General features: G+C 38.4%; 3 protein-coding genes and 2 long non-coding RNA genes across 12 annotated transcripts in view; 4 read left to right on the top strand and 1 right to left on the bottom strand.

Annotated features, from left to right (window-relative positions):
• The first annotated feature begins 10,949 nt into the window (after positions 1 to 10,949).
• On the top strand, positions 10,950 to 20,814 carry slc30a8 (solute carrier family 30 member 8). The gene is made up of 9 exons (XM_022217865.2): positions 10,950 to 11,242; positions 13,784 to 13,944; positions 14,845 to 14,991; positions 16,224 to 16,377; positions 16,451 to 16,581; positions 17,944 to 18,056; positions 18,972 to 19,077; positions 19,183 to 19,317; positions 20,484 to 20,814. The coding sequence occupies exons 1-9, from the start codon at positions 11,172 to 11,174 to the stop codon at positions 20,627 to 20,629; spliced, it is 1,164 nt and encodes a 387-aa protein (XP_022073557.1). The 5' UTR covers positions 10,950 to 11,171; the 3' UTR covers positions 20,630 to 20,814.
• Positions 20,815 to 23,261: 2,447 nt separating this feature from the next.
• Positions 23,262 to 81,253, top strand: med30 (mediator complex subunit 30). Its single transcript, XM_022217863.2, has 5 exons — positions 23,262 to 23,352; positions 26,565 to 26,802; positions 30,084 to 30,242; positions 42,862 to 42,969; positions 79,558 to 81,253. Exons 2-5 carry the CDS (start codon positions 26,644 to 26,646, stop codon positions 79,651 to 79,653), a joined length of 522 nt encoding a protein of 173 aa, XP_022073555.1. The 5' UTR covers positions 23,262 to 23,352; positions 26,565 to 26,643; the 3' UTR covers positions 79,654 to 81,253.
• On the top strand, positions 40,981 to 42,284 carry LOC127536176 (uncharacterized). 4 transcript variants are annotated; one of them, XR_007945169.1, is made up of 6 exons: positions 40,981 to 41,118; positions 41,165 to 41,210; positions 41,257 to 41,440; positions 41,625 to 41,762; positions 41,809 to 41,854; positions 41,947 to 42,284. It is a non-coding gene; the product is annotated as an uncharacterized LOC127536176 (long non-coding RNA). The 4 variants fall into 4 exon arrangements; XR_007945166.1 differs by lacking the exon at positions 41,165 to 41,210 and having other exon boundaries at positions 41,349 to 41,394; positions 41,671 to 41,854; XR_007945167.1 differs by lacking the exon at positions 41,165 to 41,210 and having other exon boundaries at positions 41,257 to 41,302; positions 41,671 to 41,854.
• A 13,876-nt stretch (positions 81,254 to 95,129) lies between the features above and the next one.
• ext1b (exostosin glycosyltransferase 1b) overlaps positions 95,130 to 106,453 on the bottom strand; it is a 140,283-nt gene continuing 128,959 nt past the window's right edge. Inside the window, 7 exon segments of the mRNA XM_051955272.1 lie at positions 95,130 to 95,281; positions 95,284 to 95,343; positions 95,525 to 95,696; positions 99,477 to 99,508; positions 99,510 to 99,561; positions 99,563 to 99,636; positions 101,385 to 101,474. Coding sequence (XP_051811232.1) covers positions 95,156 to 95,281; positions 95,284 to 95,343; positions 95,525 to 95,696; positions 99,477 to 99,508; positions 99,510 to 99,561; positions 99,563 to 99,636; positions 101,385 to 101,474 — 606 coding nt within the window. The 3' untranslated portion in view covers positions 95,130 to 95,155.
• On the top strand, positions 97,211 to 98,347 carry LOC127536049 (uncharacterized). 5 transcript variants are annotated; one of them, XR_007945043.1, is made up of 4 exons: positions 97,375 to 97,450; positions 97,652 to 97,841; positions 98,025 to 98,063; positions 98,177 to 98,347. It is a non-coding gene; the product is annotated as an uncharacterized LOC127536049 (long non-coding RNA). The 5 variants fall into 5 exon arrangements; XR_007945040.1 differs by lacking the exon at positions 97,375 to 97,450 and adding an exon at positions 97,211 to 97,274 and having other exon boundaries at positions 97,671 to 97,841; positions 98,025 to 98,347; XR_007945042.1 differs by lacking the exon at positions 98,025 to 98,063 and having other exon boundaries at positions 98,120 to 98,347.

Raw genomic sequence — 106,453 nt, 5'->3', positions numbered from 1 at the left:
GAATAGATAAACATATTTAGAATAAATATTGGTATTAAGAAAAAAATACTTAAAATGAAATACAGTTATTAGGAATAAATAAACTTTTTAAGAATATATACATTTATTATGAAGAATAAACACAATTATTAATAATAAATACTCGTGTTAAGAATAAATCCAGTTATTAGCAATAAATTCCAATCTTAAGAATAAATCCAGTTATTAGCAATAAATTCCATGCTTAAGAATAAATCCAGTTATGAGGAATAAATTCAGTTATTAAGAATAAATACAGTTGTTAGGAATAAATATAATCATTAGGAATAAATATTCTTAGAAATAAAAACAGTTGTTAGGAATAAGTGAACATATTAAGAATTAATACTCGTATTAAGAATAAAACATTAATAATAAATACAGTTATTAGGAATAAATATAGTCATTAGGAATAAATATTCTTAAAAATAAATACAGTTATTACGAATCAGTATTCTTTGAAATAAATACAGTTATCACGAATGAATATTCTTAGAAACAAATACAGCTAATAGGAATGAATACGGCTATAGGAATAAAAACACAAAAGAATAAATCCAACTATCAAGAATAAATATTCTTATAAACAATTACTGAGAATAAATATTCTTTTTAAGGATGAATACAGTCATTAAAATAGTTAAACTTATTAAGAATAAATACAGTTATGAGGAATGACTACAGTTATTAAGAATAAATATGGATATTAAGAATAAATAAACTTATTAGGAATAACTACAGTTATGAAGTTAATGAGTTATTGTGAGTTTACATAAATGACAGCAGAACAGTGGATGAAATCTCAGCAGGTTTTTCTGATTTAATTGTTCATCTGAGGGAACAAACTGTTCTTGTTTCTGGTAGTTCTGGTTGTGCAGCATCTGAACCTCCAGAACCAGAACCAGAACCAGAAGTAAAACCTGATCCAGAACCAGAATCTGATCCTGAACCAGAAGCTCAGTGTTGTTTCTCTGGTTTTGCTCTCAGTGTGAAGCTGTTTTTATTTCAGACTCTTTCAGATGTAAATCCTGCTGCTGCTGTTCTTTCTCTGTTCCTAATTACAGGGTTTGGACAATAAGACGTTCAGATTCCAGAGTCCAGTTTGTTCTGAGGAATGTTCTGGACAAAACCACTCATCTGCATTTCTGTTCATTCCAGCAGGCTGGAGCTCAACCGGAGGATTTAATGGATGACTGACAGAAAAACGAGAAGCTGAAGCTCAGAGACAGAAACTAGGAATGTTTGTTAACTCTGTAAAAAAGAGTTTCAGCTCAAATAAAATGTTAAATGTTCCTTTAAATATCAAGTTTCAGATTCAGAAAACTTTATTTGTTCCCAGGGGTCAATTAAAAAGACACAGAGCAAGAAGGGCAACAATGACGTAAGAAATTGAGTAAAAACAAGAAATAAGTAAGTAACTTAAACAAACAAATAGGGATAGATGAATAAAATACAAATGTAGAACAAGTAAGAAGAATAAAAGAAAAGAAAAGAAAGAAAAAACACAACTTAGTAACATACTAGTGCAAATGAACAGTTACTGACCCGTTCAGTCATTCAGGAAACAGAGTTTTTAAGAATTTAGTTGTGTTTGAGCAGAAAAACAACCAGAACTTATTCTATGTCACTTAATAGTTTTCCTGTTGGACTTCTGGACTTTATATTAGAAGCTTCATGATGAAACTAAAACAGAAGTTCAACTCCTTTTTACCGAACAAACACTCAGAAAAGGTGAAGCTTCTAGAAAACAAACAGTTTAAATTTGTATTCTGGGTATGGAGACACTGATGGAGTTTATTGTCACTTTAAACTGCTAATAAGAAGCTCAAACGTCAGGAGGAAGTTTGAAGTGAAACTCCAGACGGATCCCAGCTGAACACCGCCCATCATCTGGAGTTCTCAGACAAACTGTTTTCTAACTTCAGAGTAACTTTATTTGTGTAGAAACTTTAGAAAACACAGTCAAGATGTGAATTAGAACAAAACCCAACAGTGAAGTCGCTATTTTCTACAGAACTAGGAGTCCTTCAGCTAATGAGATCAGGATCAGAGTCACAAAAAGCAACAAGTCAAGACAAGATCCTGACAGAACCCGACCAGAACCGACAGGTGGAGTCCAGCCGGTCTGAGTTCACCAGAACCAGGAGGAGCAAAGTTTCACACTGAGTTCTACAAACACAGAACAGACTGTCAGTAGAAGTTTGGTTCTGGAGAATCTTCACTACACCGACTGAAATAGTACAGTCTGGTTTCTGTTCTCAGTTTCTATTGGTTGCTTCTTTGACTCTGTTACCATGACAACTGATTTTGACTGAACTGTGCATGTTTGTTTGGTAGGAAAAGTTCTCGAGACAATTTTGGATTTAGTTTGAAATATGAGTTTAAGTTCCAAACAAAAGTCATTTGATGGAGCCATCAAAACTCTAAAGTTTGATCCAAGTCAGTCAGTTGTATTCACTGAATCTGAACAGAACCAGTACAGAACCAGTCCTACCAGTTCCCTCCTCAGCCAGGCCAGTGAGCTCTCCAGGTCCAGTCTGCAGCCTCCGGTCCTGGACTCTCTGGGCACGGCTGCTTCGCTGAAGGAGGGAGTTCTGCAGGAGAAGTCTTTGAGTCGGGTCAGAACCACGTCCATCATGGTGCTGCTGGGTTCTCCAGGGTTCTCTTCTCAGGCTCCTGCAGCTCCGAGGACTTTTATTCTTGGACAAACTGAACCAGCGTTACCGGTTGATGGATGCTTTGAGTCGCCGTGACGTCAGAACTTCGTCCGCATGGCGACAGGAGGCGGGGGGGTCTCCATGGCGACGGCATTTGTGTATCTTTGAAAAGACCAGTGTGAGTTCTGGTTGGTTAACAGATGGAGGAGAACTGAGCTTTAATTCACACTGATCCACACATAAACACAAAGATCTACACTACAAAAAAATAAAAACTGTAAAAAAAACCTGGTGCCAGAAAAAAACAGCCTAAAGCTGTAACACTTAAAAAAACTGAAGAAACTGTGAAAATAACAGCAAATATCTGCAATATAATGATGCTTTTAGCTGATTTAAATGGTTTAACTGTGTGATTTCACTGGCAGGAGAACAGATTATATATTTGTAGAAATATAGATTTTTATAGCCCGTTTTGAATTTTACAGTTTACACGTGAATTATTACTTTTTCTGTGATTTTTAAAAAGTAATATTTGTAATTTAACAAAACCTACATCTGTAACAGTTACATTTTTAAATATTTATAATTTTCTTCAAATATCTGTAAAATAATGAGATTTTCTGCAGATTTAAGTAGAATAAACTCATTTTGTGAAAACACAGATTATCATTTTTGATGTGGATATTTGTTTTTTCCAGACTTCATGTAAATTAGCAAGCTTTTCTGTAATTTTACTAGTTAGCTGAAATTTAAGAAAACTGGGATAATAAGGCTGAAAAATATGCATGATTTTGTTCCAAATATCCTTAAGGTGATGATATTTTAGCTGATTTAAATACAGATTAACTGTATAATTTTCTAGCAGAAGAACAAATTGTATATTTGTAGAAATTCAGATTTTCTACAACAGATTTGCCCGTTTTGAATTTTAAAGCTAACGTGTAAATTAATATTTTTTTCTGTGATTTTGAAAATATGTTATTTGTAATTTAACAAAACATTGAAAACCAGTAAACATTAGCTACAATTTTTATCCCTTCATATTCATAATTTTTCTTCAAATGTCTGCAAAATAATGTTATTTTCTGCAGATCTACGGACAATAAAAACCTGTTCATTTTTTGTGAAAATACAGATTACTATTTTTGATGTGGACATTATTTACAGGCCTGGTCTGTTTATTTTGTCCTGACATCATATAAATTAAGACCCTTTACTGGAATTTTTTACTAGTTAACTGTAATTTAACAGAACCAAGTAGATCTGTAAAATAAGAGTTAAAGATATAAGGAACATTCCCCCCAGGTAACAGCAAATATCCTTTAAATAACACTATATTTCTAGATTTAAATAGAGACTGACTGTGCAATTTTACTTGCAGGAGAACAAGTTATATTTTTATAAAAACTCAGATATCATCCAACAGTTTTGGCTGTTTTGAATTTTACAGTTAACACTTAAATTAATTATTTCTCTGTGATTTTAAAGAGACATTATTTGTAATTTAACAAAACACAAAATCTGCAACAGTTAAAAAATTACCTGCAATTTTAAAAATATTAATAATTAATATTAATCATTTTTCTTCAAATATCAGCAAATGTCTGTAAAATAATGTTATTTTCTGCAGATTTAAGGACAATGAAAATCTGTTACATTTTTTTGTGAAAATATGGATGACTATTTTTGTTGTGGACATTATTTACATTACATTTTTTCCTGTGCAATTTTACTAGAAGAAAGAACAAATTGTATATTTGTAGAAATAAAGTTTTGCCTGTTTTGAATAAATGTGTTTTCTGTGATTGTTAAAATATATTATTTGCAATTTAATAAAACATACAAAATAAATAGCAGTTAAAAATAGCTACAATTTCTAATATATTTATAATTAATATTTATAATTTTTCTTCAAATATCTGTAAAATAAGGAGATTTTCTGCAGATTTAAAGACAACCTAAACCTGTTAGATTTCTTGTGAAAATACAGATCACAGATTTTGATGTAGGCATTATTTACAGGCTTGGTGTGTTTTTTTTTAATTTTATTTTTGTAAATTAATATTATTCTCTGTAAATTTTTACTAGTTAACAGTAAATTAGCAAAATTAGGAAAATCTGTAAAATAAGAGTTAAAAATCCACATATTTTATCTCAGATAACAGTAAGTATCCTTAAAATAATGATATTTTTTGTGATTTAAATACAGTTAAATACAATCAGTTTTTCAGCAATCAAACGGTCTGAAAGAACAAATTAGTATCTGTAAAAATGTCTTTTTGATGTGGACATAATTTACAGATTCAGCCCGTTTTGTTGGTTTAATATGTGAATTAATAGTTATCTTTCTGTAATTTTTATAGGATATCATCTGTAATTTCTTCAAACAGCTAAAATCAATGAAAGAACAGTGAATATGTGATGAAGTGACAGTTAAACGGTGCATGTTTTACAGTGTGCTGGTCTGTGGTCAGTTTCACTAGAACATTGTGAACACTGATGTGTGACTAACCTCCATCGGCTGTTTGTCTGCTGCCCCGGTAACCGTGGTAACCTCCTTGTTCACAGCCCAACAGACGCTCAGAACCAAAATAACAGCGAGACTCTATTTTTAGACCAGACGGATTCTTCAGGAATAAAAAGCAACCAGAAGAAGCTTCAGGTTCTTTGTGTTGACATTTAAAGCTGCTGACGTCACTGATCTGAGGTCAGCGTCACACAAACTGAAGACTACTGAAGCAGAAAGAACTTTATCAACTCTGTCAGTTACTTCTAAACTCTACTTCTGCTTTAAAAGAAATACTTTACTTTTTAAATCTTGTTTCATGTCATTAGTGACACTGCAGATTCACATTATTACAGTTTTTCTCGGTTGATAAGACACTAAATTCCATTCCCTGCACACAGCCATCAACTGACTGCACACATTTCTTATAAACAAGACTCTGCTGTCCACATTTTGGACACTATTCATGGTTTGCACACAGCTTCCAAAAGTCTTGCACTCTTTTTGCAGAACTCTGAACACATTTTTTGCTCATTTGAACACACTATTTGCCTCATAGCACACATTTTTCAAAAAGTGAACACTAGGAAGCAGAACTGGGATGCTGTTCCAACACTGCTGTCACATTTACAGTTTTTTTTTACAATTGCTTAAACACGATTTTGAAAACAGGGCTTGGAATTTCAAAACACTACACACAATTAGCACAACCACACACACAATATGGAAAACACTTCAGATCCTGTGCAAAATGAAACACTATTGTAAAAACTATAAACACATTTTATTACAGTTTTTCTCGATAGCTAAGACACATTCCTGGAAAGCTGCTCTCCTTTTCCCTAAACTGTGAACACCAAACCCGGTTTTCAAGCTACATTCACAAAACCTCTGACTCTTCTTGCAAAACCAAACTTTCACCCCAAAACAGTTCAATCTGTGCTCATAACTGAACTTTGCTGTCAAATCATGCCTCAAGTCGATCAAAATTAAATACTCTACTGAGCAGTCACTGAACACTACATAGAAAAAAGGAAAACACAACGCTCAGGACATGAAGTGGTACAAATAAATGGTTATTTAGGCTAAATGCATGTTGCAAAACAAAATACCTGAGCATTTGTAACACTTGTACATAGAAAAAAGAATTTGCAAAAAAACAGAAATGCTGTGCATTTACATGTAGCACTGGTACGTAAAAATAAAGCACAAAAATTTACAAATGAAGTACAAAGAAAAGAAGTGCATTACTCTGCCACAGCATCATTTCTTCGCACTGGGTCAGGCCACAGGACTTCATCTACATCACAGGACACATTTTCTCTGGACAGAAGGACCTAGTGTGTCTGATCCAGCCCTAACATGGATCAACAGAAACATCAGCACATGTCAAGACCATTGATGGCAAAAGATTTTCCCAAACTATGGCTGCTGCTCAAAAACCTTCCACCTCCATGTAGAGAAGAATTCTTCTATAGGATTCAGAAAGGGAGAATATGGAGGCAGAAAAATCACGATAACTTGAGGGTTCATATTGAACCATTCCCAAATCAATAGTCCTCTATGAAAACTAACATTGTTCCAGGTGTATTTATGTGTATCATCAGAATCCAACTGAAAAACTCTCTGGAACAAACACACACAAAACAGAGGGAAAAGTCAGTCATGTACACTTTCTGTAATTTTACCAGCACTTGTGAAGCAGAATTTTCTCTGGCCAGTGCCTCACAAACCAGTGCTCTGGCTTATACACACGTGGACAAAATTGTTGGTACCCCTCAGTTAAAGAAGGAAAAACCCACAATTCTCACTGAAATCACTTGAAACTCACAAAAGTAACAATAAATAAAAAATTATTGAAAATTAAATAATCAAAAACAGCCATTACTTTTGAATTGTTGATTAACATAATTATTTAAAAAAACAAACTAATGAAACAGGCCTGGACAAAAATGATGGTACCTCTATAAAAGATTGAAAACTATTTGACCAGAGTGACATGATTAACTCAGGTGTGTCATTTAATTGACATCACAGGTGTTTCCAAACTCATAATCAGTCAGTCTGCCTATTTAAAGGGAGACAAGTAGTCACCCTGCTGTTTGGTGAAAAGGTGTGTACCACACTGAACATGGACAACAGAAAGCGAAGGAGAGAATTGTCCCAGGACATCCGAAAAAAAATGATAGACAAACATCTTAAAGGTAAAGGCTATAAGACCATCTCTAAACAGCTTGAAGTTCCTGTGACAACAGTGGCTCATATTATTCAGAAGTTCAAGACCCACGGGACAGTAGCCAACCTCCCTGGACGTGGCCGCAAGAGGAAAATTGATGACAAATTGAAGAGACGGATCGTTGGAATTGTATCCAAAGAGCCCAGAGCAACCTCCAAAGAAATTAAAGGTGAACTCCAAGGCCAAGGTACATCAGTGTCAGATCGCACCATTCGTCGTTGTTTGAGCCAAAGTGGACTTCATGGGAGACGACCAAGGAGGACACCACTGCTGAAAAAAACTCAGAAAAAAGCCAGACTGGAATTTGCAAAAATGCATGTTGACAAGCCACAAAGCTTCTGGGAGAATGTCCTTTGGACAGATGAGACCAAACTGGAGCTTTTTGGTAAGGCACATCAACTCTATGTTCATAGACTCAAAAACCAAGCATACGAAGAAAAGAACACTGTCCCTACGGTGAAACATGGAGGAGGCTCAGTAATGTTTTGGGGCTGCTTTGCTGCATCTGGCACAGGGTGTCTTGAAAGTGTGCAAGGTACGATGAAATCTGAAGACTATCAAGGCATTCTGGAGAGAAATGTGCTGCCTCGTGTCAGAAAACTTGGTCTCAGTCGCAGGTCATGGGTCTTCCAACAGGACAACCATCCAAAACACACAGCCAAAAACACCCAAGAATGGCTGAGAGAAAAGCGTTGGACTATTCTAAAGTGGCCTTCTATGAGCCCAGATCTGAATCCCATTGAACATATGTGGAAGGAGCTGAAACATGCCATTTGGAGAAGACACCCATCAAACCTGAGACAACTGGAGCTGTTTGCTCATGAGGAGTGGGCCAAAATACCTGTTGACAGCTGCAGAACGCTCATTGACAAATACAGAAATCGTTTAATTGCAGTGATTGCCTCAAAAGGTTGTGCAACAAAATATTAAGTTATGGGTACCATCATTTTTGTCCAGCCCTATTTCATTAGTTTGTTTTTTTCAATAATTATGTTAATCAACAATTCAAAAGTGATGGCTGATTTTGATTATTTAATTTTCAATAAATTTTTATTTATTGTTACTTTTGTGAGTTTCAAGTGATTTCAGTGAGAATTGTGGGTTTTTCCTTCTTTAACTGAGGGGTACCAACAATTTTGTCCACGTGTGTATGTACCCTCACATTATTAGCCAAAAGTGTGATCAATTTTCAGTTGTGTTCAACTGGTGACGCCTGAGCTTTAACTGTGTTTGACTTTTGCTCACCAGTGCTCACCATTATGCAACACCGGTGCATCACAATGACAATGTGTTGACAAGACGTGTCTAAACAGGTGAAAAGGGCTTATGGTTTAGCCAAAAGAGTGACTGATTCAATAAGTGGGTTCAGGCAACTGAGAATTTGGTTCAGACAATAGAGTTTAGTGTTTTAGCAATTGAGAAAAGCTGTAAATGTGACAGCAGTGTTGGAACAGCGTCCCAATTCTGCTTCCTGGTGTTCACTTTCTGAAAAATGTGTGCTATGAGGGAAATGGTGTGTTCAAATGAGCAAGAAATGTGTTTAGTGTTTTGCAAAAGGAGTGCAAGAGTTCTGGAAACTGTGTGAAAACCATGAATAGTGTCCAAACTTTGGACAGCAGAGTCCTGTTTATGAGAAATGTGTGCAGTCAGTTGATGGCTGTGTGGAATTTAGCGTCTTATAAATTGAAAAAAACTGTAATATAAATCAGAAAACTTGCAGATTTTGCTTCTACTTTTCTTTCTGCTGGGGACAAAATGATCCACAATAAGATCAGAAGCAGCGTCCTCATGTTGGTTTGCTGGTTAGAAGACTCTTACAGGTGTTTCTCTAGAACGCCTGAACACTTTCCGTTTATGGCTCTTTGTCTCCACCTGCTGGAAACAAAACTACAGGATTAGCTATAGTTTGTTCAATTATAGTTTTTTCCCAACTGCCACCAAGCATTGGTCCAAACTGAAGTCACATGTTCAAAGCTCTCAGCACAGCCTGCATCTCAGCTAAACCGTGAATCTCATCCCCAAAACTGTTTCTCACCAACAAAACACTTAATTCATGTCTCAAAATAAGCTCATTCAACCACAACACCAGCAAATAGTCTCATTTTGGAAACAAACACCGTCTCTCTGAGCACATTGAGCCACAAAATCCCCACAACAGAGAGCATTACATGAAATAAATTTTAATCTTTCCAGTTTAAATGATGAGTGGATTAGTGGTTAGCACGTTCGCCTTGCAGCAAGAAGATCCCTGGTTTGAATCCCGGCCTGGTCTGGGATCTTTCTGCATGGAGTTTGCATGTTCTCTTTGTGCATGTGTGGGTTTTCTCCGGGTACTCCGGCTTCCTCCCACAGTCCAAAAACATGCTGAGGTTAATTGGTTACTCTAAATTGTCCGTAGGTGTGAATGTGAGTGTGATTGTGTGTCTGTATATGTAGCCCTGTGACAGACTGGTGACCTGTCCAGGGTGTCCCCTGCCTTCACCCGAGTCAGCTGAGATAGGCTCCAGCAACCCCCACGACCCTAGTGAGGATAAAGCGGTGTATAGAGGATGGATGGATGGAAGTTTAAATGATTTCACTTTAGATAAATCAGTATTTTATTATCAAATCAGATCTTTGCACTTTGATTGTTCTAAATCACTGTAATATTTTGCAACAAGAATGAACCAAGAATGCAACAGTTTACTTCAACAACATTTCCGTATTTTCTCTGTGCGTTCGCATCGGTACTTTGGGACCTTACAAAAAATTAAAAGTTTACTGTAAACAAAAACAGAATGTAGAATCTCAGAATTCAGGGGGCAGAATAGAAATCAAGAGATAAAACTCAAAAACCAACAACACATGTATACTGCAACATTCACACCCTGTCGTCTGCATTTGGCCTCATGTTTTCATCCATTACATCTGATGTCTTCTCTGGAGATGCATTGTGGGTAGAACCTTTTTCAGTGTCTCCTTTGGTGTATGGTTTCTGATGAGGCCAAACACAGCTCACCTGAATCAGTTTTCAGCTGACAACTACACTCAGCTGTGTTTGGAACTAAATCATTTTTTAAAATTTATTTTTACTGTCAATGTTTTGATATGATTTTCAGTAGATTTCTGTGTGGCTGCAGCAGAAATTCCGCGTGCCCCCCCCCCCCCATTATTCTGTTTTGATTGTGTTTTTAACTGTTTTGCACAAAGTGTGTTAGCATTTGAACAATGTGCTGTAAAAGTCCGGTGTTTTGCAGATGGTGAAGTAGTAACTGAGAAAAGAGTTCATGGATTTTGGTGGCTTTAGTCACTGAATGCATTTTGTGTGAAAGCAATGAAGACAGCCGGTTATTGGAGGGGAGTCTGTTAATTACCGGAGGTGCTGCCGGTATGTTCGGTAACATGTGACGCGATGGTCGCACGGCACTGTGTTTGATTGTGTAACTGTGAGTGCCGGCTGGTTAAAGACGGGGGGGCGGGAACTGATGGAGGAGTTCGGTTCTGCGCACAGCTCGGTTGTGTGTGTGTGTGTGTGTGTGTGTGTGTGTGTGTGTGTGTGTGTGTGTGTGTGTGTGTGTGTGTGTGTGTGTGTGTGCGCGCGCGTGTAGCTGTGCAGCTGTGCACACGGTCCGTCCAGTCACACGGCAGCAGACAGTGAAGAGAACCCGCAGCAGCAGAACAACCAGCAGGAACCTGTGAGGAGCAGCAGAACTTCAGCAGAAGGTTCTCCATCTGTTCCGGTCTGGACCGTTTCTGAGGAACCTTTAGCTTCATCATGTTCAAGAACAGCGACCCGGAGAAGCTTCACCTGGCGACGCAGCAGAAGAGCTACTCAGCAACTGAAGGGTAATTAAAAGAAATAATCTGATCATTGTTTAACAGAGGTCATCTCCGTGTTTACCAGAGAAACCCTCACAAATTAATCCGTATTTAAAGTTCTGTGATCAGATAAACTTCCTCAGTTTGCTCTCCAGCCTTCAGGGTTTTTTCACACGAGACTCTGGACAAACTGAGCGCAAAATGCAAAAGTTCAGCTGATTTCTGAAGGAAACACTCAGGAGGAGTTTAAAGTTTAACTTCTAATCAGAGGAACCGATTCACCCCGTTAATATTCTGATTATTAGAGCTACTTTAATGTCCAGTTCATCGTAAATAGTACTTTATTTTATATTTATTTTATCTAGTGCAGACCAACAGAATAAAGGTTTCGTGAGTTAATTGGACCCAGTTTGAGGCACAACAATATATCAACAGAATAAAAAAAGAAGAAAGAAATGCAGCAAAAAAATAGTGAAAAAACAGCAGCTACCATTTTCTTCATGTCATATTTAAGCTTTATGCAAATATTTGCTGTTGCTTCAAACTAAACTAACTAAAATCTTGTTTGATGTTCTGCAGCTTCTTCATCCAACTGGTCTGTTTGTAACTTTATGGGCATGAAAATGAGCTAAACATGTCCTGAAGCTGAAGCTTTTAGTTTATTTTCATCCCAGGGTAAACGATACCCACGTTGTTTACAGTGTTTGAAAATGAAACTCTTAAAGTTTTCAGTTCTGACATGTGCTTCATTCTAGTCACATTTATTTTGAAGGGTAATTTTACTTTTGGTATTGAATCTTAATGGAAACGCTGCTCTTTACTTGTAAAAGAGAATTTCTGCAATATTTCTCACTAAAAACCACCTGAACTCTAAAACCTGATGTTTTGAAAATAATCTTTTTAAAGAGTGACACCATTGATAAGCCAGAAATAGTAAAAACTAGAAAAACAACAAAAGAGCTCTGTACTCCACCAAGGCTGGTCAGTCGTCGCATCATTTCTGACAGCTGAAATCATGAAAAGAAATCGTGGCAGAAATCACAACACCACAGAATATGTCCATTTAATATAGAAGTACCCACAAACAAAATGACCTTGCACTGAGCACAGCTGTGTGCTCTGCATGTGTATGTTATGTATGGATACTGAATCACGTGACCTAAATATGTAGCAGAATTGATGGGACTCAGAAACACCCCCACAATTCAGTCAGTTGTTCCTTGGATCATTTCTGATGGATAAGTCCTGATAAGTCCTCAGTGGTGGATTTGTAGTAGAATCACAACCATGTGATCGTCAGCAGGCAGCTGATGTCGTGTTCACTTGTTGTCATGGTTACAGTGACAACGTGCCGCTATCTCACAATGATACAGAAATCTTTAACAAATCCATGGATCCAGACTATAAGCTGCATCACTGCCAAAATCTAATCACTTGGTCCTTGTGTCATTTCTGACCTTCCCTGAAAATTTCATCCACATCCGTTAGTTTGTTTTTGAGTAATGTTGTTAACAGACAGACAGACGCGAATGTTACATAACTCCGCTGCGTTCCTTGGTGGAGTAAAAATTTGTATTTTTGACTTTCTGATGATCTGTGAACAAAACATATTCCAGCAGGGTTTAAAAAACAACAACTAAGAGACACAAAACAGCTGTATCGAAACACAAAATGACAGAACAAGGTAAAAAAACAACACAACTCATTTATTACTCCCCCAAAGAACACAGAGTGACGACCTGCGTACATTTGTCTGTCTGTTCGCAACATTGCTCAACAACAGACCAACGGATTCGGATGAAATTTTCAGGGAAGGAAGAAATGATTACAAGGACCAAAAGATAAGATTTTGGCAGTGATGCGATTTATAGTCTGGATCTGTGGATTTGTTAAAGATTTCTGTATCATTGTGTCACTGTAACCATGTGATCCTGCTACGAATCCACCACTGAGGACTTATCAGGACTTATCTGTTAGACATCATGCAAGGAACAACTGATTAAATTGTGGGGGTGTTTCTGAGTCCCATCAATTCCGCTACATACTTAGGTCACATGATTCGGTATCCGTACATAACATACATATGCATAACACACGCCTGTACTCAGCACAAGGTCATTTTGTTTGTGAGTACATCTATATTAAATGGACACATTCTGTGGTGTTGTGATTTCTGATCATCAATAACTAATAAGCAAATGCTGCATTTCTACAAAAATATGCTGCATTTCTGACAATGCCATATGGGGGAATGAGCAGCTTTGATGGAGTACTGTGCTCTGAGTGCTTTTCTAATTGACTGTAAATACAACACAGAGCTGCTGTTGTTTCAAAATTCACCTAAATAAAGGTAAAAAAAGTTAAAATTATGTCATGTTATCTCTTTTATTTTCAATGAACTCTTGAAAAAGTAGAAATGCAAAAGCCTCTTCTCTGTCAGTGATTCATTGCCACTGAGTTTCTTTATATTTTCTGCTTTGATTAAAGAGAATATAATAATTTTCTCCAAAATAAATAAACATGTAATGTAATCTCCACATGTGTTCTGATTTATTTATTTTTGTCCAGCGTGACGAACCTCGAGGTGCCGCAGAAAGATGGTGGCATCAACCATTGCCATGACAACAGCCACGCCCAGCAGGACCGGGAGACGGAGAAGAAATCTGCCAGGAAAAGACTCTGCCTGGTGTCAGTCATCTGTCTGGTCTTCATGTTCGGAGAGATTCTGGGTGAGATTTTATTCTGCAGATTCAGCAATGACCACAAAGTTCATAAACTTCTCTCTCACATCATATCGTCTCTTTATCACCTTCTTCCTAGCTAACATTTCTAACATTTCTGCATCTTTATTCTTCCTTATTCTCTCACATCTCTTTTATTTTTTGCACACGATTCAAAGTAGCTGCAGCAGAGTAAGCATTTGCTGATTAACATCCGTTGTCTCTGTGCAGGATCAGAAAAAAACAACAACCAGAGAACAACAAAAACATACAACAGCACAAACCTTAACTCCGCTTTAGATAATCAGTAAAAACTTTAAAGTTAATCATCAGTGGAGATGGTTTTGTTGTGATTTCAGTCAAACCTTGATGCTGTTTTAAACTCAGATGAACCTGAAGCTCTTTATGAACCGAGTGTCTCATTATTTTAACCCTACAGGTGTAATCCAGGTATTTTTGATCATTATTAAGCTGTTATGGTTACTTGTGTGTCTCCTTCGGTGTATTTCAGTTCATTTCCAGTAATTACAGGCTTTATTGAACTCTGTTTCTGCTGGTAAATCCTTCAGGGCGATGCTTCATTATATTCCAGCTATAAATGCATTAATTAAACCATTTACTGACCTGTGCGTCTCCTCAAGTGTAATTTAGATATTTTTCAGTAATAAACTGATATATTAAACCATGTGTTTACCTGCAAATCCTTCAGGTGGATACTTCTGTATATTCCAGCTATGAAATGATTAATCAAACCCTGTAGTTACCTGTGTGTCTCTACATGTGTAATTCGGGTATTTCGATCACTATTAAACCCTTATGGTTACCTGTGTGTCCCTACAGGTGTCATTCGGGTATTTTCCAGTAATATATTGCTGTATTAAACCCTGCTTCTACCTGTATGTTCTCCAGGTGGGTACTTTGCCGGCAGCCTGGCCGTGATGACCGACGCTGCCCACCTGCTGGTGGATGTGACCAGCTTCATCATCAGCCTGCTGTCGCTCTGGTTGTCGTCCAAACCAGCGACTCACAGACTCAGCTATGGCTGGCATCGAGCAGGTAAACGGGAAGAAGGAATCCACCTGAAAACACCTGAGCTCAGACTTATTGTTTCATGTTTAGAGTCACTCAATAAATCAACAAAGATTCCATATTTGATACCAGAATAATCTTTTATAAAAATACTGTTAAGATGTAGAATTCAACTTTATGTTTCCTGAAGGAATTAAAAACAGCATTTCTACTAGAACTGGGACTCGTATCAATGTGATTTTTAGCATGTTGTTCAATTATTTAAAAACTTTTATTTCCTTTGATCTGTTTTTTGTTTATTTCAACAATATTATTGACCTTTTCTAACATTGTGTTGTTGTTTTTTTAAGTGCAGCATTTCATTTTTCAAGTGCACTATTTAAAATTATGTGTGATTTCACAGACTACCTCAATCTAATTTCTAGCATTGCTTTTGACTGTTCTTTACTAGCCTCATTTTAGTTATTTCATATTGAACTGATATCTTGTTGATTTTCTACTTCTAGGTACTGCATTTTCTGTTATGGCCTTTTTTTCTCTAAATTATATCTGACACAAGAATTTACTTCCTGAAAAATAAAGTTTTATCTCATTCTATATCATCTCATATCACCCATCTCATCTAATTTCATTACATTGCATCTCATCCTGTCTCATCACAGTATATCTCACCCCGTTGCATGACATCTCATCTCATCATTTCGTCTCATCTAATTTCATTATATCCCATCTCATACTTTCTCATCGCATATCATCATATCTCATCTCATCTTATCCCATTCTATCTCATCTCATCTAATTTCATTACATCTCATCCCAGCTCATCCTATCTCATCACACTACATCTCACCCTATTGCATCTCATCTCAGCTCATCCTATCTCATCACATCTCACCCTATCCTATCCCATTCTATCCATCCATCTATCCATTCTCTATACACCGTCGCGGGGGTGCTGGAGCCTATTCTATCTCATCTAATTTCATTAAATACCATCTCATCTCATCTCATCTCATCATATCCTATCTCAGCTCATCTCATCTCACCCCATCTCATCAAATCTCATCTCGTTTCCCTTTTAAATTCAGATTTTATAATTTGTCTGTGAATTTTGCTAGTGTGACTCACTTTATAGCTTGAAAAGTGCTCCATAAATAAAATGATTTTTATTCTATAAACAGTCCAGAGCTCAGGCTGTCTCTACATCTACATCAGAACTCACTGTGTTCTTCTTTGGTGTTTGTTTCTTGTATCCTCAGAGATCCTAGGAGCTCTGCTGTCCGTCTTCACCATCTGGGTGGTTACAGGTGTCCTGGTCTACCTGGCCGTGGAGCGACTCCTCAACAACGACTTCACCATCGAGGGAAACGTCATGCTCATCACGGCCGGCTGCGCTGTGGTGGCAAACATCATGTTAGTGGTTGATACAGCTGCTGTTGGTTGTGGAGATGTTCTCGCTCTGATCTCATCTGGTGTTTGTCCTCAGCATGGCGGTGACTCTTCACCAGTCAGGTCACGGACACAGTCACGGAGGAATCAGCTCTCATGGACATGGACACGGTGACGGAAAACACCAGAACCACTGCAGAGACTCTGAAAGCAACCAGAACAACCATGGTAGGTTCTGGTCCACAAACCGAGTCACTTAAGTGTGAATATTTAGGAAGACATTTTATCTTCAGATATCAAATACTGTCAGAGATAAAATAAACTCTGGAACAACCTGGAATCTACCAAGATTTCAGTTCTTACTTGTCAAACCTGCTCAATCAGTGATAAAAGTTTGACTAAAATAACTTTTTTTTATTACCAATTATTTCTTATTGTATTATTGTGACATTAAGCTACATGTGGTTCAGAAAATACCACTCGTTCACTAGTTCACTTCTACCTCATCAAAGATAGAATTTTTCATACCAGCTTAATGTTTTTCATATTTCAACTTCTCCCTAATCAGAGGTTATTGATCTACTGTCCAATATTACAGATTCTGAATCAATGAAATGAGAAATAACAGAGAATTTTTTTTTTAATCTTTAATAGTTCCTCAGATACTGCTGTTCATATTTCAGCCTCAATCTCATCTCATATCATCTCATCTCATCACATCCAATCTCATTTGATCTCATCTAATTGTATATCATCACTTCTTTTCTCATCTTATTTCTTCTCATGCTATCTTATCTCATTTCTTCTCATGCTATCTCACCTCATCCCATTCTATCTCATTGCGTATCATCTTATCTCATCTCATCTCATTTCATTTCCTTATGTCCCATCTCGTCTCTTTTCATGCTATCTCATCTCATCTCATCTCATCTCATCTAATCTAATTCCATTACATCCCATCCCATCTCATTTCATTTCATTTCATCTAATCATATGTCATCTCATCTTAGCTCATCTCATCTCATTTCTTCTCATCCTATCTCATCTCTTCTAATTTATCCTTATGATATCTCATCTTGTCCTATCTCATCTTGTCCTATCTCATTTCTTCTCATGCTATCTCATATCACCCTATCTCATCCCATCTCCTCTAATCTCATCTCATCTAAATTCAAATTTTATAATTTGTCTGTTAGGTCTGCTGCTGTGAATCACCTTGTAGCTTGAAAGGTGCTCCATAAATGAGATAAAGATTATTGTTTTACTCATTTTTGAGCCTCAAATTTGAATGAGAGGAAAAACCTGCTGAAATTGGGTCAACAGGAAATAAAAACCAAAAATCTCAATACATGAAGCTAAAATTTCACAAATATCTGTATAAATATCCATATTTTATGAGATAAAATTTTCATGCAAATCAGAACTGGTCTGTTTGAACCTTTTTGTTCAGGTTTTAATTATTAATCTAACGTTCATTCTTGTTTTCAGATTTAACTTTAAAAACTGAACTCTGCTGTTAATATCTGTATTTTTACATTAGTCCATTTCAGGTGCTAATCCAGAGTTTAACCGGTTTAATGCTGTTTTCAGGTCGGAGGACTCAGCAGGCCAACGCCAGCGTTCGAGCAGCGTTCGTCCACGTCGTTGGAGATCTTCTGCAGAGCTTCAGTGTGTTCATCAGCGCCCTGATTATCTTCTTCAAGGTTACAACAACCTCTGATTTAACGAGTTTAAATTAAAACCAGCACGTTAAAGAAACACCAAGCTCCGATTTAACGAGTTCAACCAGCACATTAATGAGTTCAGAGAGCAGATGTTGAATATTTAAAGACAGATTGATGACAGATGAATACACTTAGATAAAACGTTCTGGTAAAATCATTTAAAATAGACATTACATTATGAATCTACATGTTTGGTAAAGTTTAAGATTCTCCTGCAGTCTGATGTAGAACAGATTCTAAATATAAAACACATTCAGATCAGGTTTTATTAGATCCTCCCCTCCAGTAGATGTTTTATGATGCTGTGTTTCCCCAGAATAAAACTAAATGTCAGCAGCTGCTGCTTCATCTCATAAACCATCATAAATTCTAATGTAAAGTAATAAACTCCATCTAGACTGAAGTTTAATAATATAAATCAACAGAAAAACTCCAAACAGTATGAATTTCTTCTAGAACTAGTCACTGGTCTTTGTATTAATTAGTATTTTTGCAGTTTACTGAGGCTCTCATTGATAAATTCCTGATTTATTTTCAGCTCTTCAGAGTTCCTCTTAGAACTGAGGAGAACGTCTGTTTGGTTTAATATTCTTCGGGCTGGTATTTCTAATAGATGATGTTGTTAACCATCAGTGAGGCCTTTAATCAGCACTTTGGTCGTTTCTTCTTCCCGCAGGAAGTTTTATAACGATTAAAGTAGGGTTCAGCCTGAAAATGGTTGATATTAACCAGCTTTTAACTCTCATTTAGAGAAGTTACATTAATCTGGTTACTGCAAGTTTTACAGCAGTTATTTGTTTGACTGTGAAACGCACGAAAGATGCTCCACAGGTTATACGAGTTCTAGTCATTAACAGAAGAACTCAGACGTTCTGCTTCCTGTTTCTCCTCCAGCCGGAGTATAAGATCGCCGATCCCATCTGCACCTTCCTGTTCTCCGTCCTGGTCCTCTGCACCACCTTCACCATCATCAAGGACATCCTCATAGTGCTGATGGAGGGTGAGGCTTTACGTCCTGTTACCATGGAGACGCTACAGCATCTCCACCATGTCTGATTATCATTATTTATCTGTGTGTTTTCATTATTTATCTGTGTGTTTTCAGGGACCCCGTCAGGCGTGAAGTACTCGGAGGTCAGAGACGGTCTGCTGGCGGTTAAAGGAGTCACAGCTGTTCACAACCTGCACATCTGGGCTCTGACTGTCAACCAGGCGGTTCTGTCCGCTCACGTCGCCATCGGTGAGGACACCAGGGAACTTTATCTTCTCTGAAAATAACACTGAAGCATACGAGAGCTTAAGCTAATGCAGGTTTATATCAAAAAGCTGAATGGAAATGATTGGGAAGCAGCTGTGAGTCTAAAAACTTCCCCTAAACCTCCTCAGAATCATCTGATTCTCCACAGTAACTTTATTTAGTGATCAAAGTTCTACCTTCATTCTATAAATATTTTGAAAACTACAGTTTAATGACACAGAGTCATAGAAACAATCATTGGTACTGTGGTTGTGTTTCTGTTTTCTGATAATTCACCAGAGAAAACTTTCAAAGTGCATTCTGGGTAAACTTTCAGGCCTCATGTCAGCATGTTGGTCAGAACAATTATAGACAATGAAAGGACAGAAGACACCTTTTTTGGAGAAGTTGCGAGATCTTTTGGACATGTTTTGAATTGTTTTGGACATAATTGTCATTTTTGGAAAGGTTTTAGGGAAACTTTAAAAAGTGCATTTTGACATCGTCATCATTTAACACCCAGAAAATACCAGGACAATCTGTAGACAGGATTCACTCTGTGGTTAAATCATTATTTAACACTTGAGATGTTTCACCATGGTGAATGAATCTCCAACAACTTGCTCCTCTGTTCACTGTTTCTGAGTCATACTGCATTTATTTATTGACAAATCGCTTTGATTTTCCTCTCAGTCTCTCTGAGGAAACACTGTTGGTCTCAGCTGAGTTAGTCCTGGCTTTACTCAGAATTTTGTTTTTTTCCGTCATCTGTTTCGAGCATTTTTTTAAACGAGGTATTTAGAATAAAGTGATTTAAGATTTTGTTTCCTGATTGAACATGTTAGATTAGCAGTATAGGGACTGTTTGGAAGTTAAACATCATGCAGTTATTTCTGTTTTTACAGTTTCTGCCTGATAAATGGTGTCATTTGCTGTTTTTTTTAAAGACAACGTTTCAAACCTGCTGGTGGTTTCTAAGGTTTAGAGGATTAAAAGATCCACAGTGAAGACAATAGATGATTAATAATTTATATTCAAAGGTGATAGTTTAGCAGTGGAAACTCTAAAATCCACGTAGATGTGTTCATCATTAAATTAGTGTTTTTAGTTCCAGTAATCAGGTTCTCTGCTGAATATCTAATCCCATCGTAACGCTCCTGTGGTTCCAGATGAGACTGTGGATGCTCAGACGGTCCTCAGAGAAATGACTCAGGTCTGTTTCTCCTCCTACAACTTCCACTCGGTCACCATCCAGATGGAGCGGCAGGCCGACCTGAAGCCTGGATGTTCTCTGTGCGAGAACCCCAAGAAGTAGAACCTGCAGGAGGTTCTGCTGCCGTTTCACTGTGAATCAGGTTTATATCAGCGGGAGCTCGGCTGGTTTTAGGGGAAAAGATCGTTTGTCCTGTACGAGGTTTTATCTGTTTTTGCTTTTAAACGTATTTACTATGAAACTGAAATGACAAATGTACTGTACAATAAACTTTAATCTATTCTGAATCCAGACCTCTTCTTTGACATTTAGTCTCACTGAGGCTTGATCTCATCAACATGAAAAACTGATTAAATCAATACGTTTTCTATCAGTGTGCTTTGATTTGATCAGTACTTCTTGTTGTTTCTCTTTCCACTGATCAGTGATAATCAATAAGCTCTCAGGAGTTCAGGACTCATATTTATCACACTAAATCAAACAAAAAGTGTAGAAAACTATGATCCTGCAGCAGTAAAATAACGGAAAACATAATCCCCTAAAAATATATTTTTTTCATTAATACACATTTGTTGCAAATTTACAGAATCAGTACCTTTTTTTTTTTTAGTTTACTGACAAAAATATTAGTTAATTTTAGCAATATTTTATATTTACAGTATTAAACTTTAATCAAAATTTGTTACATTAAACAGATCCTGCAGAAAAATGATTGTTGCCCTTTGGGTCAAATATTCCATAAATGTACATTTGAGTATGTGACGGTGAACCAGACAGAGAGTTCGTACAGCCACAAACTTCAGTTTTCCAGGAAAGAAGAGTCGTTTTTAAAACTCCTTGTTTAATATCAGACGTGTAATTCAGCCACAGAACATTAATTCATACCTGTATCCTCCATCACTGCTTCCTTCTAAATAAACACAGATGATTGTAAAGTTAAACTGCTCTGATTCTGCTGTTCTAGCGGTCAGTCAGGTGAACTTGAGAGAGAAAGTGGAAGTAATGACTTCAGGCTGTTATTACGCTAACTGTGTTGCAGATAAAAGGAAATTGAAATCCAGCCTGTAACCCCAAATATGAAGGAATGATGTAAATTAAGTAATAGCATCCTAATCTGCTTTCAGCCCCACTCCAGCCTGAAGGCGTCCATTTTTCAATAAAGCTCTGATTTCCAGTTTCTGCGAGTCAGAGCAGTAATTCTGCTGTTAGAAGAGCAGAAGCTGCAGGATGCACTGTATAACAAAACACTGCAAAAAAGAGCCTCGATTTATCAAAGATAATGTGTTTCCTCTTTGACATTTACATGTGTAAAAACAATGAAATTGCCCAGAATAATTAAGAGAAAGAAGTTACTTCAGCAGCTGTTATCCATTCTTCACCTAAAAAGCCTGATTCAAATGATCAGGCTCGTTATCAGGCTTCTGCTGAGCTTGATGATGAGCTGATCATTTGAATCAGGTGTGTTGGAAGAGGGAAACATCTAAAACATGCAGGATAGTGGCCCTCCAGGAACGGAGTTTGACACCCCTGCTTTATGGGGACAAAGAGAAAGACCCTGTTGGAAAAATTAATTTAAATTTGGACTAGAGTTCACCAGAAGACATGTGGAGACTCTGAAGTCACCTGGAAGAAGGTTCTTTGGTGTGAGGAGACCAGAATGGAGCTTTTAGACCATCAGACGAGATTCTATGTTTGATGGACACCAAATACTGAACATCACCACAAACACACCATCCCTGTTGTGGAGCATGGTGGTGGAAGCATCCAGATGTGAAGCAAGATGGTGGCAGCATCATGATGCAAAGCATGGTGGTGGCAGTATCATAACGTGAAGCAAAGGGGTGAAATATTTGGCATCACTTTGAAGAGATCTGTTTACATTTTGACATGAAAGAACTTTTTTCTTGTTCTTTGTTTTTATAAATTCTAAACAAAACAATCAAACCAAATTGCAGATGATTCAAAATTGAAAAGCAATAAAGGGAAAAATTATGAGGTGACAGAATTCTTTTTTGAAATAGAAACTGAGTTTATAAATAGTATTTGCACTATTAAACTTTAAGTTAATGCTTTCATTTTTGAAAAAAATATTTGAAGAATTACAGTTATTGTAACCACGTATTTTAACAGCTTGCCATGTAAAAACAAACAAACAAAACAAAAAGCAACATTTGTGAGAAAATGTAAACTTTACTTATACATTTGTGATTCTATTTATATACATATATGTAATTTAAAAACATGTGGAAGAAGAATCCATGAAGTAAGAGATTGTTTCTATGTGCTGTCTGGCTGTCTGATTATGAAATCTCTTGTGTTTGAAATTATTTTGAACTCTGGTGGCTGTGAAAGTATTCCGGCTGTATGTTGGATTTATTGTGATTTAATGAACAAAGAGAGAAATAAGTGTGATGGGTCAGAAACATGCTGAACAGATGATGAACAGCTGATGGAGTTATATGAACAGAATCCATGAGGTGGCGCTGTTGCCACATAACCTGCACAGAACTGAAGTGCGCCCTTATTTACCGTAAAGGTTTTTTTTTTTCTTTTTAAAAATAAAAAAAAACTTACGGAATGCATCCATTAAAAGCAGTCTAAAAATGCTATATTAAATTACACCGTTAGTATCGGTTGTGATGTTTCTCCTGGTGAAAATCGCAAATGAATTAAAGAAAGTATTGTAAAATATTTGCGCCTCTACTACAAGTCTTAAGGCCCCTAGTCGCGTCCCGGCATAACATCTCGCGATGCTTGCGGCGCTGAGCTCCTCCAGCAGAACAGGACTCGACATGTCAACAAAGAGATAAATCAGCGTCACGCAGGTAAAGACACACCTTAAGATCTGTTCTGTTAGATGAAGAACTTCAATCTCTGCACTGTAAAGTCGACAGCTCACTCTGAACATTAAAATCTACAGAATAAACAGAGTCGGAGTTTTTGTTAGCCGAACATGTGAGCTAATGGTCCGCTACCTGCTGACAGTTAAAGTCCTGAACTAAACCGGTTCTGTCTGAAGAACCTTTAACTGTCTCTAAAACCTCCACGAAGAACTTATTTTACCGCCAGAGCTCAGACTGTGTGCGTGTTGAAGCTTCCGGCTGCTGAACGGTTCATTTAAACAGTTTTTTAACAGCTGAGGAGGTTTTAAGCTGCTGTAGCTGCTAACTGCTAACTGCTAACTATAACTAACACACCTGAGCTTCCTGGACTGACTCAACACATCATCAGGGTTTAGTCAGTTTAATCACAGTGATGATAATTACAGCATCCTCTAAAAGGCATGCAATCATTGCTTTTGTAAAAATAAATAATGTTTAAAATGTGATTTAGTGAAACTGCCCAAATTCAACCTAAATGTCTCATTCACAGTTATTCACTCAGGTCATTTAAAGTGCTTTCTTGTGGAAAAAAAAAAGAGTATGACTGATTTTACAAATTCATCTAACAAGGTTAAGACCCCACAGTGTTGTTTTTGGTATTAATTTACCTATATAAGTTTTTATATTTAGCATAAAACCCTTCAATAACTATATAAAGTACAACTTTACCTGACTATAATTCATATTATAGCTGAGAACCTCCAGTGTTATTAATTATGGACAATAACCTGACTAATCTGTATGACTAACTGCAGAACTTAACCTTGTTAAATATCCAGAAGCATGGTGGTAGCAGCATCATGATGTGAAGCACGGTGGTGGCAGCATCATTATTTGAAGCATGGTGGTGGCAGCATCATGACGTGAAGCACGGTGGTGGCAGCATCATGACGTGAAGCACGGTGGTGGCAACATCATGACGTGAAGCACGGTGGTGGCAGCATCATGATGTGAAGCACGGTGGTGGCAGCATCATGATGTGAAGCACGGTGGTGGCAGCATCATGGTGTGAAGCACGGTGGTGGCAGCATCATGGTGTGAAGCACGGTGGTGGCAGCATAATGACGTGAAGCACGGTGGTGGCAGCATAATGAGGTGAAGCACGGTGGTGGCAGCATAATGAGGTGAAGCACAGTGGTGGCAGCATCATGATGTGAAGCACGGTGGTGGCAGCATCATGATGTGAAGCACGGTTCTGGCAGCATCATGATGTGAAGCACGGTGGTGGCAGCATCATGACGTGAAGCATGGTGGTGGCAGCATCATGATGTGAAGCACGGTGGTGGCAGCATCATGATGTGAAGCCAGGCGGTGGCAGCATCATGATGTGAAGCCAGGCGGTGGCAGCATCATGATGTGAAGCACGGCGGTGGCAGCATCATGATGTGAAGCACGGCGGTGGCAGCATCATGATGTGAAGCACGGCGGTGGCAGCATCATGATGTGAAGCACGGCGGTGGCAGCATCATGATGTGAAGCACGGCGGTGGCAGCATCATGATGTGAAGCACGGTGGTGGCAGCATCATGATGTGAAGCACGGTGGTGGCAGCATCATGATGTGAAGCACGGTGGTGGCAGCATCATGATGTGAAGCACGGTGGTGGCAGCATCATGATTTGAAGCACGGTGGTGGCAGCATCATGATTTGAAGCACGGTGGTGGCAGCATCATGATTTGAAGCACGGTGGTGGCAGCATCATGACTTGAAGCACGGTGGTGGCAGCATCATGACGTGAAGCACGGTGGTGGCAGCATCATGATTTGAAGCATGGTGGTGGCAGCATCATGATATGAAGCATGGTGGTGGCAGCATCATGATATGAAGCATGGTGGTGGCAGCATCATGATATGAAGCATGGTGGTGGCAGCATCATTATTTGAAGCACGGTGGTGGCAGCATCATGATATGAAGCACGGTGGTGGCAGCATCATGATATGAAGCATGGTGGTGGCAGCATCATGATATGAAGCATGGTGGTGGCAGCATCATGACTTGAAGCACGGTGGTGGCAGCATCATGACGTGAAGCACGGTGGTGGCAGCATCATGACGTGAAGCACGGTGGTGGCAGCATCATGATTTGAAGCATGGTGGTGGCAGCATCATGATTTGAAGCATGGTGGTGGCAGCATCATGATTTGAAGCATGGTGGTGGCAGCATCATGACATGAAGCATGGTGGTGGCAGCATCATGACATGAAGCATGGTGGTGGCAGCATCATGATATGAAGCATGGTGGTGGCAGCATCATGATTTGAAGCACGGTGGTGGCAGCATCATTATTTGAAGCATGGTGGTGGCAGCATCATGAGGTGAAGCACGGTGGTGGCAGCATCATGATTTGAAGCACGGTGGTGGCAGCATCATTATTTGAAGCATGGTGGTGGCAGCATCATGATATGAAGCATGGTGGTGGCAGCATCATGATTTGAAGCTTGGTGGTGGCAGCATCATGATTTGAAGCTTGGTGGTGGCAGCATCATGATGTGAAGCACGGTGGTGGCAGCATCATGATGTGAAGCATGGTGGTGGCAGCATCATGATGTGAAGCACGGTGGTGGCAGCATCATGATGTGAAGCACGGTGGTGGCAGCATCATGACGTGAAGCATGGTGGTGGCAGCATCATGATGTGAAGCACGGTGGTGGCAGCATCATGATGTGAAGCACGGTGGTGGCAGCATCATGATGTGAAGCATGGTGGTGGCAGCATCATGATGTGAAGCACGGTGGTGGCAGCATCATGATGTGAAGCACGGTGGTGGCAGCATCATGATGTGAAGCACGGTGGTGGCAGCATCATGATGTGAAGCACGGTGGTGGCAGCATCATGATGTGAAGCACGGTGGTGGCAGCATCATGAGGTGAAGCACGGTGGTGGCAGCATCATGACTCTTTAACTTTATTGCTCGGTGCTTCTGCACGTTAATTTTGATGTATCTGTTGTGTTTTGTCATGAACCTGTCACTTTTATATTTTATTGTTATATTGTCTAGTTCAGGTCCCTCAGTGCTGTTTGTCCGTGACTCACTGTTGTTTTGTTGTGTTACTGGAGGACAGGCTTCTCTTGAGAATGAGATCCATGTCTCAGTGAGATTGCCTGTAGAAATAAAGGTTAAAGTTGTTGAAGTTCTCATCTTCTCTCTGCTCTGTAGGCATGTAAAGGTGTTCTGGTGGAGCATCCTGACAGGTAGCTCACCTGGACCTCCTCCTCCATCTTCATCAGCTGTCTCCATGACGACCCCTCCTCTGGTGTCGCCTTTCGGCGGCCAGCCACCGCCACAGGCAGCTCGTGACGTCAACACGGCGTCACTGTGTCGCATCGGCCAGGAGACGGTCCAAGACATCGTCCTCAGAACGATGGAGATCTTCCAGCTGCTCAGGAACATGCAGGTCTGACTCTGATACACGTATGTGGACATGAACACGCTGTGTTTCCACTACCATTCAACAGTGTGGGGTCACTTCGAAATGTCTTTATTTTTGAAAGAAAGGCGTTTTTTTCAATGAAGATGACATTAAATGAATGATAAATCCAGTGTAGACATGGTTAATGTGGTAAATGACTATTCCAGCAACCATCACTCCTGTGTTCTAATGCTGCATTGTGTTAGTTCATGGTGTTGAAAGGCTCATTGATGATTAGGAAACCCTTGTACAGTTATGTTAGAACATGAATAAAAGTGTGAGTTTTCATGAAAAAGGTGAAATTGTCTGAGTGACCCCAAGCTTTTGAACAGTAGTGTAGGTCAACTTTACCTTATTTAGAGCAACTTTAACTATTATAGAGCAACTTTAGCTAATATAGAGCAACTTTAACTCCTTTAGAGCAACATAATAATTGTTTTGGTGGCCCCAAACTTTTGAGAGATAAATATTAATCAGAGGAGCAGAAACTCTTCAGACATTTTAATGATTTTCATAGTTCCACTTTCCGTCATGTATAAAACAGAATAATCCACTAATGTGATGATTATTATTGTTATATCTTATTTAGACATTTTAATACTCCTTTTTTGTTGTTAAATACCAGTTCTCTATTAAATTGAGCTGAATCCAATCAAACATCAATTTATCAAATGCTCTAAATAATAGTTTATGTCTAAACGTGCAGCTCATACAACAGCTGATTGATCATTATTGTCCATGTCAGGGATAAATTAGAGTTTTCGTTCTTTAATGAAAGTCCTGTATAAACGTGTTCAGCTTCTCTCTGATTGGTTCCTGCTGCTGGCTGACGCTGCAGATGTTTAATAAACTCAGAGGAACATTTCCTAAACAGCTGGAAGCAACAAACTGAATGTAATTTACATTAATTATTGATGAGTCTCATTCATCTGAGCTGTTGTTATTGCAGTGAACTTTGATTTTTACAGACTATTCGCTTTATAATAGGTGGTAAATTAAAAAGCAAAGTGAATGAGAAAGATGTTTGTGATTTTTGTTTTATCTTTTTCTCTCTGGTGTTTTTGGATGAATATCGGTGCTGAAAAAAATCTTCAAATAACTTTACACAGCTTAAAGTACAGTTGCTGTATTGTTTATATATGAATCCCAAAGTTTTAAAACCTCCACAAAGATGCAGCAGATTTATGTGGAATCTCACAAAACCAAAAGATAAACGCAGAATATAAAGAATAGTCAAGATGTTAACGTGACGGAGGGATAAAATGTAAATAAAAGGAGTTTTAGATGCAGGGTTTATAAATAAGAAGCAGCCAGTTGGAGAAAAGCTTCAGCCACTGAGTTTTCCTCAGTTTTGGCAAAACCAAAAGGCCAAAAGCAGCAGAAGTGAGAATCCGGCAGAGACAGAAGAGAGTTTAAAGTTCATCGAAGAGAAGAGAAAGTCTCGTTTCTCGTCTTGTTAACACGTCCAGATGGTGTTTTTACTGGATGGAAACCGGGTGAGCCGAGTGTCTGTGTGTTGGAGCTGCAGAGTAGCGAAGACGTTCATGAAAACGCTGAAGTTTTATACAGAATAAAGTTAAAGAACCAGACCTGCTGCACGGGGACATTTTCTGTAATATTCTTCTTTAAAATCAGCAGAAAAACTCAAGTTTCACAGTCTGAGTTAAAATTTTTTCCTCTGCAGTTAATGGAAAGAAGCCAGATTTGTATTATCTTTTTAAAAATGTTCTGTATCCTTTTTAAAATTCACAGTTAAATAGAATCCCGGCTGCCGAGACAATCATCCTCCATCCAGTGGCCAGAACAACTGTCAGCAGCCGTTTTCCTGTAAACTAAAACAGCAAAATAAAAAAATAGAAAAGCTTGTACACTAATTTGACCTTTTCTTTCCCCTTTCTTTTTGCTTTTCCAGTAAATAGTCGACACATTAATGTAGATTTTCTGATGTGAACGTTTCATTCCTGTGACTAATCATCTGTTTCCTCTGATAGTTTATAGTTTCTCCTCTAAGCAGTAAAAATTGAAACGAGACGATCTTACGAGGAATGCAAATTGTTTGTTTGCTTTTTTCTTCATTGGATGTTTTTATCTGTCCAGCACTTAGAGATGAAAAAGAGCTTTTTGCTCGCTCTGGTTTATCCTCCGTCTGCTGCCTTTCTGGTTAATACATTTTAAATTGTTTGGTTTTTAGCAGTAATGTTGTGAACAGACGGACAGACGGACCCCAATCATCACATAACTCTGCGTTCCTTGGTGGAGTAATAACTGTATTTATATAGCACCCTTAAAAACAGCGTTCACAGTCAAACCATGCAAACAGAGACAATCAAGCAAGACATAAGAAGATGAGGCAGATTTGAATGAATGAATAATTAGCTAGATTAGCCTGTTTTTGAATAAGCTTGCTAACAGACAGACAAACCAACGCCGACTGTCGCATAACTCCGCCGCATTATTTGGTGGTGTTATTAGCCTTTTCCTGACTCTGATTTGTTCTCCATCTGCTTCAGTTGTTTGATTTTTAGCTGCAATTAATTGATTATTCAATAATCAATATCATCCCTATAATGAGTATTTTCTTATTTTTTGTTTCAACAGTATTTTATAAAATCACTTCAAATTTATTTGTTTTATTCCACATGTGAGCTGGAGAGAAGAGGAGTGAAAATCCTGCACCATGTCTTCATAATCAATGTATTGATTAATGTGTGCAGCTAACAGTCGGTTCTGATGAGGTTCTGTTCGCTTCTGCTGGTCGGCTTCTGGATGTTTCCTTGTTAAACCCAAACAAGCAGATCTGCTGCTTGACGGTCATAACGATAGTCAGCGTTTGTCCGTCTGTCTGTCTGGAGGCTGCTGCTTCCTGTGGAGGATGCTTCTAATCCCATCTATCATCTAATCATTGTTTAATCTGAAAAATATCATCTAATCTGAGCTCCAGAGGCTCAGAGATGCTCTTTAAGACTCGCTGTACTTTACCGCTGCTTCAGTTGGAGTCTGAAGGAAACGAAGTGCAGCAGAGAAGCTGTTTATCATCTGAAGCTAACTGTGATTTTATTAGAATATCAGGACCATTTTATGACCACTAACTGCTGTGATTCACTTTGGTTTTTATCAGATACAGTGAATAAAATGCATCTGCTGCGGGTTTCTGATGGTTTATTATCGGTCAGAGGGCTTGTCGGACTACTTCCTGCTGCTTTCTAGCTTTCTATTGTGTTTAGCTACATTTTCCTGACACACCTTTACCTGTCGGTTCTGCTCAGCTGCCGAACGGAGTGACGTATCACCCCAACACCCACCAGGACCGGCTGGGGAAGCTGCAGGAGCATCTCCGAATGCTGTCCGTCCTCTTCAGGAAGCTGCGCCTCGTTTACGACAAATGCAACGAAAACTGCGCCGGCCTCGACCCGATTCCACCTGAGGTGAGCGCAGGTGTCAGTGAAGGTGTGGACAGGTTGATTTTACTCTGAAGATATTCACGGTGTGAAGGTAAAACGTTCCCTGGCTTCATTAAATACACGAGGTACTTTAGAAAGTTCTCCATCTCACCTGGAAACAAGAAGTTACTCGCTGTGTTTGTGAGCCATGAAGCATCAGTGCAACATATGAAAGAATGTGTGCAATATACATTTTAAGTGTAAAAAAACGTCAACATTCAATATAAAAATCTGTATTATTTTCATAGATATGTAAAATTAACGTTTGCACAGAGAGTTTAAAACAGTATATATCAATGGGTTTTTTTTCTTTTGGAAAAATCTGTAATATTTATAAATATATTTTTTATGTTTGCAATAGTTCTATAATTTTTCTTACATATAGAACAATCTAAGTAGTGTTTAGATATATATAGCTATATTAGATATAGAATAATTTGTGCCATATTTGTATATTTTCTTACACATAGGAGAGTCTTTGTAATCTTTATATTTCTTTACATATAAAATTGTCTATGTAGTATTTTTATTTTATACACATAGAGGTGTATGTGCAATATTTATGTAAACAAATATATTTTACATATAGAACAATCTAATATTTATATATTTTACATGTAGAAGAATCTGTGCAATATTTTTCTATATTTTTTCTTGCATAGAGAACAATCTGTGTAGTATTAACTTTGACTTTTACATATAGAAGTATCTGTGTAGTATTTTTTTTTACATATAGAAGAATTTGTGTTGTCTTTGTGTTTTTGACATATAGAATTATCTGTGTAGTATTTGTTTTTTATTACATATAGAAGTATCTGTGTAGGTTTTCATTTTTTTTACATACAGAGGTATCTGTGTAGTATTTATTATTATTATTTACATATAGGAGAATTTGTGTTGCCTTTGTATTTTTGACATAAAGAATCTTCAAAGTTAGGTCTCTTGTTTCCAGGTGAGGTTGAGAACCTTTTGTAGTTTTGTGCTGAAGTAATTGTAGATAAAGAATCTTCTGGTTCTGAGTGGTTCTTGCAGTTGAAGGTGGAAATGTTCTGGTTCTGACGGATTAATTCACTAATAATGTGTCTCTCAGTAGATAAAAACACCACATGTGTATGTCACACGGTTGAAAACATGATGATGATGGTGCTATGCTCCAGATTGTGTTCTAATTATTATATTATTATATTGCTATATTGTGCTTGGGCTGCTGCTGTCTTCAGATCTTTTATTCCATGAAGTGGATGCTACAGAATGAGGTTCTAAATGTGGTTCCAGCTGCTGGAGCTGCACTTTTAATTTGACAGGATTGATTGATGCATCCAGCTGCAGACGTCCGAAGATGCTTTGTGAGCTTGTTAGTGTTTTTTTTTCTTCCTTCCTCACCAACTGTGGTCTAAACGAGGAGCTGTTAGTTTACAGGAAGTAGGACACATTTAGAAGCGACACACCTGAACCCAGGAGGCCTCTTATCTCAGCGGCTCCCTCCGGACCTCCACTCAGCCTCACATTCAGCTGCTCCTCTAGAGGCTGCTTTAGCTGGTCGCGGGCCAGCACAGCTTTACTACAGCTCCCACTGCATCCACAGACACACAGTATATACAGTACACTATAAATATACACAACAGAGGCAGGAAGTGGAACATAAAAACATGTTTTCAGCTTAGAACATAAAATAATCCTGGACTAATCACACAGCAGAACATTTACAGCAGCAGAGGGTTTAATGCAGAAACACAGACAGCAGGAAGAAATAAAAACACACAGTAATATATATATATAAATAATGTAACGTACAAATATTGCACATTTTTAAAAGTAAGAATGTTAATATTTCAGATACTTCTAAATGTAAAAAAGTTAAAGATTGCACATTTTTCAAATAAAGCACTATAATATTTTATATTATTTTAAGTGTAAAAAATATAAATATTGCATATTTTTCAAATAAAACATTTTAATATTTTAGATTATTTTAAGTGTAAAAAATATAAATATTGCACATTTTTCAAATAAAACATTTTAATATTTTAGATTATTTTAAGTGTAAAAAATATAAATATTGCATATTTTTCAAATAAAACATTTTAATATTTTAGATTCTTCTAAATGTAAAAAATAATATTGCACATTTTTAAGAAACACATTATGTTATTAAAAATTAAAAATATTGATAATGCAAAGATTCATCTAAATGTAAATAAAAAATGTAAATGTTGCACATTCTCAAAAGTAAAAATGTTTCAGATTCAGATAATTTCAGATACGTCTAAATGTAAAAACAACAAAATTTTGTTTGCAATTTTTTTTAACAAAAATGCAAACATCCATAATATTGCAAATTATTATATATTTAAAGGAATATTGTAGAAAATATATATAATGCAAAGATTCTTCTAAATGTAAAAATATGTGTATAAATATTGCACATTTTTTAACGAAAAAATGTGAAAATTTCAGATTCTTCGAAATTTAAAAATACATATAAATACTGCACATATTTTATGTGAACCTTTGTGTTATTACAGATTATTCTATATATATATTTTTGAAAAATGTAGAAAATAATGACAATGCACAGATTCTTGTAAATATAAAATATATTCTATAAATATTGTCATTTTTTAACCTAAAAAATGTAATATTTCAGATTCTGTTAAATATGAAAACAAAATATGAACACTGTGCCTTTTAAAAAAACTAAAACATTTTTAATATTGCAGATTATTCTATATTTTTAAAATATTGTAGAAAATAGAGATAATGCACAGTTTCTTTTAAACGTAGAAAAAATAATGCTGGACTTTTCTTTCTGTAGAAACAGTTTCTTCTATGTTTTATATAATATTGATATTGTACATGTAGAACTGTTGATAAATGTCAGGTTTTAGTGTGCTGTTGTTGCAGCGTCAGTGCTTCTGTGTTTATTCTGCTGGAGAACATGTCAGAGTCCTGCAGCGTTTTGAATGTTTTAGTCTCAGACTCTCCTCCACTGTTTGATTGGATTAATGACTGCAGTCCTTCTCAGCTCCTCCAGATTGGCTGGAAGCTAATCTCTGTCGGCAGACTCCTGCTGGGGACGAAGGAGGAGAACTGATTTGTGACGGCGGCTTGGTCTACGTTTATTCAGTAAAACTCTGTTCTGTTGTGTGATGTTCTAAAGCTGCTGCTTTCAGAGCTTCTCTGACTCCTTCTGTTGCTGTTTGTTCCTCCTGAGGCGGAGGTTCGCTGCCGACCGGCCGATAGCTGCTCTGTCGGTCTCAGCTTGTTGATTTTGGCCTCAGCCTGGACTCCATTTATCATCCTGCACAACTCAGCTTCCCGCTGACGGACGCTCGCTATTGGCCGCCGAGCAGGAAGTGGATCGATGAGTCGGGCAGCGTGACCTCATCGCAGCCTAATTAGCAGCAGAGCCGCTAACGAACAGCTGGACTGAACGCTCACGTCAGCAGGTTTTCTGTCCAGCTGTTGTTGGAAGCAGCTTTTTCCTCTTCCCTCCGACACGCTTTATTCCTCTTTATGGTGCTTTTCTCTGCAGACTCTTCACAGTTTAATTTACTTTATTGGCATTAAACTTGGTGAAAGTGTCGAGCTGCAAAACACGAGGAGGAAAAAAGGGTTTATTTGACCCAAAAAATGGCACAAATGAAGATCTAAAAACACGTACTGGATCCATAAAGAGCTTAAATAACCAGAACTGAGCTCTGACAACAAATTAACCAACCGTATTGATCGATATAGAACCGTTCTTGGCTGATTGGAGTCCAGACTTCACCACAAATTCTAGTTTCTAAAGAACATTTTGTGCAGTATCGTCAAGGACTGCAGCTATCGATAAACGGTTTTAGCAATCGAGTATTCTATTGATTATTCTGACTATTCATGAGTAATCGGATTCCGTGCTCAGCGTTACAGCATCGAAAGAGGAAGTGAACATGCTGTGCAACAGAACAAAACGTCCTGGAGGAACAGGGGAGGATGTCTGTGCTGTATTCTACATATATAGTATAGTACTGTAAATATATAGCATAGTACTGTAAATATATAGTATAGTACTGTAAATATATAGCATAGTACTGTAAATATATAGCATAGTACTGTAAATATATAGCATAGTACTGTAAATATATAGTATAGTACTGTAAATATATAGCATAGTACTGTAAATATATAGCATAGTACTGTAAATATATAGCATAGTACTGTAAATATATAGCATAGTACTGTAAATATATAGCATAGTACTGTAAATATATAGTATAGTACTGTAAATATATAGCATAGTACTGTAAATATATAGCATAGTACTGTAAATATATAGTATAGTACTGTAAATATATAGCATAGTACTGTAAATATATAGCATAGTACAGGGGTATTGTACTAAAACTGAAGCCATGGGAACCCTGTCTGCATGTATTTAGCTGTTGATGCAGAAATCCCATAAATGTGTTTTCGTTTGGTCTGTTTAAATTGCAGCTGATAAGAAAACTGATCTGTTTATTAGTATTGATCACAGAGAATATTCAATCAGTGACTTTAATTTTACTTTGATTTGGTTCAAATTAAAGTGATTTCCTTCATTATGAGTCAGTGTCAGACCTACATGCACTTCAACACAATGTCATGTGTGAATAAATGAAGTCTGATAGTTTTATTGTGCAGCTGTCTGTTATCAGTAATCAGCTGCATTTATTAATAAAATAAATATATTAACACACGTTTAACAGTTTACTACCAGTGTTTGAATTTGAAGCAGAAAGTCTGATTTAACAAAGAGTAGAAAACCAGCTTCATACCCGTTAACTCTGACTGAAGGTTTAGTTTTTGTCGATTCACACAAAGAAAGTCTGGCTGGTAAACTGTCCTCATAGTGATCAGATAAACGACGTAAACACTAGAAAAGCTGCACCAGTTAAAGTAGAAGTGTCCCGTCAAATTTAAAATCCCCTAATAATTTATTCATTATAGATCTGGGTCCGGAGTAGTCAATGACCTAGTATGTAGAGGATTAAATGAAGCCTTGATTCAGAGAATTTTGCCTCGATTAATTTTAATAATTGAATACCTCAAGGAATCCTTTAAGCCTTTATAGCAACATTTTAAAAAATCTGCGTGATATCAATATTTTTCTTATCTATCTATCTATCTATCTATCTATCTATCTATCTATCTATCTATCTATCTATCTATCTATATATCTATCTATATATCTATATATCTATATATCTATGAAGAGTTTATTTGCAAAAACAGAACTCCATTTTTATAAATTTTCAGAAAACTTTTTTATTCTTTACTTGAGATAATATCAATCAAACTGAAGTTGAGTACATTTGACTCAGTAGAAAAATACATGACAAAATAGAGAAAAAAAATTATTAGTGTTATTATTAATATTATCTCAAGTAAATAATAAAAAATAGCTTTCTGAACATTTATAAAATGGAGTTATCTGTTTTTGCAAATAAACTCTTCATGTATATAAATAGATGTAGTAGAATCTGTGCAACATTATTTCTATTTGACATTAAAAAGAATTGTGCAATGTCTCTCTATATTTTTTTTTACAATAGAGGACTCTACAATGTTTATATAATCCGTAAAGAAGCTACATAACCACAGTTGAGTTCTCACAACAAAGTATCTCCGTAAACCAACTGTATTGATCGATTGAGCAGCTTTATTGGCTGATTGGAATCCAGACCTTGCAAATATTTTGTTCCAGAGTCTATAAATTCTCGTTAAAATCAGTAAATCTTCCTCGTGTTTTGTGTTTCAGAGCTTCCTCTCCTGCTGTTTTCTTCTGTTTCTTGTTTCCTCTTACATATTAGTTGACTTTTCATTTTCTTCTTCTTCAGTTTTCTCCTCTAATTGACCTCCCTCCTGTTCCTCTGTTGTCCAGGTGTTTATTTCGTTCTCTCCGCTGTTTTCTTATGATTTCACCTTTTTTCTGTTGGTCTTTTAGTCTCAGCTGGTGAACCAGGAGGACTTCGTTAGCTCGTTGTTCTCTGTCAGGCTTAGACCACATCCGTCTGACTCACCAGGCGACACGCAACACAGCATCCATCTTTCCCTCCACACTCAGCACATTTCCTTTTCCTCCAGCGGCTGCCAGGATCAGACCTCCACCGTTAAAACTCCGTGTGCTTCTCCTCCGTTTGTCCTGTAGCTTCTGTCTTTCTGCCGCCAGGACTTTACAGTTTGGACACGGGCCTGGAAACTGACACGAGAACGTTTCCACATTTTTGCATCATTCTGTCACGTTTTTCCCTCTTTCAGTCTCTTTGTGACTCAGTTAATTCTTGCTTTTTCTCTGGCTTTTGGTGTTTTGTGTCTCATTTTGTTGCTTTTTGTCTGGTTTTTAGTGTTTTGTGTCTCTTTTTTTTGCCTTTTGATGTTGTCTCATTTTTCTTTCTTTTTGTCTGGTTTTTGGTGTTGTGTGTCATTTTTGTTGCTTTTTGTCTAATTTTGGTGTTTTTGTGTCTCATTTTGTTGCTTTTTGTCTGGTTTTTAGTGTTTTGTGTGTAATTTTTGTTGCTTTTTGTTTTTGTTTTTGGTGTTTTGTGTTTCATTTTTCTTGCTTTTTTTTCTAATTTTTGGTGTTTTGTGTGTCATTCTTTTCTTGCTTTTTGTTAGGTTTTTGGTGTTTTGTTTCATTTTTGTTGCTTTTGTCTACTTTTTGGTGTTTTGTGTCTCATTGTCTTGCTTTTTGTCTAGTTTTTAGTGTTTTGTGTGAAATTTTTCTTGCTTTTTTTCTAATTTTTGGTGTTTTGTGTGTCATTCTTTTCTTGCTTTTTGTTAGGTTTTGGTGTTTTGTTTCATTTTTGTTGCTTTTTGTCTACTTTTTGGTGTTTTGTGTCTCATTGTCTTGCTTTTTGTCTAGTTTTTAGTGTTTTGTGTGAAATTTTTCTTGCTTTTTGTTTAATTTTTGGTGTTTTGTGTCTCCTTTTTCTTTCTTTTTGTCTAATTTTTGGTGTTTTGTGTGTAATTTTTTCTTGCATTTTGTTTGGTTTTTGATATTGTGCGTCTCATTTTTCTTGCTTTTTGTTTCGTTCTTGTTGTTTTGTGTCCCATTTTCTTTTATATTTCTGTTTTTTGGTGTTTTGTGTCTCATTTTCCTTGTGTTTTGTGTCTAATTTTTCTTCCTTTTTATCTGTTTTTTTGTGTTTTGTTATTCATTTTTCTTGCTTTTTGTCTAATTTTTGGTGTTTTGTGTTTCGTTTTTCTTGCATTTTGTTTGGTTTTTGATATTATGAGTCTCATTTTTCTTGCTTTTTTTGTTTCGTTCTTGGTGTTTTGTGTCTCATTTTGCTTGTGTTTTGTGTCTAATGTTCTTGCTTTTTTTCTAGTTTTTGGCGTTTTATGTGTCATTTTCCTTGTGTTTCGTCTGGTTTTTGGTGTTTTGTGTCTCATTTTTCTTGGTTTTTGTTTCGTTATTAGTGTTTTGTGTTTCATTTTTCTTGCTTTTTGTCTAATTGTTGATGTTTTGTGTCTCATTTTCTGTTTTTTTCTGTTTTTGGTGTTTTGGGTGTCATTTTTCTTGCTTTTTGTTTGGTTTTTGGTGTTTTGTGTCTATTTTTTCTTGCTTTTTATCTGTTTTTTGGTGTTCTGTGTCTCATTTTTCTTGGTTTTTGTTTCGTTATTAGTGTTTTGTGTTTCATTTTTCTTGCTTTTTGTCTAATTGTTGATGTTTTGTGTCTCATTTTCTGTTTTTTTCTGTTTTTTGGTGTTTTGTGTGTCATTTTTCTTGCTTTTTAATCTGTTTTTTGGTGTTCTGTGTTTCATTTTTCTTGCTTTTTATCTGTTTTTTGGTGTTCTGTGTATCATTTTCCTTGTGTTTTGTCTGGTTTTTGGTGTTTTGTCTCATTTTTCTTTCTTTTTGTCTAGTTTTTGGTGTTTTGTGTCTCATTTTTCTTGCCTTTTGTTTCGTTATTAGTGTTTTGTGTTTCATTTTTCTTGCTTTTTGTCTAATTGTTGATGTTTTGTGTCTCATTTTCTGTTTTTTTCTGTTTTTTGGTGTTTTGTGTGTCATTTTTCTTGCTTTTTGTTTGGTTTTTGGTGTTTTATATCTAATTTTTCTTGCTTTTTATCTGTTTTGTGGTGTTCTGTGTTTCATTTTTCTGTCTTTTTGTCTGGAAGCTTTCCCACATTTTTACAACAGTCTGTCATGCTTCTCCCTCTGTTTCAGCCTGTTTGTGACTCGTGTTTCTTGAATTCCCCTTTTCTGTTTCGTTTTCTCCTCCATGCAGTTTCTTTCTCTAACTTTTTGCCACCACGTTCTCTCTCTTCCTCTGTTTTGTACTTTTTACTTCCCTTGATGACGTCAGTTCTGTCCAGTTCTGTTCCTACACGACTCAGACAAATGAGCTTTCTCAGATCGTCGTCTGCCGTCTGCAGCTGTTTAACCTCAGGCCAAACACTCAGACCTTTGCGTAGTTTGGATTAGTTTCCTGCCAAGTCATTACTGGATGGAGGTGTGTTTTGGGTTTTTATTGGCCTCTGAGATGTTTGCAGACTCTCCTGCTCTATCTGTGTTTGTCATCTTGTCTGGTATGACAGTTTCTGTTTGGAGAAGGAAGATGATGTTGGTTTGTGGAGATTTTTTTGTGATTCCAGGTTCACATGCTGCAGGGAACGTTACTGAAACCCACTAAATGTTGAGATCTACACTACAGGCCACAAGCTGGGAAGCGAGATCAGATCTGTACAAAAAAAAGAATAATTTCATTGGTGTATTTCGCAACCAAATAAACATAATTATTATATAAAGAGTAATCAGAATAGAATGTAACTATAATTATCAGGTATTTGTATCTGTACTCTTCAGCTTTGGGGGGATTTTTGTAAACATACTCTCAAAAGCCAATGAGCTGAAGTGTATAATGCAAAGTCTGACTTTTGAACTGAAGTTATGACTCTTGTTAATCTTCTCAACCCTAAAACTAAACCCTTCTTTTAACATTTGTTCAGCAGTTGTCTGGTAACTTCAATGCATACCTAAAAGGAAATGGTGCATATCAGTGAAAGCAACTTGTGACCAGCACTAAATACATCCCAGAATAATCCATAGAGTTCATACAAAAGACACTGTGAACAGAAACTTGAAGTTGTTTCCAAACTTTTGGACTCTAGTGTGTGCTACTGTATTTGAGATGCGGACTTAGAATCAGTTTCATTGCCAAGTGGGTTTGCAAGTATGAAGAATCCGACTTGTTTTTGTGCGAAACGCAAAGATTTTAAAGGAGGAGGACAAATTCAAGGAGACAAAGCAAGTGCTGAAAGACTTGTAGTCTTTCTGAAGTGTAGCAAGTCTAAGGTCATAGAAATATAAACATTAACACTTATTTCAGTGAGACAGTTGTGTAGATTGTGCAGAAAGGTGCAAATTAGTCACTTAAAATGTGCAAAAAAAATGTTGACAATGTTTGCTTGAAGGTTGCAGCAGTTGTTGAGAAAATAATTTTATATTGAAGACACAAACTGACCATGTGCTGAAAATGTGAAGTTGTCGGCGACAAACGCACATTTATGAGGACGAGGGGTCAGCTGGTGTCATTTAAGGTGGAAGTGTCACTGCATCAACTCAGATTTAGTTTGATTATTTGTTGTTTGTGACCTAAAAGTAAATTTTCTAAACCAGTGTGTATTGGAGTCAGCCAGTCTTGCTCGTTCTTTTTAGGGAATTTTCCGTTTTAGTCTCAGTTCTCATCTCGCTGGAAATTCCATAGTATGTAAACAAGATGATTTGCTTATGATAGTGCATTTCTCTACTCTTGGCAACAAAAGAGATATAAAGCTTGACAAAAAAATGAAAATGACCTCAAATATGCACAAAACAATGACAAAGAAACAGTACATTACACAAAACAAGGACAAATAAATGCAAAATTACCTCCAAGACACCCAAAATTATTCCAAAAAAGGAAAATGACCACAAAGAGACACAAATCGCCTGCAAAAACACAGAAAATGATCACAAAAGCATACAATATCTCGACAAAACACCCAAAATAACCACAAAGAGACACAAAATAAGGACAAATAAATGCAAAATTATCACCAAGACTCACAAAATTCCAACAACAAAAGAAAAATGAGTGTTGTATAAATTAAATTCAGAACAGACCGCTTTATATCCGACATCGCTCAGATCAGTGGCTGCAGTGGTTCTGCTGTAGTGCCCCAGGTGTCCACTGGGGGCAGTGTGGCGTTAAGCAGCTCAGGAGGCCGCCTGGAGGAACATCAGCTTCTGTGGTGTCAAGCAGACAAGGTCAAGCACACGGAGCGTTTAAAAATGAATTAATCTCCCACTCGCCCGCCGTCTGTTTGTGCTGAAGAGAGTGGGACTGTTGGAGCTTCACAGAATCACGTTTACTTTATGGAAGCAGCAGAGAGACTCCGCTGACTGGAGCGCTGGCAGGCTGAAGGAGGGTCACGGCGTTAGAATAATTACACGTAAATCACCTTTTATAAGCCTGTCAAATAAACCTGCATCAGAGATTATAGTTTCTCCATGCATTTATCGAAAAAAGGTGTTTTGTTGAACATTTATGAAACAAAATACTGTAAACTCACTCTTCAGTATTTCCACTATTGACTCTCAATCTTGTCATCTTGGGTTTTTGAAATCAAACAAAGGCACTGAATACAAAACTCATAGAACGCTATAAAAAGACAGAAGATGTTAAAAATACCCAAATATTCTATGCCATCGGATCAGGTTCTGCAGCCAGAGGGGTTTTTATTGAGACCCAAAGTGTTGGTTCTGGTTTGAAAAAATACAAACAAGTCAGAGCGTCTTGTCCCCGACAGCAGAATGTGTGGTGCAGCAGACCATTCTACACCACAGAATAATAGTGAGGTACATCAGTCTATTCTACACTACAGATTTAAAGGATAATAGTGAGGTACATCAGTCTATTCTACACCACAGAATTAAAGGATAATAGTGAGGTACATCAGACTATTCTACACTACAGATTTAAAGGATAATAGTGAGGTACATCAGTCTATTCTACACCACAGAATTAAAGGATAATAGTGAGGTACATCAGACTATTCTACACTACAGATTTAAAGGATAATAGTGAGGTACATCAGTCTATTCTACACCACAGAATTAAAGGATAATAGTGAGGTACATCAGACTATTCTACACTACAGATTTAAAGGATAATAGTGAGGTACATCAGACTATTCTACACTACAGATTTAAAGGATAATAGTGAGGTACATCAGTCTATTCTACACTACAGATTTAAAGGATAATAGTGAGGTACATCAGTCTATTCTACACTACAGATTTAAAGGATAATAGTGAGGTACATCAGTCTATTCTACACTACAGATTTAAAGGATAATAGTGAGGTACATCAGTCTATTCTACACTACAGATTTAAAGGATAATAGTGAGGTACATCAGTCTATTCTACACTACGGAATTAAACAATAATAATGAGGTACATCAGACCATTCTACACTACAGATTTAAAGGATAATAGTGAGGTACATCAGTGTATTCTACACTACAGATTTAAAGGATAATAGTGAGGTACATCAGTCTATTCTACACTACAGATTTAAAGGATAATAGTGAGGTATATCAGACCATTCTACACTACAGAATTAAACAATAATAATGAGGTACATCAGACCATTCTACACTACAGATTTAAAGGATAATAGTGAGGTACATCAGTCTATTCTACACTACGGAATTAATGAATATAGTGAGGTGCCACAAATCATTCTACACTATATAGTATTTATCCTGTCACTTGTAGGTTGTAATTGGACCTTTTTAGTGGACTTTAGTGCTTGTTTCATACAAGATCACTTGTCAGAGGTCATTAACCACCACAGAAATCTTTGTCATGTCGCCCATTGCTAGCTAAACTCTCACAATGAATGCTAGTGTGGTACAGCAGAAAATTCTACACTAAATAATTACAGAATGATAGTAAAGTACAGCAGTCCATTCCATACTGCAGAATGATGGTGAGGAACAGCAGACCATTCTACACTACAGTATTCATTCTGTCACTTGTAAGTCGTAATTGGGCCATTTTTAATGCTTGTTTAATACAAAATCTCTAGTTGGAAGTCATTAAACATCACAGGAGTCTTTGTCATGGTGAACGTTGCTAGCTAAGTCTCTGGTTATACGCCAGTCTTGCCAGTTACAATGCTCTCTGTTTGCCAACATGAACTGTAATCTGAGTAACGCCTCCTCTGGCCTCTACAGTATTAAACAGTAAGAGGCTCCACCTGGTGGAACAACCAGGTACTACAGCTGATCTATGAAACATTTATTGACATGCATGACCTTCTTCTTCTGACGTATCGGTCAGTAATCGATAAATCTGTTGACATTAAGGTGGCTCATCGATCCTGATGTAACTGCTCTTCATTTATTTCTGGTCTTTTGTTTTTATGGATCACCTTTCAATTAGAATTTGTTTAGAATTTCACATTTTTTGAAAATTCTGGTGTTGCAGAATGTACGCTGTCTCTGCTAAATACATTTCTAGATAAACTAAATCTGTTAAATTGTTTACTTCTGATCCTCCTACAGTGAGTCATATTTCCATATTTGTGTTTCCAGCAACTGATCCCGTTTGTGGAGGACGATGGATCCAAACTGGAGGACCGGTCCGGAGGTCAGAACCGACCCGGCAGCGAGGAGAGGAGGGAGATCCTGGAGGTCAACAAGGTACCGAGTTCTGTTTCCACTAACTCTGTCGGGTTTGAATCAGAGCAGAGAAAACAAGATAAGAAGGAAATTAAAGAAAAGCTAAACTTTACGTTTTATTGCAGCTTCACATGATTTTACTTCAGCAAAGTTTCAGGTTTATAATTAGAAATAATAATTAGGCTTGAAATTCATCCCAGACGGGAAAATCATTAGGTTTTATTTGCTGACTTCTTATTATCTGCTAGCGTTAATCCACGATGTGAAGTACAAAACTCATTTAAGAGGCTGCAGTTAATAAACTTTATCGTCTCTGACAGTTTGTGTGTATAAAGGAGGTTTGATGCCGCAGAGAGGCCATTGAAACGCCAACATTTAGATCATTTTCCTGGGATCTGATTCATTTAATCGATCATTTCAGCTGTTTTCTGTCATCAGTTCATTTCGTTGTGACATAAGAATCATCTAGTTAATATCTGTAACCGGAGGAGTATAAAAACACCTTAACAGTTGTTTTGTGTCCCATTTTTCTTTCTTTTTGTGCGTTTTATGTGTCATTTTTCTTGTTTTTGTAATTTTTTGTGTAATTTTTGTTGTTTAATGGGACATTTGGATCGTTTTATGTGTCTTTGGGACAGCTTTATGTCTTTGTGACAGGACTGCTCATTTTGCGACTCATTTTTCTTTTTTGTCTGTTTTTTGTTGTTATCTGTCTTTATTTGGTGTCCCTTCTTTCATGTCACTTCAGTTTTGTGCTGTTTTTTCTCTCATTGTGGTATTTTCCCGTTGTTTTTGTCAGTTTGTATCTCTTTTTTGTGTTGTGTCTCATTCTTCTTGGTTTTTGTTTTTTTGTGTCTCTCGTTTCTTGCTTTTTGTCTGTTTTTTGGCGTTTATTGAGACATGTTTGTACTTTAATGGGATGTTTTGGTCATTTAATGGAACGTTGTTGTGTTTTAATTCGACATGTTAGTTGTTCAATGGGACATTCATCGGACATTTTGGTTGTTTTATGGAACATTTTTTTCTTTTAATGGGACGTTTGGTTGTTTAATGAGATGTTTTTATCTTTGAATGGGAAGATTTGATCGTTTAATGGGGCATTTTTTCTTTTAATGGGATGTTTGGTTGTTTAATATGACGTTTTGGTCGTTTAATGGGATGTTTTTGTCTTTCAATGGGACGTTTTGGTTGTATATGGTGAAGTTTTTGTCTTTTAATGGGACGTTTTGGTCGTTTAATGACACGTTTCTGTCTTTTAATGGGACATCTTGGTTGTTTAATGTGACGTTTTTGTCTTTTAATGGGGAGTTATGATTGTTTAATGGGACATTTTTGTCTCTTAATCGGGCATTTTGTTCGTTTAATGACACATTTCTGTCTTTTAATGGGACATTTTGGTTGTTTAATGGGACGTTTTTTGTCTTTTAATGGGGAGTTATGATTGTTTAATTCAACGTTTTCGTCTCTTAATGGGGCATTTTGATCGTTTAGTGGGACGTTTTTGCCTTTTGATGGGACATTTTTGTCTTTTGATGTGACGTTTTAGTCGTTTAATAGGGCGTTTTGATTGTTTCACGTCTTTGGGGCAGTTTAGTCTCGTTGTGACATTAAGCTATGATACATTCCATAATATCAATGCTCAGCGTTGGTTATAGATGAACAGGATCCAGATCTAGTGTTTAGACTGTGACACCTGGCAGGATGTAAAAACTGATCTGGTTGCAGTTTTTAGCAGAACTCAAGTGTGTTTTTCATCCTGAGAGTTTCATGTGTCTGTCTGCTGTACTGATGAAATTCTGAAGGAAACGAGCTTCTGGTAGTTAACAGTAATTCTAAAATATCAGTTTTCCGGTAATAAACACCGAGTATAAACAGCTAAGATTAAATATCCTCCTGTTGCAGATCCATGACAGGTGATCAGATTATCTGTGGTGTTTAAATATTCCTAATAGCAGAAAAGACGAGTTGACCATCAGCTATAAAGAGCTGAGTTGAGTAAAATAGCAGCTGCAGTGTTTTAAATATTAACAGGGAAAGAAGAGTTTTTTTTCATATCTCTCAGTGAGGTGTTCACTTTTGGAGTGGTTTCAAGTGTCAGACATCAAACACACCTAAGAGCTATCCCAGCTGTATTCACCGTCAGCAGCATTACGACTGGATGACACGTCTGGAATGTTGTCGAAGGAGGTTTGATCCTGAGTCAAACCTGAGCAGTGATTCATCGAAAGAAGCTTCAGCATTCAGGATCAGGTTTACCAGCAGAGAATGAAGAACCAGGTAGAGAGTCTGGTTTTGTAGACTAATTTCTGGATGGACGGCTGATGTTTTTATCTAGAGTTAATCTTGGTCACGGATTTGTTGCATTTTCTTCTCTTTGCTGTGGAAACAACCTGTACACTGAAAATATCAGGTTTTTCTGCAGATTTGTCTACTCGATTCTCTCAGTGATTAGTGGTAAAGATCTACAAACAACTTTTTAAAAACATTTTCTGTCTAACATAGATATTTTTGCATGTTTTCCTGCTAGTTCTGGATGTTGTAATTGTCTGCAGTGAGACAGAATGTTTGAAAACTTAACAATCAGTTAAAGGCTTATATGATTCTAACATTTAGTTTATTCATCTATTAAACCTGACTGTGCCATAGTTGTATGCGTTTCCGTGTGAATGCTTTTACATAACTTTAGACACTCTGTGAGTCATTTTGGAGAAATTGTGCTTCATTTTTAGATATTTTTTTGGAATTTTGGGTGCATTTTTGTCAAATGTGTGAAGCGGAAAATTCCCATGATTCATTTAAAAACAGGAAACACTTCAGTCTGTATTCTGTTTTCTGGTTCCTGGTTTTTCTAAAATATGTGATTCATCTTACTTTAGCAAGTCAGAGCGGTGAGGTCAGACCATTCTAAATGACAGAATTATAGAATGATAATGAGGTGCAGTCAGACCATTCTACATGACAGAATTATAGAATGATAATGAGATGCAGTCAGACCATTCTACATGACAGAATTATAGAATGATAATGAGGTGCAGTCAGACCATTCTACATGACAGAATTATAGAATGATAATGAGGTGCAGTCAGACCATTCTACATGACAGAATTATAGAATGATAATGAGGTGCAGTCAGATCATTCTACATGACAGAATTATAGAATGATAATGAGATGCAGTCAGACCATTCTACATGACAGAATTATAGAATGATAATGAGGTGCAGTCAGATCATTCGACATGACAGAATTATAGAATGATAATGAGGTGCAGTCAGACCATTCTACATGACAGAATTATAGAATGATAATGAGGTGCAGTCAGATCATTCGACATGACAGAATTATAGAATGATAATGAGGTGCAGTCAGACCATTCTACATGACAGAATTATAGAATGATAATGAGGTGCAGTCAGACTATTCTATATGACACAATTAAAGAATGATAATGAGATGCAGTCAGACCATTCTACATGACAGAATTATAGAATGATAATGAGGTGCAGTCAGACCATTCTACATGACAGAATTATAGAATGATAATGAGATGCAGTCAGACCATTCTACATGACAGAATTATAGAATGATAATGAGGTGCAGTCAGACTATTCTATATGACACAATTAAAGAATGATAATGAGATGCAGTCAGACCATTCTACATGACAGAATTATAGAATGATAATGAGGTGCAGTCAGATCATTCTACATGACAGAATTATAGAATGATAATGAGGTGCAGTCAGACCATTCTACATGACAGAATTATAGAATGATAATGAGGTGCAGTCAGACCATTCTACATGACAGAATTATAGAATGATAATGAGATGCAGTCAGACCATTCTACATGACAGAATTATAGAATGATAATGAGGTGCAGTCAGACTATTCTATATGACACAATTAAAGAATGATAATGAGATGCAGTCAGACCATTCTACATGACAGAATTATAGAATGATAATGAGGTGCAGTCAGATCATTCTACATGACAGAATTATAGAATGATAATGAGGTGCAGTCAGACCATTCTACATGACAGAATTATAGAATGATAATGAGGTGCAGTCAGACCATTCTACATGACAGAATTATAGAATGATAATGAGGTGCAGTCAGACCATTCTACATGACAGAATTATAGAATGAAAATGAGGTGCAGTCAGACCATACTACAAGACAGAATTATAGAATGATAATGAGGTGCAGTCAGACCATTCTACATGACAGAATTATAGAATGATAATGAAGTGCAGTCAGATCATTCTACATGACAGAATTATGAGCTGCAGTCAGACCATTCTACAAGACAGAATTATAGAATGATAATGAGGTGCAGTCAGATCATTCTACATGACAGAATTATAGAATGATAATGAGGTGCAGTCAGATCATTCTACATGACAGAATTATAGAATGATAATGAAGTGCAGTCAGATCATTCTACATGACAGAATTATAGAATGATAATGAGGTGCAGTCAGATCATTCTACATGACAGAATTATAGAATGATAATGAGGTGCAGTCAGACCATTCTACATGACAGAATTATGAGCTGCAGTCAGACCATTCTACATGACAGAATTATAGAATGATAATGAGGTGCAGTCAGATCATTCTACATGACAGAATTATAGAATGATAATGAGGTGCAGTCAGATCATTCTACATGACAGAATTATAGAATGATAATGAGGTGCTGTCAGATCATTCTACATGACAGAATTATCGAATGATAATGAGGTGCAGTCAGATCATTCTACATGACAGAATTATAGAATGATAATTAGGTGCAGTCAGACCATTCTACAAGACAGAATTATAGAATGATAATGAGGTGCAGTCAGACCATTCTACATGACAGAATTATAGAATGATAATGAGGTGCAGTCAGACCATTCTACATGACAGAATTATAGAATGATAATGAGATGCAGTCAGACCATTCTACATGACAGAATTATAGAATGATAATGAGGTGCAGTCAGACTATTCTATATGACACAATTAAAGAATGATAATGAGATGCAGTCAGACCATTCTACATGACAGAATTATAGAATGATAATGAGGTGCAGTCAGATCATTCTACATGACAGAATTATAGAATGATAATGAGGTGCAGTCAGACCATTCTACATGACAGAATTATAGAATGATAATGAGGTGCAGTCAGACCATTCTACATGACAGAATTATAGAATGATAATGAGGTGCAGTCAGACCATTCTACATGACAGAATTATAGAATGAAAATGAGGTGCAGTCAGACCATACTACAAGACAGAATTATAGAATGATAATGAGGTGCAGTCAGACCATTCTACATGACAGAATTATAGAATGATAATGAAGTGCAGTCAGATCATTCTACATGACAGAATTATGAGCTGCAGTCAGACCATTCTACAAGACAGAATTATAGAATGATAATGAGGTGCAGTCAGATCATTCTACATGACAGAATTATAGAATGATAATGAGGTGCAGTCAGATCATTCTACATGACAGAATTATAGAATGATAATGAAGTGCAGTCAGATCATTCTACATGACAGAATTATAGAATGATAATGAGGTGCAGTCAGATCATTCTACATGACAGAATTATAGAATGATAATGAGGTGCAGTCAGACCATTCTACATGACAGAATTATGAGCTGCAGTCAGACCATTCTACATGACAGAATTATAGAATAATGAGGTGCAGTCAGATCATTCTACATGACAGAATTATAGAATGATAATGAGGTGCAGTCAGATCATTCTACATGACAGAATTATAGAATGATAATGAGGTGCTGTCAGATCATTCTACATGACAGAATTATCGAATGATAATGAGGTGCAATCAGATCATTCTACATGACAGAATTATAGAATGATAATGAGGTGCAGTCAGACCATTCCACATGACAGAATTATAGAATGATAATTAGGTGCAGTCAGACCATTCTACAAGACAGAATTATAGAATGATAATGAGGTGCAGTCAGACCATTCTACATGACAGAATTATAGAATGATAATGAGGTGCAGTCAGACCATTCTGCATGACAGAATTATAGAATGATAATGAGGTGCAGTCAGACCATTCTACATGACAGAATTATAGAATGAGAATGAGGTGCAGTCAGATCATTCTACATGACAGAATTATAGAATGATAATGAGGTGCAGTCAGACCATTCTACAAGACAGAATTATAGAATGATAATGAGGTGCAGTCAGACCATTCTACATGACAGAATTATAGAATGATAATGAAGTGCAGTCAGACCATTCTACATGACAGAATTATAGAATGAGAATGAGGTGCAGTCAGACCATTCTACATGACAGAATTATAGAATGATAATGAGCTGCAGTCAGACCATTCTACATGACAGAATTATAGAATGATAATGAAGTGCAGTCAGACCATTCTACATGACACAATTAAAGAATGATAATGAGGTGCAGTCAGATCATTCTACATGACAGAATTATAGAATGATAATGAGGTGCAGTCAGATCATTCTACATGACAGAATTATAGAATGATAATGAGGTGCAGTCAGATCATTCTACATGACAGAATTATAGAATGATAATGAGACACAGTCAGATCATTCTACATGACACAATTAAAGAATGATAATGAGGTGCAGTCAGATCATTCTACATGACAGAATTATAGAATGATAATGAGGTGCAGTCAGATCGTTCTACATGACAGAATTATAGAATGATAATGAGACACAGTCAGATCATTCTACATTTCAGAAATGCAGAATGATAGTAAAGTACGGAAGACCATTCTACACTCCAGAATTACACAGTGATAGTGAACTTTAGCACACAATTCTACATGAAAGATCTATAGATTAATAGGGAGGTGCATTAGATCATTCTACACTACGTTATTACAGAATGATAGTGAGGTACAGCAGGCCATTCTACACGACAGAACTACAGATTGATCATGAGGTTCAGTTATATCAATCTACACTACAGAACTACAGAGTGACAATGAGGTACAGCAGATCAGTCTACACTACAGAATTACATAAAGACAGTAATGTGCAGTCAGGCCATTCTACCCTACAGAAATACAGAACCTCATTTTGGGTCCCACATAACACAATCTGAGACATGTTTCCTGAATTCTGCCTGAACTGATCTGGACTATATTTCTAAATGCAGTGGACGGTTAATATATTTCTTTCTTCAGTAGATTTTCTGGAAATTCTTTTAGATTTTTCCTTACATTTGAATGGAAAAATTTAGTGAGCCAACAAAAACAGCTTTGCTATGATTGTCATTTTTAAGCAGAAGTCCCAACGAAGGATGTTTTAGCTTTTGAAATGCGAGTAGTTTTTATTTTTTGTGTTCCTCTTGGTTTAATAAGCAAAATAACAAGTCTGAGACATGGAGAAACACAGCTGTCTGGAATGACACCAACTGACCAGCTGCTGATTTTCTTTTTCTCCACTGAAATCAAGAGTCTTATCACAATCACTGTTCCAAAGAACTACATTAAGATTATTTTTTCATATCGCTAAACTCAAAAGGCTGATGTTTTATTGTCACGTTTATCCTCCAGAAGCAGCTCTTTATTTATCTGTGGTTTATTCAGAAGCTTAACAGTCATGCAGTCTATCATCTTTGTACTGGTTTTTGTTGCTTATTTTGAAGCTACTTACAACTTGACTTTTCTAGTTTTCCTGCTGAGAAGGCTTGTCCGTCCTGATCCGTGCTGCTGTTGTTCCCTCAGAGGCTAAAAAAACCCAGAACTTCTTCCAGAACCTCGTCTGAATTCTGGCTGCGGGGTTTGTGCAGCATATTTAGCTGTGATCGTGTCCAGCTGCACATCCAGGCAGCGGTGAAGGCAGCAAGCTTCGGGGAGTTAAAGCTGTTAGTCTGAGCAGCCGCTGGACGGGGAAGCAGATGTTCATGTTCTGGAAACATCTGCTGCAGTCGGTCCAGCCAGAGTTCTGGATGAGGAGGGCAGCAGACAGAAACACAGAGAGAAAGAGAGTAGAGGAATATTTAGAGGGTGGAGCAGTAAAAGATAAAAAAAACAAGAAAATATGTGATGGATGAGATAAGAGACAGAAGTGATGTGTTGTTTTTTTTTTTTTTGCGGGTTAGAAGACTCTCTGTTCTAACCCCCTCACTGAAGCTTCATTGATAGCTGCTTTCTATGATCTTAGCTGTGTACTTTAGATTCTGCCTATGTCTCTAAAAGTGTAATTAGCTTTTTTATTTTAACTGTGTAGCTATTTTCTATGACTTAAGGTATGTAGTTAGCGTCTTTTTATGGCCATAGCCATGTATTTAGCTGTTTTTGGATTAATTTAGCCGCGTAGTTAGCTTCTTTCTGTAACTTCAGCTGTGTAATTACCTGTTTTTTAGTTACTTTAGTTGTGCTGTTTGCTTCTGTCTATGACTTTAGCTGCACTGTTAGCTTCTTTCTATGGCTTTGGCTATGTAGTTAGCTTCATTCTATAGCTTTTGCTGCGTAGTTCACTTCCTCTATGACTTACCCACTTTGTTAGCTTTCTTAATGACCAAAGTTGTGTAGTTAATTGTTTTTGTATGACTTGAAGGGTTTGGAAGCTCAGTGGTCTGACCCACTTTCTGTAGTTTTGGAGAAAAATGGGTTCAAAGTTTTGTGTTTTCAAGCATGGTCTAACATCCACTGTAGTGGTATATTTGGGTTGTGGGTTAGAACACTTTGACCACTAAAATCTAGACCGTAAAATATTACAAAAATAATATAACACTCAGTTTGGATTTTTAGTGTTTTTGACCACTCTGCTTCTAACTCCAAGATTCAAGATTCAAAATATTTATTGTACCCTTAGGTAAATTCAGTTTACAGTGAGTGAGTTCTCTCGTATTGTAACACACCTAAAAAACAACCCAAGACAAGACAAAGTGATGACAGTGCTACGGCTAAAAGAACAAAGAAGATGGCCCCACGGTCATCATGGACTTTGTGGACTGGTGTGAGCGCAACCATCTGTGCCTCAACACCAGTAAGACGAAGGAGATGGTGGTCGACTTCAGGAGAAGGACACTCCCACATCCACCAGTGAACATCCAGGGGCAGGACATTGAAACAGTGGACAGTTTCAAGTACCTGGGTGTTCACCTCAACAATAAACTGGACTGGTCCCACAACACCGATGCTCTGTACAAGAAGGGCCAGAGTCGCCTCCACCTTCTGAGGAGGCTGAGGTCTTTTGGAGTGTGCAGACCTCTACTAAGGACTTTCTACGACACTGTGGTAGCCTCTGCTTTCCTCTACGCTGTCGTCTGCTGGGCCCCGGGCAGCACAGAGCGGGACATGAAGAGACTGAACAAGCTGACCAAGAGGGCCAGCTCTGTCCTGGGCTGCCCACTGGACTCTGTGATGGATGTGGGTGAGAGGAGGATGTTGACCAAGCTCTCATCCATCATGGACAACAGCTCCCACCCACTGCACCGGACTGTAGTGGAGCTGAGCAGCTCCTTTAGCACGAGACTCAGACACCCTCAGTGCAAGAAGGAGCGCTACCGCAGGTCCTTCATCCCCACTGCCATCAGACTGTATAACACTACTGTGTAGTTGTTGTTATGTGCAATATTTATTATCTTGTTCTTGCACTTTTGTGACTTTTGCACTCCTCTGTTTTTTGTTTCTAAGAGCCCTGTAATGTTAAATTTCTCCTTTGTGAGATTAATAAAGTCTATCTTATCTTATCTTAAAAGCAAGCCATGTCATTCTGCAAGTTTTTAGTCATTTTAAATAATTTTCAAGTCATTCTGAGCAGATTTAAGTAACTTTGGACAATTGCTGAATACTTATGTTAATGTTGAAATCATTTTTGGTCTGTTTTTGGAGCCAGTTTGGGAAGGTTTCTCTCATTTCTGACAATTTTTGTGCAATTTTGGACACATTTTCTGCAATCCTGGATCATTTTCAAGTCATTTTTGACAAATTTTGATTAATTTTTGATAAATTTTAAACCATATTGGACAAATTTAGGGTCATTCTGCAAATTTTCTGTCATTCTGGATGATTTTTAATCTTTTGAGAGAAATTCTAACTGGTTTTGGATCATTTCCCAGTCATTCTGAACATTTCTTGTCATTTTAGATCATTTTTTGGAATTTTTCCGTAATTCTGGATGATTTTCAAGTAATTTTGAACACATTTTTAATCATTTTTTAAGTATCTTGGACATTAACCTCCGCAGTTGATCCTGTACATTACTTATAATGGAGCTTAGAATCTTTTGTTTTGTTTTAGTCGAGCCTGAAGATGTTTTTTTTCTACAGTACAGAGGCTGTATTGTGTTTTAGTCGATCCCGAACGTTATTTCCAGCAGCACAGAGTCTCAGGTGTCTCCGTGTCCAGAACTGAAGCAGGTAACTGATGACAGAACAGACTGATAGATGTGCAGACAGCTGAGGATTGTCACAGTTAAGCTGCTTCCATTCAGATAACGTCTTCAAAGGAACAACAAAGTGATGAAACTCAGCTGAAAACATGAATCCGTCAGTGGCAGGATGCTGACGGAGATGGATGCTGAAGTGAGCTGATAAGTCCAACAAGCTGCAGACGCTCTGCTGATATAGGATTCATCCTCAGAAACGCTGAAAGGAGGTTTTTATGTGGAAAGACGACTTCTATCAAAATTTAAATTCCCTCAGAGCTGCAAAAAAATGAAGCATCTCCAGCGATGGACCGATAGGAGGCAGAATAACAGGATCCATGGAGCTTTTTGTTCGGTTCTGAGACGAAGACCCCTGGAACAGATTCTACCTTCTAACTGTTCCTCAGAGCATCTGAACCCAGACTTTCAGTAAGTTCTCTGTTCTCTGAGAGGAATGAAGTTCTACCCCAAACCCTCCAGAATCTCCAGGATCTCCAGCTGCATGCTGAGCTGTTGATGGACTCCTGAGGTCAACAGGCACAGTTGATTTAAAATATACTGTTATCAGCACACACAGAAAATGTACAAAATATTTAATTCTGTTTTATTTATCTGGGAAAACGTTTATTTAGTAACTGTTGTGTCTTTATCAGCTGCATTAACAGAGAAATTTAACAACATATGAGGCTGATTTCACCTTAAAGAATGTTTTCATTAACATTTCTGCAACTCTTTAAGCCTCTGACATTAGATGTAAAGGTTTTGGATGAGTTTTTGGGAATTTTATATGCTTTTTAACCTAGAATTAGTTCCTTTTCACTCACAGAAACAGCCATTTTAAGGGTTCATTAACAGCCATGCAAATCAGTGAGGAAACCAAATAAGAAAGTGAACTGTGGTGGGACAGAATTAGTATTTAAAAATGATTAATTAATTAATTAAACTGCTGCAGTCAAAGGTTGTTTCTCGTATTAATCTGAGGAATCTTGTGCTTTTAGCCCTGTCAGTGCCGTGTTCACATGTTTTATGTATGTTATGGTTTATCTCTAGAATCTGCTTCCACTGCAGTTTGTCGCATTTTGGTTTTATTTTTTCTGCATTGTCATTCATAGTTATTCATGCAGAAAGTGAAAATGGAATAAAGCTATGCAGATGGAAACACCTTTCAATATCGTGTTGTATGTTTTTCTGTGAGGTTAACTGTTAGGCTGTCACTGATCAGTTTTATCCCAGTAACTCTAATCTGATGTCAGTCAGGTTTAGTCCTGGTTTGAATCTGGTTTCATTCTTTTTTCAGTCTGCTTGAATCCTGGTTCCAGCGTGGTTTAATTCTGGTTTAATACCTGGTTTAATCCTTAGTTTTGAGTTCTTTTGTTAAGACATAAGGGGAAGAGATAGATGTTACCTTTCTTGACAGTTTTGGCGAAAGCTCTCGCCTTCATCAGAAGCGTCTCACTGACAGTGTGTGACGTGTCAGCCAGCAGGTTTTGACAGCCGGCATTTGCCTGGTTTCAGTCTGGTTTAACACCTGGTTTTATCCTGGTTTCAGTCTGGTTTAACACCTGGTTTCATCCTGGTTCCAGTCTGTTTTCAGTCTGGCTTAATCCTGGTCTAATCCTGGTTCCAGCCTGGTTTTATCCTGGTTCCAGTCTGGTTTAACACCTGGTTTCAGTCTGGTTTAACACCTGGTTTCATCCTGGTTCCAGTCTGTTTTCAGTCTTGCTTAATCGTGGTCTAATCCTGGTTCCAGCCTGGTTTTATCCTGGTTCCAGTCTGGTTTAACACCTGGTTAAATCCTGGTTCCAGTCTGGTTTAACACCTGGTTAAATCCTGGTTTCAGTCAGATTTAATCCTGATTTAGTCATGGTTCCATTCTGGTTTCGTCCTGGTTCCAGTATTTTTTCAGTCGGATTCCAGCCTGGTTTCAGTCTGGTTTTGTCCTGGTGTCAGTCTGGTTTTATCTTGTTTTAATCCTGCTTTAATCCTGGTTTCTTTATGGTCTAATCCTGGTTTCAGTCTGGTTTATTCCTGGTTTCGTCCTGTTTCCAGCCTGGTTTTATCCTGGTTCCAACGTGGTTTAATTCTGGTTTGAGTTTGGTTTAATCCTGGTCTAATCCTGGTTTCAGTCTGGTTTAATACCTGGTTTCATCCTGGTTTCATCCTGGTTCCAGTCTGGTTTAATCCTGGTTTCAGTCTGGTTTAACACCTGGTTTCATCCTGGTTTCCGTCTGGTTTAATCCTGATTTCGTCCTGGTTCCAGTCCCAGTCTGTTTCAATCCTGGTTTAATCCTGCTCTGATCAGGCTTCAAGCCTCCAGGTTCTTCATGGTCGTCTCTGAGTGATGCTCTGGTCTGGTTATCAGTCCGCTGGGGTAATGTCTGTCTGTCTGTTCTTCTACATGCAGGTTATGTAAATATATGCATGAAGAGGTGAAGTTTATGTAAACATATGTATAAAGAGGTAAAGTTTATGTAGAAGTCAGCTGTGTTTGCATAAATGTTTTAGATGCTTTAGCTATACTTCATTCCTGATGTGATGCTGCGTATAACCCTCACACGTTTCTGCTCCAGTAAGAAGACAACCGAATTCTGTGGAACCAGCAAATCACAGAACTTCATTACAGCAGTTAATGAAGGAAAACTGAGAAGATGACAAATACATTCATTAATTAACCAGCAGAGCTTTTCACCGAGAGATTTAGAAGGTTTGCATTTTTTTTTTTTTTTAATAGATTCAGTGTCTATCTTGGTTCTGCTCCTGGAGGTTCTGGAGATGATCCTCCATCTGGACCTTCAGGATGGTTTAAAGTCAGGATGGGCCGACCCAACAGAGCTCCTCCCTCTTCCTCTGCTGCTGCCACTCGGCTGGCGTTTGATTTAATAGCAGCCTAAGTGTGAATAAATTCCTGTCACAGCCCATTAAGGAGGCCTTGGAGAGATGTGGCCGGTTATTAATTCTGCTCAGCTCCTCTGGTTCAGCTGCTATCTCTGCTGCCTCTTCATCCTCCTCTTCATCCTCCTCTTCATCCTCTTCCTCTCTCATTGTCTTGCCTTTTAATACCCTGTTAATTACAGCGTCTGTCCTCTTTATTCAAATGAGGGAAAGGAGAAATTAAAAGCAAGAGGATGTTTGTAATTTCAAACGGAACAGTCATCTTCAGTCAGGCTCTCCTCTGAGCTGCTATTTAATGGATTCTAGTGTCGGTTTTTATCTGAAGAGCAGCTGAGAGTCTGGCGATAAACAAACAACCTCCCGACTGGAATAAGAGCGGCACAGAGCAGATCAGCTCCTACACGACTAGACTGGACTCTCAGCAGGGCTACGAGGGAATTTTAGTTTATTCATGCGTGTGATGTTGTGAGATAGCTGCCGGTTTAAAAAGAGCCACAAAATCAGCGGAACAAGAGAGAAGGAATAAGCTGGACTTCAAACCAAGGAGACCAGGATTCTTGTCCTGTGATAGACGAGGAAGCATCCGTTTTTGACTTGAAGTTTAGATATCTGTGTTTGTTGAGAGAAACGAAGATTACACCTGCTTTCTGCTTCAGTTTGTATCAGTATCACAGGTGTCAGAAGTGTCGCAGGTATTTCCAGTATTAGAGATATCCAAGGTATCACTGTTGTCACCATTGCAGGCATCACAGATGTCGTCGTTGTCGCAATTATCGCAGGCGTTGCAGGTAAAACAGGTGTCACAGATATTGCAGTTATCGCAGGTATCAAAGGTGTCGCAGGTATCGCAGTTATTGTAGCTATTGCAGGTATTACGGGTCTCGCAGGTATCATAGTTGTCTCATGTATCGATGACGGCATCCCATGCATCACAGCTGTGAGAGTTGTCGGAGCTTTCGCAGGTATTGCAGTTGTTGCAGTTATCCCAAGTAGGGCTGGGCGATATGACCAAAATTTTATATCCCGATATAACTTATTTTATATCCTGATACGATATACATCACGATATAGCATATTTTGGGTAAATTCAATGAATGAATGGGACCGGGCAGCGGCATACCTTACTAAGTATGGTAGTCTGATCCTTGTCTGTCTTTTTAAATCCAAACCACCGCCATATGACAGAAGTTCGCCCTCTTTTAGGTACAAGCTCGTCGGTTTGAGCTGGTTGTTCGTGTGCATATTTCCCAGTTTGCATGTAATTGTAATCAACGTTGTAGGAGAGAGGAATAACGTTGTGGAAGAGACCAAAAAGTGTGTATAAAACACCCAAAATATGTTTTTGTACTAGAGGCTAAATGCTGTGGTTTATTTCAGTATGACAGTGAAGAAAACAATTTCATTTATATTCCGCTCCGTAAGTCTGGATGGGATCTGTAGTGATTTTGTGCATGCGCGATTCTTCTGCCGTCTGGCCGCGGAGTGATCAGACACTGGGACTGTTGCAGGGTTACTGGACTGACGGCCTGTGCTTTGGGAGGGGGAGGGAGAAGCTCACAGCAGCACCTGCTGCTTGTTGAGGACAGTAACTGCAGAATTAGAGTTTTTCTGTCAGAGTCTCCAAAACGGCACACAAAGTCACTAGATTTGTCGCCTCGAGTAATCGTCTGAGCATGAAACGGCATCAAAAGGGGAAGTGAGCGCGCAATGCAACAGAAATCACCATTTGAATGGAGCGTGGAACACCGACGGACGTCGGTGCATATATTATGTATGCACGATGCAGCGCGGCCGTCAGCGTTTAGATACAGCTGTATAGTAAACGCAGACATCCGTGTTTACGATAGATCGCGGATGTCCACGCTGCATCGTGCATACATAATACATGCACAATGCAGCGCCGATGTCCGTCCGTGTTCCGCGCTCCGGTCGGATGGTGATTTCTGTTGCATTGCGCGCTCACTTCCGCTTTTGATGCCGTTTCATGCTCAGACGATTACTCGAGGCTTCGTTAGCTGCAGCCCTACTAGTCGCTTTTGACAAAAAAAGTCGCTAGGACGCTTGAGAAAGTCGCTAAGTTGGCAACACTGCCGCATGCCTGGGCTTGCTGTAAGGGACGTCGGTGACGTAAAATACTGCTGTAAAGCATGTTTTGCGACACTGCGATATAAACGATAGGATCTTCACATAAAACGATAGACATTTTCTATCGTCCAGACGATATCTATCGTCATATCGCCCAGCCCTAATCCCAAGTGTCACAGGTATTACTTGTCGCAGGTATCATGAGCATCAGAACAGTTTAATTTATGCGTTTTGGTGTGACTGTGTACTTCCAGCATTTTTGTTTTGTTTGTTGTCAGAGTAATTATTTCTGCTTCTGTCCTGGAGTTTAAGGCCAGAGGTGCAGGTATCTAAACCTCTGTGTTCAGGTTGTTTATGCAAAGCAGGAAGAGGCTTTTGTTGTGTTGTATTGCTGCCTGTTTGTCGGCTTTTATATTTTCCATTTCTCTAAAGAGGAAAACTGCGATGCAGACTTGTGTTCACATCAAACAGAAGCTGGTTGAGAGCAAAGGTTCCAGTAAAAAGATGTTTTAATTTAGTTGTAAAGGAGCTTCGCCTGGAGCCTCTCAGGTCATCAGGCCTCCATGGAGCTTCACCGACATGAGCTGACAATTATTTACTCTAAGAGGAAATGAAAGCTGCAGAGTTTTAAAAGGTGCAGACACAGTATGTCCTATAGCTGTATATTTCTGGAAGGACTCAAAGATTTAAAGGTTAATTTGTCATCTATGGGTCATTAAATATGAAATCTAAACCCCATCAGAACCATCTGATTATCTACAGTAATAATAATAATAATAATAATACATTTTATTTGTATAGTGCCTTTCAAAACACTCAGACACTTTACATATAAAATCAACGAACATTAAAATAGAGGAACATCATAAAAAATAGTCAGAAAATACATCACAAAACTAAGTTTGTATTGTGTTTAATGATCAAAGTTCTACCTTCATACTGTGAATATTTCCACAGTTCCAGGTCCTTGAAATCCATAGAGGTGGGTCCAGATTTATCATTTTTTAATGAACTTTTTCCATCATTTCCGAGCCTCAGATGCAAAATCAGCAAAATTAAACAAAAAGACAAAACACTAACCACAAAAGAGACAAAATCACTACAAATAGGGTGCAAACAACCACAAAAAGACACAACGTCAGCCCAAAAAGGGCCAAAACTATTACAAAGTGACCTCAAATTACCACAAAGATAAGTAGATATACCACAGGAAGACACTAAATCTCCACTAAAGGATGCTGATTTACCACAGAGACCCCAAATCACCACTAAAAGAAGCAAAATTACCCCAAAGAATCACCTGGTTCTTCATCTCCAGTAACTTTATTAATGATCAGAGTTCTACCTTCAGACTGTGAATATTTCCAGAGTTCCAGGTCTTTGAAGTCCATAGAGGTGGGTCCAGATTTATCACTTTTTAATGGACTTTTTCCATCATTTCTGAGCGTCAGAACTTTATCAGTCCAGCAGATAGAGACATGACATTTAGGAGGAGAAACACATCTGAGTTCTGGTAAAAATTGACACCAGATCAGTTTTACATCCATCCAGGTGTCACAGTCTAAACACGACATTTGGTTTCTGTCCAAACAAGCACAATTTGTTGCAAAATGGCCAAGGCTTGATTCAAAATAACCAAAAGTGTTGGAAAATGAACACGAAAAGATGCAAAACAACCAAAATGTAACACAAAATTACCAAAATGTGACAAAAAAACAAACAAAAAACTAATGCAAAATGTCTGAAAGTGATTCAGAATGATACAAAACAATTTCATCCATACAGGTGTCACAATTTTTCTCGATAATCAACTCTGAGCATCAATACTATAGGATATATGTATTCATGACATAGAATCATAGAAATAATCATTGATAACCTGGATGTGTTGCTGTTTTCTAATAATTCACCTGAGAAAACTTTAGAAAGTGACTTCTGGGTAAACTTTCAAGGCTCTTATCAGCATGTGTGATAGGTGGCTGGTCAGAACAGTGACAGACAATGAAAGGATCATTTTACCAGGATTAAATTTCAACATGAAGACAAAATGAAGCAGCTTGTAATTCATATACTACGTCTATGCTAATATTTAGACCCCTCTTTTCTAATGTGTTCATATTCTAACTGCTGAATTTATCTTCTGGCTGTGAAATGCAGAAACAACTTCTGTGTTCATGTTTTCTGGAACTGCTTAATCTAACTGATCAACCGTTTTGCAGCATTCAGAGCTTGTTTAAGTCTTCAGATCGTCCTCTGATAGTTTACTCGGTCCAGGTCTTCAGGACTCAGAGGAACAGCTCAGCTAATAGAAGCATCAAACAGCAGCTCCATCTGAGGCCTGCTGTCTGTCAGGGGTGTCGGTTGATAAAAGTCGGCTTGTTGTCAGCGCCTGACTGAGGATCAGCTGTTCCATCAGATCTGATCCTGTCATCACTTTCTCTCTGCTTGTTCAGGTTTGTTTACATCTGAAGCTGCTTTGTGTGAGGAGTCTGTCAGAGTTTTGAAGCTAACCGGTTCTTTTCAATCTCACTCCGTAAACAACGTCTCCTGCCTGCTGATTGGAGGCTTTAAATTGGAATTAGCTGCTTTTATCTGAGCAGAAATCTGCCTGCCGTCTTCACTCTTAACGCGATGGAGGTAATTAGAACCAGTATTACTTTGCTGGAGACAGTGGAGCTGATTCTAAGTGAGCGATTGTACCAATTTAACACATCACTGAGTCGCAAGATGCCGGTGACGAGTGGAGAGCTCCCGCCAGCTCCTGAGGAACATTCAAATCAAAGGTTCTCTCCACCTGTGAGGCCTCCAGCCCATAATAACCCCTTGAAGCCTGGTGTTTGCTGAGTGTTAGCGGAGGTTCAGATCCTCTAAGCTGCTGACAGACATCTGACGGAGATGAAAGAAAAGCGTCCGTCTGCTCTGAGATGGAGACGGCAGGGTTTCTCTCTGCTGCAAGACTTGCATGTTCAGACTGACACGTATGTTAATGCGTGCAACACGTTAACCAAGCACACACGTGACCGCTCACGTCGTCACAACAAACCTCCAGCTGCTGTTTCCTCCATCAGAGAAGCTCGTTAGCGGCCCAGATGTCAGAGAGCAAAGACCTCTAATTAACTGGAGCAGCCTCAGTGGTTCACTGTTTAATGCTGATCAACACTTGGTAGACCTAATTAACCTGATAAATACCTGATAAACCTGATAAATACCTGATAAATACTTGATAGACCTGATAAACATAATTATCCTGATTAACCTGATTAAACTAATGAACACCTAATTAACCTGAAAAACAACTGGTTAACCTAATAAACACTTGATAAGCCTAATTATCTTGATGGAATGTGATTTAACCTGATAAACTTGATTTACCTAAAAAAACTGGTTTTGAAAGGCTTTTTATCTTTAAAAAATGGCAAAATTACACTATTTGTCAACAATAGAAACTGTAAAAACATAAGTAATGGTCAGATTTTCACATTTCTGAGGGTCTATGATTGTCTATAATCATATGTGACGTCCTCTATGATCAGGAACTTTAACCAAATCTGAGCTTAAAATTGTGGTTTTTAATTAAAATCGCTTTATTCTACAGTCTCGGTTCAGATTTTACCAAAAATAAAGCATTTGCTTGATTCAGACTCTGTAAAAAAACAAAAAATTTTGGACTGTTTGGTGCAACAGTGAAGCTCAGCTGTGACTGACGGGCAAATGACGAAAATTCTGAGTTTTCAGGAAACTAATTTTAACTGATAATAGTTAAATATCCACAATATGTAGAGACAACATTTTTTCCAGTGTTTATGAGAGCTGTGGACACTTGGAAACACGTTGGACATGTTGATTCCAGATTTTTTCATTTTAGTAAATAAATAATCTGAGAAATCCAACTTTTTTTCAACAACCAAGGAGGTGCAGGACTTTAGATTGCAGTGAGGAATGAACCACAGTGAAGAAAAATGAGACATGAGCAAAAAAAATTCACAGAATCTTATCAGGGTAAATGAACACATCAAAAATACAGGTGGTCCTCGGCTTACGACGTCCTCCACCTACAGCGTTTCGTCGTTACGTGAAGCGGATGAATACGTCGTCACGCGGTGCTATAAGACGGCTTTGTTTACATTCGCCAATTGTACGCCACCTTGGATTGTGCTACATTCACTAACTTTTTGCCCTTCATTATGGCTCCCAAGTCAGACTCTTCTGATGGCAGTGGTTCGAAGAAAAAGGAAGCCGTCTCCATGGAAGTGAACTTTGATATAATAAAACGCTCAAGTTGTAAAAACACTGCAACATATTCTGCTATCTTCTTGTAAAATGCTTCAGACATGCATGAAAATCATTGGTATACATGACTTTTCAGAAGAACTGATCGATATCGTGATGCACGTAACGGCTTTGTTTACATTTTCACCAGGGTTCCGACCTATGACGAAAATCGACTTACCGCGATCCTTAGAAACGGAACTCTGGTGTAAGTTGAGGACCCCCTGCAATACCTTCATTTATATAGCACACTTAAGAACAGTGTTCACAAGGAGTTTTGACATTCAAAACATGCAAACACAGAGACAATCAAGCAACATATAAGGAGACGAGACAGAACAGTCGCATAAAATAAACAGTAAAAATGATGAGTTAAATGAATAAGTAGCTAGATTCGGATGCATGTTAAACAAAGGAAGTTTAAAAACTGGAGAATACAATTGAAGATTAAAAGTTAGTAATCAAAAATGAAAGAATCGGACGACATTGGGGAAAAAAGAAACCGGTGTGTTGGGTGGTTAAGAGGAAGCAGATGTTCCATGTATTTATTTAAATGTTTTTCTTCAAATATTGATCTGGTGTTTAACCTGTTGGTCCGACTGTCTGCGGCTTTAAAGGATCAAGTTCCTGCCATCAATATGTTTAAAACCCAGGAGGTTCGTTATTTGAAGCTCAGTTAATCTGCTGTGGTGTACAAACTAACAGAACGACAGATATCTAAGCATATTGTAGATAAACTGTAATACTTGTTTAATAATGTATCAACCGTGGTGGGGGTTTAGCTACTAAAGGGTCACCATGACAAAGACTCATGTGGCAGTTAATGACCACCGACCAGAGATTATTTGCTGACTAAAGCTGCCTTTATACCTCATTTCATGTGTTTGTGGTGAGATTTATATTTTATTTATGCAATTTAGCAGAAATTGTCCTAAGGTCAGTGTTCTTTATTTGTAATTAATCAGTTCCTGATTGATAACACTGCATTTCTGAAGAATTTTAGACCTGAACCACGTATTCTTAGGTCTAAAAAACAGCTTAGTAATCTGCTGCTTCTTCAGAGAAAGAGTTATTTTCTTATTAGTGCTGTCCAGTACACTTGTGTTCTCTGGATCTCACTGGTTTTAGCGCATTTCCTATCTGTGCTACATAGCAGCTAATGCTAACAGGCCGTAGAGACGACAACAACATGGTGGTTGTTGTTGCCGAGGAGAAGCTTTTATCCGTTAAAGAGCTGAAATCCGTCGGGAGAAACATCTCAGAGCACCTCAACACTCAGACCAGGATGCTTACAGTCAATTAAGGCTGTTTTAACTGATGTCGGGTGAATTAAAGCCGCTCGGCCCGGTTCCCCACGGAGGTTCTGATGGGGAACCAGAGTCCATTTAGCGTCACAGGTCCCCCAGCGGGGCAGTAAGAAGCTTATTTACCCCCCAAGTTTCCTCTGAGTGGCACTTTGTTTCCTCCCACTGACATTTCTGTTTGCTGCAGTTTGGCTCTGCAGGATCCTTAAAGTGCAAACGGAGAGTTCAGATTGAATAGTTTATCCATTTACATCTGGGTCAGCCTTACATTCTGTTCCGTTTCTGCTGTAGTTTGTAGTGTAGTTTCTGTTGTAATTTCTACTTTAGTTTCTATTTCTATTTGTTTCTATAGTTCAGATTAAATAGTTCATTAATTTACAGCTGGGTCAGTCACTGTCAGAAATGTGCTGCTGTAAAGTGTCAGATTCTGTTCAGAATATTCTTCTGTAGTTTCTAGTGCCGTTTCTGCTGTAGTTTCTTCTGCTCTAAAGTTTGTTTCTGGTGTAGTGTCTACTCTAGTTTCTACTATGGCTTCTATTGTAGTTTCTGCTGTAATTTCTCCTGCAGTTTCTGCTGTGATTTCTATTGTAGTTCTACTGTAGTTTCTGCTGCAGTTTCTGCTGTAATTTCAGCAGTATATCTGTAGTTTATGCTGTAGTTTTTGCTATGTACAGTGCCTTGTGAAAGTATTCGGCCCCCTTGAACTTTTCAACCTTTCGCCACATTTCAGGCTTCAAACTTAAAGATATAAAATTTTAATTTTTTGTCAAGAATCAACAACAAGTGGGACACAATCGTGAAGTGGAATGAAATTTATTGGATATTTTAAACTTTAACAAATAAAAACCTGAAAAGTGGGGTGTGCAATATTATTCGGCCCCCTTGCATTAATACTTTGTAGCGCCACCTTTTGCTGCAATTACAGCTGCAAGTCGCTTGGGGTATGTCTCTATCAGTTTTGCACATGGAGAGACTGAAATTCTTGCCCATTCTTCCTTGCAAAACAGCTGGAGCTCAGTGAGGTTGGATGGAGAGCGTTTGTGAACAGCAGTCTTCAGCTCTGCCCACAGATTCTCCATTGGATTCAGGTCTGGACTTTGACTTGGCCATTCTAACACCTGGATACGTTTATTTGTGAACCATTCCATTGTAGATTTGGCTTTATGTTTTGGATCATTGTCCTGTTGGAAGATAAATCTCCGTCCCAGTCTCGGGTCTTTTGCAGACTCCAACAGGTTTTCTTCCAGAATGCTCCTGTATTTGGCTCCATTCATCTTCCCATCAATTTTAACCATCTTCCCTGTCCCTGCTGAAGAAAAGCAGGCCCAAACCATGAGGCTGCCACCACCATGTTTGACAGTGGGGATGGTGTGTTCAGGGTGATGAGCTGTGTTGCTTTTACGCCAAACATATCGTTTTGCATTGTGGCCAAAAAGTTGGATTTTGGTTTCATCTGACCAGAGCACCTTCTTCCACATGTTTGGTGTGTCTCCCAGGTGGCTTGTGGCAAACTTCAAACGAGACTTTTTATGGATATCTTTGAGAAATGGCTTTCTTCTTGCCACTCTTCCATAAAAGCCAGATTTGTGCAGTGTACGACTGATTGTTGTCCTATGGACAGACTCTCCCACCTCAGCTGTAGATCTCTGCAGTTCATCCAGAGTGATCATGGGCCTCTTGGCTGCATCTCTGATCAGTCTTCTCCTTGTTCGAGGTGAAAGTTTAGAGGGACGGCCGGGTCTTGGTAGATTTGCAGTGGTCTGATACTCCTTCCATTTCAATATGATTGCTTGCACAGTGCTCCTTGAGATGTTTAAAGCTTGGGAAATCTTTTTGTATCCAAATCCGGCTTTAAACTTCTCCACAACAGTATCTGGGACCTGCCTGGTGTGTTCCTTGGTCTTCATGATGCTCTCTGCACTTTAAACAGAACCCTGAGACTATCACAGAGCAGGTGCATTTATACGGAGACTTGATTACACACAGGTGGATTCTATTTATCATCATCAGTCATTTAGGACAACATTGGATCATTCAGAGATCCTCACTGAACTTCTGGAGTGAGTTTGCTGCACTGAAAGTAAAGGGGCCGAATAATATTGCACACCCCACTTTTCAGGTTTTTATTTGTTAAAAAAGTATAAAATATCCAATAAATTTCGTTCCACTTCACGATTGTGTCCCAATTGTTGTTGATTCTTGACAAAAAATTAAAATTTTATATCTTTATGTTTGAAGCCTGAAATGTGGCGAAAGGTTGAAAAGTTCAAGGGGGCCGAATACTTTCACAAGGCACTGTCGCTAGTTTCTACTGTAGTTTCTGTTCTAGTTTCTGCTGTAGTTCCTGCTGTAGTTTCTACTGTAGTTTCTGGTATATAACTTTAGTTTCTACTGTAGTTTCTACTGTAATACTGTAGTTTCTGCTCTGGTTTCTACTGGATGTAGTTTCAGCTGTAGTTTCTACTGTAGTTTTCTGCTGTGTAACTGTAGTTTCTATTGTAGTTTCTACTGTAGTTTCCTCTCTAGTTTCTACTGGATAACTGTAGTTTCTGCTGTACAACTGTAGTTTGTACTGTAGGTTCTGCTGTAGTTTCTGCTATAGTTTCTATTGTAGTTTTTGTTTTAGTTGTCTGTATAACTTAGAGGTGCTTTCTGTAAAAAGCATCTTTTCCATTCAGCTGAGGCTGATTTCCAAGTTTTTGTCTTGTTCATTATAAAGAATTTAATTAAACTTTCTGCTCAGACACTCGATCTGTCTGAGGACGTCCAGGTTTCCCTTTAGTAAACCAGGAGAAAAAGACAAAAGCTGTTTGTTCTGGTAACGTGAGGAGAGTTAAAGTAAATCAACGGCTGGAGGTGATTCAGGTTGAAGATATTTCTGCTGGAGGCGGAGGCAAAGTCATAAGTCAGGAAAAAGCCAAACGTGTGACTGCAAACAAGGTCAGCTGTCTTCTTCTGGTTATTAAATATGAAGTCAAACATTGAGTCATCTACAGTAAGTTCATTTAAGGGAGCAAAGTTTTACCTTCATACTGTGAATATTTTCAGTTGCAGAGGAACAAAATGGCACAAAACAGAAAACAGAAAATTACATAGAAATAACCACAACAAGAAAAATCTGTCTTAAAGACACAAAACCAACACAAAAGTGTCGCATATTGAAAATTACCAAAGATAAACACAAAACAACAAATGCAGATTGTGACTCCTGGATAGATGTACAGGTGATCTGGGTGGTCGTTTTGTGTCTCGTTTTTATTTTGCTGTCTAGTTTTTGTTTAGTCTTCTGTCTTTAATTTTGCATCAGCTTTATGTTGTCTTTTCTCTCATAGTTATTTTGTTTATCGTTTTTGTCATTTTGTGTCTCTTTTTCTCTTTTGTGTCTCATTTTTCATGCTTTTTATCTGGTTTGGTTTGTCTAAAAGGTTGATCATTAAATAAAATTACTACAGACAAAGAACCAGATGATTCTTTGGGGTAATTTTGGTTATTTTTATGGTGATTTGGGGTTTGATTTATTTATAAATGTGCATCACGTAATGGAGATTTTGTGACTTTCTGTGGCATATTCACCCATTTTGTGGTAGTTTGAGGTCATTTTGTAATAGTTTCTGTCATGATTTTGCACCTTTTTGTGGTTATTTTGTGTCATTTTGTTTAATTTTTTCTGGTGCAGATTTTACATGTATTTGTGGTAGTTTTGTCTCTTTTTGTGCTGATTTTGCATCTGTGGTATATTTACCTCTTTATGTGGTGATTTTGGGTCTTTTTGTGCTGATTTTTTGTGGCAATTTCGGCCCCTTTATTTGGCAATTCGATCACTCTAGTTAATTTGTCTCTTTTGGGGTAGTTTTCCAGTTTTTGTCGTTGTTTTTGTTGTAGTTTCTCCTCCTAAATGTCATGTGTCTATCTGCCGTACTGATGAAGTTCTGAGGCTCAGAAATGATGGAAAATGTCCGTTAAAAAGTGATAAATCTGGACCCACCTCTATGGACTTCAAAGACCTGGAACTCTGGAAATATTCACAGTATGAAGGTAAAACTCTGATCATTAAATAAAAGTTACAGGAGATGAAGAACCAGATGATTCTGAGGGTTCTGATTGATTTTTCTCGACCCTCCATCTCTCCTCCATAATCCTTCTCCTCTCTCAGACTCTTACGCTTGTAATTCCAGCCGATCCGCCGAGTCAAAGCTGTGATTTGAGTTGCAGCGACAGACGGATTAGCAGAGCCGACGACGTTCTGCCGCTGCATCAGAGCTGGTTTTAATCTCATCCAGCCCTTTATATTCTCCGCGGTTGTGTTTTTTTAGATGAAACGGGTTAAATGGCTGAAAAGCAGATGAATGCTTCTTTGCATTCATATCATAATATAATTACAAGATTAGCTTGTATTTTCTGTGCTGTGTAATGGATGAAAGAGACCCTCCCAGTCAGCTCTAATGTGCAGATAATGCAGCAGAGTTAATTAATACAGAGATGCTAATTATCAGGCCGATAAGCCGTTTGATGGCCTACATTTGACAAATCCCACGAGTTTACAGATCTGTGCTGATGTGGAGCAGCTCCGCGTCGAAGCTGCAGAAATCAGGTTTAATATAATGAATGTAATAAATATGTGACAGGCTTCTGGAGGTTTCCTGGAGCTCTGATGTGTCCCTGATACAGAAACACCAGTTAGAGCTTCTCTGTGTTGAAGCAGAATTTTAATGCAGCGATTTTGATGAAAAATTCATCTTTTTTTTCTTCACCTTTCTGCCGAGGACGACTCCTTTGATCAGATCTGGGCGGGTTTGGGTGGAAAGGGTGACGGAGGAACATCTACAAACCGTTCTGGAAGCAACAGAACTGAATTGTTTTAAGGTTCGACATCAGATGCTTTCACAATAAAAGCTGCAGGTCCTAATGAGCGGTGCTGTAATAGATTTTTTCCTCGTCAGTCGCTGAATTAGAGGATTCTTTTACTGTAGCTCCTGATTTCAGCAGCGTCGCCTCAGATGAAAGTTAAAATCAAACCGAGTTGCAAACTATTAACAAGCAACTGAGAGATTTAAAATGCATGTGAGGAATCCTGATGTGAATTATTTAGTCCTCTGAAGTGTGAGCAGGTTCTGCCTCATTTTTCTCCACTGTGGTTCATTTTTCTCTGAACTCTATACTCACTGAATGTCCAGATTTTAAGCTCAGGGTCGATTATTTTTAAACAAATGTAAAAATGAGCAGTTCAGGAACAGTCGTCCCATTGAAAATCTGATTATTCCTCTTTTTATTTATATTTTTCTATCATAAAAGGTGTAATTACAGGGGGTCCTTGGTTTACAACGTCCCCGACATACGGCGTTTCGTCGTTACGTGGATCTATTTGGCCAGCGGATGAATACGTCATTTCGCGGCGCTGTAAGACAGTTTTGTTTACATTCTCTGGTTGTATGCCACCTTGGATTGTGCTACATTTGCTAACTTTTTGCCCTTCATTATGGCTCCCAAGTGTAAGTCAGACTCTTCTGATGGAGTTCTGACTTATGGAAGTTAAGTTGAGTACGCTGTGTATGGTGGTTATTTTTTATTTAAAAAAAAGGCCTTTCAAACCATCTGGAGAGTTTTGGAGCTCAGAATTAAACATGCATCAGTCAGTTTGTTGGCTGGTTACTGATCCACAGTGTTTGGTTTTAAAGGCTTTTTTAGGTTCTCTAACTGCAGAATTGTTACGTAAGACATACAGAGTGTATTATATTACACTGAACTTTAGATAATTATCTGTTTATGTTCTTAACCCTCCTGTTAGCTTCATTTATCAGGAACAGCAATGATGTCCTTGGGTCAATTCGATATTATCCAAAAGTGGCAAAAACCAACAAAATCCCAATAAAAATTGTTTCAAGTTAAGTCATTTGCATCCGACGGAATCGGTGACATGAACAAAGTTCTTCATCCAGCACCCTCTGTCCAACATTACAGTCAAAAGTTCTTTGCCTTCCAGACTAGCGTCTTCTTTTAGCATCTTCTTTAATGTTGTGCTCGGCCTGCCAGCTCTTCTGACAGTATCAACGACCAGCTGCTTTGTTGTGTCTCACCACATGTCCATCCAGGGCTAGTCTATGTTGCCTAATGATGGTTGACCAGCGTGGATGTGAGCTGTACAGAGACTTGTTGATGAGGTGTGATTTCCAGGAGATGTTTTGTACCATCCCTAACACTCGGGTATAAGGCCCATCAATTCTTTTTGAGAGTGACTTCTTTAGTGACAAGGACTCAGAGCCATAAAGCAAGATGGAGTCCACTGAAGCCTTGAATATTCTCATTTTTGGTTGTCATTTTAATTGGAGATACCCATATTTTTGACAGAGAGTGCAGTGCTCATCAGGCTTTACCAGACCATTTTTTATATCTCAATAATAACTCCATTACCAACCATTCAATCAATATTTAGCGTAACAGTATTCTTTACCTCTCATAAATCATGGTCCGAGGAGGATGATTCACTCGTTATTAAAAAAAATGCAAATTAAAACTTTTTTTAATGTACATTGGAAAGACATACATACATTTCCTTTTTATGGAGTTGATAAATGAACACAGTCTTCTGTTCAGGGTGCAAATATGTGAAATGAACCATTTTCGCTTTATATGTTGGTTATATGTATTAAGCCAAGCAGGAGTGTCACACCAAAAAAATACTAAACTTTTTTTTTACTTTAAAATGGATCAATTTGACTCGCAAAATAACAGAAGGGTTAATTAGCTTCTATGCTCACATCCTCTCTGCTCTGTCTCAACACTGCCTGCAGTTCAGCTGAAAAGTCTGAATTATTCTGTTGGTCACAGTTGAGTCTCTAAAAGCTTCTGGGTTGCTTCAAGAAACTCAGACTGTGTTGTTCTTTACAGAATCTGTTTAGTTCAAAGGATTTACTTTGGAATAAATCATGGTTTAGATGAAATCCTCAGTAGAATCAATCAGATGAACTCAGTGAATAAGTGAACGTATTTCCAGTCCGTCCAGGTGAGAGCAGGAAGGTCGTGTTAATGTTAAAGCTGAGGCCGGCTGCAGGAAGCTCTCAGGTGAGCTGACAGAACATCTGGACAGAGGACAGGTGGAGGAAACGTCCAACTTTAATGATGAGAAGCTGTTTACTGGGCGCCTCGGGAGATTAAAGTTCAGCAGCAGTGAGTCGGAAACATCCAAATCCATCAGAAGAACCAGACAGACCGTCAGAGGAGCAGATTTCACTTTACCTCTGATTTATATCCTGTAAGAACATCTTAAAAACATGCTAATAAACACAGAATATCCAGCACCAGTTTAACCTGTTTCACTGAAATGTTTTGCAAAGGTTGTCAGGTTAATAAAGCCAAAGTAGCACCTTTAATCAGAAACTTTCAGATGGTCCCTGAATGCATCATCTGTGACCCGAGGCTCCACCAAATCTGAACTAAAAATGATTATATTTAATCAGAAATCTCATATTATGTCTCATATAGAAATTCGCAATAAATTAAACAGTTTAAACTGACCAGATCCTGTAAAAAAATATTAAAAAAATAAATATTCTGCGTCATATTGTGCAGCTGATTAACCATCAGTGACTCAGCTGAGACCAAACAGTCAGTGTTTCCACAGAGCAGAGAGGAGAAGAGTATAGAAACGAATTAATAATATAAATAGTTAAAGATCTGCAGCATGTGGAGATAACATTAGTTCCAGGTTTTAACATCATTGTTCAATAAATACAGGGGGTCCTCGACTTGCGGCGGAATTCCATTCCTACGGCGTGACATACATCGATTTTCGCCGTAAGTCGGACCTCACACTCTCCTACACTTCCCCCATGTATAACACAGTCCAATGTAGCATACAACTGGCCAATGTAAACAGAGCCGTCTTCCTCTATGACGATGCATTGGTCTGCTCCGCTCGCCAACTAGTTCCACATAACGACTAAATGCCGTAGATCGAGGACGTTGTAAACCGAGGACCCCCAGTAATCAGAAAAATGTTTCTCTTTTCCTGATTTCCTTCACTCCACCAAGGAACAGTGGAGTTATGTGACCATAACGTACGTACGTACGTCTGTCTGTCTGTCTGTTCGTACCTTGACTCAAAACAGACTAATGAATTTGGATGAAATTTTCAGCGAAGGTCAGAAATGACACAAGGACCAAGTGATTAGATTCTGGCAGTGACGCGGCTTATAGTCTGGATCCATGGATTTGTTAAAGATTTCTGTATCTTTATGAGAAAGCAGTGCTGTAACTGTAAGTGAACACTACATCAGCTGCTTGCTGATGATTACATGATTGTGATCCTGCTACAAATCCACTGCTGAGGACTTATCAGGACTTACAGTGGGGAAAATAAGTATTGAACGACAACTTTTTTCTCATCACATTTATTTCCAAAGATGCAATTCAAACAAAATTTCTACCAGACATTGATATTAACTCAAATAATCCACACATGAAAAGAAATCACAACATTCAGGTCCATAAATAATGATTATGTGGAATTAAGTGAGATAACACAGGAAAAAAGTATTGAACACGCTAACTGAGACTCATCTAATACTTGGTGGAGAAGCCTTTGTTTGCAATGACAGCTTCCAGATGCTTCTTGTATGTTTTAACTAATCGCCCACACTGCCCCGGTGTGATTTTAGCCCATTCCTCTGCACAGATTGTCTTTAAATCTTGAATATTCTTTGGTGCCCTCTGGTGAACCCTTTTTTTGAGTTCTTTCCACAAATGTTCAATTGGATTTAAGTCAGGTGATTGACTAGGCCATTCTAACAGATTGATTTTCTTTTTTGAAACCATTTGAGAGTCAACTTTGCCGTGTGCTTTGGATCGTTGTCCTGCTGGAAGGTCCAGCCACGTCTCATCTTCATCATCCTGGTGGATGGCAGCAGATTCATATCAAGAATTTCCCGATACATGGCTTCATCCATTGCTTCGTCAATTATATGAAGTTTGCCAGTACCATGAGATGAGAAACAACCCCATGCCCTGATGCTTCCACCTCCAAACTTCACTGTTGGTACAGTGTTTTTTGGGTGATGTGCAGTGCCATTTCTCCTCCAAACATGGTATGTAGTATGACAGCCGAAAAGTTCAATTTTGGTCTCATCTGACAAGACACATTCTCCCAGTATTCTACAGGCTTGTCAAGATGCTGTTTAGCAAACTTTAAACGAGCTTCAACATGTCTTTTGTTGAGGAATGGAGTCTTGAGAAAAAAGGTGACGCGTTCAATACTTATTTTCCCCACTGTATCTGTCAGAAATGATCCAAGGAACAACTGATTAAATTGTGGGGGTGTTTCTGAGTCCCATCAGTTCTCGCCACCCGCTACATATTTAGGAGACGTGATTCGGTATCCGTACATAACGTACACATGCATAAGATATGTCTGTGCTCACCACAAGGTCATTTTGTTTGTGGGTACATCTACCGGGCTTTGCAAAAGTTCTGTTACACTCGGTTTCGTGATCTTTAGAGACGTTTACATGTCGGAGTGAAAAATTCCATTAAATAAACTGAAAGTTCTACCTTATAGGCAGGTGTCCTTAACCCTTTAAGCTTCAGTCAATTCCAGACGTTTTCAGTACAAAAAAATCGCTAATATTCTATTTTTAAATAAAAAAAATTACGAAAAGTACAGGGAATATTGGACGCACATCGCGAGGTGCATTTCCTTGAAAACGACCGATTCGTGGATTTTATACCGACTTCAGGACATGTTTTGGACAAAATAGTTTACTGGCTTGTGTCATCTGGATGTGAAAGGTTGGATTATGGCCGTTTTTTGTGGAATCTTTTTTCTGTGTGTAATAATGAACCCGGAAATGTGAGTCGCGCTGTGTGCATTGAAGCCGTGTATAGAGAACGGATGGATGAATATTTGTTTTTGTCGGACAAATGTGTTTTTCTCACCCGCTGTGGTAATCACATCTGAAAGTGGTTTATACCGGCGGATTCATGAGAATCTAAGCTTTCCATCGGCGTATAGTGTTTGTATAATCGGGTTTGCAGCCGTCGGACATTCTTGAAATTCCTATGCAAATTAGTAGGTGTACCGCCGGCGGTACACCTATGATGCACTGAAGCGTAAAGGGTTAATACAATTTTTTTCTCCGGTAAAGTTGTATCAAGATGGAAGTCAAAAGAGTTGAGATATCTGCTCTCCTTTGTGCTGAACATCAGCCGGATGACCATCCACAGAGTCGCGGAGAGGCTAAAGAATGGTGAAGATCTTTCAGGTCTTTCACCATTCTTGAAAGATCACTGAAAGATCTTCACCTTTCTTGAGCCTCTCCGCGACTCTGTGGACGGTCATCCGGCTGATGTTCAGCTGCTTGGCTCTGTCAGACTTGTTGTGGCCAGCATGAAGGAGAGCAGATATCTCAACTCTTTTGACTTCCATCTTGATACAACTTCACCGGAGAAAAAAATTGTATTAAGGACACCTGCCTATAAGGTAGAACTTTCAGTTTATTTAATGGAATTTTTCACTCCGACATGTAAACGTCTCTAAAGATCATGAAACCGTGAAACAGAACTTTTGCAAAGCCCGGTATATTAAATGGACACATTCTGTTGTGCCGTGATTTCTGCCACAAATTCAGCCGTTGGAACCTATACGACTGAGCAGCCTTGGAGGAGCTCTCTGAGTGCTTTTCTTGTTCTGACTCCTACTGACTGAAGATATTTCTGAGTTCTCTCTCTTTTTTCATTCTGTTTCCACAGAGCTGCAGGACTTTAGACTGAAAAATGAACCACAATGAAGAAAAGCGAAACAGAAACTGTTCTGAGTTCAGATGGTTAAACAGCCTGACATTTTTAAGTCATGTTTTTGTCAGTTCAAGTCCTCTGTTTCCGTTTCCGTCTCGGTCTCTTTGCTTTTCCGTCTTCTGCAGCACCTGTAGTTACTTGAAGCAGGTGAGCAGCTCAGAGTCTCCATGTTTACTGTCACCAGGTGTTTCCAGGCCTTCAGAAGGTTTCAGATCTTTACTACTGACCTCAGTGTAAGGAGATCATCTGATTCCTGAAGAGAGTTTCTATATAAAAACCCTACAGTTACAACAAAAAGCAGACATTTCAGAGCAGCTTCATCTTCTGCAGTGCAAACATTGAAATCTAGGTGTGAAGGATTAGAGTTCTGCTGATTACGGCGTTATGAATGGATCTCATCTCCTGGAGGTTCAGAGGGATAGCAGCAACATGTTCTTCCTACATCCTGATATGCCAGCGAGTCTTTATAATAAAGGTACTCTGAAGCTTTTAGTTTCCACTGGAACATTCTGCATTTCATGTCCGGTTTCAAAGAAAGCGGTGAGCACAGAATCAGGATTCTAAAGTAAGAAAATGTACCTTTGAGGCTGAATCTGTTTTTAACTGAGATGAAAAATAAATCTTCTTTTAGCATTTGTAAAGGAGCTTCAGTGTTGTTCTGGTTTACAAAGTGTCTGAGTAAAATTACAAAGACCCTCGTTAATACGGAGTAAATGACGGAGTTATTTCAGACGAGGCTGTCAGAGTAATGAGGCGAATCCCACCAACACTGAATCAAAGAGAAGGAAAAGAGAGCGAGGAGCTTCAAATGTTCCACTCTGGAATATCTTCAAGGACAATCAGCTAAACAGTTGATATTAAGAGAGCCGTGTGAAATCGATTGCTCAAGGTGTTATCAGCGCTGCAGAAATGGCTGTAATTAGTCACGGCTAAAGGAGTGTTAGAGAGCGAGATGGATTTAATCTTAATAGATTTCACTGCACTGCAGATACAGCAGCTCGCTGTGATCTGCTGCTGCTGCCCAAACCTCCACATGTTCAGTTATTTCTCAAAGACAGAACATTATTCTGGCGGCTTTTCTTCTGCAGAGGCTCAGAGCTGTGATTTGTGTTGGTTTAAAGCTTCACTTCAGCAGCTGTTTACTCAGAGACCTGTGAGAACAAAGCTCTGATTCACCTGAACTCTGCAGATGTTAGTGTTAGCTTAGCGATTAGCAGAGGTGGAGATTGATGGAGTCGACTGCAGCTGGGAAAACTTAGTCTATTGTATGGGATAAATACCTGAAATGTGGTTTTATTGATCTTTATTCAGGATAACACTGAGGTACTGTTGAAGGATGAGGCAGCTATACTCTGTGGTGTTCTTAGAGATGTTCTGATCAGGTTTTATTGACCCTGATCGATCAGAGTCATTTAAATATTAGAATCCGCTGATACAGAGTCCAAATGTGGTGTAATTTACCTGATAATAAATGTCTCAAATACTGTAGATCAGCTATAGTGTCAGGTTGGCAAGCAGAGAGCATTGTGGGAGTTAGCAATGGGCACTATGACAAAGACTTTTGCGACATTTAATGACGTCCAACCAGATCTAATGCTATATTATACATCTTCAGGTCAGGGGGATTCAGTTTGAGGACTATAATTGTAGAACTGCACTTTTAGGACTCTTGTTCTTTGCAAAGACTCCACAGACTGAGCTGAATGACTGTAAAAATGTGTGAATCATAGTTTGAAAGGTTTATTCTACCCAAAACTGCATACTATTGATTTTTTGTCAGTTTCTGTAGCCTGTAAAAGCTAGCTCCTGTGTGGAATAAACAAGTTGTTGTAATGTTATCTGGCTCAAAAAGGTGGAGCCTCTTAGTGTTTAATAATGTAGAGACGCACTTTAAACACATTAAAGAGCTTAACAATCCATTTAATATTTCTGCTTTGCAACTGAATATCTCTGAAGTGTGTAAAAAAAAAAAAGTCTTCCCAGAGGCGTCACTCAGAGTACAGGAAGTTCATGTTGGCAAGCAGAGAGCATTGTGGGAGATTAGCTAGCAAGGAGCACCATGACAAAGACTTCTGTGGTGGTTAATGACCTCCAACCAGAGCTGGAACAATAAATGATTTAAACTAGCTGTGGTACCTGGTTAGGGTTAAAGAGGCGTGTTTAAATGTTTACATCTACTGGTTTACTAATCTAAGGAGAAGCTCTTCCACCCACCCTTCTGTGACCCTTAATGACCTCTGACCAAAATGATAGAACCTTCCAACCAAACCATGTCAATCTGAGATGAAGTGTAGCAGGACAGTATTTCTGCAGACCAAGGATACACGTCGCTAAAGCTGTTATAGAATCTTTTAATGTTGCTGTTTTTAGATATAGCATGAGGAGTCATATCCACTGGACTTAATTAAATGATTAACTGGCAAATTTCTTATCTGTTACGAAAACTGGACAAAAACTACATCCCCGTAGTGGAGGCAAACAAAGCATTAAACTTAGATTTGTGCTCAGTCCAGCTGAAACTGTTAAAACTGCCTCCTTTTCCCTCAGCTCTTGTTTTTAGCTACATTCCTGCAGCTCTTATATACAGTAATTTAATTTCCTCTTGTTTCCTCCAGTGTTCGTCTTCCTTCTCTGCAGTGAATTTAGGTTTCTGGCAGCTAATTACTGTACAGATCTTTATCCAGGTGGAACTGTGACAGAGTCCAGGTTATCGTTTAAACATCATTTACAGACTCCTGCAGTAGTCTGCAGTGAACGACATGATAAACACACTGTGATGCTGAAACCATTTATGGTGCAGCCGGTGACCATGTTAATGCTGAAGTTTTAGTCTTTGGTCAGCTTTCACCAACTTTTGAGACTCATCAGTAGAATTTGACATGTCAAGACAACATTCCTGTTTTTTATTTGGACTAGAAATTGAAGAATAACCCACATTTTGTTCAAAATGATTCAAAATGTGCCAAAAATGACTTTAAACTTGTCAAAATTACTAAAAATTGTAGAAAATTACTCAAAATAATCCAAAATGACAATAATAATTATTTGTATGTATAGTTATTGGCCCCTTATAGTGGAAATCAATTCAAATCTCCAATCCAGGCTGGTCTCCATAAAGTTCCTGTAAGTGTGTATATCTATGGATGGATCCGTATATCTACTAACATCAGTAGAATCTGATGTGTGGAAAGTTAGATCAGACAAGGTTTCAGTTTTTAGATATTTAGACTAAATGTTGATGTGGACTCATTGGTAGGAAACAGAAACTGGTGTTCATAGAGGTCTAGATGTTGGTGTTTTCCACTGCCTCTCCAAAGTAAAAGGTGCTAACTGAATTTAACTAAGCAAATAGGTAGGAGCCTTCCATTGGATGATTACTGCAGTAATGAATGCGTTTCAGCTGCAACAACTTCTTTAACCCTAGCTGATGGAGTGAGGAGCTTCTCATTTCTTAAACAACCATGTTAGAAGACGTATCCTGTGGTCATAGAAAGGATGTTAATCTGTCTCAGAAGGGTCAAATTATTGGCCTGCATCAAGCAAAGAAAACAACTGAGGAGATGAAACGACTAAAATCCAGTTAAGAACCATAAAAAGCATCATTAAAACCTGAAGGATAGTGGAGAACCATCATCTTTCAGGAACAAACTCTCAGATGATGGTAGGAAATCAACAGTAGAACTCATGACTGTTTAATAGTGAAAGTAAGAGCAAACTCAAAGGATTGGGACTAAACAGCTGTAGCTCTAAGAAAACCACTGATCAGTGAGGATGATCAGTAAAAAAAGGCTTCAGTTTACTGTGGAGCATAAAGATTGGACTCTGGAGCAATGGAAGAAGGTCATGTGGTCTGATGAGTCCAGATTTACCCTGTTCCAGAGTGATGGGGGCATCAGGGTAAGAAGAGAGGATGAAGTGATGAACTCATCATGTCTAGTGTCTACCAGCCTGTGGGGGTTAGGGCTATGATCTGGGGTTGGTCAGGTTCACCAACGTTATGTTCCCAAAGAATGAGATCAGCTGATACCTGAAGATACTGAAGGACCAGGTCTTCACATCAGTGGAGGTTTTCTTCATGTTCCAAGATGAAGATGTCAGGATTCATGGGCTCACATTGAGAATGAGTGGATCAGGGAGCATGAGATGGATTGTCCTCCACAGAGTCCAGACCTCAGAACCACTGAGGATCTTTGGGATGTTCTGGAGAAGACTTTATGCAGCGGTCTGACTTTCCCATCATCAACAGAAGATCTTGGTAGAAAATGAATGCAGCTTGTTTCGTTTTCAGAGCTAAAGGCGGTCCAGTGAAATATCAGAGTGTGTGTCTGAGGCTGATTTTCCTCAGTGTTTGCAAATAGAAACTGGATATAAACTGAGGTTTCTCTGTTTCTGTGTGGCCTCAGCTACATCTAATTCTCAGCAGTCTTCATTTAATCAGTCACCACCTAAAGCAAACAAATCAAACATGATTTTATTTGAACTATTTATTTGATTAACTCGACTGAGTTTAAAGAGCAGACACAGAATCTGTTGATTGAAGGAACATCTGGAGCGTTTCTCAGTCCTACAGTTAATGAATTCTACTTTACAGGGATTTTCAGTGCTACAACAAAAGTGATTTCTCTGCTGTGTTGATAAACTGAAACTAAATCGTTTGTTTTGTGCTGAAAAATGGAGCAGATATTTGCTTTTGTGTTGAAGTGTTTTGTCAGTTTTTAGGTCTTCAGATCTTTGGTTTAATTGTTTCAGCAGACAGAAGGGTTTTTAAATAGCCACGGCTCTCTGATATTCATATTTATTATTTCTGTATTTGTTATTTTTGTGTCTAAATTATGTATTTTCTGTCCTGTTTTTTCCCCTGCAGAAGCTGAAGCAGAAGAACCAGCAGCTGAAGCAGCTCATGGACCAACTCCGAAACCTCATCTGGGAGATCAACTCCATGCTGGCAGTCCGGAGCTGAGCAGCAGACACACAACATAAATACACAAACATATACAACACACAAACATATACAACACCTAAACACATACAACACAAAAACATATACAAGACACAAACACACAACATAAATATACAAACATATACAAGACAGAAATACACAAATACACAAACATATACAGGAATACACAAACACATTATCATATACACAAACAGACATACAATCATACAACACAAATGTACATAAATATATGCAAATACAAAACACAAACACACAATCATATATAGAAATGCACAACACATAAACACACAATAATACACACAATCGCACACCACACAGTCAGGTATAAATACACACAACGCATAGACACACGATCATACAACACAGACACACAAAATCATATACGCAAACATGTACAGAAATGCACAACACAAAGACACAATAATACACACAATCATACCCCACACAGACTCACAATCACAAACAAACACAACGCATAGACACACTATCATACAACACAGACACACAGTCATATACAAATAAACACAACACATAGACTCACAAACAACGCACAAACACAGAAACATATACAGAAATACACAAACATATAGACACACAATCGTACACCACACAGACACACAATCACATACAAATCTACACAACACATAGACACACTATGGTACACAATACATAGATACACTATCATACAACACAAACACACACAATCATGCAACACAAACAAACAGATACAAATATACACAATACAAAATCATACAACACACGTAGACAATCATATTCAGAAATACGCATTCATACAACACATAGACACACAATAATACATGCTATCATACAACACACAGTCACATACAAATATACACAAGACAGACACAGTTATACAAAACACACAACCATATACAAAACATTCTGAACACAGAGACATTATTAAACAACACAAACATTTACAGAAGTACACAACAAACAGTCATCCAACACAAAAACAGACAATCATATACAAATATACACAGCACATAGACACACAGAAATACACAATTCAATTCAATTTTATTTATACAGCACCAATTACAGTCAAATTGTCTCCAGACGCTTTACAGAACCCGTATTCCTGAAACCCCAGAGCAGCCCTAAGGCCACAGTGGCAGGAAAACACCCTTTTAACAGGAAGAAAACCTCGAGCAGAACCCGGCTCTCACAAACAAACAATCATACAACACACAGACACACACACACGGCTGGCTGCAGACTCCTGTACTGCTGGTTTCCATACTGGGGCTGCGGCTGCACTTTAAGAAGAAGGAAGCTGAGACTGTAGAGACTCAAAGAGACAAAGTGTGAAGACGTGGAGACGGGAAGTGTTCCGTCTGCCTCCATGTTCTCCACTTCAGTCAGCATTAAGAGTGGATTTATTGTTTTATCTATTTGTAGGTACTAGAAGCACAGATATTCTGTTTAATCCTAACGTTCTGCTCATAGCGTCATGAAGGATTTTATATCACGAGTCTTTGCTGTTTTTCTGAACTCGTCCGTGTTGATCAGAGCCGACGCGTCATTTAAACGCCTTGTTAAGATTCTGCTGAAGAATAAACCGTGCTGCGATTTCTAACGGAGTCCTGCCGTCATTTTTCTTCATCAGCGTGTCAGAGTGTGTTTCCGTCAAACTTCCCAGAGCCTCGGAGAAGTTAACAGAGTTGTTTAAAACTGATGATTGATTGTTTTCACCACGAAGGACTGGAGCTGGACAGCAGTGTGACGTTACGCTTTTGTTAGTTTATGTTCAGAGGCTGTTTGGAAATTATAACAACGTGTAGTAAGCTTCTTACAGTCGTGGTTTAAACCTCATTTTTCTTCACTGTGGTTCATTTTTCAATCTTAAGTCCTGCAGCTCCATGCAAGATGGAGAACTCAGAAATGTCTTTGTCACAGTTAGAATGATGGAAACCAGAAAACAAATGTAAAAACAAACATCTTTGATTGTTAGTTTTACAAAAAGAACAGCTTATAAATCCTGGAATCATCACGTTTCCACAGATTTTAAAACACTGAAAACCAAATGTCTCCACATACTGCAGATACACTATTAGGTACTCCTGTTCTACTGCTTGTTAACACAAATGTCTAATCAGCCAATCACATGGCAGCCATTCAATGCATTTATTCATGTAGACATGGTAAAGATGACCTGCTGAAGTTCAAACCGAGCATCAGAATGGAAAAGAAAGGATATTTAAAAGACAAACTGCTGATCTACTGGGATTTTCACCCCCAACCATGTCTAGGGTTTACAGAGGATGGTCCCAAAAAGAGAAAACATCCAGTGAGCTGTGTGGACCAGAGGTCAGAGGAGAATAAACAGACTGGATGGAGATGATAGAAAGGTCAACAGGAACTCAAATAACCACTGGTTCCAACCAAGGAATGCAGAATACCATCTCTGAACCTTAAAGAAGACGTTGTACAGCAGCAGGAGACCACAGCAGGTTCCACTCCTGTCAGCTAAGAACAGGAGACTGAGGCTACAATCCACACAGACTCACCAACACTGGACAAGAGAAGACTGGAAGAACGTTTCCTGGTCTGATGAGTGTCTATTTTAGCTGCAGCATTCAGATGGTCAGAATTTGGGGTAAGCGGCATGAATTTTTAAAAATTTGACAAAAATCAATAAAGTTAGATTGAAAATGGTGTTTTTTTGTTTTTGTTTTTACAGAAAACAAAAACAGATTGAAAAAGACAAATTTAGACAAAAACATCAAGAGATGGAAAATGACAAAAAAAAATTACAGCAAACAAAATTTTTTTTCCTTTCCCGCCTTTTCTTCTCTTACTCTTTCCTCATCCCCTACTCCTCTCAGAAAAAAGATGAAAAAGAAAAGAAACAAAAAAAACCTCCAGAAAAAAAAAAAAAATATATATTAAGAATTTTTTACGCGTTCTGTAACCGAAAGAGGAATAGGCAGAAGCCGAAGCTTATTTAGCCTATCCTATACAATCCCTAGAATCACCGAGCATTACAGTAATACATGAAATAGAAGACACAAAGGATTAAAAAAACAAAAAACAAAAACAAGATTTTACTCTACTTTAGCCTTCTTAGTTTTTTCACATATCAGTCTCTTACATTGTACTCTTTTATTATTTTACCTTTCAGTACTTTTTAAAAACTCAACAGAGAATTACACAGCTTCAAATCCTCACTCAGTCCATTCCATAATTTAACACCCAGATATGAGACACATCTGTATTTAACATTAGTTCTCACCTTACCCCTTTCAAAGACACTCAGCCCTCTTAAATTATGATTTTTTCTCTTAATTTAAAAAATTGTTGAATACATATAGAGAGACTTTTATTCTTTACTTTAAATCAGTGATCATCAACTGGCGGCCCGCGGGCCGAATCCGGTCTGCCGAACCGTCCAATCCGGCCCGCGACTGGATTCCAAAATTGTGAGGATCAAAGAGAAAATATCATGTGGTCCACACTATTAAAGCAGTCAGTCCAGTCATTATTAAAGGATCTGTTTTCCACATCAACTTTTCGTTTCGTGGCCTTAGAGAGTGCCATTTTACCCGTGTTAAGAGGCCCTTTCCTGTCACTTCTGCGGTGTTTCTTTTTCAAGTGCTCTGTGAATAAAGTTGACTTGAGATGAGGCAAAATATCTCTATCACTCCTAGTGGTTGACTGTGGTACAGGTGATAGGAGCACTGACTCATAAAGGCTAAAAATGCCTTCGGTTTTGTAATGAAATGGAAAAAAATATAATAAATAAACATCAAATAATAATGTTATGCCAAAATTCGATTTTTATTTAATTTTTGTTTGAGGGTCCGGCCCCCAAAGTGACTGTCCGGTAAAATTCTGGCCCTCTGGCAAATATAGTTGGTGACCCCTGCTTTAAATAGTATTTCTGATGTTTTTAAGTATATAATATCTAAAAATTTCAAGGTGCATGACTCTATAAATAGTTTCTTGGCAGTTTCACAGTAAGAAGCTTTATTTATTATTCGAGTAATTCTTTTCTGAAGTTTAATTATAGGGTCTATATATGTTCTATAAGTATTACCCCAAACCTCAACACAATATGTCAGATATGGCATTATAAGTGAGAAATACAATATATGCAGACCTTTCTTGTTCAGAAAATCGCTTGTTTTTTAAATAATACCAATACTTTTAGATACTTTCTGTTTTATATATTCTATATGTGGCTTCCAACTGAGTTTATGATCTAAAATTACTCCCAAAAATGTGGTTTCATATACTCTTTCTATTTCGACTCCATTTAATTTTAAGTGAATTTCACAATTAGCCCTAACACCACCAAACACCATAAATTTTGTTTTATTTTTGTTTAATGATAACTTATTGATATCAAACCATTCCTTTCATCTGATCAACTCCTTTTCTACCGTTAACAACAATTCTTTAATGTCTGGTCCTGAACTAAATAAGTTTGTATTATCAGCAAATGCAATAAATTTCAACTTATTAAGTGCTGTACCAATATCATTCAAATAAAGTATAAATAGCTTAGGTCCTAATACCGAGCCCTGTGGAACACCACAACTTACTTTTCTAGAATGTGACATAGTATTGTTAAATTTTACATACTGAAACCTATTAGTTAAATAACTTCTTATCCCGTTTAATGTAACACCTCTTATACCATAACGCTCCAATTTCTGCAGAAGTAAAGAATGATTAATTGTATCAAATGCTTTACGCAAATCCACAAAAACTCCTACAGCATATTGTTTCTCATCAATAGCTGTAGATACATTTTCCACTAATTCCATCACTGCTAAAGATACTGACCGGTTACTCCTAAACCCATATTGGTGATCACTCAGTAACTCGTATTTCTCTATAAAATCATCTAATCTATTTGCAAACAATTTCTCAAGTATTTTTGAAAACTGAGGTAACAAAGACACCGGTCTGTAATTTGATAAGATGTGTTTGTCACCATTTTTATAGATTGGGACCACCTTAGCCACTTTCATCTTATCAGGAAATATACCTGTTTGGAAGGATTTGTTACATATATAAGTAAATGGTTTGAGGACAGAGTCCATTACTTCCTTTATAAGTGACATATCAATAGAGTTATCGTCTGTAGATTTTTTACTCTTAAACTTCGGGACCACTTCTCATACATCACTCTCACAAACTCCACCAAGGAACATTGAATTCTTAGTGTTGAATGCAAACTCATAATTATGGTCTACATAATTAATTTCCCTTGCTAAATTTGGACCTACATTATCAAAAAAGTCATTACGAATTTCATCATTATTTTCAATTCTTAAATTATCATTATTTACAAAAAATGTTGGAAAAACATTTTGACTATGATTTTTTATGATACTATTAAGCACTCCCCAGGTACCCTTAATGTTATTTTTGTGTTTTAGCAGCAGTTGATCATAATAGTCTTTTTTATGCACTCTCATAATAGAAGTCAATTTAGTTTTATATTTTTTGTACTTGTCCTCCTTATCCTTTGTTCTGTGTATGACAAATTCCCTATAAAGCCTATTTTTCTTTTTACAAGCTTTTTTCAACCCTTCTGTAATCCATGGTTTTCCCGTCTTTTTACATTTTGGTCTACATTCGTTCAATGGGCAATGGCGATCATAAAAAACAAAAAAGTATCTAAAAACACATTATATGATTGATTGGTATCGTTCACATAAACTTCCTGCCAATCATGATTTATAAGTTCTGTCCTGAGTGCCATGATTGCCTCTGGTGTTTTTGTTCTAATTAAGTTACTAGTTTGTGTATTTGTTCCTACTTTTAACTTTTTATTCATTTCTAACACAGCAAAGACAGGCAGATGATCACTTACATCAGTCAATAATAATCCACTAACTATTCTCATATCGATTACCTTAGTAAAAATATTGTCAATCAATGTTGCAGCATCTTTGGTTATTCTACTCGGTTTTACAATTAACGGATGGAGACTTAAACTAAACATAGTATTAACAAACTCTGCGGTTTTCATATGATCGTTAGATTTTAACAAATCAATGTTAAAGTCACCACAGACCAAAATAGTTTTATCATTACGGTTTTCATATAATTCGTAAATCTTCTTTTTAAATAGATCAATACATGACCCCGGTGTTCTATAAATGCAACTAATTAATATGTTTTTGAGTCTATCAACCTCAATTTCAATGGTTATACATTCCATCAAATTACCAATAACCATGGTCATATCCCCAATAACTTTACATTTAAAAGCAGACATCACAAACAGGGCAACACCTCCTCCCCTTTTATTGCCCCTGTTTTGCCAAAATATTTCATAACCCTCAAATCCATCCTGTAGATCTTTTCCATCACTCAACCATGTCTCTGAAATTGCTACTATAGTAAACTTGTGTTGTAGCTGTTGAAGGTAATCTTTAATTTTGGAGAAATTACTGTAGAGACTCCTACTATTAAAATGAATTACTGAGAACCCCTCCATCTTCACACTGGAATTAAACTTATCTTCTAAATAATATTCACACTTCATATCAATGTTCTGGTAGAAGTGGATCTCTGGATCAAAGTCGTTTTCTAACTTATAAGGCCTGTGATCTTTAAAGTCAAAACACTTAGAATGTGTATATTCACACATTTTTACTATGTCTGTCCCTCACAAGCAATATTTGGCACATACATATATTTCACAACAAAATAACTAAATGAGACAGAATGAGACAAAAACAACAAAAAGAGATTTAAGATCACAAAAATTGAGACAAAAACAACAAAAATAAATTGGAAATGACAGAAGATGAGACAAAAAACACACAAAAAGGTTGAGCGGGGGCACCATAAAGTTGTAAGAAAAATGAAATCTGCTACCGACCTCTCGCTTTTACAGAGTATTTTTCATGTTTGTTTTTTTTGTCTCTTTAACCCAACAGGAAAGCTGTATATGAGCTTTTCATTTTGGACTGATAACACTCAAATTCTGATGGACTTGTTTCCTTGTTTATGTGAATTACAGCATCATCAGCTGCAGCATCTGCCTGTTATGTAAAACTGGTGAGCTCAACGACAGAATCCTGAGGGCAATTAAGTGACAAATATTGTAGAAGAACAGCACTATATACAACCCCCATCAATTTCCACTTCTTAGAATGTTTACTAACGATTATCACGCCTAAAATAAGAAATAATATTCTGTACTTTTAGCAACTAGTTCTGAGCTGTAAACCAGAAACATCATAGTGTTCTGTATACTAATCAGTCTAAATCAAAATGAGTACTACCCAATACACAGTGAACAACAACAATCTGTATTACTGCCCTCCCTGTGCCCCCACGGAAGATCTGCCACTGATGGTCAGCACTTAGCCACAGTTAACTGATGATTTAACGAGGGGGGCATTTACTTTTTCCACATAGAGCCAGGTCGGTCTTGGATAGCTTTTTTCCCTTAAAACATTAAATCATCATTTAGAAACTGCATTTTGTGTTTACTTTGGTTATCTTTGTCCAATATTTAAATGTATTTGATGGTCTTAAACATTAAAGTGTGGGAGATATTTAAAAAAAAAGAATTCGAGATCGGGGCAAAATAAATTTTAATGGCACTGTATATGACAACCTTCAGCCAACACTTCTAACAGACGCTACCAGATCTGTGTTAATATCAGAGCAGTTACTCTGGTTTTTATCAGTATCTGTAGACTGTCGGAGGTGCAGATTATTTTATGTGAACTAGTCAACCTTCACCAACCTTTGAAAACCTGCTGTTGAATATTTGCCCTGGGTTCTGCTTGTCGCTAAAAGTAGATAGTTTGCTTCAGACGTCAGACTGAAGCTGCTTTTATTTAACATGGATTTTAAGTTCATTTTTCAGCTGCATCCATACAGTTGAAGTAAATTATTGCAGGTTCGTGTGGTGTTAGAAACTACAGCCAAACAATACGAACATTTCTGTCGTTCTTTTCTGTCTGAGTTTCTGCAGACCTGCTTCAGTTAGCAAGGAAAACTTTGGTTGTGACAAAAATCCAAATCATCGTTTTCTGAGCTTTACGTTCATGCAGAGAGGAAACGCTTCTCTATGTGAATACTGTACAATTTCTATAGAAGAATTCTAAATTTTTAATAAACTTACAGTCATTCATGAACATCTGAGTACCGTCTGCTAGCTGCTGCTAACATGTTAGCACATGCTAGGAGCTGTCGTAAATATTAGGAAATAATTCTGTCTGTTCAGAGTTGTTTATTTTTGAGGATTTTTATCTGATCAGTGATATTTCTCCCTTTAAATCCAGACTCAGTTGTGCTGAATGAAGTCACTTTAACTGGAGCTTCAGGTCTGTTTTTGTGTTTTCAGCTTCACTGTGAAGAATTCTCAGCTTTAGATTAGAAAAGAAAGAAGAATTCCCAGTGGAGCTCGTTCGACGCAAACATGAAACGTGATCTAAAATGTGAGCAGGTCTCAGATCTGTGCAGGATATCAGAGTGTTTAATAATTCAGAACAAAGCTGAGATGTGTTGGAGGCCGTGGAAGGACAGAAGCAGAGCAGCGGCTAACAAACCGGCTCAGTGCTGCTATTATATCAGAGGCAGCTTCCAGGACGTTATCACTGTACAGATGGACTCGTTCAGCTCAGGTCGGGATCCATCCACTTGCTGCATAGTTCCATGAAAGCATCAGTCCTGTAGAGTCGCAGATGGATCCTGAACTCTCACTCATGTTTGAAGGTTTGCGTGTTTGACTGGACTTCATCTGCTCTCTGGAGGGTACCATCAGTGGAGACATGACATTAGGAGCAGCAGGTTTGATGATTTTCTGCAGTTTCTCCCTGATTCTGATTCTGATCCTTCACATTTTGGTTAAACATCATACAGAATGGCTTTTATTGTTGTTTTTGCACAATGAGTTCTTTGAAGATGAGCGTCTCTGATGTTATGGTGTTTTCCAAACATGATTCCAGCTGTTAGGGCTGACTATAATATGAGGTTTTCTTCATTATATTCCACTGTTTTGTTTGCATGTAGTGCAGAGCTGCTCTCTTTTACTGCAGCTGAATATTTCACTGTATATGTGAGGGAAAATGTGAGAATGAAAGTCTAAGTTCATTGAGGCATCAGTCACACTACAGATATTGGAGTTTAGCTACCAAGGGGCACCATGACAAAGACTTATGTGGAGGTTAATGACCTTCAACCAGCTTCAAGATGTCTTGATTTTCTCTGATCTAATCCCAAAGATAACTGTGAGATGTGTGGTCCTGGGTTAATAAAATGTAGAAATTTAAGCCTCTGCTGGGATTTTGACTCTGTAACTTTATGACAACGTCATGTTATGATCATCAACCCAGAAACATCTTATTCCAGACTTCATCGGAGGGAACAGACCGGCTGGAAAATGGTGAATACTATTTGTGAGAGTCCATCCATCCATCCATACATCCATCCATTCTCTATACACCGCTTTATCCTCACTAGGGTCGCGGGGGTGCTGGAGTCTATCCCAGCTGACTCAGTTGAAGGCAGGGGACACCCTGGACAGGTCCCGATTGTTGGGTTTTCCAATTTGTAGGGAACCAACTGAGAATCAGTTTCTCAGGTGATCTCAGCTGGTTTAACTGGAGAACTTCGATGTTCTATGAAGCTGGAGGAGACTTTAGAGGTATTCAGCATATCTGAGCAGCTTCTTTTAGAATAAATTAAACATAATATCCAAATCTCCTTAATGAATATATTAATAGACACCTTAGTTAGTTACTTTAAGGGACATCTGAGAGCTTTAACATTCTACTGTTGCATCTTTTCAAACCAGAAGCTGTGGTTCTACTGAGAAAATAATTTTCAGTCTTCTCTGAACAAACTCTAGCAACTTAAAGTTCTGGTGGTTAACGTTTGAATTAACTTCGTAAATAAGAGTTTCCTTCAGGAATATTGAAGTTCTACACTGGACTGTCCAGGTTTCTTGCCATTCTAAATGCAGGTGACAGAATGAGTTGATAGTTGGACCAAAGAACACCAGTGAAACCAGTGTGTAAACAAACAGGACAGAGACGCAGTTATCATCAAATATGAGTTTATTTTTTTATAAATCATTCTTACAAAATTGGCATTTTATCTATTTCATCTGTGACCTCTATAAAAGTCTTCTCTTAATTACAAGGTAGGAGGGAGGAGAAGGCATCAGGACCGCTGGACGAGTCCTCACATCGGCAGGAGCGCTGCCGATGGTTCCCTAATACAGCCGATCACTGATAAATAATCAGAAACAGCAAGTGGTCATGCGTCGTTGCCGCGGCAACAGTGTCCAAACACAAAGATGAAGATGAGAAGAATGAAGATTGTGACTCATCCAGTGTACGAAGCAGAGTTCAGTCTGCCGGAAACAATCAAGACAGGCGACGTTCAAGAACTCAACTGTTGATAAAAAGGCACAAATCAAGAACAGACAGTTTCCAGAAACACCCGGAACTCCTGCAGCTCCAGGTGAACGTTCAGACACCTGCAGCTCCAGGAGAACCTTCTAACACCTGCAGCTCCAGGTGAACCTTCTAACACCTCTGCTGGAGCTCAGGAGAACTTGCATAATGTTCAGAGGCGTGTAGAACCTTGCAGAGGTTTTCTGGGCTGAACTTTCATCCATCACACTCTGGCTGAGAGTCGATTTTGTGTTGAGCAGCAGCAGAACGAAGGAAACGTTGCCGCTCCCAGTGATGTGACCCGAACCAAGCTGTGAAAGAGGCCATTTAAACACAACGGCTCAGACATTACTGTAATGCATGAGAGAAGACGCTGCAGCACAAACAGAGTCTCCATCTGGTCCCAGCTGCTTATTATTTTCATGTGTCAGTTGGCGTCGCTTTTATTGGGACTTTACAATTTGACTCCTGCAGAGAGACGAGATGGTTTGGCCCAATCCAATTCTGGATCGGTGGCGTATGAATCTTCTCAGGAGATAAAAGTCGATCGCGATGAGTCTGAAATGTTATATCTCTCTCGGGGAGTTTTGTATTAAAGACACCAGAGTGTGATGGATGCTTCCCCCAGAAAAGTGATGCAGAGTAAACATAATCTGAGCTGCATATCAGCGTCTGTGTGGATTAATGTGCACAGCGTGTAGAAATAAACTGAATAAATAGCAGAAACTCCCCTCAGCGATGCAGCATCAGTCGGATGTTTGACGTCATCTCAGTCTGTTCGTAAAAATAAATATGTGTCTATGTACAGTGCTGAGCGCAGGGATGTGAAGAGGTGGTGATTCTGGACCAGCAACAGTAATTCAACCAGACACAAAAGGCTCGATATGGAAGCAAACAATGAGAGATATGGACCAGACTCTCCCAGTTTTTGCTGCGACTCTGCATCAAACAGACAATAAAAACTCTGCTGGCAAACAAAGCTAAAGACCCCGAATTAAACCTGATATTCAGAACATGAAGCTGTTTGGTTTGATATGAAGAGCTGGAACATTAACATGGAGTCTGTAGAAGAACATAAAAACAAATCGAGTTGAAGCAGTGATTGGATGTCCGCCGACTGGTGAACATTAACTGAGACGTTGTGCTGACAGAAAGGCCACTAAAAGCTAAAGACGGTGTGGTTGGACTGAAGATGAACCCGATGGCAGCAGATATTTTTAGGGATGTTCTGTTCAAGGTTTTTTTTTCCCTGATACAGATCGTAGTCATTTAATATTCTAAATCTAATACTATCGTGCTTCGTTTCTACATCCTCGCCAAAGTCTTGAGTTTTATTACATCTTTAAGCTGGTTTGCTAAACCAGAAGAACAACTGTGCTCTCCCTTTACGACACCTTTGTAACAGCGGGCAGCTTTAGTGGTTTATTGGGGTTAACAATTTAACTGATTAAAAATATATGAACCGATAAGGCCTCTTCCTGTTTAATACTGTTGTAGATCCACTGTAGTACCTGGTTGTTCCACCAATGGGCACGTTGCTAGCTAAACCCCCACAATACTCTCTGCTTACCAACATGAACTTCCTGTAATCTGAGTATTAAACACCAAGTGGCTCCACCTTTGTGAGTCAGATAACTTTAAGACAACTTGTTTACTCTACAGAGGAGCTAGCTTTTCCAGGCTACAGAAACAGACAAAGTAGCTGTTATGTAAAGGACTGGGTGGAATAGCCCCAACCCTAACCCTAGCTAGCAATGGGCACCATGACAAAGACTTCTGTGGTGGTTAATGACCTCCAACCAGAGCTGGAACAGTATACTATTGTAAACTAGCTTTGGTACCTGGTTAGGCTTTAAATGTTTACACCTACTGGTTTACCAATCTAAGGTGAAACTCTTCCACCTGTACTGGTCCAGGATCTTTGTCTTAATGTTTGAAAGCCATCATCAGTATTTACTAAACTTAATTCTCCTTCTACATCTTCTGTTTCTTGCATTTAATCCTCATTTGAGTTCAGTCCATTGTGAGAGTTTAGCTAGCAACGGGCGCCATGACAAAGAATGCTGTGAGGCTTATTGACCTCTGACCAAAATGAATGAAATCAAACTAAACTTTTTTGTTCTAACAATGTAAGCAAACAGATATACAGGGGTCCTCGGTTTGCAACGTCCTCGACCAACGGCATTTTGTTGTTACGTTGGAACTGGTTACGTGAAACTAATTGGCGAGGGGAGTGCTATAAGCGCTATAAGAGGAAGATGGCTTTGTTTATTCATCGGTCACATCGACTTATACACAGCGGATACATAGAACAGTTTGAGTTCTGATTTACAGCAAAAATTGACTCATGACGCGCAGTGGAATGGAATTACAAAGTAAGTCCAGGTCTCTCTGTAGCAGTTTGTAATATGCACCTAGCATGAAGGGAAATATCCGCGGTACTTAATTTGTGTTATTGGTTAAACGATAATTGAATATAATATCGGTGAATAATACCATACAAAACCGTACAAAAACAAGAGATTAGACTTACATTTCTGCAGAATAAAGCCGATACTGATCAGTTAAAAAAGGCCTTGATCGGAACATCCCCACTTATTACTTTAATCTGTTGTCCAACATGAGGAGATGATTTAATGCAGACTGTGTTCTGGTGTGATCCAGTTGTGATAAATGAAGCAGAGGAGGATAAAACGTGCCCTCCCAGTGCTAGCATTAGCCAGCAGGTCATGTTTGTGGGTCACTGCTTTCACAACACAATGGTCCGTAATGTTCAGCGTTTCATCAACAGCTCGTCCTCTGGGAGCAGCAGCTCTCCACGTCAGATAGCTTTACCTAATTGAAGCCTAAACGTATCTCTGGCTGACAAATGGAGGAGAAAACCTTTTGTCAATTTAATGGCTGCTAGGTCGTTGATATGTCAGGGGGAGATAAAAAAGAAAAAGAAAGGCGGCAGAGCCTCGGCCGGCCAATGAAGGAATATTTCAACACGAGAGCACGTCGGCGTCTCAGACTGATGTAGGCAACGTGATGTGCAATAAAGTGGTTTAAAGGCAGACCCTGATGTCAGAATGGCACTGAAGCACTCAGCGGTAAAAATCTCTCCACAAACACTCGCTGGCCACTAAAGACCCCAACTTTTTGTTCTCTGCGAGGACGAAGCTCTGACTGCAAGCAGGAAAAAAAATGGACGAAACGAGTTTGGGTTAGAATGCAGCGTTCTGCTCCATTTCATCCAGAAATGTTCATTTCACTCATTCCAACGAAGGGAAAATGTACTCGGCGAGAGCTTATGGTTGGATGAGCCAACTTTTTCAAGGCTCCGCACACACACACACACACACACACACACACACACACACACACACACACACACTCAGTCTGAAGGAGGAAATAAAAGATGATGAAGTAAGTGGAACAAAAAAAAACGAAGATGAGAAAGTAGAACTGCTGCGGCGAGCTGGAGGAAAATGGGACATGAAATGAGATGAGATGTTTTTTCTAACTTATCTCGGTGATAACGGGAAGCAGATCGGCCATTAAAACAGCAACACATGAAGGACAGTGCTGAGAGAAAACAGACTCCAGCCCGAGGATGTGTGTCAGTGGATGGAAATGTGAGAGCTAACATCTGCTTTGTTTCTGCTGCAGCAACAGACCGGACTCCAGCGCTTCCACCGTCTGCGCTTCAAACATGAACACATCTCAAGACGGATGATTTCAGACTCTTATAGGGTCGATTTGTACAGAAATCAAATCAACTGAAGAGCAGAGAACATGGGGGTGAATCCTGAAGCTGAGCAGAGAGGTGCACTACCAAGTTCAACAGAGCCGGGCTTCCTCTGGGTTAACTGGATCAACTAAACCTGAACCACAGCCAGGATTAATGTCATCCATCTGTGATATTCTTCAACAGGTTTAGTCACAGGATGTACTGATTGTGTGTCGCCTGCTTCAATCAGATTGTTCTAATGCGAAGCTGTGAAGAATAAAAACGTATTTTGGTAAAAAGCTGCGAAAGATAAATGTTGGTGGAAAACTATTCATCATGTCAGTTATTCTGTTTATTTTGCTGCTCAGTGACCCAATGCAGCTGCTTCCTTCAGGTCTGACAAACAATGAAGGAGACACGGAAGAAACTTTAGCTTTAGGCCAAATCAAAGTAAAATTAATGTTTTGATTGAATATCATCTGTGATTATGACCAACAGATTGATCAGTTTTCTGATCAGTGTTCTGTTAGCTGCAGCATCAGCGGTTTAAACGGACTGAGCAGCATAAAAAATATTAATTACAGCGGTTACCATGGAGATCTAGCTCTGCAGCATCAGTTACCATGGTGATCTAGCTGTGCAGCATTCGTTACCATGGTGATGTAGCTGTGCAGCATCAGTTACCATGGTGATCTAGCTGCGCAGCATCAGTTACCATGGTGATCTAGCTGCGCAGCATCAGTTACCATGGTGATCAAGCTGTGCAGCATCCGTTACCATGGTGATGTAGCTGCGCAGCATCAGTTACCATGGTGATCTAGCTGTGCAGCATCAGTTACCATGGTGATCAAGCTGTGCAGCATCTGTTACCATGGTGATCTAGCTGTTGCAGCATCCGTTACCATGGTGATCAGTGCTCTAAAGACACTACACCTGCCTAAAGCCTGTCAGTCTACTTCGCAGTGCACCCCTCTGAGATGGTTGCCGGGGGCGACCAGTACTATCTGTGGCAGGTTGGGTTGCCAGGTTTGCGAACACCTTCTCTCTTTTACATCCTGCACGTGTGCCGGGAAGCAGGAAGTCCGTTTCGTCCTCCGTGGTACAAAAATATTCTCTCCGAGTGTTCTTGTCGTCAGTAGTTTGTGCTGCTGTTTGTAGAAACAGTCCGTTTGTCCCGTCGGGTCCGTTTCCCGTTTCTTTTCACGTCCAAACGCTTCCTGCTTCAGCAGCAGCGGTTCTGTGGTCATTGGCAAATGTGCTGAGTGGAAGACGGAGCTGCGATCCTCCTTTCCGTCCCGCTGGGGGTCCACCTCCTCCGGACCTCCACCGAGTCTCTGTCTCGGGCCCTCCCCCTGAGTGGGGTTCTGCCAACCGGGGGGCGCCGGTCCTGTCAAGAGCCGCTCGATGTCCTGTATTTCTTGCGGAGGATGGAGACCTGGTCCTTGAACAGAACCGGGTCCAGTCTCATCTGGGAATGGACCAGCGGCATGGCGCCAAACCAGCTGGCGAACTTGGTTCATTGCAGGTCTGACGCTGAGCGAAGTGGTCCGGGTCGGCCCAGCGGGACGCCCTCGAAGACTGGAGGGGGAACAAGAAGAAGAGATTTAATATCAGAGGTGTGAAGATGTATGGATTTAGATCAGCAGTAGAACCACCAGTAGAACCACGAGTAGAACCACCAGTAGAACTATCAGTAGAAAGTGTATACTAGAAGGGTGTGTTACCGGTGTACTGCAGGTGTACTACAGGTGTTTCTTACCTGTCCCATCATGGTCTCCTTGTACTGCTTCTTCTGCGTCACCTTGATGGGCGGCAGCTTGGTGACAGCAGAAACCAGGAAGTTCATGAGGATGTCCTCACAGTTGGCCAGCTGGTCCACCATGTTCTTCAGACTGGAGGGCAAGTAGTTGGTGTACAGGTAGTGGTAGTACCTGGAGGAGGAGGAGGAGGAACGTCAGGATTAAAGATCTCACAGTCTAATCTATGTACACGGAATAAAAACGTACGTTAAGAGTACAAATCGTCTTTTTCTGACTCCGAAATTAAATTAAAGTCCCATTTCAGTTGTTCTGGATTGAAAAAGGGTTCAACTTAGAGCGGTGAGTGAAATCACAGCTGCTCAGGTTCACATTTAAAGAACATACGGGTTCCTCAAGTTGCAGCTTTACTGAAGATTAATTCTGGTGAGATGAACCCTTTAAACGGTTCATCTCACCTCCTGCACTGACAACAAACATGAAACTACAAACCAATCAGCAGGAACAAACAAAACGAAACTAAATAAACAACAAATAATAACATTTTAGCTAAATAAAACATCTACGGGCAGGGTGTCAAACATGCGACCCGCGGGCCAAAACCGGCCCCTCCAGAAGGTCCAATCCGGCCTGACTCTGTTAAAGAGTTAAAAATTCCAGAGAAGACTTAACTGCAGATTGTAAATTAGTAAAACTATAAATTTAAATAATTTCTAGACCATGACAAGTTGTTTGATCATAAAGTAAAATACTATTTTGCTCATTGCTCTTTTGCGTCTCGTTTTTGTAACATTTTGTCTTGTTTTGTTGTTTTTTTGTTATTTTTTGTCTAACTTGTCGTTCGTATCTTGTTTTTGAACGTTTTTGTGTTTCCTTTTAGTCTTGTTTGTTGTTTTATGTCTTATTTTTGTCATTTTGTGTTGCGCTTTATTCATTGTTTGTGTATTGTTTTTTGTTGTAAATGTTGCACATAATGTTAAACTCCAGATGAAAGCCCGTCTCAGTGGCTGTGAGCTCCGGAATTGATCGATTGACTTATTGGAAGTGATTAAGCGTCGGGCTGCAGCGATTGGCCGACTGCAGCTAATGGACCTCTCCCATCACAAGCCGAGTGAACCACATTAGAGCTGACAGGACTGGAGCCCAACTAAACGCTGGAACCACGGAGAGCTGTGCAGCAGACAATTGACACTTTTGGGATAAAACGCACTCGGTGTCAAAACACTGGTTTCCCGAGGGCTGTGCTCGGCGAACATCACTCCTACTTTTCATAATCTACAGATCACTGCTTCAAAGTGGCGCATCAAAAGAAAACGACCTGAACACTGGAGAGTAGAGCAACACTGTGATCCCTGCAGAACGCCAGAACAGAGCATGAAAGCAAACAGCAAAAACGGGAGCGATTCACACGGAGGTAAACAGCTGAAAAGACGGTTTCAGGAAGAGAAGAAATGTGAAGGAAGATATGACCCAGAGAGTTTAGAGGGTAAATGTAGTGTTAGAGGGTAAATGTAGCATTAAAGGGTAAATGTAGTGTTAGAGGGTAAATGTATTGTAGAGGGTAAATGTAGCATTAAAGGGTAAATGTATGTTAGAGGTTAAATGTATTGTTAGAGAAATGTAGCATTAAAGGGTAAATGTAGTGTTAAGGGTAAAGCATTAAAGTAAAGTAGTGTTAGATAAATATTGTTAGAGGGTAAATGTAGCATTAAAGGGTAAATGTAGTGTTAGAGGGTAAATGTAGTGTTAGAGGTAAATGTATTGTTAGAGGGTAAATGTAGTTTAGAGGTAAATGTAGTGTTAAGGGTAAAGTGTAGCATTAAAGGGTAAATGTAGTGTGTAAATATTGAGAGGTAAATGTAGCATTAAAGGGTAAATGTAGTGTTAGAGGGTAAATGTAGCATTAAAGGGTAAATGTAGTGTTAGAGGTAAATGTAGAGTTAGAGGTTAAATGTAGCGTTAGAGGGTAAATGTAGCATTAAAGGGTAAATGTAGTGTTAGAGGTAGTATTGTAGAGGTAAATGTAGTGTTAGAGAGTAAATGTAGTGTTAAAGGGTAAATGTAGCATTAAAGGGTAAATGTAGTGTTAGAGGGTAAATGTAGCATTAAAGGGTAAATGTATGTTAGAGGGTAAATGTAGTGTTAGAGGTTAAATGTAGTGTTAGAGGGTAAATGTAGCATTAAAGGGTAAATGTAGTGTTAGAGGGTAAATGTGGTGTTAGAGGGTAAATGTAGTGTTAGAGGGTAAATGTAGTAGTAGAGGGTAAATGTAGAGTTAGAGGGTAAATGTAGCATTAAAGGGTAAATGTAGTGTTAGAGGTTAAATGTAGCATTAAAGGGTAAATGTCGTGTTAGAGGGTAAATGTAGCGTTAGAGGGTAAATGTAGCGTTAGAGGGTAAATGTAGTGTTAGAGGGTAAATTAGCTTTAAAGGGTAAATGTAGTGTTAGAGGGTAAATGTAGTAGTAGAGGTAAATGTTAGAGGGTAAATGTAGTGTTAGAGGGTAAATGTAGTAGTAGAGGGTAAATGTAGAGTTAGAGGGTAAATGTATTGTTAGAGGGTAAATGTAGTGTTAGAGGGTAAACGTAGTGTTAAAGGGTAAATGTAGCATTAAAGGGTAAATGTAGTGTTAGAGGGTAAATGTAGAGTTAGAGGTAAATGTAGCATTAAAGGGTAAATGTAGTGTTAGAGGGTAAATGTAGTGTTAGAGGTTAAATGTAGTGTTAGAGGGTAAATGTAGCATTAAAGGGTAAATGTAGTGTTAGAGGGTAAATGTAGCATTAAAGGGTAAATGTAGTGTTAGAGGGTAAATGTGGTGTTAGAGGGTAAATTGTCAGTGTTAGAGGGTAAATGGTTTTAGCGTTAGAGGGTAAATGTTAGCATATAAAGGGTAAATGTAGTGTTAGAGGTTTGGTAATGTAGCATTTAAAGGGTAAATGTAGTGTTGGAGGTAAATTAGTTTAGAGGGGCTAAATGTAGTGTTAGAGGCGTAAATGTAGCATTAAAGGGAAATGTAGTTGTGTGGAGGGTAAATGTAGTGTAGAGGTTAATGTAGGTAAGAGGGTAAATGTAGCATTAAAGGAAATGTTGTAGTTTAGAGGGCTAAATGTTAGCATAAAGGGAATGTAGGTATAGAGAGGTTAAATGGTAGCATTAAAGGGTAATGTAGTGTATGGAGGGGTAAATGTAGTGTTAGGAGGTTAAATGGTGGTGTTAGAGTGATAAATGTAGTGTATGTTATGGGTAAATGTAGTAGTAGAGGGGTAAATGTAGAGTTAGGAGGGGTAAATGTAGCATTAAAGGGTAAATGTAAGTGTTAGAGGGTAAATGTAGCATTAAAAGGGTAAATGTAGTGTTAGAGGGTAAATGTAGTAAAGGGTAAATGTAGTGTTAGAGGGTAAATGTAGCATTAAGGGTAAATGTAGTTTAGAGTTAATGTAGGTTAAGGGTAATGTAGTAGAGGTAAATGTAGAGTTAGAGGGTAAATGTAGAGTAGAGGGAAATTAGCATAAAGGGCGGTAATGTAAGTGTTAGAGGGTAAATGAGTGTTAGAGGGGTAAATGTAGTAGTAGAGGGTAAATGTTAGGCCATTAAGGGTAAATGTAGGTTAGAGGGTAATGTGGGTAGAGGCGTAATGAAGCATTAGAGGGTAAATGCAGTGTTAGAGGCCGTAAATGTAGAGTTAGAGCGGGTAAATGTAAGCATAGAGGGTAAATGTAGAGTTAGAGGGTAATGCTAGTGTTTAGAGGGTAAATGTAGCTTTAGAGTAAATGTAGTGTAGGAGGGTAAATGTTAGCATTTAAAGGGTAAATGTAGTACTGCAAAGTAAATGTAGAGGTTAATTCTCCACGAGACATACTGTAAATTAAAGATCGAGTTTAGAAACATTCTGTTAAAACCCTTTGATGGGTCCTGATCCTGGGTTTGGACCAGAACCCGTCATGTCTCTGGTACCTGTGGTAGATGGCAGCTCCGGTCAGAACCATGGGAGTAATCGTTGGTCCATTTGGACGTGTAGCCCCAGCGCTCCTTGTTGCTGCCAGAAGTGGCTGCGAGCCGGATAACCCACAATTCTCTCTGGAAAACTCTGCCAGACGGTGAACGCAAAGTCCACCTGGAACCAGAACCACAAGAGTTACACATTATGGGTCGAACATGTTTAAATACTCAGCGGCGTCTAATCAGTGACACTGTTATCAACCTGAAACCTCCATTTATAGACCAGTTCAGAAACATTCAGACTGTCACCAAAGTGTGGATGGATTTATTTTAGTACTTACATTTTTTTATAAGTTACTATTGATTAATCTGGTTATTTTTTGTTAATTTTTAACAAGACATGTAGAATTGAGTAATTTTAATGAAATGCCACAGTTTGTAGTTCATTTTGGTTGATTTTCCAAACAGTAAATCACAAATGTTCAGTTCAAGGACTGTCGGAAAAGTTAAAAACTTTTGATGATTCTTTGTTTGTACTGTTTCTGCCTGATAAAATGGTCACTGTGTGGATTTTGAACACAACAAACTCTTCAAACCAACCGGTGGATTTTATGGATTAATGATGTTTGGACTTTTTAAACTTAAATTGTTATTGTTGCCTTTTTAAAATTTGCCAACTACAACATTTCCTCCAGAAGAACCTCTGCTTTGGAGTTACCAGCACTAACAGACATCAAACCTGCGGATTCTGAACGAAGAATCAACATTTGAACAACTTTTCTGATTGTGGCGTTGACGTCTTATTGGTTCTTCTGGGTTTTTCAGCTGCATTAAAACCAAACAAAGAAGTCCAGAGAGACTTTACAGCTTAGAAACCAACAATGACCTGATTTATTAATGCTAATAAAGCGTTGTTATTGAAGTTATTATTTAGAAATGATCAAGCCTGACAAAGTGGAACCATGACAGTGTTTGTTGTCTTGTTGAGGAATAAAAGTATGTTTTTCTTCACTATTTGTGTTTACAGTGAGAGAATCCAGAGAGACGAGACTCAGAACAAAGAACCTCCTGAAACACAAACAGTTTCCTCTAAAATAAATCTAATAATTAGACAGAAACATGAAAAAGACCTCAGAGGTTCCACAAACAGCAACTCTGCATTCAAACACTGATGAGTTTATATCAACACGGACTGAATGAAGGAAACTCTACATTTATCTCCCCAGAGTTTAAACTCTTTTCACAGGTTTTTGTTAAAAATCTGCAGCGAAGAAATGAAGATGAGAGAAATTAAAGTCAATTTTCTGTCCAATAGAAACAGAAATTCAAGAACAATGACAACAACTGAATTTCCCTTCGGGGATGAATAAGGTGATTCTGATTCTGATTCATTTATTCACCAGAAACACTAATGTGAAGAACAAAGCTGTTTGAAACCTCTGCTGCATACTGACTGATGTAGTACACAGGACGTACTGAATACTGTGTTCTACAGTAGTACACAGTATTAAACTGCTAAATCAGATAAAGAGAGAGTTACATGAAGGTTGAATGAAAAGAACGAGGGGAATGCTGGTTCTGCTGTTCTGTTCGATGCTCTGTCTGTTCTGATCCTTTAGGTTCTGTTCACATCCAGTTATCGTGAGCACATTTTCAGCTTTCTGGGTCTAATTCTACTCTGTTCAGAGCAGCAGGCTTCCCACTCTGTTCAGGCTTCCTGCGGTGCGACGCCAAAACATGCCCCCAGGCACAGCAAGAACATGTGGACCAGAACCAGGAGAGATGAAGACAGACAGCAAAGACGTGAAGGAGACGATGGAGAGAATGAGAGAAAAAAGGAAACGGAGGAGAGAAGATGGAAGCTGAGAAACAGAAACAGAAACTAGAAACAGAAACATGAAGACGAAGACCGTGGTGTCTGACCTCGGTGGTGGACAGAACTGTGTCTTCATCCAGACTGAGGACAGCGTCCGTCACTATGGTCTCGTAGGGCAGGAAGCGGCTGCTCATCACCTGTAGGGGGCGACATCGAGCACACAGTTAAAACTACATTTTACCATCAGAGTTAAATCTTTAACCAATCATAGGGCTGCACAGACCATGTTAAACATTAAAAAGGTCTCCAACAGAATGTAAAGTCCAGTGTTTTCCATAAACCTCTGAGCTGAAGTTTCTGTCTCTGTTTTTCTTCACTTCATTTTTCAATCTAAAGTCCTGAAGCTCCATGGAAACAACATGAAGAGGGAGGAGAGAGAGAATATCTTCTATCTGTAGTTAGAATGATGGAAATCAGAGAAAATGAGAAATTAAATTACATTTTTTACAAAACATGTTTCCACAGATTTAAAAACACCAGAACTAATGTCTCCACATACTGTTGATATCAAACTATTTATTTGTCTTCTCTCTGTGGAAACACGGCCTGCAGTTCAGCTGAAAACTCAGATTTTTTTTGTCACCTGACTGATGGTCTCAGCTGAGTCACTGATGGTTTCACAGATGTACCAAAGAAAGCAGAATTTTTTACTTTTTACAGAATCTAGCTCCTACGAAAGGTTCAAGTTTGTCAAACGTGACAAATGTATTTCTTTTAAATTTATTTTTTACCGAATCTGATGAGAACAAATTTTTGGCGTTTCTTTTAAAAGAAAATGATTTGGGTGAAATTTCCTGATTTGAAGCTAAAATTTGGTCACTTATAAAGTTACCAATAGAGCTGATTTTGTTTTATTTTTTCTTTTTAACAGAAACATATAAACATTTTTTTAAACCAAGACAAAAGTGATTTGTATGAAACATCATGATTTGGTTTAGATTTTTGACAGAAAATTGAATTTTATTGTTTTGCTTTCAGTGTCTGGCTGATACACACGTGGACAAAATTGTTGGTACCCCTCAGTTAAAGAAGGAAAAACCCACAATTCTCACTGAAATCACTTGAAACTCACAAAAGTAACAATAAATAAAAATTTCTTGAAAATTAAATAATCAAAAACAGCCATCACTTTTGAATTGTTGATTAACATAATTATTTTAAAAAACAAACTAATGAAACAGGCCTGGACAAAAATGATGGTACCTCTATAAAAGATTGAAAACTATTTGACCAGAGTGACATGATTAACTCAGGTGTGTCATTTAATTGACATCACAGGTGTTTCCAAACTCATAATCAGTCAGTCTGCCTATTTAAAGGGAGACAAGTAGTCACCCTGCTGTTTGGTGAAAAGGTGTGTACCACACTGAACATGGACAACAGAAAGCGAAGGAGAGAATTGTCCCAGGACATCCGAAAAAAAATGATAGACAAACATCTTAAAGGTAAAGGCTATAAGACCATCTCTAAACAGCTTGAAGTTCCTGTGACAACAGTGGCTCATATTATTCAGAAGTTCAAGACCCACGGGACAGTAGCCAACCTCCCTGGACGTGGCCGCAAGAGGAAAATTGATGACAAATTGAAGAGACGGATCGTTGGAATTGCATCCAAAGAGCCCAGAGCAACCTCCAAAGAAATTAAAGGTGAACTCCAAGGCCAAGGTACATCAGTGTCAGATCGCACCATTCGTCGTTGTTTGAGCCAAAGTGGACTTCATGGGAGACGACCAAGGAGGACACCACTGCTGAAAAAAAACTCATAAAAAAGCGAGACTGGAATTTGCAAAAATGCATGTTGACAAGCCACAAAGCTTCTGGGAGAATGTCCTTTGGACAGATGAGACCAAACTGGAGCTTTTTGGTAAGGCACATCAACTCTATGTTCATAGACTCAAAAACCAAGCATACGAAGAAAAGAACACTGTCCCTACGGTGAAACATGGAGGAGGCTCAGTAATGTTTTGGGGCTGCTTTGCTGCATCTGGCACAGGGTGTCTTGAAAGTGTGCAAGGTACGATGAAATCTGAAGACTATCAAGGCATTCTGGAGAGAAATGTGCTGCCTAGTGTCAGAAAGCTTGGTCTCAGTCGCAGGTCATGGGTCTTCCAACAGGACAACGATCCAAAACACACAGCCAAAAACACCCAAGAATGGCTGAGAGAAAAGCGTTGGACTATTCTAAAGTGGCCTTCTATGAGCCCAGATCTGAATCCCATTGAACATATGTGGAAGGAGCTGAAACATGCCATTTGGAGAAGACACCCATCAAACCTGAGACAACTGGAGCTGTTTGCTCATGAGGAGTGGGCCAAAATACCTGTTGACAGCTGCAGAACGCTCACTGACAAATACACAAATCGTTTAATTGCAGTGATTGCCTCAAAAGGTTGTGCAACAAAATATTAAGTTATGGGTACCATCATTTTTGTCCAGCCCTATTTCATTAGTTTGTTTTTTTAAATAATTATGTTAATCAACAATTCAAAAGTGATGGCTGATTTTGATTATTTAATTTTCAATAAATTTTTATTTATTGTTACTTTTGTGAGTTTCAAGTGATTTCAGTGAGAATTGTGGGTTTTTCCTTCTTTAACTGAGGGGGACCAACAATTTTGTCCACGTGTGTAAATGGTGTAATTTACCTTCTAAACCTGATCATTAAAGCTGCAATAACTGACTTCTTCAGACACTCAGTGAATCAGAAACAAACTCTCCAATAATATCACCTTTATGTTAAAATTCCGACAGTTACCGACACAGAAACCCTGCTTGTTAGATTCATGTAAAGATATTTAAGCTGCTGTGTTTCTGCTTCTTCTTCATCTGACGCTGAAGTGATTCGAGGTCAGAATCCAAGAAAATGAGCTGAAAGATGCTAAACGCCCATCAGAGTCGTGATCTTGTGTCCTCTCCGTGAACTCGTCCTCAAACAGGCTGCAGTGATCATTTTTAATGCAGAAATATTGATTCTATGTGTTTTAAAGATGAGCAGAGGGACAGAAAGTCCTGCGGTGAACTCAGAGCTTCACCCTGAGATAAATCTCAGAATAAAACCTCCTTTTGCTTCCAACATCTACATTTTTAATGATTGCTCACAGATTTATGGATTCAGAAACAACAACCAAACAGCAGAAGAAGAGGAAAGCTGAGATCCTGCAGAGATGTTCAGCATGGAGCTTCTGCTAATGCAGCTTTAAACCGATATGAACACGTGAGAACAGAAACTTCACCGGAGCTTCACTAATTCACTGTTCTGCTCCACAATCTGCAGATTTAACGGAAGATGAAAGCAAACAGCAGAAACCCTGACGGACATTTCCTGGAAGCATGTTGAGGATGTCTGATCAAACTGCAGCTTCCGTTAAACCCAATACGTCGTTTTTCTGATTTTCAGAAAACGTGTTCTTTTAAACAGCAGCTGCACTGAGAAGCTTCATCTGCATCCAGAACAGATTTCTTGGTTCTGGGATCAGCTGGAGCAGAAACATCACAAAATACCAAGAAAACCCAAGAACACAAAGAAACATCAGGAACACCCAAGAATCACAAAGTAATGCCAAGAAACACCAAGAAAACCCAAGAAACACAAAAAACATCAGGAAGACCCAAGAGACACCAAGAAAACCTAAGAAAACCCAAGAAACAACAATAAACACCAAGAAACGCCCAGAAATCCCAAAAATCACAAAGTAATAATGCCAAGAAACACCAAGAAAACCCAAGAAACATCAAGAAATCCCAAGAAACACAAAGTAATGCCAAGAAACACCAAGAAGACCGAAGAAGACCCAAGAAACAACAAGAAACACCAAGAAAACCCAAGAAACATCAAGGAGACCGAAGAAAACCCAATAAATACCAAGAAACCCCAACAGAGAAACCTAAACCAGAACCAGGTCCCCTTCAGGCTACTGATTTGATTCTCAAAAACAAAAACATCAGTATCATTTACAATAGTACTGTCTCAGTGATTTTATGTAAGAACCAACAGGAAACCAGAACCAGCAGAAAACCAGAACTAACATGAAACCAGAACCAGCAGAAAACCAGAACCAGCTGTAAATTAAAACCAGAAAATAAAACCAGAACCAGCAGAAAACCAGAACTAACAGGAAACCAGAACCAGCTGTAAATTAAAACCAGAAAATAAAACCAGAACCAGCAGGAAACCAGAACTAACAGGAAACCAGAACCAGCTGTAAATTAAAACCAGAAAATAAAACCAGAACCAGCAGGAAACCAGAACTAACAGGAAACCAGAACCAGCTGTAAATTAAAACCAGAAAATAAAACCAGAACCAGCAGGAAACCAGAAGTAAACCAGAACTAACAGGAAACCAGAACAGAAAATAAAACCAGAACCAGCAGGAAACTAGAACCAGGAAACTATAACTAGCAGGAAACAAGAACTAGCTGCAAACTGGAACCAGCGGTAAACTAGAACCAGCAAGAAACCAGAGCAGAAAAAAAACAGAACCAGCTGTGAACCAGAACCAGCAGGAAACTAGAATTAGCGGTAATTTACAAGCAGTAAACCAGAACCAGCAGGATACCAGGTCCAGAACCAATAGCGGACAAGAACCAGCAGCTCAAACATTCATCTTTCTAAGACGAACCAGACAGAGGAATGTTCTGATGTAGTTTATCTTCCTGTTAATAAATCCAATGAAAAGACTGAAACAGTGACGCTACGTTTCAACTTTCAAAAACAAAACCATTGTTTTATTCTGAAGAAAGTTCAATAATTTACTGAAACAGTCTGACAGAGAATCTTTAAGTAAATCAGTCCAGAATCATCTGGTTCTTCATCTCCAGTAACTTCATCAATGACCAGAGTTCTACCTTCATACTGTGAATATTTCCACAGTTCCAGGTCCTTGAAGTCCACAGAGGTGGGTCCAGATTTATCACTTTTTAATGGACTTTTTCCATCATTTCTGAGCCTCAGAACTTCATCAGTACAGCAGATAGAGACATGACATTTTAGGAGGAAAAGCACATCTGTGGTCTGGTAAAAACTGACACCAGATCAGTTTTACATCCGTCTAGCCGTCACAGTCTAAACACTGAATCAGGCTCCTGTTAATGTTCTCTACAACCAACTCTGAGCATCA

The sequence above is a fragment of the Acanthochromis polyacanthus genome, chromosome 11 (assembly GCF_021347895.1).
Source record: "Acanthochromis polyacanthus isolate Apoly-LR-REF ecotype Palm Island chromosome 11, KAUST_Apoly_ChrSc, whole genome shotgun sequence".
NCBI classification, from domain to species: Eukaryota; Metazoa; Chordata; class Actinopteri; family Pomacentridae; genus Acanthochromis; species Acanthochromis polyacanthus.
This window is presented reverse-complemented; position numbering and strand designations above follow the sequence as displayed.

What these genes read in the sequence shown, in the direction of transcription:
- slc30a8 (XM_022217865.2), top strand. Translation starts at nt 11,172, where the DNA reads ATGTTCAAGAACAGCGACCCGGAGAAGCTTCACCTGGCGACGCAGCAG. An exon ending in AGCTACTCAGCAACTGAAGG is followed by an intron (nt 11,243 to 13,783) that starts GTAATTAAAAGA and finishes ATTTTTGTCCAG; the next exon opens with CGTGACGAACCTCGAGGTGC. An exon ending in CCTCATAGTGCTGATGGAGG is followed by an intron (nt 19,078 to 19,182) that starts GTGAGGCTTTAC and finishes GTGTGTTTTCAG; the next exon opens with GGACCCCGTCAGGCGTGAAG.
- med30 (XM_022217863.2), top strand. Translation starts at nt 26,644, where the DNA reads ATGACGACCCCTCCTCTGGTGTCGCCTTTCGGCGGCCAGCCACCGCCA. An exon ending in TCGACCCGATTCCACCTGAG is followed by an intron (nt 30,243 to 42,861) that starts GTGAGCGCAGGT and finishes TTGTGTTTCCAG; the next exon opens with CAACTGATCCCGTTTGTGGA. An exon ending in AGATCCTGGAGGTCAACAAG is followed by an intron (nt 42,970 to 79,557) that starts GTACCGAGTTCT and finishes TTTCCCCTGCAG; the next exon opens with AAGCTGAAGCAGAAGAACCA.